Below are 144,179 nucleotides of genomic sequence, written 5' to 3'. Positions count from 1 at the left end.
GTCCAAATCTGCTGCAACCTATCCACCACAGTATCCACACCAGGACAGTCAGAAGACTCAACCTGCCCTGAAGAGAAACGAGGATGGAAACCAGAATTGCAGAAAAACGGCGAAACCAAAGTAGCCGAGCTGGCCCGATTATTAAGGGCGAACTCAGCCAAAGGCAAAAAAGACACCCAATCATCCTGATCGGCAGAAACAAAACATCACAGATATGTTTCCAAGGTCTGATTGGTTCGCTCAGTCTGGCCATTTGTCTGAGGATGGAAAGCTGAGGAAAAAGACAAATCAATGCCCATCCTAGCACAAAAGGCTCGCCAAAACCTCGAAACAAACTGGGAACCTCTGTCAGAAACGATGTTCCCAATCTCGAAAATCACAGCCACGGGTGCCGAATCTCGAAAATCAGCCCCGCGGGTGCCGAATCTCGAAAATCACCGCCACGAATGCCGAATCTCAAAAATCAACTCCGCCAGTGCCGATTCTCAAAAATTACCACCGCGGGTGCCGAATCTCGAAAATCACAGCCGCGGGTGCTGATTCTCAAAAATCCCCGCCGTGGGTGCCGAATCTCGAAAATCAGTGACGCGGGTGCCGAATCTAGAAAATCACTGCCGCGGGTGCCGAACCTCGAAAATCACCGCCGCGGGTGCCGAATCTCGAAAATCAGTGCCGCGGGTGCCGAATCTCGAAAATCACCACCGCGGGTGCCGAATCTTGAAAAGCACCGCCGCGGGTGCCGAATCTCAAAAATCAGTGCCGCGGGTGCCGAATCTCGAAAATCACCGCCGCGGGTGCCGAGCCTCGAAAATCAGCCCCACGGGTGCCGAATCTCGAAAATCAGCCCCGAGGGTGCCGAATCTCGAAAATCATTCCCGCGGGTGCCGAATCTCGAAAATCACCGCCGCAGGTGCCGAATCACTAAAATCACCTCCAACAGTGCCGAATCTCGAAAATCAGCCCCGCGGGTGCCGAGTCTCGAAAATCACCGCCGCGGGTGCCGAATCTCAAAAATCACCTCCGCCAGTGCTGATTCTCAAAAATCACCGCCGCGGGTGCCGAATCTTGAAAATCAGTGACGCGGGTGCCGAATCTCGAAAATCACTGCTGCGGGTGCCGAGCCTCGAAAATTCAGCCCCGCGGGTGCCGAATCTCGAAAATCAGCCCCGCGGGTGCCGAATCTCGAAAATCAGCCCCGAGGGTGCCGAATCTCGAAAATCAGTGCCGCGGGTGGCGAATCTCGAAAATCACCACCGCGGGTGCCGAATCTCGAAAATCCCCGCCGCGGGTGCCGAATCTCAAAAATCAGCCCCGCGAGTGCCGAATCTCGAAAATCAGCCCCGCGAGTGCCGAATCTCGAAAATCAGCCCCGCGGGTGCCGAATCTCGAAAATCCCCGCCGCGGGTGCCGAATCTTGAAAATCACCTCCGCCAGTGTCGATTCTCAAAAATCACCACCGCGGGTGCCGAATCTCGAAAATCAGCCCCGCGGGTGCCAAATCTGGAAAATCACCGCCACGGGTGCCGAATCTCGAAAATCAGCGCCGCGGGTGCCGAATCTCGAAAATCAGCCCCGAGGGTGCCGAATCTCGAAAATCCCCGCCGCGGGTGCCGAATCTCAAAAATCACCACCGCGAGTGCCGAATTTCGAAAATAACCACCGCGGGTGCCGAATCTCGAAAATCACCTCCGCCAGTGCCGATTCTCAAAAATCACCACCGCGGGTGCCAAATCTCGAAAATCACCGCCACGGGTGCCGAATCTCGAAAATCACCACCGCGGGTGCCGAATCTCGAAAATCACCTCCGCCAGTGCCGATTCTCCAAAATCACCACCGCGGGTGCTGAATCTCGAAAATCACCGCCGCGGGTGCTGATTCTCAAAAATCACCGCCGCGGGTGCCGAATCTCGAAAATCAGTGACTCGGGTGCCGAATCTCGAAAATCACTGCCGAGGGTGTCAAACCTCGAAAATCACCGCCGCGGGTGCCGAATCTCGAAAATCAGCGCCGCGGGTGCCGAATCTCGAAAATCAGCCCCGAGGGTGCCGAATCTCGAAAATCCCCGCCGCGGGTGCCGAATCTCAAAAATCACCACCGCGAGTGCCGAATTTCGAAAATAACCACCGCGGGTGCCGAATCTCGAAAATCACCTCCGCCAGTGCCGATTCTCAAAAAACACCACCGCGGGTGCCAAATCTCGAAAATCACCGCCACGGGTGCCGAATCTCGAAAATCACCGCCGCGGGTGCCGAATCTCGAAAATCACCTCCGCCAGTGCCGATTCTCCAAAATCACCACCGCGGGTGCTGAATCTCGAAAATCACCGCCGCGGGTGCTGATTCTCAAAAATCACCGCCGCGGGTGCCGAATCTCGAAAATCAGTGACTCGGGTGCCGAATCTCGAAAATCACTGCCGAGGGTGCTGATTCTCAAAAATCACCGCCGCGGGTGCCGAATCTCGAAAATCAGTGACTCGGGTGCCGAATCTCGAAAATCACTGCCGAGGGTGTCAAACCTCGAAAATCAGCCCCGCGGGTGCCAAATCTGGAAAATCACCGCCACGGGTGCCGAATCTCGAAAATCAGCGCCGCGGGTGCCGAATCTCGAAAATCAGCCCCGAGGGTGCCGAATCTCGAAAATCCCCGCCGCGGGTGCCGAATCTCAAAAATCACCACCGCGAGTGCCGAATTTCGAAAATAACCACCGCGGGTGCCGAATCTCGAAAATCACCTCCGCCAGTGCCGATTCTCAAAAATCACCGCCGCGGGTGCCGAATCTCGAAAATCAGTGCCGCGGGTGCCGAATCTCGAAAATCACCGCCGCGGGTGCTGATTCTCAAAAATCACCGCCGCGGGTGCCGAATCTTGAAAATCAGTGACGCGGGTGCCGAATCTCGAAAATCACTGCCGCGGGTGCCGAACCTCGAAAATCACCGCCGCGGGTGCCGAATCTCGAAAATCAGAACAGTGTGTGCCGAATCTCGAAAATCACCGCCGCGGGTGCCGAGCCTCGAAAATTTAGCCCCGCGGGTGCCGAATCTCGAAAATCAGCCCCGAGGGTGCCGAATCTCGAAAATCAGTGCCGCGGGTGGCGAATCTCAAAAATCACCACCGCGGGTGCCGAATCTCAAAAATCAGCCCCGCGGATGCCGAATCTTGAAAATCAGCCCCGCGGGTGCCGAATCTCGAAAATCCCCGCCGCAGGTGCCGAATCTCGAAAATCACCTCCGCCAGTGTCGATTCTCAAAAATCACCACCGCGGGTGCCGAATCTCGAACATCAGCCCCGCGGGTGCCAAATCTGGAAAATCACCGCCACGGGTGCCGAATCTCGAAAATCAGCGCCGCGGGTGCCGAATCTCGAAAATCCCCGCCAGGGGTGCCGAATCTCAAAAATCACCACCGCGAGTGCCGAATTTTGAAAATAACCACCGCGGGTGCCGAATCTCGAAAATCACCTCCGCCAGTGCCGATTCTCAAAAATCACCACCGCGGGTGCCGAATCTCGAAAATCACCGCCACGGGTGCCGAATCTCGAAAATCAGCCCCGCGGGTGCCGAATCTCGAAAATCACCTCCGCCAGTGCCGATTCTCGAAAATCACCACCGCGGGTGCCGAATCTCGATAATCACCGCCGCGGGTGCTGATTCTCAAAAATCACCGCCGCGGGTGCCGAATCTCGAAAATCAGTAACTCGGGTGCCGAATCTCGAAAATCACTGCCGTGGGTGTCAAACCTCGAAAATCACCGCTGCGGGTGCCGAATCTCGAAAATCAGTGCCGCGGGTGCCGAATCTCGAAAATCACCGCAGCGGGTGCCGAGCCTCGAAAATCAGTCCCGCGGGTGCCGAATCTCGAAAATCAGCCCCGAGGGTGCCGAATCTCGAAAATCACCGCCACGGCTGAAAAATCTCAAAAATCAGCACCGCGGCTGAAAAATCTCAAAAATCATCACGGCGGCTGAAAAATCTCAAAAATCAGCTTCGCTGCTGCCGAATCTCAAAAATCACCGCCACGGCTGAAAAATCTCAAAAATCAGCGTCGCAGCTAAAAAATCTCAAAAATCACCACTGCGGCTGAAAAAGCTCGAAAATCACCTCCGCGGCTGAAAAATCTCGAAAATCAGCCCCGCAGCTGAAAAATTTTGAAAATCACCACAGCGGCTAAAAAATCTCAAAAATCACCACTGCGGCTGAAAAAGCTCGAAAATCACCTCCGCGGCTGAAAAATCTCGAAAATCAGCCCCGCAGCTGAAAAATTTTGAAAATCACCACAGCGGCTGAAAAATCTCAAAAATCACCTCCGCAGCTGAAAAATCTCGAAAATCAGCCCCGCGTCTGCCGAATTTTGAAAATCACCGCCGCGGCTGAAAAATCTCGAAAATCAGCCCCACGGCTGCCAAATATCAAGAATCACCGCCGCGGCAGAAAAATCTCAAAAATCAGCCCCGCAGCTGCCAAATTTCGAAAATCACCACCGCGGCTGAAAAATCTCGAAAATCAGCAACGCGGCTGAAAAATCTCAAAAATCAGCCCCGCAGCTGCCGAATCTCGAAAATCACCACCGCGGCTGAAAAATCTCGAAAATCATCACCGCGGCTGAAAAATCTTGAAAATCAGCCCTGCGGCTGCCGAATCTCAAAAATCACCGCCGTGACTGAAAAATCTTGAAAATCAGTCCTGCTGCAGCCAAATCTCGAAAATCAGCCCCGCGGCTGAAAAATCTCGAAAATCATCACCGCGGCTGAAAAATCTCGAAAATCAGCCCTGCGGCTCAAAAATCTTGAAAATCACCACCGCGGCTGAAAAATCTAGAAAATCAGCCCCGCGGCTGCCGAATCTCAAAAATCACCGCCACGGCTGAAAAATCTTGAAAATCAGTCCTGCTGCAGCCAAATCTCGAAAATCAGCCCCACGGCTGAAAAATCTCGCAAATCATCACCGCAGCTGAAAAAATCTCGAAAATCACCACCGCGGCTGAAAAATCTCGAAAATCAGCCCCGCGGCTGCCGAATCTCAAAAATCACCGCCACGGCTGAAAAATCTTGAAAATCAGTCCTACTGCAGCCAAATCTCGAAAATCAGCCCCACGGCTGAAAAATCTTGAAAATCAGCCCCGCGGCTGCCGAATCTCAAAAATCACCGCCGTGGCTGAAAAATCTTGAAAATCAGTCCTGCTGCAGGCAAATCTCGAAAATCAGCCCCGCGGCTGAAAAATCTCGAATATCACCGCAGCGGCTGAAAAATCTCGAAAATCACCACCGCGGCTGAAAAATCTCGAAAATCAGCCCCGCGGCTGCCGAATCTCAAAAATCACCGCCACGGCTGAAAAATCTCGAAAATCAGCACCGCGGCTGAAAAATCTCAAAAATCAGCCCCGCGGCTGCCGAATCTCAAAAATCACCGCTGCGGCTGAAAAATCTTGAAAATCAGCCCTGCAGCTGCCGAATCTCGAAAATCACAGCTGCGGCTGAAAAATCTCGAAAATCACCGCCTCTATCTATTAGGGCACTCCTCACAATTAGGTAAAACTGGTAGTCTGGATAGGAAGTCAGACATAAGCTGGCTGGAGTGAGAGGGAGCCAGATGCTGACTGAGGTCTGCAGAGGACGGGGGTCCACGGAGCTGCGCCTGCCCCACATGCGGCAGCATCCTAAGAAAGAGACATCAGAAGGGAATTGTCTTGTAGTGAGTGAGAAACGAAGTCATAGCAGAAGGAGAGGAAACCAGAAGGAGTTCTGCCCTGTAAAAGGCTGCCTCCTTTCTGAGGCGCAGAAGCCGGTAGCCAGAATACCAAGGGAGTAAGGATCTCTACGCTTTACTTCAGAGACTGGCAGGAGAATGAATTCTACATTGCCTGCCCGACCTTATACCCAGGAGGTACGGTGGCAACTTGTGGGGGCCGGGGCGTGATAGAGTCCCTGTAAAAAGCCTCAGGCCATCAGTCATACGGGTTTGTCCTATCCTATCCATCAGGGGGACAGAGAGAAAGAGACATTACATCTACAATAGTTGTGAGGACCTCACTGAGAAGCTCAGCAGGGAGGGACTACAACACTCAGGCGCTAGAGGAAGGCTACTGATTTCCACCTGGATAGGAGGACTCTGGATTTGCCTTCGGACCGGTCGGACTCTGTTATGAACAGGTGATTCAGAACCACAATGGACCTAGTGGTTAAGAGCACACAAAGTGACCTGATAGTTACTAACATAGGACGAGCTCTGAGACGTGGGAACTCTGCTGTCCGCAATCCCTAATCCTATCATACCACACTAGAGGTAGCCGTGGATTGCGCCTAACGCTCCCTATGCAACTCGGCACAGCCTGAGAAACTAACTAGCCCTGAAGATAGAAAAATAAGCCTACCTTGCCTCAGAGAAATTCCCCAAAGGAAAAGGCATCCCCCACATATAATGACTGTGAGTTAAGATGAAAATACAAACACAGAGATGAAATAGATTTAGCAAAGTGAGGCCCGACTTACTGAATAGACCGAGGATAGTAAAGATAGCTTTGCGGTCAGCACGAAAACCTACAAACAACCACGCAGAGGGGCAAAAAGACCCTCCGCACCGACTAACGGTACGGAGGTGCTCCCTCTGCGTCTCAGAGCTTCCAGCAAGCAAGAAAAACCAATATAGCAAGCTGGACAGAAAATATAGCAAACAAAAGTAACACAAGCAGAACTTAGCTTATGCAGGGCAGACAGGCCACAAGAACGATCCAGGAGAGAGCCAGACCAATACTGGAACATTGACTGGAGGCCAGGAACAAAGAACTAGGTGGAGTTAAATAGAGCAGCACCTAACGACTTAACCTCGTCACCTGAGGAAGGAAACTCAGAAGCCGCAGCCCCACTCACATCCACCAGCGGAAGCGCATAGACAGAACCAGCCGAAGTACCACTCATGACCACAGGAGGGAGCTTGACCACAGAATTCACAACAGTACCCCCCCCTTGAGGAGGGGTCACCGAACCCTCACCAGAGCCCCCAGGCCGACCAGGATGGGCCAAATGAAATGCACGAACCAGATCGGCAGCATGAACATCAGAGGCAAAGACCCAGGAATTATCTTCCTGACCATAACCCTTCCACTTAACCAGGTACTGAAGTTTCCGTCTCGAAATACGAGAATCCAAAATCTTCTCCACTATATACTCCAACTCCCCCTCAACCAAAACCGGGGCAGGAGGATCAACGGATGGAACCACAGGTGCCACGTATCTCGGCAACAATGACCTATGGAATACGTTATGAATGGAAAAAGAAGCTGGAAGGGTCAAACGAAAAGACACAGGATTAAGAACCTCAGAAATCCTATACGGACCAATGAAACGAGGCTTAAACTTAGGAGAGGAAACTTTCATAGGAATATAACGAGATGACAACCAAACCAAATCCCCAACACGAAGTCGGGGACCCACACAGCGCCAGCGGTTAGCGAAACGTTGAGCCTTCTCCTGAGACAATGTCAAATTGTCCACCACATGAGTCCAAATCTGCTGCAACCTATCCACCACAGTATCCACACCAGGACAGTCAGAAGACTCAACCTGCCCTGAAGAGAAACGAGGATGGAAACCAGAATTGCAGAAAAACGGCGAAACCAAAGTAGCCGAGCTGGCCCGATTATTAAGGGCGAACTCAGCCAAAGGCAAAAAAGACACCCAATCATCCTGATCGGCAGAAACAAAACATCTCAGATATGTTTCCAAGGTCTGATTGGTTCGTTCAGTCTGGCCATTTGTCTGAGGATGGAAAGCCGAGGAAAAAGACAAATCAATGCCCATCCTAGCACAAAAGGCTCGCCAAAACCTCGAAACAAACTGGGAACCTCTGTCAGAAACGATGTTCTCCGGAATGCCATGTAAACAAACCACATGCTGGAAGAACAATGGTACCAAATCAGAGGAGGAAGGCAAGAGACGGGGAGATCCAAAATAAAATCCATAGAGATATGTGTCCAGGGCCTCTTCGGGACTGGCAAGGGCAAAAGCAACCCACTGGCATGAGAACAGCAGGGCTTAGCCCGAGCACAAATCCCACAGGACTGCACAAATGAACGCACATCCCGCGACAGAGACGGCCACCAAAAGGATCTAGCCACCAAATCTCTGGTACCAAAGATTCCAGGATGACCAGCCAACACCGAACCATGAACCTCAGAGATACAGTTAGGGCCAGAAATATTTGGACAGTGACACAAGTTTTGTTATTTTAGCTGTTTACAAAAACATGTTCAGAAATACAATTATATATATAATATGGGCTGAAAGTGCACACTCCCAGCTGCAATATGATAGTTTCCACATCCAAATCGGAGAAAGGGTTTAGGAATCATAGCTCTGTAATGCATAGCGTCCTCTTTTTCAAGGGACCAAAAGTAATTGGACAATGGACTCTAAGGGCTGCAATTAACTCTGAAGGCGTCTCCCTCGTTAACCTGTAATCAATGAAGTAGTTAAAAGGTCAGGGGTGGATTCCAGGTGTGTGGTTTTGCATTTGGAAGCTGTTGCTGTGAGCAGACAACATGCGGTCAAAGGAACTCTCAATTGAGGTGAAGCAGAACATCCTGAGGCTGAAAAAAAAGAAAAAATCCATCAGAGAGATAGCAGACATGCTTGGAGTAGCAAAATCAACAGTTGGGTACACTCTGAGAAAAAAGGAATTGACTGGTGAGCTTGGGAACTCAAAAAGGCCTGGGCGTCCACGGATGACAACAGTGGTGGATGATCGCCGCATACTTAATTTGGTGAAGAAGAACCCGTTCACAACATCAACTGAAGTCCAGAACACTCTCAGTGAAGTAGGTGTATCTGTCTCTAAGTCAACAGTAAAGAGAAGACTCCATGACAGTAAATACAAAGGGTTCACATCTAGATGCAAACCATTCATCAATACCAAAAATAGACAGCCCAGAGTTAAATTTGCAGAAAAACACCTCAAGAAGCCAGCTCAGTTCTGGAAAAGTATTCTATGGACAGATGAGACAAAAGATCAACCTGTACCAGAATGATGGGAAGAAAAAAGTTTGGAGAAGAAAGGGAACGGCACATGATCCAAGGCACACCACATCCTCTGTAAAACATGGTGGAGGCAACGTGATGGCATGGGCATGCATGGCTTTCAATGGCACTGGGTCACTTGTGTTTATTGATGACATAAGAGCAGACAAGAGTAGCCGGATGAATTCTGAAGTGTACCGGGATATACTTTCAGCCCAGATTCAGCCAAATGCTGCAAAGTTGATTGGACCGCCCTTCATAGTACAGATGGACAATGACCCCAAGCATACAGCCAAAGCTACCCAGGAGTTCATGAGTGCCAAAAAGTGGAACATTCTGCAATGGCCAAGTCAATTTCCAGATCTAAACCCAATTGAGCATGCATTTCACTTGCTCAAATCCAGACTTAAGACGGAAAGACCCACAAACAAGCAAGACCTGAAGGCTGCGGCTGTAAAGGCCTGGCAAAGCATTAAGAAGTTTGGTGATGTCCATGGGTTCCAGACTTAAGGCAGTGATTGCCTCCAAAGGATTTGCAACAAAATATTGAAAATAAAAATATTTTGTTTGGGTTATGTTTATTTGTCCAATTACTTTTGACCTCCTAAAATGTGGAGTGTTTGTAAAGAAATGTGTACAATTCCTACATTTTCTATCAGATATTTTTGTTCAACCCTTCAAATTAAACGCTACAATCTGCACTTGAATTCTGTTGTAGAGGTTTCATTTCAAATCCAATGTGGTGGCATGCAGAGCCCAACTCGCGAAAATTGTGTCACTGTCCAAATATTTCTGGCCCTAACTGTAACTCTACCCGTCCATTTATCAGGGACAAACAGTTTCTCCGCTGGGCAACGGTCAGGTCTATTAGCCTGAAATTTTTGCAGCACCCGCCGCAAATCAGTGGAGATGGCAGACAAAATTACCCCCTCCTTGAGAACACCCGCCGGCTCAGACAAACCCGTAGAGTCGGGCACAAAACTCCTAGACAGGGCATCCGCCTTCACATTTTTAGAGCCCGGAAGGTACGAAACCACAAAGTCAAAACGGGAGAAAAACAGCGACCACCGAGCCTGTCTAGGATTCAACCGTTTGGCAGACTCGAGATAAGTCAATTTCTTATGATCAGTCAAGACCACCACGCGATGCTTAGCTCCTTCAAGCCAATGACGCCACTCCTCGAATGCCCACTTCATGGCCAGCAACTCTCGATTGCCAACATCATAATTACGCTCAGCAGGCGAAAACTTCCTGGAAAAGAAGGCGCATGGTTTCATCACCGAACCATCAGAACTTCTTTGCGACAAAACAGCCCCTGCTCCAATCTCAGAAGCATCAACCTCGACCTGAAACGGGAGCGAAACATCTGGTTGACACAACACAGGGGCAGAAGAAAAACGACGCTTCAACTCTTGAAAAGCTTCCACAGCAGCAGAAGACCAATTGACCCCATCAGCACCCTTCTTGGTTAAATCAGTCAACGGTTTAGCAATACTAGAAAAATTATTGATGAAGCGATGATAAAAATTAGCAAAGCCCAGGAACTTTTGCAGACTCTTCAGAGATGTCGGCTGAGTCCAATCATAAATGACCTGAACTTTAACAGGGTCCATCTCGATAGTAGAAGGGGAAAAAATGAAACCCAAAAATGAAACCTTCTGAACACCAAAGAGACACTTTGACCCCTTCACAAACAAAGAATTCGCACGCAGGACCTGAAACACCATTCTGACCTGCCTCACGTGAGACTCCCAATCATCCGAGAAGACCAAAATATCATCCAAGTATACAATCAGGAATTTATCCAGGTACTCTCGGAAGATGTCATGCATAAAGGACTGAAACACTGATGGAGCATTAGAAAGCCCGAATGGCATAACCAGGTACTCAAAATGGCCCTCGGGCGTATTAAATGCTGTTTTCCATTCATCACCCTGTTTAATGCGCACAAGATTATACGCACCACGAAGATCTATCTTGGTGAACCAACTAGCCCCCTTAATCCGAGCAAACAAATCAGACAGCAGCGGCAAGGGGTACTGAAATTTGACCGTGATTTTATTTAGAAGGTGGTAATCAATACAAGGTCTCAGCGAACCATCCTTCTTGGCCACAAAAAAGAACCCTGCTCCCAATGGCGACAACGACGGGCGAATATGACCCTTCTCCAAGGATTCCTTTACGTAACTCCGCATAGCGGCGTGCTCAAGCACAGACAAATTAAACAGTCGACCTTTAGGAAACTTACTACCAGGAATCAAATCGATAGCGCAATCACAATCCCTATGCGGAGGTAGGGCACTGGACTTGGGCTCATCAAATACATCCCGGTAATCCGACAAGAACTCTGGGACCTCAGAAGGGGTGGATGATGAAATAGACAGAATTGGAACATCACCATGTACCCCCTGACAACCCCAGCTGGACACAGACATTGATTTCCAATCCAATACTGGGTTATGGACTTGTAGCCATGGCAACCCCAACACGACCACATCATGCAGATTATGCAACACCAAAAAGCGAATATCCTCCTGATGCGCAGGAGCCATGCACATGGTCAGCTGGGTCCAGTACTGAGGCTTATTCTTGGCCAAAGGCGTAGCATCAATTCCTCTCAATGGAATAGGATACTGCAAGGGCTCCAAGAAAAACCCACAGTGCCTAGCATACTCCAAGTCCATCAAATTCAGGGCAGCGCCTGAATCCACAAATGCCATGACAGAATAGGATGACAAAGAGCAGATCAAAGTAATGGACAAAAGAAATTTCGACTGTACCGTACCAATGGTGGCAGAGCTAGCGAACCGCTTAGTGCGCTTAGGACAATCGGAGATAGCATGAGTGGAATCACCACAGTAAAAACACAGCCCATTCCGTCGTCTGTGTTCTTGCCGTTCAGCTCTGGTCAAAGTCCTATTGCATTGCATAGGCTCAGGTTTATGCTCAGATAATACCGCCAAATGGTGCACAGTTTTACGCTCACGTAAGCGTCGATCGATCTGAATGGCCAAAGACATAGACTCATTCAGACCAGCAGGCATAGGAAATCCCACCATGACATCCTTAAGGGCTTCAGAGAGACCCTTTCTGAAAATTGCTGCCAGAGCACATTCATTCCATTGAGTGAGCACAGACCACTTCCTAAATTTCTGACAATATATCTCTACCTCATCCTGACCCTGACACAGAGCCAGCAAGATTTTCTCTGCCTGATCCACTGAATTAGGTTCATCATAAAGCAACCCGAGCGCCAGAAAAAACGCATCAATATCACATAATGCAGGATCTCCTGGCGCAAGGGAAAATGCCCAGTCTTGAGGGTCGCCACGTAATAAAGAAATAATGATCTTTACTTGTTGAACTGGGTCACCAGAGGAGCGGGGTTTCAAAGCCAGAAATAGTTTACAATTATTTTTGAAATTCAGAAACTTAGCTCTATCTCCAGAAAATAACTCAGGAATAGGAATTTTAGGTTCTAACATAGGATTCTGAACCACTAAATCTTGAATGTTCTGAACACTTATAGCGAGATTATCCATCAAAGAGGACAGACCTTGAATGTCCATGTCTATACCTGTGTTCTGAACCACCCTGATGTAAAGGGGAAAAGAAAGACAAAACACAGTGCAAAGAAAAAAAAATGGTCTCAGAACTTCTCTTTTCCCTCTATTGAGAAGCATTAGTACTTTGGGCTTCCAGTACTGTTATGAACAGGTGATTCAGAACCACAATGGACCTAGTGGTTAAGAGCACACAAAGTGACCTGATAGTTACTAACATAGGACGAGCTCTGAGACGTGGGAACTCTGCTGACCGCAATCCCTAATCCTATCATACCACACTAGAGGTAGCCGTGGATTGCGCCTAACGCTCCGTATGCAACTCGGCACAGCCTGAGAAACTAACTAGCCCTGAAGATAGAAAAATAAGCCTACCTTGCCTCAGAGAAATTCCCCAAAGGAAAAGGCAGCCCCCCACATATAATGACTGTGAGTTAAGATGAAAATACAAAAAACACAGAGATGAAATAGATTTAGCAAAGTGAGGCCCGACTTACTGAATAGACCGAGGATAGTAAAGATAGCTTTGCGGTCAGCACAAAAACCTACAAACAACCACGCAGAGTGGCAAAAAGACCCTCCGCACCGACTAACGGTACGGAGGTGCTCCCTCTGCATCTCAGAGCTTCCAGCAAGAAAAACCAATATAGCAAGCTGGACAGTAAATATAGCAAACAAAAGTAACACAAGCAGAACTTAGCTTATGCAGGGCAGACAGGCCACAAGAACGATCCAGGAGAGAGCCAGACCAATACTGGAACATTGACTGGAGGCCAGGAACAAAGAACTAGGTGGAGTTAAATAGAGCAGCACCTAACGACTTAACCTCGTCACCTGAGGAAGGAAACTCAGAAGCCGCAGCCCCACTCACATCCACCAGCGGAAGCTCATAGACAGAACCAGCCGAAGTACCACTCATGACCACAGGAGGGAGCTTGACCACAGAATTCACAACAGGACTCTGCCTGCCCTGTGATCCGGTGCTCTGGACTGTGGACACTAAAGCCTCCAGTAAAGGTAAAGAGACTGCAACCTTGTGTCCTCGTTCTTTACTGCGCCTCTCACCATCCACTATCTACACTCTGGGAAGCCCTGGAGACATACTTCACCTGTGGGAAGGTATACCATCTGTATAATGTAATTATATAGATTAATTAAAGTACTAAAAAAATATATATATAGTACAGACCAATAGTTTGGACACACCTTCTCATTTAAAGATTTTCTGTATTTTCATGACTATCAAAATTGTACATTCACACTGAAGGCATCAAAACTTTGAATTAACACATGTGGAATTATATACTTAACAAAAAAGTGTGAAACAACTGAAATTATGTCTTATATTCTAGGTTCTTCAAAGTAGCCACCTTTTGCTTTGATGACTGCTTTGCACACTCTTGGCATTCTCTTGATGAGCATCAAGAGGTAGTTACCGGGAATGGTTTTCACTTCACAGGTGTGCCCTGTCAGGTCTAATAAGTGGGATTTCTTGCCTTATAAATTGGGTTGGGACCATCAGTTGTGTTGTACAGAAGTCTGGTGGATACACATCTGATAGTCCTACTGAATAGACTGTTAGAATTTGTATTATGGCAAGAAAAAAGCAGCTAAGTAAACAAAAACGAGTGGCCATCATTACTTTAAGAAACGAAGGTCAGTCAGTCCGAAAAATTGGGAAAACTTTGAAAGTGTCCCCAAGTGCAGTGGCAAAAACCATCAAGTGCTACAAATAAACTGGCTCACATGAGAACCACCCCAGGAAAGGAAGACCAAGAGTCACCTCTAGGGTTGAGCGAAATGGATCGGTCATTTTCATAAGTCGCCGACTTTTGGCAAAGTCGGGTTTCACGAAACCCGACCCGATCCCTGTGTGGGGTCGGCCACGCGGTCGGCGACCTTCGCGCCAAAGTCGCGTTTCCTATGACGCGTTCAGCGCCATTTCTCATCCAATGAAGGTGGACGCAGAGTGTGGGCAGCATGATGACATAGGTCCTGGTCCCCACCATCTTAGAGAAGGGCATGGCAGTGATTGGCTTGCTTTCTGCAGCGTCACAGGGGCTATAAAGGGGCGTGCACGCCGACCGCCATCTTACTGCTGCCGATCTGAGTATAGGGACAGGTTGCTGCCGCTTCGTCAGAAGCAGGGATAGCGTTAGGCAGGGTACATTAACCCACAAACCGCTTGTGCTGTAGCGATTTCCACTGTCCAACACCACCTTTTCTTTGCAGGGACAGTGGAGGCTAGATTTTTCTTCATCAGCTCTGTAGCTTATTGGGCTGGCTGCCCTAGAAGGCTCCCTGATAGCTGCATTGCTGTTTGTACGCCGCTGTGCAAACCAACTGCTTTTTTCAAAGCACAAATCCTGTTGCTCCTTCCTTTCTGCACAGCTATCTTGTTTGTTTGTCCACACTTTTGTGTGCAGCAGTCCTTTTTATTGCTGCCTGCCATACTTTTCTGAGATTACAGTAGGGAGATAGTAATTGTAGTACAGTCCCTTTTTTTTTTTGTTATATATCTTCAAGCCACTCTCTGCCACAGAAACTATACTGTAATACAGTGGGCATGATTTATTCACTGGTCTCCCATATAAAAAAAAAGAGGGAGATTAATATTGGCAAATCTGCATCTGTGCCAGTCCTGTCTGTGGTATCTGTCACTCATTTTCTGCCACAGAAAATATACTGTATTACAGTGGGCCAGATTTATTCACTAGTCTCCCAGAAAAAATAAAAAAGGGGGAGATTAATATTGGCAAATCTGCATCTGTGCCAGTCCTGTCTGTGGTATCTGTCACTCATTTTCTGCCACAGAAAATATACTGTAATGCAGTGGGCCAGATTTATTCACTAGTCTCCCAGAAAAAATAAAAAAAGGGGGAGATTAATATTGGCAAATCTGCATCTGTGCCAGTCCTGTCTGTGGCATCTGTCTGTCATTTTCTGCCACAGAAAATATACTGTAATACAGTGGGCCAGATTTATTCACTAGTCTCCCATAAAAAATAAAAAAGGGGGAGATTAATATTGGCAAATCTGCATCTGTGTCAGTCCTGTCTGTGGTATATGTCACTCATTTTCTGCCACAGAAAATATACTGTAATACAGTGGGCCAGATTTATTCACTAGTCTCCCAGAAAAAATAAAAAAGGGGGAGATTAATATTGGCAAATCTGCATCTGTGCCAGTCCTGTCTGTGGCATCTGTCTGTCATTTTCTGCCACAGAAAATATACTGCAATACAGTGGGCCAGATTTATTCACTAGTCTCCCATAAAAAATAAAAAAGGGGGAGATGAATATTGGCAAATCTGCATCTGTGCCAGTCCTGTCTGTGGTATCTGTCACTCATTTTCTGCCACAGAAAATATACTGTAATACAGTGGGCCAGATTTATTCACTAGTCTCCCAGAAAAAAGGGGGGAGATTAATATTGGCAAATCTGCATCTGTGCCAGTCCTGTCTGTGGTATCAGTCACTCATTTTCTGCCACAGAAAATATACTGTAATACAGTGGGCCAGATTTATTCACTAGTCTCCCAGAAAAAATAAAAAAGGGGGAGATTAATATTGGCAAATCTGCATCTGTGCCAGTCCTGTCTGTGGTATCTGTCACTCATTTTCTGCCGCAGAAAATATACTGTTGTACAGTGGGCCTGATTTATTCACTAGTCTCCCATATAAAAAAAAGGGGGGAGATTTTTATTGCCAGTGTGTATATGTGCGTCAGTCCTTTTAGTGGCATATCTGTCAGCCACTGTCTGCCACTGAAGCTGTGTACTGATATACAGTGGGCCTGATTTTCTCTGCAGTCTCACCCACCTATAAAGGGAATAACCTCAGAAAAAATATATGCCTAGGGGAGGCAGCTTCTGCAATAGATAAATACATCCGAAAAGAGAACAAGAGAAAGCTATAGCCTTAAAATAGTAAACATCCTTTATTACAATCAATAATTACATAAGAAAAAACAATATAGCAAAAATAGAATTTAAGAAGATATGTGTGGATCCAAAGTGCAACAGATATAATCGATCCAGACTCAAAAAAACAGGCAATATCAGGGGTCATAGCATATATAAGGTGCAAAGTGCAGCCTGAGGTATAGAAATATTTTTGATGATGCAAGGCAAAGTGCTAGTGTGCTTTGGTGCAGTAAAGTCTGGGCAGCAAATGCAAGCTATGAAAATAGGAACTGAAGGACTACACCTATACGAGAGTGCTGTTAGTATATTATGCAGCCTAAGGCTCTTAGAAAGGTGTACAGGTCCTATTCAAGCAACCATCAAGAGTGACCCTGAAAAATAAATAAGGCACAGTGGCAGAAATGAATTACCTGTGAGCCGTGGAGCGATTCCCCGACGTGCATTTCGCGTGTAGCTTTTACGAGGGGTAAGGTACAAATGCGGCGTGTATGCAGATTATATCTGTTGCACTTTGGATCCACACATATCTTCTTAAATTCTATTTTTGCTATATTGTTTTTTCTTATGTAATTATTGATTGTAATAAAGGATGTTTACTATTTTAAGGCTATAGCTTTCTCTTGTTCTCTTTTCGGATGTATTCACCTATAAAGGGAGATTTAAATTCACCACAAGTTTGCGTACACCTTCTAACTGGTTTTACAGTACCAAATACCGTTTGTTTGTTTGTTTGGTTACATTTTTCAAAGAATGAGGAAGTCTGGTGGAAGAGGTCGTGGCCGTGGGCGGTCATTGCCAGCTGGTAATGATGGTAGTGGTGGTGGAGCATCAGGTGGTCATGGGAAAAGCAATATAGCACCTAAGTCTCGAGTTGTTGAGCCAGCATCATCGTCTGGCTACACAAGGCCTTGAACGCTCCCTTTTCTGGAAGTAGGAAAACCGCTTTTAAAGCCGGAGCAGCAGGAACAAGTTTTAGCTTTCCTTGCTGACTCTGCCTCTAGCTCTTTCGCCTCCTCTTCGGAAAGTGCAAAATGTAACAGCAGCGCGTCGTCAGTGGATGTTCCCGGTCAGGGACAAGTCGCTTCCTTGTGTTCTTCACCCAGAACAACAGAGAAGGATGCATCAGGCGACACAACGGGTTACTCCATGGAGCTCTTTACACATACCGTTCCTGGGTTAGAAAGGAAAATTGTTAACAGGCCATGCCCATTACAAGATGAATCGGACATGGAGTGCACAGATGCACAGCCACAGCCAGATTATTATGAAGTTCCTTTGACTTTGATCACAACATTGCCCTCGCAGTGTACTGATCCAGAATCTGACCCTGATGAGACTATGGAGCCCCGTCACGAACGCTATAGCACCGGCTTACACGGTGACTCAGAGGAAGGTGCACAGGACATAGAAGAGGAGGTCATAGATGACCCAGTTGTTGACCCCAATTGGCAGCCATTGGGGGAACAGGGTGCAGGCAGCAGTAGCTCTGAAGCGGAGGAGGGGGAGCCGCAGCAGGCATCAACATCGCAACAGGTTCCATCTGGCAGGCCCGTATGTGGCCAAAAACGTGTGGCAAAACTAAAAACAGTTATAGGACAGCGTGGCCATCCAGTTAAAGTAGCTCAGTGTGCAATGCCTGAAAAGGTATCCGATAGTAGAAAGAGTGCAGTCTGGCATTTTTTTAACCAAGATCCAAATGATCAGTGCAAAGTTATCTGTAAAAAATGCTCAAGGACCTTCAGCAGAGGTCAGAATGTTAAAAATCTAAATACAAGTTGCATGCGTAGACATTTAACCACCATGCACTTGCAAGCCTGGACTAACTACCAAACGTCCCTTAACGTTGTAGCACCCTCTCACAATGAAGCTAGTCAGCAACGCTACATCCCTTCCCTCACTGTAAGCCCACCGTTTACCACACCACCTGCAGTAAATGTGGAGGTTTCGTCGCAAGGCCAAAGCAGTCAGGGAATCACCAGTTTCGTGGTAGGAAACACTGTATGTAGGGCAACAGCAAGAATACCATCACCAACCCTCTCTGAGTCTGCCATGTCCACCGGCACCCCCGCTAGTTCCACCATATGCAGCTCTCCAGTCCAGCTCACCCTACAAGAGACTCTCGTTAGGAAAAGGAAGTACTCATCCTCGCATCCGCGTACACAGGGTTTGAACACCCACATTGCTAGACTAATCTCGTTAGAGATGATGCCCTACTGGTTAGTTGAAAGCGAAGCTTTCAAAGCCCTGATGGACTATGCTGTACCACGCTACGAGCTACCCAGTCAACACTTCTTTTCGAGAAAAGCCATCCCAGCCCTCCACCAGCATGGAAAAGACCGCATTGTCCATGCACTAAGGCAATCTGTGAGTAGAAAGGTGCACCTGACAACAGATGCATGGACCAGTAGGCATGGCCAGGGGCGTTACGTCTCCATCACGTCACACTGGGTTAATGTGGTGGATGCAGGGTCCACAGGGGACAGCAATATTGGGACAGTTCTGCCTAGCCCACGGTCTAGGAAACAGTTGGCTGTAGGCGTTTGCCCCCCCTCCTCCTCCTCCTCATCCTCCAGCAGAAGCGAGAGCTCGTCCACAGACCGCAGTCGCACGACCACTCCATCCGCAGCTGCCACTGTTGCACATGAGGTGTCCCATTATGGAACAGCTAGTGGCAAGCGTCAGCAGGTTGTATTGGCAATGAAGTGTTTTGGCGACAACAGACACACCGTGAACGTTCTGTCCGAGTTCTTGCAGCAAGAAGCTCAGTCATGGCTGGGCACTGTACATCTTGAGGCAGGCAAGTTAGTGAGTGATAAGGGAAGGAATTTTATGGCTGCCATAGCCCTTTCACAACTGAAACACATTCCTTGCCTGGCTCACACCTTAAACCTGGTGGTGCAGTGCTTCCTGAAAAGTTATCCCGGGTTACCCGACCTGCTCCTCAAGGTGCGCAGACTTTGCTCGCACATCCACCATTCGCCCGTAGACTCCAGCCGTATGCAGAACCATCAGCGTTCTTTGAACCTTCCCCAGCATCGCCTAATCATCGACGTTGCAACAAGGTGGAACTCCACACTGCACATGCTTCAGAGACTGTGCGAACAGAGGCGTGCTGTTATGTATTTGTGGGAGGATACACATACACGGGCAGGCAGTTGGATGGCAGACATGGAGTTGTCAGGAGTGCAGTGGTTGAAGCTACAAGACCTGTGTCAAGTCCTTCAGTGTTTTGAGGAATGCACACGGCTGGTTAGTGCAGACAACGCCATAATAAGCATGAGCATCCCCCTAATGCGTCTGCTGATGCAAAGTTTGACGCACATAAAGGAACAGGCGTCTCCAGCCAAGGACGAGGGAAGCCTTGATGACAGTCAGCCATTGTCTGGTCAGGGAAGTCTACAGGACGAGGTGGCAGGCGAAGAGGAGGAGGAGGGTGATGGGGATGAGTATTTTTTGGATGAGGAAGCTTCTCAGGGGGCAATAGAAACTGCTGGCGTTGCAAGGCCAAGTTCAGGGTTTTTGAGGGAGACAAGTGATGTTGATTTGCCCGAAAGTGCTCCTCAACCCAGCACAAGCAGTGATTTGACAACTGGAACATTGGCCCACATGGCGGATTATGCCTTGCGTATCTTCAAAAGGGACCCACGCATTATAAAAATGATGACCGATGACGATTACTGGTTGGCCTGCCTCCTGGATCCACGCTATAAAGGGAAATTGCAAAACATCATGCCACGTGAGAACCTTGAACAAATATTGACAACCAAACAAGCAACTCTTGTTTGATTCAGGCATTCCCAGCACACAGCGCCGGTGATGGTTCTCACACGAGCTGCAGGGAGCAGCAGGGCAGAGGTGTTAGAGGTGCACAAATCTGAAGTGACGTTGGACAGAGGGGTTTTTCTGACCAGGTTGTGGAGTGATTTCCCAATGACCGCAGACAGGACAGGTACTGCAGCATCAATTCAAAGTGACAGGAGACAACATTTGTCCAGTATGGTTACTAACTATTTTTCCTCCCTTATCGATGTTCTCCCTCAACCGTCATTCCCATTTGATTACTGGGCATCCAAAATAGACACCTGGCCTGAATTGGCAGAATATGCATTGCAGGAGCTTGCTTGCCCAGCAGCTAGTGTGCTATCAGAAAGAGTATTCAGTGCTGCTGGTTCAATATTGACCGAAAAAAGGACTCGTCTGGCTACCCAAAATGTTGATGATCTAACCTTCATTAAAATGAACCACTCATGGATTTCGAATTATTTTGCTCCACCTTTCCCAGCTGACACCTAGCTTTCCTATAAAAAGGTCTCGCTTGTGGACTGGTCTTACTGACTGTTCCAATCTCTTAATTTGCAGCAGCTGTTTGTCCAGCATACGACATGTTTACACCTCCCTAAATAGGCTAACTCCCCCCACGGGGCCGTGGTCTCGCCACGTGGCGCAAGCACCCGTGAGAGTGCCATTTGTCTGAAGAGGTGGGTGTGCCCACTTTTGGTTGACGGCACTGCCACTGGGTCCCTCATAGTACAATGAAGTGTCTCTGGCGGTGGTGGCGCGCACCCAACGTCAGACACACCGTTGTAACATGAGGGGCCCTGGGCCTGTACCGCCGGCCACGAGAGAGTGTCCCCCCAGCTCAAACAGTGCTCTACCACTTGCAAAATTATCTCTCACTGCTCCACCACTGCTTAGTCTATGCGGTGAAATCCTTCAATGCCTGGCACTGACAATACCAATTTGTTGACATGTATGATGCTAGTTAAAATATTCAGGGGCCCTGTCCTACATTTACACCAGTAAATACTTTGCACCAAATAGCAATGTCTGAAAGTCAGCAGAGGAGCCCACCCCTGTACCTAAGTATTCCACCCTTTTTTTTTTGTTTGTTTTTTTGAGAGACATTAACATCTATTTATTATTTTGGAGTACTAAATGTGTCAGACACTACTTCCAATTGTCCTCCGCTGACCACACCAATGCTGCCTGTGTACCCCTGCAACATAATCAAACCTGCATTGAGCCTATTTTGTAATTTTAGGCCTACTAAGTCTATCTGCGGTCCCTCCTACCAATTGTCCTCCGCTGACCACACCAATGCTGCCTGTGTACCCCTGCCACATAATTGAACCTGCATTGAGCCTATTTGGTTATTTTAGGCCTACTAAGTCTGTCTGCGGTCCCTCCTACCAATTGTCCTCCGCTGACCACACCAATGCTGCCTGTGTACCCCTGCAACATAATTGAACCTGCATTGAGCCTATTTTGTTATTTTAGGCCTACTAAGTCTGTCTGCGGTCCCTCCTTCCAATTGTCCTCCGCTGACCACACCAATGCTGCCTGTGTACCTCTGCAACATAATCGAACCTGCATTGAGCCTATTTTATTTTAGGCCTACTAAGTCTGTCTGCGGTCCCTCCTTCCAATTGTCCTCCGTTGACCACACCAATGCTGCCTGTGTATCCCTGCAACATAATTGAACCTGCATTGAGCCTATTTTGTTATTTTAGGCCTACTAAGTCTGTCTGCGGTCCCTCCTTCCAATTGTCCTCCGCTGACCAGACCAATGCTGCCTGTGTACCTCTGCAACATAATCGAACCTGCATTGAGACTATTTTGTTATTTTAGGCCTACTAAGTCTGTCTGCGGTCCTTCTTTCCAATTGTCCTCCGCTGACCACACCAATGCTGCCTGTGTACCCCTGCCACATAATCGAACCTGCATTGAGCCCATTTTGTTATTTTAGGCCTACTAAGTCTGTCTGCGGTCCCTCCTACCAATTGTCTCCGCTGACCACACCAATGTCGCCTGTGTACCCCTGCAACATAATCGAACCTTCATTGAGCCTATTTTGTTATTTTAGGCCTACTAAGTCTGTCTGCGGTCCCTCCTACCAATTGTCCTCCGCTGACCACACCAATGCTGCCTGTGTACCCCTGCAACATAATCGAACCTACATTGAGCCTATTTTGTTATTTTAAGCCTACTAAGTCTGTCTGCGGTCCCTCCTACCAATTGTCCTCCGCTGACCACACCAATGCTGCCTGTGTATCCCTGCAACATAATCGAACCTGCATTGAGCCTATTTTGTTATTTTAGGCCTATTAAGTCTGTCTGCGGTCCCTCCTTCCAATTGTCCTCCGCTGACCACACCAATGCTGCCTATGTACCCCTGCAACATAATCGAACCTGCATTGAGCCTATTTAGTTATTTTAGGCCTACTAAGTCTGTCTGCGGTCCCTCCTACCAATTGTCCTTCGCTGACCACACCAATGCTGCCTGTTTACCCCTGCAACAAAATCGAACCTGCATTGAGCCTATTTTTTTTATTTTAGGTCTACTAAGTCTGTCTGCGGTCCCTCCTACCAATTGTCCTCCGCTGACCACACCAATGCTGCCTGTGTACCCCTGCAACATAATCGAAGCTGCATTGAGCCTATTTTGTTATTTTAGGCCTACTAAGTCTGTCTGTGGTCCCTCCCACCAATTGTCCTCTGCTGACCACACCAATGCTGCCTGTGTACCCCTGCAACATAATCGAACTTGCATTGAGCCTATTTTGTTATTTTAGGCCTACTAAGTCTGTCTGCAGTCCCTCCTAGCAATTGTTCTTCGCCGACCACACCAATGCAGCCCGTGTACCTATGTAACCTTTTTTAAACCTGCAGCGAGCCAACTTTGTGGTGAAAGGCCTACTAGCAGTGTCTGCCTGCACCACTCAATACAGCTGTCCTCTTAAAAAAACTGAGCTGCAATTGTCAGGTTTTCAGCCTGTCGGAATTTTAAAACTGCATTGGGGCCACAAGTTTGGTTGGGGTCTACAAACTGTGTCTGCAGCTCCAAGGTGTTCTCCATGTTGCCTTTCCTTAGCTTCAATCTTCAGGCTCTCGTTAAGTAGTTGTTAATATAACACTGCATTAGGCCTACAAGTTGGGTTGGGTTCTAGAAACGGTGTCTGCCGCTCCAAGGTGTTCTCCAGGTTGCATTTCCTGAGCTTCTATCTTGAGGCTCTTGTTAAAGAGTTTTTTAATTGACCAACTGCAGTGGGGCTACTAGTTTGGTTGGGTTCTAAAAATGGTGTCTGCCGCTCCAAGGTGTTCTCCAGGTTGCCTTTCCTTAGCTTCAATCTTCAGGCTCTCGTTAAGTAGTTGTTAATATAACACTGCATTAGGCCTACAAGTTTGGTTGGGTTCTAGAAACGGTGTCTGCCACTCCAAGGTGTTCTCCTGGTTGCATTTCCTGAGCTTCAATCTTCAGGCTCTCGTTAAATTGTTTTTAATATAACACTGCATTTGGCCTACTTGTTTTGTTGGCCCTACTAACGGTGTCTGCCGCTCCTTGCTGTTCTCCTCCACTGAACAAACCAGTGCCGCCTGTTTACTTCTGTTACCAATTTTGAACTGCATTTAGCCTACTTACTGATTTGGGCCTACTCACTGTGTCAGCCTCTCATTACAGTTGTCCTCCACTGAACAAAGCAATGCCGCCTGGTTAGTCCTGTTACCAATTTTAAACTGCATTTAGCCCACTTTATTATTTGGGCCTATATCTGTGTTTCCTCCTCATCCTGCCCATTGCCCAGCCAGTGATAGATGAGTCTGCTGGTACATTGACCCAGAACGCTACATTCCCGGTGCACGCTACACAGCCAGAATGTGACCCTGCTGAAAGTCAGGTTCCCCTTCCCGCATACTATACCACCTTACACGGGGACAAAGAGGAAGGTGCAGATGAAAGTGCAGGTTCCTTCATCAGGTGGGGGGGAATACTCGTTGGCGACGTCACTGGCACAGGGCCCCTCATAGTACGCAAAAGTGTCGCTGCCGGTGGGAGGCGCCCCCGCCGTGCAAACACACCGCTGTACTTTGAGGGGCCCTGTGCCAGTGCCAATGCCAAGGAGTGGGCCCCCCCTGCTTGCTCAGGATCACAGCACTTGCAAAGTTGAAATACTTACCTCTCCCTGCTCCACTGCCGTGACGTGGTCCACATTTCCTGGGCCCACTAAATACTTGAACCAGCCCTACCCCCCACAACTTTAGCCAAATGACCCCCAATTTCCAATGCCTAACTATTATTAGAAGGTAAATTAAGATTGACAAGCTTCAGTAACAAGAATGGATGTTTTTGCCATTAAAATGGGCACTGTAGGTGTTTTCCTGGCCCCCACTCACTGCCGACTATGCTTCCCCATTGACTTGCATTGGGTTTCGTGTTTTGGTCGATCCCCGACTTTTCGCGATAATCGGACGATTTCACTCGACTCGACTTTTGAGATAGTCGGGTTTCGCGAAACCCGACTAGACCCAAAAAAAAGTAAAAGTCGCTCAACCCTAGTCACCTCTGCTTCTGAGGACAAGTTTATCCGAGTCACCATCCTCAGAAATCGCAGGTTAACAGCAGCTCAGATTAGAGACCAGGTCAATGCCACACAGAGTTCTAGCAGCAGACACATCTCTACAACAACTGCTAAGAGGATACTTTTTGCAGCAGGCCTTCATGGTAAAACACAGGGGCGTAATTACCGCGGTCGCCATTGCGACCGGACCCGTCTGCTCAGGGGCCCGGAAGGTCCGAGGCACCCGACATCATGTTGCAGTGCAGGAGATTTCTCCCTCACAGCAACAGTCCGAGGCGTATCTAGGGGGAGGGGTCAGCCAGGGCATGTGAGAGAAAGGAAGCAGCTCCGGTCAGCACGGTGAGACTGAGACAGCTTCTCCTGAGCTCTGCAGCCCCGGGACAGAAGGCAGGGGGGAGGTGCGGGACAGGCAGAGCTTCTGTAAGCAGGAGATGCTGAGGAGCTGCACATTTATATCAGCCTCCCCTTTGTGTGTGTGATCTGTAGTGTGTACGTGTGTGTGATCTGTAGTAGTGTCGGACTGGGGTGCCTAGGGCCCACCAATGGAACTGACTCCAGGGGCCCACTCTAAATTTCAATGCTCAGGCTAGGTACACCTTTGTTTTGTAGTATTTGTTAGGAGGCTCAGTAGTAAGTTTCATTATATTCATTAGAAGAACAGGTACAACATGCTGTACATTTTTTTTTTCGCTAAAAAGATAGACACTCTAACGGAAAAAACAAAGACCTGATCACTGTATTTAAAGGGAACCTGTCACCCCCCCACGACGTTTTTAAGTAAAAGAGCCACCTTCAGCAGCACCAAGGCTGCATTCTGTGAAGGTGGCGCTTATGTCTAGTATCCCTAGGAATGCTGAAATAATCACTTTTATAAATTTCGCGCCATACCTGTATTGAGTCCTGGAGGTATGTCTTCTACTCCGCTGTCAACTGCCTCTGAGACGTCAATCATCTCCCTCTTTTGTCTGTGCTCCACCTCCTGTGTTCAAAATACATGCCCGGCGCCTGCGCTCTGCCAACATTTCTCGGGCATGCACCATGCACGCTGCCCGTGAACTTACATCAGGCGAGTAATGTTGGCAGAGCGCAGGCGCCGGGCATGTATTTTGAACACAGGAGGTGGCGCACAGACGCAAGAGGGAGATAATTGACGTTTAGGAGGCGGTTGACACCGGGGAGAAGACATACCTCCAGGACTCAATACATGTATGGTTATTCTCACCTTCCGAAGGCCGCCGATATCCTCAGCGGCCACGTGCATCGCTGAGAGGTGGGAGGACTCCGGGGGGCCATCAGAAGATACGTATATATATTTTTTACATGAATATGGTTCCCAAGGGCCTGAAGGAGAGTCTCCTCTCCTCCACCCTGTGTACCATCCGCACATGAAGCGCTCACTTTACGCATGGTGGGCACAGCCACATGCGTAAAGTGAGCATTTCAATGCACTCCTATGGTGGCAGAATCGCCACGATTCCGCAGAAATAATGAACATGCTGCTGATTTTACCGCTATGCGATTCCAGAGTGAGAAAATCCGCAGCATGGGTACAACAACTGCGGAATCCCATAGGATTGCATGGGAATGCGTTTTTAAGTGTTCACGCTGTGGCAAAAACGTATAAAGAACGCAACGTGGGCACACAGCCTAAAACGCAGTTGCTCTTGACCTTTTTTTTTTTTTTTTTTTTTTTTTTTAATACCCCGGAGATTATGAAGTAATTTTTAAAATGGAACAACCCTTTTAATTATCTACTTTTATGAACAAATTTGGGCATGTGGAGCTGGTAATTTTTTTTTACTATTATATTTTTGCTATAAATAACATTATAGATATATTATTCATTCTGCATTTAAAAGTGCAAGGTTTTTTAAAGGTTCATGAGCATTTTTTGTGGCACATTTAACTAAAGCATATATGCTTTTTTATGTCTGACTCCATCACTAAAAATGGCAAATGTATTGTAATTCACTTACATAAATGCATTGCAGACATGCACACTGTACTTATTTATACAGTGTATAGGTGTGCATTTGTATATACATTTAGGCTGGGTTCACACTGCGTTGTGTGAACCCGTTTAACGGACTACGTTACACCATGGCATAACGCGGTGTAGCGCAGTCCGTTAACGCCACCATTACTTGCAGTGGCGAAAGCATTGCCAGCGCACGCCCATTGTGCCGTCATTGAGTGTCGGACCCGAGATGCGGGCTGCAGCGTTTCTGGGTCTGTCACTAGTAGCGCACTGCTAGTGCAGATGGAGATAGCAGACGCTCCATCTGCGCTAGCGCAGTGCCAAAGTCAGCACTTGCATTAGTGCAGTCCGCTTAACAGATTTGTTGAACGGACAACGCAAGTGTGAACCCAGCCTTAGGGTATGTGCACACGTTGCGGATTGGCACAGAATCTGCATCTCTTGGCAGAAAATGCAGGCCAAAATGCTTGCGAATTTCATGCGGAATTGATGCGGATTTCTTGCAGATTGTCATGCATTTTTTGATGTGCGGATTTGCCTTACTCAGTGTATAGTCAAGGGGTGCAGAAACGTTGCGTTTCTGCACAAAGAATTGACATGCTGTGGAAAAAAACCCGCATCGATTCCGCCCGTTTTTTCCACAGCATTTGTACAGCGTTTTTGTATTTCCCATTGATTAGCAATGTGTCAGGCCATGTGCACATGCTGCGGATTCCGTTGCAGAATTTTCTGCTGCGGATTTGATTAAATCCGCAGTGCATAAAGTACTGCGGATTTATTGCGTTTTTTTGTGCGGTTTCCACTGCGGTTTTAGACACCTGCGGATTTTTAACATGGAGCAGGTGCCAAACCGCTGCGGATTCCGCACAAAGAATTGACATGCTGCGGAGAATAAACCACAGCGTTTCCACGCGATTTTTTCCGCAGCATGTGCACAGCGGTTTTTGTTTTCCATAGGTTAACATTGTACTGTACACCGCATGGAAAACTGCTGCGGATCCGCAGCAAAAACTGCAACGTGTGCACATACCCTCAATGTGTGCACAACGCACTGCGGATTTGAGGCAATTCCGCGCATCCAAAAACGCTGCGGAAACGCATCAAAATCAGCAATGTGTGCACAGAGCCTTATACACACACAGAAATAATATAGATGGATCTCGGGCAGCAAGCGCTGTGAAGATGGGGATCTGCTGTCACCATCACAGCACAGCAGTGGGGGGAGACATTGTGATATCAGCAACTAGAAAGCAGAAAGGGTAGAGGGGAAGGGAGAGCGCAGATGTATGGGGCAAACAGAAAACAGCTTTTGTTGGGATGGAGGACAGAACAAGGTCAGGATAGAGACATAAACAGGAAGCTCCAGTACTCACTTCAGGTCAGCACTGTGTTCCTCTGGAGCTCCCCTCCCCCTCCTGACCGTGCCGACTGCAGATCTTAGGCTACGTTCACATTAGCGTTCCGCTAATGTGTGTCGCTGTTGCGTCGGCGACGCAGCGGCGACGCGCCCCTATGTTTAACATGGGGGACGCGTGCGTTTTTTTTTGTTGCGTTTTCCGACACGTGCGTCGTTTCCGACGCTAGCGTCGGACGCAAGAAAATGCAACAAGTTGCATTTTTCGTGCGTCCGATTTTCGTCAAAAAACGACGCACGTGTCGCAAAACGCAGCGTTTTTGCGTGCGTTTGCGCGCTTTTTTTGTGCGTCGTGCGTTGCGTCGCCGACGCAGCGGCGCGCAACGCTAATGTGAACGTAGCCTTAGAGCTTCTCTGACAGGCTGCAGCAGTATGGGGGAGAGAGGCCATCTTCTATTCACTTTCTTCAGCACAGCAGTCACAGTGGCTGCACAGCTCTCCTGGGTCCACGCTCCAGAAGCCTAACCCAGCCCGTGCTGGTGGGCGGGGCTTACTGCTGTGAGGCTCCAGCAGCATCTTAGCCAGTGTAGCTCAGGGAAATGGTTGTGCTGAGCCTCCCTCCCCCCATCCTAGCCAGAGACTGGGGGAGGGAGAGAGAGAAGGTAGAGATCCTGCCTGCACACTGTTCTCCCCAGGCACCTACTAAGCAATGCAGGAGGCTCCTGCCGGCAGCTCAGCAGGGAGGGGAGGGGCGGGGCTTAACTCATGCGTGCAGGGCAGGGATACTGAGAAGAGAGAGACTGTCGGAGTCAGGGGCCCACTGGGGGATCCTCCGGTTTCCCGGTGGGCCAGTCCGAGCCTGATCTGTAGTGTGTGCGTGTGTGTGATCTGTAGTGTGTGCGTGTGTGATCTGTAGTGTGTGCGTGTGTGTGTGATCTGTAGTGTGTGCGTGTGTGTAATCTGTAGTGTGTGCGTGTGTGTAATCTGTAGTGTGTGCGTGTGTATGTGATCTGTAGTATGTGTGTGTGTGATCTGTAGTGTGTGCGTGTGTGTGCGATCTGTAGTAACATAGTAACATAGTTAGTAAGGCCGAAAAAAGACATTTGTCCATCCAGTTCAGGCTATTTTCCATCATAATAAATCCCCAGATCCACGTCCTTCTACAGAACCGAATAATTGTATGATACAATATTGTTCTGCTCCAGGAAGACATCCAGGCCTCTCTTGAACCCCTCGACTGAGTTCGCCATCACCACCTCCTCAGGCAAGCAATTCCAGATTCTCACTGCCTTAACAGTAAAGAATCCTCTTCTATGTTGGTGGAAAATCCTTCTCTCCTCCAGACGCAAAGAATTCCCCCTTGTGCCCGTCACCTTCCTTGGTATAAACAGATCCTCAGCGAGATATTTGTATTGTCCCCTTATATACTTATACATGGTTATTAGATCGCCCCTCAGTCGTCTTTTTTCTAGACTAAATAATCCTAATTTCGCTAATCTATCTGGGTATTGTAGTTCTCCCATCCCCTTTATTAATTTTGTTGCCCTCCTTTGTACTCTCTCTAGTTCCATTATATCCTTCCTGAGCACCGGTGCCCAAAACTGGACACAGTACTCCATGTGCGGTCTAACTAGGGATTTGTACAGAGGCAGTATAATGCTCTCATCATGTGTATCCAGACCTCTTTTAATGATCCCCATGATCCTGTTTGCCTTGGCAGCTGCTGCCTGGCACTGGCTGCTCCAGGTAAGTTTATCATTAACTAGGATCCCCAAGTCCTTCTCCCTGTCAGATTTACCCAGTGGTTTCCCGTTCAGTGTGTAATGGTGATATTGATTCCTTCTTCCCATGTGTATAACCTTACATTTATCATTGTTAAACCTCATCTGCCACCTTTCAGCCCAAGTTTCCAACTTATCCAGATCCATCTGTAGCAGAATACTATCTTCTCTTGTATTAACTGCTTTACATAGTTTTGTATCATCTGCAAATATCGATATTTTACTGTGCAAACCTTCTACCAGATCATTAATGAATATGTTGAAGAGAACAGGTCCCAATACCGACCCCTGCGGTACCCCACTGGTCACAGCGACCCAGTTAGAGACTATAGCATTTATAACCACCCTCTGCTTTCTATCACTAAGCCAGTTACTAACCCATTTACACATATTTTCCCCCAGACCAAGCATTCTCATTTTGTGTACCAACCTCTTGTGCGGCACGGTATCAAATGCTTTGGAAAAATCGAGATATACCACATCCAATGACTCACCGTGGTCCAGCCTATAGCTTACCTCTTCATAAAAACTGATTAGATTGGTTTGACAGGAGCGATTTCTCATAAACCCATGCTGATATGGAGTTAAACAGTTATTCTCATTGAGATAATCCAGAATAACATCCCTCAGAAACCCTTCAAATATTTTACCAACAATAGAGGTTAGACTTACTGGCCTATAATTTCCAGGATCACTTTTAGAGCACTTTTTGAATATTGGCACCACATTTGCTATGCGCCAGTCCTGCGGAACAGACCCCGTCACTATAGAGTCCCTAAAAATAAGAATTAATGGTTTATCTATTACATTACTTAGTTCTCTTAGTACTCGTGGGTGTATGACATCCGGACCCTGAGATTTATCTATTTTAATCTTATTTAGCCGGATTCGCACCTCTTCTTGGGTTAGATTGGTGACCCTTAATATAGGGTTTTCATTGTTTCTTGGGATTTCACCTAGCATTTCATTTTCCACCGTGAATACCATGGAGAAGAAGGTGTTTAATATGTTAGCTTTTTCCTTGTCATCTACAACCATTCTTTCCTCACTATTTTTTAAGGGGCCTACATTTTCAGTTTTTATTCTTTTACTATTGATATAGTTGAAGAACAGTTTGGGATTAATTTTACTCTCCTTAGCAATGTGCTTCTGTTTCCTTTTTGGCAGCTTTAATTAGTTTTTTTAGATAAAGTATTTTTCTCCCTATAGTTTTTTAGAGCTTCAATGGTGCCATCCTGCTTTTGTAGTGCAAATGCTTTCTTGTTACTGTTAATTGCCTGTCTTACTTCTTTGTTTAGCCACATTGGGTTTTTCCTATTTCTAGTCCTTTTATTCCCACAAGGTATAAACCGCTTACAGTGCCTATTTAGGATGTTCTTAAACATTTTCCATTTATTATCTGTATTCTTATTTCTGAGGATATTGTCCCAGTCTACCAGATTAGTATGTGTGTCTGATTTGTAGTGTGTACGTGTGTGTGTGTGATCTGTAGTGTGTGCGTGTGTGCGATCTGTAGTGTGTACGTGTGTGTAATCTGTAGTGTGTGCGTGTTTGCGATCTGTAGTATGTGTGTCTGATTTGTAATGTATACGTGTGTGTGATCTGTAGTGTGTGCGTGTGATCTGTAGTGTGTACGTGTGTGTGATCTGTAGTGTATGTGTGTGTGATCTGTAGTATGTGTGTGTGTGATCTGTAGTGTGTGTGTGCGATCTGTAGTATGTGTGTGCGATCTGAAGTGTGTACGTGTGTGTGTGTGATCTGTAGTGTGTGTGATCTGTAGTGTGTACGTGTGTGATCTGTAGTGTGTGTGTGCGTGTGTGTGTGATCTGTAGTATGTGTGTGATCTGTAGTATGTGTGTGTGATCTGTAGTGTGCGTGTGTGTGATCTGTAGTATGTGTGTGTGTGATCTGTAGTGTGTGCGTGTGTGTGATCTGTAGTGTGTGTGTGATCTGTAGTATGTGTGTGTGTGTGATCTGTAGTGTGTGTGCGTGTGTGTGATCTGTAGTGTGTGCGTGTGTGTGTGATCTGTAGTATGTGTGTGTGATCTGTAGTGTGTGTGTGTGTGTGTGTGATCTGTAGTGTGTGTGCGTGTGTGTGTGATCTGTAGTGTGTGCGTGTGTGTGTGATCTGTAGTATGTGTGTGAGATCTGTAGTGTGTGCGTGTGTGTGTGATCTGTAGTGTGTACGTGTGTGTGTGATCTGTAGTATGTGTGTGTGATCTGTAGTGTGTGTGTGTGTGTGTGAGATCTGTAGTGTGTGTGCGTGTGTGTGTGATCTGTAGTGTGTGCGTGTGTGTGTGATCTGTAGTATGTGTGTGTGATCTGTAGTGTGTGTGTGTGTGTGTGATCTGTAGTGTGTGTGCGTGTGTGTGTGATCTGTAGTGTGTGCGTGTGTGTGATCTGTAGTATGTGTGTGAGATCTGTAGTGTGTGCGTGTGTGTGTGATCTGTAGTGTGTACGTGTGTGTAATCTGTAGTGTGTGCGTGTGTGTGATCTGTAGTGTGTGTGTTATCTGTAGTATGTGTGTGTGTGTGATCTGTAGTGTGTGCGTGTGAGTGTGTGTGATCTGTAGTGTGTGTGATCTGTAGTGTGCGTGTGTGATCTGTAGTATGTCTGTGTGTGATCTGTAGTGTGTACGCGTGTGTGCGATCTGTAGTACGTGTGTCTGATTTGTAGTGTGTACGTGTGTGTGTGATCTGTAGTGTGTGCGTGTGTGTGATCTGTAGTGTGTGCATGTGTATGTGATCTGTAGTATGTGTGTGTGTGATCTGTAGTGTGTGCGTGTGTGCGATCTGTAGTATGTGTGTCTGATTTGTAATGTGTACGTGTGTGTGTGTGATCTGTAGTGTGTGCGTGTGATCTGTAGTGTGTACGTGTGTGTGATCTGTAGTGTGTGTGTGTGTGATCTGTAGTATGTGTGTGTGTGATCTGTAGTGTGTGTGTGCGATCTGTAGTATGTGTGTGTGATCTGTAGTGTGTACGTGTGTGTGTGATCTGTAGTGTGTGTGATCTGTAGTGTGTACGTGTGTGATCTGTAGTGTGTGTGTGCGTGTGTGTGTGATCTGTAGTATGTGTGTGATCTGTAGTATGTGTGTGTGATCTGTAGTATGCGTGTGTGTGATCTGTAGCATGTGTGTGTGTGATCTGTAGTGTGTGCGTGTGTGTGATCTGTAGTGTGTGTGTGATCTGTAGTGTGTGTGTGCGTGTGTGTGTGATCTGTAGTATGTGTGTGTGATCTGTAGTATGTGTGTGTGATCTGTAGTATGCGTGTGTGTGATCTGTAGCATGTGTGTGTGTGATCTGTAGTGTGTGCGTGTGTGTGATCTGTAGTGTGTGTGTGTGATCTGTAGTGTGTGTGTGCATGTGTGTGTGATCTGTAGTGTGTGCGTGTGTATGATCTGTAGTATGTGTGTGTGTGATCTGTAGTGTGTGTGTGTGTGATCTGTAGTGTGTGCGTGTGTGTGATCTGTAGTATGTGTGTGTGTGATCTGTAGTGTGTGTGTGTGTGATCTGTAGTGTGCGTGTGTGTGTGATCTGTAGTATGTGTGTGAGATCTGTAGTATGTGTGTCTGATTTGTAGTGTGTACGTGTGTGTGTGATCTGTAGTGTGTGCGTGTGTGTGATCTGTAGTGTGTGCGTGTGTATGTGATCTGTAGTATGTGTGTGTGTGATCTGTAGTGTGTGCGTGTGTGTGCGATCTGTAGTATGTGTGTCTGATTTGTAGTGTGTGCCGTGTGTGTGTGATCTGTAGTGTGTGCGTGTGATCTGTAGTGTGTACGTATGTGTGATCTGTAGTGTGTGCGTGGGTGTGATCTGTAGTATGTGTGTGTGATCTGTAGTATGTGTGTGTGTGATCTGTAGTGTGTGTGTGCGATCTGTAGTATGTGTGTGTGATCTGTAGTGTGTACGTGTGTGTGATCTTTAGTGTGTGATCTGTAGTGTGTACGTGTGTGTAATCTGTAGTGTGTGTGTGTGTGTGATCTGTAGTATGTGTGTGATCTGTAGTATGTGTGTGATCTGTAGTGTGTGTGTGTGTGTGATCTGTAGTATGTGTGTGTGTGATCTGTAGTGTGTGCGTGTGTGTGTGATCTGTAGTATGTGTGCGTGTGATCTGTAGTGTGTGCGTGTGTGTGTGATTTGTAGTGTGTGCGTGTGTGTGTGATCTGTAGTATGTGTGTGTGTGATCTGTAGTGTGTACGTGTGTGTGATCTGTAGTGTGTGCTTGTGTGATCTGTAGTGTGTGCGTGTGTGTGATCTGTAGTGTGTGCGTGTGTGATCTGTAGTGTGTGCGTGTGTGTGATCTGTAGTGTGTACGTGTGTGTGTTATCTGTAGTATGTGTGTGTGATCTGTAGTGTGTGTGTGCGCGATCTGTAATATGTGTGTGTGATCTGTAGTGTGTACGTGTGTGTGTGATCTGTAGTGTGTGCTTGTGTGTGTGTGATCTGTAGTGTGTGTGTGTGATCTGTAGTATGTGTGTGTGTGTGTGATCTGTAGTGTGTGTGATCTGTAGTGTGTGTGTGATCTGTAGTATGTGTGTGTGTGTGATCTGTAGTGTGTGTGTGTGTGTGATCTGTGGTATGTGTGTATGAGGCAGGGGCGTAACTACCACGGTCGCAGTGGTCGCCATTGCGACTGGGCCTGGCAGGTCAGGGGCCCGGCAGGTCAAAGGCACACGACTCCTCCCGCCACCGCATTGAACTATACTGGCGTCTATGACGCCGATACAGTTCAAAGCATTCCCTTCTGACACTGCGGGTGTGTGATGACATCACTTCATTGCGCACCCGCTCTCTGCAGGACCCAGGCAGTGCAGCATCTGCACAGGTGATGGCGGCCACCATATTGGCAGAGCCTGTGGTGGCTGCTGGGTCCGAGGAACATTCGGCTCCGGATCTGGCGGGGGGCACGTGGACCGATCCGCCTAGGAGGGGCATGCTGCAGCCGCTCAGCCATGTGGAGGATCCAGGGATGAACATGGAGGTGTACGGGACCGGCGGCAATGAGGTGTGTCTGCTGCCCGGGTGTCGCCGTCTTCGGCCCCTAGCATCCCCGGCCTCCTGTGACACCAGCCCCGTTTCCTCCCTGCTCTCCCGTGCCCCATGTCCTCGTAGGTCCCCAGGTTCAGGTCATTGTGCTCCTCCAGGCCCCGTATGCTCCTTGTCACTCCTCCCCTGGTCCTCCAATGCTCCCCATCTCCCATGCCCTGAGTCCTCCTGCTCCCCCTATGCATTCCCAGCTCCTTGTCCCCATGTGACCCGTCTGTCCTTCTCTCAAGTCTCCCTTGTCCCCTTTCTCACCGTGTGTTCCCCATCTACCCTGTCCTCATAATCCCTGTGCCCCCTTCTTCCCTGCTCCCAAGTCTCCCCATGTCCCCTTGCAACTCCGTCTACTTGCGTCCCTATCTACTCTGCCCTCGGAGTCCCCTTTTGTCCTCTTGTGCCTGTCTCCCTTGCCCCCTAGTCCCCGTGTGTCCCCTTGTGCCCTTCTCCTCTTCTTCCTGGTCCCCATAAGTCCCCTTGTGCTTGTGTCCCTTGTTCCCTTGTGTAGCCTTGTGTCAGTCTCCCTTGCCCACTAGTCCCTGTTTGTCCCCTTGTGCCTGTCTCCTTTGTCCCCTTGCGCTTGAGTACCTTGTCCCTGTGTGTCCCCTTGTGTCAGTCTCCCTTGCCCACTAGTCCCCATGTGCCCTTCTCCCCTGCCTCCTAGCCCGCATGTGTCCCCTTGTGCCTGTCTTCGTTGCTCCCTAGCCCCCCGTGTCACCATTGTGCCTATCTCCCTTAGCCCCCTTGTGTCCTTCTCCCCTGCCCCATAGTCACCATTTCCCGTGTCTTTCTCACTGCACCTGTATGAAGGGGCTGCATTATACTATGAGGGGGGCTGCATTATATTCTATGAAGTTACATTATATTGTATGGTGGGGCTGCATTATACTTTTGTGGGGTGGCTGCATTAAACTCTGTTGGGTGGCTGAATTATACTATATGTGGGCTGCGTTATACTGTATCGAGGACTATTGGGAATACATTATACTATATGAAATACTATGGGGTGCATTATACTATGAGAAATGAATTGTACGACTTGGATGACGATGGCGGTGCATTATACTATATGGAGCACTATGAGGAGTGTATTATACTATATGGAGGACTGAGCAGTGTATTTTAATATATGGAGGACTATGAGGAGTGTATAATACTATATGGAGGACTATGAGGGGTGCATTATACTATATGGAGCACTATGAGGAGTGTATTATACTATATGGAGGACTGAGCAGTGTATTTTAATATATGGAGGACTATGAGGAGTGTATTCAGGGGCGGATTATCAGAGGGTCAATATGGGCGGTAGCCCAGGGCCCAGTGGTCTGGGGGGGCCCTGGGCTACCGCACAGATTGACCCTCTGATAATCATCTGTGAATGCCGGCGGCGGCCGCCGCCGGTATTTATGTGCCCCCGCTGTACCCGGTGGGCAGAGAGAGGGGGCCCGCATCGGGCCCCGTCTCATCTGCTCACCGGGCCCCTTCCGGCGCTGCGGCGGTTTCCTATTGACGTGCGGGCGCTCGCCCGCACGTCAATAGTTAACAACAGCCGCCAGCCAATTGGAGGCTGGCGGCTGATGTCGGCCGCAGGCGCACACGTCGCCGGCGTCTGACGTCATTGTCAGTCGCCGGCGAGTGTGCTCTGTTGGAGGGAGCTCAGCGCTGGAGCGCGGACAGGTGAGGAGACTTTGTTTTTTGTTTTTATAAGGGTGGAAACACTGAGGGCAATGCTGGAGGACACTGGGGCAGATTGCTGGAGGACGCTGGGGCAGATTGCTGGAGGACGCTGGGGCAGATTGCTGGAGGACGCTGGGGCAGATTGCTGGAGGACGCTGGGGCAATGCTAGAGGACACTGGGGCAGATTGCTGGAGGACACTGGGGCAGATTGCTGGAGGACACTGGGGCAGATTGCTGGAGGACACTGGGGCAGATTGCTGGAGGACACGGGCAGATTGCTGGAGGACACTGGGGCAGATTGCTGGAGGACACTGGGGCAGATTGCTGGAGGACACTGGGGCAGATTGCTGGAGACACTGGGGCAGATTGCTAGAGGACACTGGGGCAGATTGCTGGAGGACACTGGGGCAGATTGCTGGAAGACACTGGGACAGATTGCTGGAGGACACGGGCAGATTGCTGGAGGACACTGGGGCAGATTGCTGGAGGACACTGGGGCAGATTGCTGGAGACACTGGGGCAGATTGCTGGAGACACTGGGGGAAATGCTGGACATACTAGGGCAGATTGCTGGACACACTGGTGGTAATATTCTGGACACACTGTCTGGGGGCAATGCTGGATGCACTGGGGCAGATTGCTGGACGCACTGGGGCAGATTGCTGGACACACTGTCTGGGGGCAATATGCTGGACACACTGGGGCAATATGCTGGACACACTGGGGCAGATTGCTGGACACACTGGGGCAGATTGCTGGACACACTGGGGCAGATTGCTGGACACACTGTCTGGGGGCAATATGCTGGAGACACTGGGGCAGATTGCTGGACACTGGGGCAATATGCAGGACATACTGAGGCAGATTGCTGGACACACTGGGGGCAGGACTGGAGGCATGGGCAGAATGTAGACACGGGGCATGATTGGAGACACGGGCAGAATGAAAGACATGGGGCAGGATTGGATCATGGGGCAGGATGGATACGATGGAGACAGATGGGGCAGGATGTGGAGATCATATGGGGTAGAATGGATACTCATGAGGGCAGGATGCGAGAACATATGGCTGGAGCCAGGAATGAGACACACGGGGCCAGGGTGGGGAATATTATTACCATAGGGGCTAATTAAGGGATATTATTACTGCAGTGATGTATTTTTTATTTTTTGAGTATACTGTTTTAAATGGGGGTCGGTCCCGTTACTGTGCAGAGTGACACTATATCGCCTTTTTTTCTTCATGTGGTGTAATGTAGAAGTTGTGAAAAATTAAGTAATGTGTTCTGCAAGCGGAGCTCGAGATAACTGTGTTATTTCCTGCAGAAACGAGTCCTGGCTGGAAGAAATGATGGCGGTCTGTGCTGGATGAAAGATGAAGGACTTCACCTAGAGACGTCACTGGTGAGTCAGTGTTACCTATACACTGACACTATACACTGTATACTATATAGAGGTCCTGTGTATAATACCACCAGTGATCTCTGTATTACCTCTACACAGACACTGCATACTAAGTACAGATCTCCTGTGAATACTGGCACTTATGGTGATAGTATTGTGTTGCTTTTTACTGATCAGTATTGTAGTATTCAGTCACTATGTGGTGGTAATATGTGGTCTGGACATGGTGTTGTGGTATTTGTCCCTTGTATGTGATATTTGGTCACCAAGTGGTGGTAATATGTGGTCTTGACATGGTGCGGTGGTATTTGTTCCTTGTATGTGATATTATTCGATCACTGTGGTTGTAATTTGTGGTCTTGACATGGTGCGGTGGTATTTGTTCCTTGTATGTGATATTATTCGATCACTGTGGTTGTAATTTGTGGTCTGGTCATGGTGCGGTGGTATTTGTTCCTTGTATGTGATATTATTCGATCACTGTGGTTGTAATTTGTGGTCTGGTCATGGTGCGGTGGTATTTGTTCCTTGTATGTGATATTATTCGATCACTGTGGTTGTAATTTGTGGTCTGGTCATGGTGCGGTGGTATTTGTTCCTTGTATGTGATATTATTGGTCAAAATATACCTAAATTGTATTGCAGATTTTAACAAATATTTAATAGGTTACAGTAGAGTAGGGCCTGGCAATTTTTCTGGAATAATCTGGTTCGGGTATATCATGACCCCCGTCACATGACCCCCGTCACATGACCGGGGGGGGCCCACAGTGTCTGAACAGCCCGGGGCCCTAGCTACCCTTAATCCACCCCTGAGTGTATTATACTATATGGAGGACTATGAGGGGTGCATTATACTATATGGAGCACTATGAGCAGTGTAGTATACTATATGGAGGACTGAGGAGTGTATTACACCATATGGAGCACTATGAGGAGTGTATTTTAATATATGAAGGACTATGAGGAGTGTATAATACTATATGGAGGACTATGGAGAGTGTATTATACTATTGTACTATATGGAGGACTATGGAGAGTGTATTATACTATATGGATGACTATGAACTTTGCAGTATATTATATAGAGGACTAGGGGGTGCATTATATTATAAGGAGTACTATGGGGGTGCATTATACTTCTTATATGGATCCCAATGACTTCTATGTAAGCCCCTGATGAGTATAATGGTTTATTTTCTTTTATAAATTACATAACAATGGCAGTACGGGGGACAGATATATACCAGGATGGGGCACCGGATAGTTATGCCACTGAGGTCACACTATACAACTTTGCAATAAAGCTATAGTGTGCGAAATGAATAGGGAAAATCTGAATTTGGGTGGAAAATATTTTTGCATGGTTGGGGGGGGGGGCCCATTTGAAAGTTCGCACCGGGGCCCATAACTTTCTAGTTACGCCACTGGTAAAATATCTGCTAGGAAACCACTGCTAAGGGCAGGCAACAAGCAGAAGAGACTTGTTTGGGCTAAAGAACACAAGGAATGGACATTAGACCAGTGGAAATCTGTGCTTTGGTCTGATGAGTCCGAATTTTAGATCTTTGGTTCCAACCACCGTGTCTTTGTGCAACGCAGAAAAGGTGAACGGATGGACTCTACATGCCTGGTTCCCACCGTGAAGCATGGAGTTGGAGGTGTGATGGTGTGGGGGTGCTTTGCTGGTGACACTGTTGGGGATTTATTCAAAATTGAAGTCATACTGAACCAGCATGGCTACCACAGCATCTTGCAGCGGCATGCTATTCCATCCGGTTTGCATTTAGTTGGACCATCATTTATTTTTCAACAGGACAATGACCCCAAACACACCTCCAGGCTGTGTAAGGGCTATTTGACCAAGAAGGAGAGTGATGGGGTGCTACGCCAGATGACCTGGCCTCCACAGTCACCAGACCTGAACCCAATCGAGATGGTTTGGGGTGAGCTGGACCGCAGAGTGAAGGTAAAAGGGCCAACAAGTGCTAAGCATCTCTGGGAACTCCTTCAAGATTGTTGGAAGACCATTCCCGGTGACTACCTCTTGAAGCTCATCAAGAGAATGCCAAGAGTATGTAAAGCAGTCATCAAAGCAAAAGGTGGCTACTGTGAAGTACCTAGAATATAAGACATAATTTCAGTTGTTTCACACATAGTCATGAAAATACAGAAAAATCTTTAACCCCTTTCTGCCATTAGACGGACTATTCCGTCCATGTGGGGTGGGCCCTACTTCCCAAGGACGGAATAGTACGTCATGGTAACAAAATTCTCATTGGGGTCTGTTACAAACCCCCAAATATAACAGAAAGCATGGAAAGTCTACTTCTAAAGCAGATAGATGAAGCTGCAACCCATAATGAGGTCCTGGTTATGGGGGACTTTAACTACCCGGATATTAACTGGGAAACAGAAACCTGTGAAACCCATAAAGGCAACAGGTTTCTGCTAATAACCAAGAAAAATTATCTTTCACAATTGGTGCAGAATCCAACCAGAGGAGCAGCACTTTTAGACCTAATACTATCTAATAGACCTGACAGAATAACAAATCTGCAGGTGGTTGGGCATTTAGGAAATAGCGACCACAATATTGTGCAGTTTCACCTGTCTTTCACTAGGGGGACTTGTCAGGGAGTCACAAAAACATTGAACTTTAGGAAGGCAAAGTTTGAACAGCTTAGAGATGCCCTTAATCTGGTAGACTGGGACAATATCCTCAGAAATGAGAATACAGATAATAAATGGGAAATGTTTAAGAACATCCTAAATAGGCAGTGTAAGCGGTTTATACCTTGTGGGAATAAAAGGACTAGAAATAGGAAAAACCCAATGTGGCTAAACAAAGAAGTAAGACAGGCAATTAACAGTAAAAAGAAAGCATTTGCACTACTAAAGCAGGATGGCACCATTGAAGCTCTAAAAAACTATAGGGAGAAAAATACTTTATCTAAAAAACTAATTAAAGCTGCCAAAAAGGAAACAGAGAAGCACATTGCTAAGGAGAGTAAAACTAATCCCAAACTGTTCTTCAACTATATCAATAGTAAAAGAATAAAAACTGAAAATGTAGGCCCCTTAAAAAATAGTGAGGAAAGAATGGTTGTAGATGACGAGGAAAAAGCTAACATATTAAACACCTTCTTCTCCACGGTATTCACGGTGGAAAATGAAATGCTAGGTGAAATCCCAAGAAACAATGAAAACCATATATTAAGGGTCACCAATCTAACCCAAGAAGAGGTGCGAAACCGGCTAAATAAGATTAAAATAGATAAATCTCCGGGTCCGGATGGCATACACCCACGAGTACTAAGAGAACTAAGTAATGTAATAGATAAACCATTATTTCTTATTTTTAGGGACTCTATAGCGACAGGGTCTGTTCCACAGGATTGGCGCATAGCAAATGTGGTGCCAATATTCAAAAAGGGCTCTAAAAGTGAACCTGGAAATTATAGGCCAGTAAGTCTAACCTCTATTGTTGGTAAAATATTTGAAGGGTTTCTGAGGGATGTTATTCTGGATTATCTCAATGAGAATAACTGTTTAACTCCATATCAGCATGGGTTTATGAGAAATCGCTCCTGTCAAACCAATCTAATCAGTTTTTATGAAGAGGTAAGCTATAGACTGGACCACGGTGAGTCATTGGACGTGGTATATCTCGATTTTTCCAAAGCGTTTGATACCGTGCCGCACAAGAGGTTGGTACACAAAATGAGAATGCTTGGTCTGGGGGAAAATGTGTGTAAATGGGTTAGTAACTGGCTTAGTGATAGAAAGCAGAGGGTGGTTATAAATGGTATAGTCTCTAACTGGGTCGCTGTGACCAGTGGGGTACCGCAGGGGTCAGTATTGGGACCTGTTCTCTTCAACATATTCATTAATGATCTGGTAGAAGGTTTACACAGTAAAATATCGATATTTGCAGATGATACAAAACTTTGTAAAGCAGTTAATACAAGAGAAGATAGTATTCTGCTACAGATGGATCTGGATAAGTTGGAAACTTGGGCTGAAAGGTGGCAGATGAGGTTTAACAATGATAAATGTAAGGTTATACACATGGGAAGAAGGAATCAATATCACCATTACACACTGAACGGGAAACCACTGGGTAAATCTGACAGGGAGAAGGACTTGGGGATCCTAGTTAATGATAAACTTACCTGGAGCAGCCAGTGCCAGGCAGCAGCTGCCAAGGCAAACAGGATCATGGGGTGCATTAAAAGAGGTCTGGATACACATGATGAGAGCATTATACTGCCTCTGTACAAATCCTCACGGGGGGAGCGCGGCCGATCGCGGCCGGGTGTCAGCTGCTTATCGCAGCTGACATCCGGCACTATGTGCCAGGAGCGGTCACGGACCGCCCCCAGCACATTAACCCCCGGCACACCGCGATCAAACATGATCGCGATGTGCCGGCGGTACAGGGAAGCATCGTGCAGGGAGGGGGCTCCCTGCGGGCTTCCCTGAGACCCCGCAGCAACGCGATGTGATCGCGTTGCTGCGAGGGTCTCCTACCTTCCTCCCTGCAGCAAGTTTCGGATCCAAGATGGCCGCGGATCCGGGTCCTGCAGGGAGGAAAGTGGCTTACCAAGTGCCTGCTCAGAGCAGGCACTTGGTAACGCTGCAGCACTCTGAGACAGATCGGTGATCTGTCAGAGTGCTGTGCAAACTGGCAGATCACCGATCTGTATTGTCCCCCCCTGGGACAAAGTAAAAAAGTTAAAAAAAATTTTTACAAGTGTGTAAAAAAAATATTTAAAAAAAAATCCTAAATAATGAAAAATATATATATATATATATATATTATTCCCATAAATACATTTCTTTAAATAAAAAAAAAAACACAATAAAAGTACACATATTTAGTATCGCCACGTCCGTAACGACTCGACCTATAAAACTGTCCCACTAGTTAAACCCTTCAGTAAACACCGTAAGAAAAAAAAAAAAAAAACGAGACAAAAAACAACGCTTTATTATCATACCGCCGAACAAAAAGTGGAATAACACGCGATCAAAAAGACGGATATAAATAACCATGGTATCTTGTCCCGCAAAAAACGAGCCGCCATACAGCAACATCAGCAAAAAAATAAAAAAGTTATAGTCCTCAGAATAAAGCGATGCAAAAATAATTATTTTTTCTATAAAATAGTTTTTATCGTATAAAAGCACCAAAACATTAAAAAAATGATATAAATGAGGTGTCGCTGTAATCGTACTGACCCGAAGAATAAAACTGCTTTATCAATTTTACCAAACGCGGAACGGTATAAACGCCTCCCCCAAAAGAAATTCATGAATAGCTGGTTTTTGGTAATTCTGCCTCACAAAAATCGGAATAAAAAGCGATCAAAAAATGTCACGTGCCCAAAAATGTTACCAATAGAAACGTCAACTCGTCCCGCAAAAAACAAGACCTCACATGACTCTGTGGACCAAAATATGGAAAAATTATAGCTCTCAAAATGTGGTAACGCAAAAAATATTTTTTGCAATAAAAAGCGTCTTTCAGTGTGTGACGGCTGCCAATCATAAAAATCCGCTAAAAAACCCGCTATAAAAGTAAATCGAACCCCCCTTCATCACCCCCTTAGTTAGGGAAAAATAAAAAAAATTAAAAAATGTATTTATTTCCATTTTCCCATTAGGGCTAGGGTTAGGGCTAGGGTTAGGGCTAGGGTTAGGGCTAGGGCTAGGGTTAGGGCTAGGGCTAGGGTTAGGGCTAGAGTTATGGTTAGGGCTAGGGTTAGGGCTAGGGTTAAGGCTACAGTTAGGGTTAAGGCTACAGTTAGGGTTGGGGCTAAAGTTAGGGTTAGGGTTTGGATTACATTTGCGGTTGGGAATAGGGTTGGGATTAGGGTTAGGGGTGTGTCTAGGTTAGGGGTGTGGTTAGGGTTACCGTTGGAATTAGGGTTAGGGGTGTGTTTGGATTAGGGTTTCAGTTATAATTGGGGGGTTACCACTGTTTAGGCACATCAGGGGCTCTCCAAACGCGACATGGCGTCCGATCTCAATTCCAGCCAATTCTGCGTTGAAAAGGTAAAACAGTGCTCCTTCCCTTCCGAGCTCTCCCGTGTGTCCAAACAGGAGTTTACCCCAACATATGGGGTATCAGCGTACTCAGGACAAATTGGACAACAACTTTTGAGGTCCAATTTCTCCTGTTACCCTTGGGAAAATACAAAACTGGGGGCTAAAAAATAATTTTTGTGGGAAAAAAAAAGATTTTTTATTTTCACGGCTCTGCGTTATAAACTGTAGTGAAACACTTGGGGGCTCAAAGTTCTCACAGCACATCTAGATAAGTTCGTGGGGGGGTCTAGTTTCCAATATGGGGTCACTTGTGGGGGGTTTCTACTGTTTAGGTACATTAGGGGCTCTGCAAACGCAATGTGACGCCTGCAGACCATTCCATCTAAGTCTGCATTCCAAATGGCGCTCCTTCCCTTCTGAGCCCTCCCTGGCGCCCAAACGGTGGTTCCCCCCCACATATCGGGCATCAGCGCACTCAGGACAAATTGGACAACAACTTTTGGGGTCCAATTTCTCCTGTTACCCTCGAGAAAATACAAAACTGGGGGCTAAAAAATAATTTTGGGGGGAATTTTTTTTTTCTCACGGCTCTGCGTTAGAAACTGTAGTGAAACACTTGGGGGCTCAAAGTTCTCACAACATATCTAGATAAGTTCCTTGGGGGGTCTAGTTTCCAATATGGGGTCACTTGTGGGGGGTTTCTACTGTTTAGGTACATTAGGGGCTCTGCAAACGCAATGTGACGCCTGCAGACCATTCCATCTAATTCTGTATTCCAAATGGCGCTACTTCCCTTCCGAGCCCTCCCATGCGCCCAAACGGTGGTTCCCCCCCACATATGGGGTATCAGCGCACTCAGGACAAATTGCACAACAACTTTTGGGGTCCAATTTCTCCTGTTACCCTTGGGAAAATACAAAACTGGGGGCTAAAAAATAATTTTTGTGGGAAAAAATTTTTGTTTTATTTTTACGGCTCTGCATTATAAACTTCTGTGAAGCTCTTGGTGGGTCAAAGTGCTCACCACATATCTAGATAAGTTCCTTAGGGGGTCTACTTTCCAAAATAGTGTCACTTGTGGGGGGTTTCAATGTTTAGGCACATCAGTGGCTCTCCAAACACAACATGGCGTCTCATCTCAATTCCTGTGAATTTTGCATTGAAAAGTCAAACGGCGCTCCTTCCCTTCTAAGCTCTCACATGCGCCCAAACAGTGGTTTACCCCCACATATGGGGTATCAGCGTACTCAGGACAAATTGGACAACAACTTTTTGGTTCCAATTTCTTCTCTTACCATTGGGAAAATAAAAAATTGGGGGCGAAAAGATAATTTTTGTGAAAAAAATGATTTTTTATTTTTACGGTTCTGCATTATAAACTTCTGTGAAGCACTTGGTGGGTCAAAGTGCTCACCACACCTCTACATAAGTTCCTTAGGGGGTCTACTTTCCAAAATGGTGTCACTTGTGGGGGGTTTCAATGTTTAGGCACATCAGGGGCTCTCCAAACGCAACATGGCGTCCCATCTCAATTCCAGTCAATTTTGCATTAAAAAGTCAAATGGTGCTCCTTCGCTTCCAAGCTCTGTCATGCGCACAAAAACAGTGGTTTACCTCCACTTATGGGGTATCGGCGTACTCAGGACAAATTGTACAACAAGGTTTGGGGTCCATTTTCTCCTGTAACCCTTGGTAAAATAAAACAAATAAGAGCTGAAGTAAAATTTTTTGTGAAAAAAAGTTAAATATTAATTTTTATTTAAACATTCCAAAAAATCCTGTGAAGCACCAGAAGGGTTAATAAACTTCTTGAATGTGGTTTTGAGCACCTTGAGGGGTGCAGTTTTTAGAATGGTGTCACACTTGGTTATTTTCTATCATATAGATCCCTCAAAATGACTTCAAATGAGATGTGGTCCCTAAAATAAAATGGTGTTGTAAAAATGAGAAATTGCTGGTCAACTTTTAACCCTTATAACTCCCTAACAAAAAAAAATTTTGGTTCCAAAATTGTGCTGATGTAAAGTAGACATGTGGGAAATGTTACTTATTAAGTATTTTGTGTGACATATCTCTGTGATTTAATTGCATAAAAATTCAAAGTTGGAAAATTGCGAAATTTTTTTACATTTTCGCCATATTTCCATTTTTTTCACAAATAAACGCAGGTAATATCAAAGAAATTTTACCACTATCATGAAGTACAATATGTCACGAGAAAACAATGTCAGAATCACCGGGATCCGTTGAAGCATTCCAGAGTTATAACCTCATAAAGGGACAGTGGTCAGAATTGTAAAAATTGGCCCGGTCATTAACGTGCAAACCACCCTTGGGGGTAAAGGGGTTAAATGAGAAGGTGTGTCCAAACTTTTGGTCTGTACTGTATAGATTAATTAATGTACTGTTATTTATCTCACATGGTGAACAAAAGAAATATGTAAAACTAAATTCAGAATCGCTGTTTTTAATCACCTGTCCTCAAACCAAATTTAACATTTTTATTTATTTTAAACTTTAAAAATTTAGTATCAACCTAACTGGCAGAATAGTCTCATTTTTACTGCTCAGTAAACACCACAAAAAGACATAATAACAAGCTATATTATTATTATTTTACTTTGCCCCACGGCCCCCACCACAAAAATGTTTTTTTTTCTTTTTCTGTTTTCCAATATATTTCATCACAAATTAAATGGTGCCATGAAAAAATACAGCTCATCCTGCAAAAGAAAAATGCTGAAAAAAATAAAATGACTGCTTGATGTCTTAAAGGGATTGTCTGATCTAATTTGATTGATGAATCCCCTGGCGGTTTCTGAGCCGGTAACGGCGGTGATGTATGGGATATGCATACTCCAGAGCAGAGCCCGTCTAGTGGGGTGACCCCGCTCCACACACTTGTCCAGGGCACCTTTTTCTGCCTGTAAGCGCTTTCCAACAGGTGGCGCTTATAGAGTTAAGTCCTCTTTTTCTCAGAAGAGGCAATTTGCATAGGTGAGCACTTTAGGCACTGTGTGTGTGTGATGCACTCTTTTATTTGCAGCCTCTGACCACTAACCTGAGGCCATCTAGGTCTCTAAAGAAAGCTCATCTTCTATTAGCCCTGATAGATCTGCTCCTGCCCATGCTGGAGAGAGCATTTATTGCCTACACCCCAGATACTACAAGTCCCAGCATGCCCTGCTCTCAGTGTCAGCAGCCTCACAATCACAGCAGTGCGGCAACCAGCGCGATGACGTCACATGGCAACCAATCTCAGCGTCCTTAGCAACCTTTATGCTGACTGCTGGATTTTGCGCTTTGCATTGATTTGGACCCTCACATGGCGATCGTGAACCCCCTGTCTAACCCCAAAGGGGTGAAGCTGCAGTGCGAGCTGTGCCACAGCCCGGCTTACATACAGTGCAGGGGCTGTAAGGTGACATATTACTGGTGAGTAGCGCAGCTTCCCAGAAGTGATGCGTAGTGTCATTACAAGGTGTGAACAAATGCGGGATATACGATGACGACCAGATCTGCTGCAAATCGAGTCTTTTTGTTCCCTCCAATTTTCTATGTAGTGAATTGACGTAGATAGCCACCAGGGGGCGCAGACACAGATTCACATTCACCTGGAGTTCAGCTGATGGCCACCAGGGGGCGCAGACACAGATTCACATTCACCTGGATTTCAGCTGATGGCCACTAGGAGGCGCAGACACAGATTCACATTCACCTGGATTTCAGCTGATAGCCACCAGGGGGCGCAGACACAAATTCACATTCACCTGGAGTTCAGCTGATGGCCACCAGGGGGCGCAGACACAGATTCACATTCACCTGGATTTCAGCTGATGGCCACTAGGGGGCGCCAGCAGATGAAAACCATGTTTGGCTTAGTGTTAATTATAAACTTTCACATACCCTATAAACTGTTACTAAAAAGTGCACTCTCTGTATCATACATCAGTGCTCCATTGCTTTTAACTTGGTTTTCACAAGCAAAAATAACAATGCATATGCTTTGTGTACATTTAAAGTGGAGGATCCAGACACAAGTCATGGACAAAATAGCTCTGCAAGTTACACTAATTTATAATTAAAGGCGTAGAGAATCTAGTGGCAGTGCAGGCAATGATCTGTGTGCATAGGGGACCGATCGCCACTGTTTCGCGCCTCTTTTCTAGAGGTCCTAAAGGTGACGTTTTTTATGCGCTACTTATTTATTATTTAATTTGGGCACTTTTTTTTTTGCTAAAAATTCTACTTGGTTTCATATGTTTTTTTTTTTTTTTTTCCATTACAGACGTGGTTTTTGGTTCTCTAGATGTCATAGTCTAATTCATCTTTGGTAACTTTTCCCGTTGAGAATTGCATTTTTACTACTATGGAACCCCCTATGTCACATTGCTGACATTTAGCCACTTTTACTCTCATATACAAGCTCTGTAAACCAATATTGTTGTTGGTTTTTTTGTCCACAAGTGACGTGGAGCACCAGCGGGCAGACTGGGCGAGTATTCATGAGAAGATATGCCAGCTCCTGATCCCCGTCCGTACGCCAGTCCCTTTCTTGAATTCTGCAGCAGAAAGATCTCATTCTATACAGCAATTATTGCAGAGGAAGGTACGGAAGCTTCTCGTGTTATTGTATCTCCAGACTGGTGCAAAATTTCATGGTTCCCTTATTAAAAGATTCAACCCCTTCACACTATGGCCATTTTCCCTTTATTTATTTATTTTTTATTTTTTTTTCCTCCCCATCTTCCAAGAGCCATAAACTTTTTATATTTCCATCAATAAAGCCATATGAAGGCTTGTTATTTGCGGGACGTGTTGTATTTTTGAACGACACCATTGATTTTACCATATAGTATGCTGGAAATCAGTAAACAAAATTTAAAAAAAAAGTGCAATTTTTTTATTAATTTTTTATTTTATTTATCGTGTTCACTATATGGTAAAACTGACCCGGTAATATGATTCTCCATGTATAGTTTACTTGTATTTAACTGATGAAAAAAATTCTAAAAATTTGGATGAAAATGTGTTCATATTTGTATTTGTCACCATTTTCCGAGACCCATAGTGTTTCCATTTTTCGGGGTCTGAGACTGGATGAGGGATGTGTCCCGAACTGACATTTTTATTGATACCATTTTGGGATATATACGGTGTTTTGATCGCCCGTTATTGCAATGTGTGTGGCAACAAATAAGACGTAATTCTGGTGTTTTGATATTTTTTCTCTTACGCCATTGAACTGTCTGATTAATTTACAATATATTTTGATAGATCGGGCGATTCTTAACTTGGCGATACCAAATGTATATTTATTTTTTTTTTTTGCAATTGTTTTATTTTTAATGGGGCAGAAGGGGGGTGATTTGAACTTTTGTGTTTTTTTATTTTATTCATATTTTTTAAAAACTTTTATTTTTTTCACTTTTTTTACTGTATAGTCCTTGTTTGAGACTTGAAGCTGCCATCCTCCAGTCGCTTGTGCAATGTATAGTTGGGTTGTTTCAGAAATCACGATCTCCTATCAACGCAGACCACAAGCTAGCGTTCACAGGAGTATCATTATCACAGGAATGGGAGTCTTCTGCAGACCCCCGGCTGTCATGACAACCCATCGGCGCCCCCCCGATCATGGCACAGGGGAGCCAATGGGTGGGATTTATGGCGTGCTTCTGGCTGGCTTGTGTTGAATCCCACTGTAAGAGATTATCAGTGGGATTTAACTGGTTAACAGATGCGGGTGGAGCATCGATCCACCCGCGGCTGTTAAAGGCTGATTAAATCAGCTGTCTTGTCCGAGTAAAGATACGGGTTCAGGATTGGAGCCCGCATCAAAGTTAGGGACATGACATATGACATAAGTATATGTCATATGTCATGAATGGGTTACAGGATCCTGTCAGCAGGAATTCACCCCCCAAACTATTTATATGCACACATCACTCTTTCAAAAACAAGTCCCGCAATACTTTTACATGGCCAGTCCGTTCCTCCATTACTGAGAAATCAGAATTTGAATTTATATGCAAATGACTCTGAAGATCTATGGTAGATCTGAAACCTATGTCACTCCAGCTCTATTCAATGCCCAGCACCACCTCCTCCTGCTTGGCTGACAACCGTTGTGATATGTGACCTCAGGCAAAGGAGCCGTCAGTAAATCAGGAGGAGGCAGCGCTGGGTGGGAAATAGAGCTGGAGTGACAGAGGCTTCAGATCTACCATAGCTCTTCAGCCTCAATTCAAACGCTGTTTTCTCAGTAACTGAAGAACAGACTGGCAATGAAAATATATTGCTGGACTTGTCTTTTAAAGACCTACATGCGCATATCAATAGTTTTGGGGGTGAAATCCTGCTGACAGATTCTCTTTAAGCACCTTGGTTCCAATTGATTATTGCATTAGTGGCAGTTTTTAGTCTATATTTTGGTGTTTTTTCACCTGTTTTTTATTCTGCCTGATTCTACGTTTAATTTACTCCTTTTCTTAAAGCCTATTTTATATATGTACGGTTATTTTTGTCCATTCACCATTGTAGAGTTTGGATTTCCAGATGTCTTCGACTGATTCATCAAATGAGGCTTTTTAAATTTCCCCCAAATTCGGTGCAGATGTACACCAGTTCTTTCCTGTAGAGATTTTATGTACCCCAGCTATTTTGGCAAAATTTTTGCACCATTTTAAGAACTCTGCAACTTTTTTCTTTTAACAAAGTTGGAAAATAGGTGACTGACAAAATGAAGGTCATGACCCACTCAAAAAAATCAACAAGTACCATGAGAATTAAAAGAAAGAAAAGTGATTAAAAAATGTAAGAGAAGTCCAGTATTTTATTTTGGGGGGCACAAATGTAGTCTTTATTATTGCGTAGAGGACATGGGGGAGCCTAAAGGGAAGTTTCTGAGGGAGCAATTACAGTGGTGGGTATTAATACTGAGGGGGCACTACAGCTTCTAGAATATTAAGAATATTTCTATATGGGGCACTAAAGTGACACAAATGATTGAGCTTTTGTACCTAAGCATGTTTTTATTATAAATGTTGTAGGGGAGAAAGTGCAACTGACCCTGCCGGTTCCTGTACAGATCCTGACCCCGCAGTCCCTAGTGGTTCCTGCATGAGCAGAGATAGCCCTAACAACAGACTAGATAATGACAACTCGGACCTATGCTGCATCGAGTGCTTTACGTTAATCCTAAAGGACCGGAGGGCAGAGCAGAGTGTAAATTACCTAGAAAAGGGAAAATGTGCTGAAATAGAAAATATCCTAGAGTGAGTAAAACAAACCACGAAATATTAAGTACGTACTCTTACAAAATATGCCGCCTACTTCCTAAAAAAGAAACAGAAGGTAGGTGCAGAGTATAGAACATAAAAAGCAGAGAGATAAACCCTACTTGGTCTTTCACTAACTGGCTAAGACTACAATAGCATGGCTGGACATCCAAATGAGACTATCACCAGCAGGAAATACCAGCAGGGGGAAAGTATATAAAGCCGCACCCGAAAGGTGATAGAGCAGACAAATGAGTAAATGAAAACACTTGTTACACTAAAAAAGACTGAGGCATGGATAACAGAAACAAAACAACCAAAGAAAAGGTGCATCTACTGTGGCTCATTGGACAGAGAAGCCGACCACAAAGCGCAGGCTGAATAGTTCGAACCCAGACGCATGACAGTGGCGAATTGGTAATAGTCTGGTTGATGATAATTTGGTCTCCAATGGTAAATCTGTGATCTGCTCACACTATGAGTTAAATGCAGTGTTTTATACTAGTGACTGGCATATTTTTGCTGTACTCTATGTCTGTCATATGTGTGTATCACCCTGACAGAAACATTTAATAGAACTGACCAGTAAGGAAGCTCAGAGACTCCTGTATGAAGGACGCCATGTGGATGTCATCCCTGCAGCCTCCCATTCTCTGTCTTTCAGTGTAGATGTATATGGACTGGCATCCGTGGAGTTAGTGCCAGTCTACCTGATCCTTGCTGAAGCCAACATTGGTAAGTAGGGCAAATTATAAATGTCTGTATATGGTGTAACACAGTGGTCCCCAACTCCAGGCCTCGAGGGCCGCCAACAGTGCAGGTTTTCAGGATTTCCTTAGTATTGCACAGGGGTTGGAATCATCACCTGTGCAGATGATCACATTACCACCGATGCAATACTAAAGAAATCCTGAAAACCTGCACTGTTGGCGGCCCTCGAGGCCTGGAGTTGGGGACCCCTGGTGTAACCTATGCTATTGTTGTAAAAGGTGGCATAGCAATAGGGGGTTGCAGCATAGCGACATTTTGGTTCTTGTGCTTTATGGGATGCATTGGCCCCATGTGACACAATAGACTATCTGTACGCTAAAGGGTGTTGGGGATATATTAATATTTTGCATCAAGATCCAGAAGCCTGACGCTACATTTTTGTCTGGAAATTACCTTGCACACTACTACGATTGTCCATCTGACATCTAATTTTATGGGTAGCACTCGAGTGAGGGGCATTTAGGTGCTAGCTGCGCTTCCATCCATGGGCGTGGGCATTGTGACATTGGATATTCCCTTGATGGCCAGCCAAGGCCTGGAAGAAGAACATTCCCTTGATGGCCAGCCAAAGCCTGGAAGAAGATTCATGCTGTAGGTTGTTGTCACCATGGGTCATGTCAACTTCATCTATGAGGACCGCAGTCCTGTCCTAGGAGCTATTCTTCTGACAGAGAGCTGAGGGAACATTGAGCAGTCATTCTTTTTGGAACCCATTATTCTGGCCTGTTTACATGAATGATGTATTCCATATATTACTTATTCTGTATTTGTGTCACTGTTTGATTAGGTCTTGGCCATCTGACCCAGGCAGAAGAATATCTGTCCCGTGCCTACTGGACCGTGCTGAAGACTATAGACTGCAGTAATTCCATTAAATCCAAACTACACCGCAACCTAGGACTTCTTTACTCAGCCAAGGGGGAATTTGAGGAGTCACTCCGACACCTTTCTAACGATGTAAGTAAAGAAGCTTACGTTAAATTGCACTTCTGTTATGTGCTAGAAGTGACCATATGTTCTCTGTACAATTAATATATTATTGCATTTGTTGTGTAGTCACATAAAGATATCATACTATAACCCAGGCTTATGTTGTAAAGGTTATATGCTGTATAAGGCCTCATTCACATTTCTGTGTATCACAGACCGGACAGTCGCGTCGGTCTTCTGAACCAAATTTGATAGCCTTTTTGGTAGGAATGAGGTTGTGAGGTTTAGGTCCAGACACCTGAGAGCCGTGATATAAGAACGTCTGAATTTGACCTAAAGTCTTCAATACAACTGATTAATTTGTTTCCCCCTCTAAGAACTGTCCCCAGCTTCTCAGATCAACTGGTTCCTAAACCAGATCTTTATAAAGTGGCAAAGTAATAATTATTTTTAAGCCGTAATCCTTGTAAAACAAGATCATGTCAGCTTTCGATGCAGGAGACTGACATTGAGGTTATACTCTATTACATCCAAATTCCTATCCATAGTCGACTTGTCCAATAGTACTTACTTCAGGGTGGAAACTGTATTCATATTTTTTTTACCCCAAGATCTATAAACTTACTTTGTTAAAGAGTGTGTCTCATTTGCCATATTATTACCCACAGAGCCATTTCATTACCAAGGGCCCCCTGTGGGGACGTATAGCCTGTACAGTATCTATAGCACCAAAGAGCTTTGTGAGAAGTTCTAGATAAGCTGGAAATATCCAAAGATTGCCCCTTTGATACACCATGGTGGTGGTCTTCGACAGAGAACTTAACTTAGAAGACTGTTTTAGCTGTCATGGATAGCACAGTGATATACCTGAGTTTATGTCTGACCAAAGACTATGGCCCCTATTCATCAAGACCTGTGGTTTTCACACCAGTCTTGATGAGAGGGCGAAGCAAGAAGTAGCGTGCGACTGCATGTCAACCTCAACACAAGCCTTAGTCCAGTCAGGGACTGGGAGTAAAGGTACCTTCACACATAACGATTTTGTTAACGATATCGTTGCAACGTCATGCTTTTTGTGACATAGCAACAATCTCGTTATGTGTGACAGCGACCAACGATCAGGCCCCTGCTGGGAGATCGTTGGTTGCTGGGGAATGATATATATGAAGCCAGGAGGAAAAATAGTCCACACTAAAAGTCAGGTGCACTGGACACATAGGAGCCACCTGCCAATGCAGGGGCTATACATCTCTGAACAGCATATTGTATTAGAGGCATACCCCCGAGTTTGTTTGTTTTTTTTTGTTTTTTTGTTCCCCTGAGGAATCTCCCTTATGGGAGAGGAAACGCGTAGGGATAACTATTTGTTTATGGTGGGTACAAGATTTAGTCTGACTTGGGTACTGTCCTTGTCAGGACGGGAGCAGTACAGGGGCACGACCGGGTAGTATAGTTATTTTTCTATATATTTTCTTTCCCTTCCCTGCAAATGTACTTGAGAATGCTCCTGGAGAAGCGACTGATGTGGTGAGATCAAACCATTTTTTAATTGAGCACTGGTTGTTTTGAGCACTATATGCACTGTGTCTGGTTTTATCCATTAGAAAATATAGTTTTTAAAAAAAGACAAATAAAGGTTATATTTTAGGCTTTAAGTTTATTAGGTTCCTCCTGGCTTCATATATACTTTCTATTAGAGGACCATTTAGGGGTTCCATATCTGGTAACATCCTAAGCAGTTAGCTATTTTGTTGCTGGGGAATGATCAGGACCTTTTTTTGGTCGCTGATCACCCGCTGTCATCGCTAGATCGGCGTGTGTGACGCCGATCCAGCGATGTGTTCACTGGTAACCAGGGTAAATATCGGGTTACTAAGCGCAGGGACGTCACCGCTGTGCTCTGCTTTACGGCCGGCGCTGACACAGTCAGTGCGGGAAGCTGACGCCGGGGGACGTGACAGACATCGGAATGTGAGTATGTACTGTTTTTTTTTTTTTACTTTTACAATGGTAACCAGGGTAAATATTGGGTTACTAAGCGCGGCCCTGCACAGATGCATAGTCCTCACTCTCCCCAGGTCCAGCGTTCTCTGGTCTCACGTACCTGGAGCACAGGAGCCCTGTTCTCGTAGCATTTAGCTATTAACCAGTGAGGAATGCGAAAAATGCACTATTTCCCAGTACAAAGAAGCAAGGTAAACACCTAGGAAATTACACCTTTAAAATTGTTTTCATTGTAAGGCAGAACATTTTAAAACATCAACAGTATATTCTGCAGGGTGTCATTAGTATGACCATAGTACTACTGGAGGTAAAATACCATCATCAGGAATCACACAGCCCAAATGACAAGTCTCTTGCCCCTGTATAGAATGGTAATTTACTATAAATTGTTAAAGTGAAGGTCATGCTCCCCTTTCCTTCATCTCACTGTAATAGAGGGCAAGAATTCCAGGCCTGAACATAAATCTTTAGCGGGATACCCAGTCTTGTTAAAAGAGGGAGTTGAAATAATTATTCCCATCATCATACACGGGAATTGTCACCCAGTGCTTGTAAATACAATCAGTTTTGGAATTTACTTCTTAGAAAAAATGTTCAGACATTCTTGAGATAAACAGCTTGTTGCCTTGGGGACCGACCACTGCAGCTAGGCAGCAGAACATGTGCAGCGCTTGCAATCTCTTTACTATTGTGATGCAGCTGCAGTGCAGTTTAGCACGACCTGGTGAGGGAAAAGAGGTTGCACACTAACAGCGTAGCAATGCTGAGCAGCTGCACAGGTGTCACATGTACCGAAAGAGTGGTTAGACAAGCAGAGTGAGAAACTGTCAGGAGCAGAGGTACCACAGGTCACAGCATGCACGAAGTCAGAGACAAGCCAGAAGTCAGAGCCAAACGGGAGCGCAGTATCCAAAACGTGAGACATAAGATGAAGTCAGGGTACAAGCCAGAAGTCAAAACGAGGTATCAGAGATGGAAAGCAAGTGGTGGGGTTCAGAGATCAGGCCGACACTGTAAGGAACATCACCAAACACTACGTCAGCAGGGATAGGGAATGGGTCTCACACAAATACGGGAAGTCAGGGGCAGTAGGATCACCAGGGTACACGGGTCAGCTGCTCTAGCCTGGAAGCATGAACTATCACTGACACTGGCCAACAGACTGCAGAGGTCTGAAAAGCCCAGCCAGCTCCAAAGCGAGGCAGTGGGTGAAGAGAGTCCAGAGAGAGAATAACAGAAAACAAACTCCAGACTGGATCATGACCACTATTAAGCTTGTAAGCACTGTTTTGAAGCTGACCAGGATCGCTGGAGCACGCTGCTATCTTCTAATCCTGGCCAGCTTTACAAAATAAGCCAGTGGTCGGTCTCCTAGACAAAGAGTTTTAACCAAAAGAAAAGCATTAATATCTCAAGAACGGCAGCAAATTTTAACAGGCAGTAAGTGTTTGTTTTTACAATCAGTATCTGACAATACCCATCTATGAAAATAGACTAGCCCTTTTATGCTAGTTTTTTTTTTCAAGCACCTCATTGGCTTAGCTTGTGCTGTGACTTCCTGCTGCGAGAGGGTCAGATAGCGCCGTTTCATTCAGAATATAGGTGCTCTCATGGCTGCCTTTAGGAGATTTAGTGATTTTGCTAATGTCCTAATGAAAGGGTGTATTATAATAATCAGGATGTTAGAATGGGTAAATGGATCCATTTGTCTGACGAAAATCCAATCTGCTCATGGTTCAACCGTACAGTATGAAGTGGTGTACAGGGATTTTACAGTTTTATTTATAAGTAAAGCTAAATTAACTTGATGGAGAGTACAACTGAAGGAATTTGATAGGATCACCAGGATACGACTTGCCTACTTTGGACACATCATACGAAGACAGCAATCACTAGAGAAGGACATCATGGTCAGAAGGATAGAAGGAAAAAGGCGAAGTGGAAGACCAGGAACCTGATGGTTTGATACTATCAAGATAGAAGACCCTGGTGGACATATCTAGGCTTGCATAAGATCGATCCTACAGGCCATTCATTCATTAAGTTGCAATGGCTTGAGATCAGGCCGATGGCTGTTAAATAATAACAATAGTAATATAATCATGGAGAGACGGGTCTGTATAGGAGCTGCAAACACAGCCAATTTCTTATCCGCACTGTTTGAAATTTTTGGGGGCAATGATTTTAGCTTAGGCAATTATTAGTCAATGGCAATGGGCTACTGAGGGGCTAAAATCCACAGATGTAAGGTGCCCATGCAAATCAGAACAAAGTCAACTGAAACTGTCATGGCCTACTATCTTAGGGCACGCTCCCACGTTCAGTATTTGGTGAGTTTTTTACCTTAGAATGTGTAAGCCAAAGCCAGGAGTGGGTGATAAATGCAGAAGTGGTGCATATGTTTCTATTATACTTTTCCTCTGGTTGTTCCTCTCCTGGTTTTGGTTTACAAATACTGAGGTAAAATACTGACCAAATACTCAACATGTGCACATGGCCTAATACTTAAAGTTTCAAAAATCATATCCTTGATGCCATGTTCACAGGTTCAGTATTTGGTCGGTTTTTTACCTCAGAATTTGTAAGCCAAGACCAGGAGTGGGTGATAAATACAGAAGTGGTGGTGACGTGTTTCTATTATACTTTTCCTCTGATTGTTCCAATACTGGTTTTGTCTTACAAATACTGATGTAAAATACTGAACATGTGAACATGGCCTTATGTGTAAGGGAGTTTCTCTTCCAAAAGATGATGCCGCTCACTAGTCTTCCCTCCCATTGAAAACAGAGCATGCACAGTCAAAGTGAGCATGCATGTATATGGAATGATCGGAAGGAATAGCTGTAAAGTAACCGGAGATTGTTTTACTGCTCTTAGGTTTTCTTTGCGAGTACAGTTTCAGGACCAAGTCATATCAGCACTTCCGGAGGGTTCTTCCACATGGCCAATATATTTTTTCGGCAGAATAAAATGGACATTGCCGACTCCCTGTATTCCGAGGTACGTCTTCCTGTTGTCTTTACAATTCATACAAATGATTATTTCCAGGCTTAGGCTAAGTTCACACAAGTAAAGAAAAAATCTGTACGGAAAATTCCTGAAGAAGACTTTGCTTGCACATAGCCTTAGTTGTAATCTTTTTTTTTTCTCCCCCCAAAAAAACAGATAATTAATGGGATTCTCTCTTTAAAATGAAGCCAGTATAGCAATCTCTTTATTGTTGTAGTCTCCAGCTTTTCTCATGGCTGGTTCAAGCCATATATTTTAATCCTACAGGAACCTATATATTATACATAACATAGCATTGTATGATAAGCAGCACCTTACAGTATTTGTGTTTGGCAGAAATATTAAAATATCATATGATGGTTGTTTCTCAGGTCACTGATATATGGCACGCTCATCTTAGTAGACTGGTGGAGGTTCAGCTACAAGCGTCATTGAGAAGTGGCCCTGCATGGTTTGACGATCCTAATCAGGAATATTTGGGTATGTCATTATAAGTACATGGTGTATGATAAAGTTTTGTACCAAAAAATCCTTTTCGCCATGATTTTTGTAGAATTGCTGCAAAACCACCATGTTTTTTCCCTGCAATTGTGTAACATGCCGAAGGCTATGTGCCCACGTTCCGGATTTTTATCGTTCTTTCAGCTTTTTTGCGGCGGTTTTCCGCTGCAAAAACGCTTAAAAAAACGCTTACATTAAGCATCCCATTATTTTAATGCATTCCGCAATTTTTGTGGCCATGCTGCGTTTTTTTCAGCAAAAAGACACATTGTGGAAAAAGCACAGCATGTTCATTAATTGTGAGGAAAATCAGTGGATTTTATTGTATTGGGACGCTCCAGAAAACAATGCGAGAAAAACGCGAAAAAACGAGCAAAGAACGCAAGTGGATATCCTGCAAAGGGAATCCAGATTTCTTCAGGAAAATTCTGCATACTTTCATCTACGTGGACACATAGCCTATAAGGGTATGTGCACACATTGCAGATTTCCTGCAGATCTGCAGCTTTTTTTTCCGCGCAGAAACGCTGCAGATCTGTAAGTGATTTTCAGTACAATGTAAATCAATGGCAAAAAAAAATGCTGTGCTAATGGTGCGGAAAAATCTGCACGGAAAACGCAGCAGATTCAAAAAAGGACCATGTCACTTCTTTTGTGCAGATCTGCTGCGCTTCTGTACCATTCCATAATAGAAATCAGCAGGGGTAAAAAAAAAAGGAAGAAATCTGCACAAAAATCTGCAGCGTGTGCACATACCAAAAAAAGGCGCAGATTCTGACCTGCGTTTTCTGCCAAGAAATGCAGAATCTGCACAGAAAATTCCACAGTCAAATCTGTAACTTGTGCACATAGCCTAAGACTGTAAAGTGAGCATTTAACAACTTACCAACATAGGCTATAATGGTACATCCTACGTCCAGTGTGGCGGTATAGAGTGAGCTCAGGAACTCTGTCTGCACAAGCTGCAAGCTGTGTCATACAGCCAGCATTTGCCTGTAACAGCAGCAACCAGAGCTAGCTTTGATTTTCCACCCTCACACCTTCCCCCGACACGACGTTGCTGCCATCTTTTCACTGTGTATGTCACAATTGATCAAACGCAGGTTTGTTTCTAAAAATATAATTAAAAAAAATTATGAGTTGCCCTCTTATCTCAGTTTAAAAATAGATAAAAATAATAAGCATATTCGTTATTGCAGCATCCAAAAAAGTTCAATCCATCATAATATAAAATTATTCAACAGATGCGGTAAATGCTGTAAAAATAAAAAAAAATCAGGACGCCAGAATTGTCATTTTTTTCCGTCACCGAGCTTCAACTCTAAAAAAGTAAAAAAGTAAAAAATTCTAAATGAATAGTGGATAAAATGAAAATTTCGTATGAACTCCTAAAATGGAATCAATAAACACGTCGGCTCACAATGCAAAAAAGAAGCCCTCACATGGCTCCATCAACCGAAAAATTAAAAAATTACAGCTCAGAGAAGGGCAACATAAACGAAAGTTCTGAATTTTCTTAGGGACTTTTAAATAAAAAAAAGTTATGGCTTTTGCAAGAAGGGGAGAAAAAAATGTAAAAAATGAAATAAGTCACCCGGTCACGAAGGCATTGATGTAAAATACACATGGGAAGCAAATATTTCTACTAGCTGATCAATATTCAATGCCATTATTTAATTTCTTTCTATAGATGAAAACCAGGAAGCTGAAGCGATGCAGATCCTCAATGCTATATATGATATCAGAGAACAGGCGCCAAAGAAAGAACCCGCCAAGATGGCAAGGATCCTGCATACTCTGGCTATGCTGTACTTCCTCAGCAGGGATTTTCATAAAGTAAGTGTCTCAGATTCCTCACTATCAATTTTGGTGGATTTCCTTACAAAAATGTAATGCCTATGGGCAGCTTATAAAAAAGATAAAAATGCTTTCCTACATGTATCCCCATGACAACACTTCCTCACCTCCAGTGGCGTAGCTAGAGTCTGAATGGGCCTCGCAGCAAAACCTGGACTGGAGCCACCCTACATCCTGACATATATATGTCCATTGTACACACCAGGGGCATACTTAAAAGTTGTGGGGCTCCATCGCAGAGGTATAATGCACTCCCCATAGTCCTCCATATAAAGGGTGGGCCATTTATATAAATAGACCTGGGTGGGCCATTTATAAAGTTGGATCCAAAATAGATGACTTCAAAATGGCCGCCACATATCTTGAAGAGTTTTCCCACTTCCATATACTAATGTGCCACAAACAGGAAGTTGATATCACCAACCAATCCCATTTTTTTTTAGGTGTATCCATATAAATGGCCCACCCTGTAGTATAATGCACGGTCTATAGTGTTCCTTATAGTATAACTAGATTGTGGCCCGATTCTAAAGCATCGGGTATTCTAGAATATGCATGTGCCCGTAGTATATGGACAATGATGATTCCAGAATTCACGGCACATTCACGGCCTGGCGGCCTCGACCAATCAGAGACGCGGGATTTCCAGGACAGACAGAAAGGCAGACAGAAAGACAGACAGACAGAAAGACAGACAGACGGAAAAACCCTTAGACAATTATATGGTAGAAGGTTTACACAGTAAAATATCGATATTTGCAGATGATACAAAACTATGTAAAGCAGTTAATACAAGAGAAGATAGTATTCTGCTACAGATGGATCTGGATAAGTTGGAAACTTGGGCTGAAAGGTGGCAGATGAGGTTTAACAATGATAAATGTAAGGTTATACACATGGGAAGAGGGAATCAATATCACCATTACACACTGAACGGGAAACCACTGGGTAAATCTGACAGGGAGAAGGACTTGGGGATCCTAGTTAATGATAAACTTACCTGGAGCAGCCAGTGCCAGGCAGCAGCTGCCAAGGCAAACAGGATCATGGGGTGCATTAAAAGAGGTCTGGATACACATGATGAGAGCATTATACTGCCTCTGTACAAATCCCTAGTTAGACCGCACATGGAGTACTGTGTCCAGTTTTGGGCACCGGTGCTCAGGAAGGATATAATGGAACTAGAGAGAGTACAAAGGAGGGCAACAAAATTAATAAAGGGGATGGGAGAACTACAATACCCAGATAGATTAGCGAAATTAGGATTATTTAGTCTAGAAAAAAGACGACTGAGGGGCGATCTAATAACCATGTATAAGTATATAAGGGGACAATACAAATATCTCGCTGAGGATCTGTTTATACCAAGGAAGGTGACGGGCACAAGGGGGCATTCTTTGCGTCTGGAGGAGAGAAGGTTTTTCCACCAACATAGAAGAGGATTCTTTACTGTTAGGGCAGTGAGAATCTGGAATTGCTTGCCTGAGGAGGTGGTGATGGCGAACTCAGTCGAGGGGTTCAAGAGAGGCCTGGATGTCTTCCTGGAGCAGAACAATATTGTATCATACAATTATTAGGTTCTGTAGAAGGACGTAGATCTGGGTATTTATTATGATGGAATATAGGCTGAACTGGATGGACAAATGTCTTTTTTCGGCCTTACTAACTATGTTACTATGTTACTATGTATATATATAGACTAGATTGTGGCCCGATTCTAACGCATCGGGTATTCTAGAATATGCATGTCCCCGTAGTATATGGACAATGATGATTCCAGAATTCACGGCACACTGTGCCCGTCGCTGATTGGTCGAGGCAACCTTTATGACATCATCGTCGCCATGGCAACCATTATGACATCTACGTCGATACTGTGCCCGTCGCTGAATCAGAAACGTGAGATGTCTACGTCCTTTATGACATCATCGTCGCTGTGCCCGTTGCTGATTGGTCGAGGCCTGGCGGCCTCGACCAATCAGAGAGCCGGGATTTCCAGGACAGACAGACAGACAGAAAGACAGACAGACGGAAAAACTCTTAGACAATTATATATATAGATAGATGCACAGCCCATAGTCCTCCATATAGTATAATGCATACTCCATAGTCCTCCATATAGTATACTGCACCCAGCATGGTCCTCCTTACTATATAAGGCACCCTCCATAGTCCTCCATCTATCTATATATATAATTGTCTAAGGGTTTTTCCGTCTGTCTGTCTGTCTGTCTTTCTGTCTGTCTGTCCTGGAAATCCCGGCTCTCTGATTGGTCGAGGGCGCCAGGCCTCGACCAATCAGAGACCGGCACAGCATCGACGTAGAAATCCCGCGTCTCTGATTGGTCGAGGCCGCCAGGCCTCGACCAATCAGCAACGGGCACAGCGACGATGATGTCATAAAGGACGTAGACATCCCGCGTCTCTGATTGGTCGAGGCTGCCAGGCCTCGACCAATCAGCAACGGGCACAGCGACGATGATGTCATAATGGTTGCCATGGCGACGATGATGTCATAAAGGTCGCCTCGACCAATCAGCCGCCAGGCCTCGACCAATCAGCAACGGGCACAGCGACGATGATGTCATAAAGGACGTAGACATCCTGCGTCTCTGATTGGTTGCCTCGGCCAATCAGCGAAGGACACAGTCTGCCGCGAATTCTGGAATCATCATTGTCCATATACTACGGGGACATGCATATTCTAGAATCAGAGACTGGCACAACATCGATGTAGAAATCCCACGTCTCTGATTGGTCGAGGCCGCCAGGCCTCGACCAATCAGCAACGGGCACAGCGACGATGATGTCATAAAGGACGTAGACATCTCACGTTTCTGATTCAGCGACGGGCACAGTATCGACGTAGATATCATAATGGTTGCCATGGCGACGATGATGTCATAAAGGTTGCCTCGACCAATCAGCGACGGGCACAGTCTGCCTCGAATTCTGGAATCATCATTGTCCATATACTACGGGGACATGCATATTCTAGAATACCCGATGCGTTAGAATCGGGCCACAATCAGCGACGATGCGACCAATCAGCGACGGGCACAGCATGGCGACGATGATGTCATAAAAGTTGCCTCGACCAATCAGCGACGGGCACAGTCTGCCGCGAATTCGCCTCGACCAATCAGCGACGGGCACAGTATCGACGTAGATGTCATAATGGTTGCCATGGCGATGATGATGTCATAAAGGTTGCCTCGACCAATCAGCGACAGGCACAGTCTGCCGCGAATTCTGGAAACATCATTGTTCATATACTACGGGGACATGCATATTCTAGAATACCCGATGTGTTCGAATCGGGCCACAATATAGTACTATATAATGCACTCCCCCATGGTCCTCCATCTATATATATAATTGTCTAAGGGTTTTTCCGTCTGTCTGTCTGTCTGTCTGTCCTGGAAATCCCGGCTCTCTGATTGGTCGAGGCCGCCAGGCCTCGACCAATCAGCGACGGGCACAGCGACGATGATGTCATAAAGGACGTAGACATCCCGCGTCTCTGATTGGTCGAGGCCGCCAGGCCTCGACCAATCAGCAACGGGCACAGCGACGATGATGTCATAATGGTTGCCATGGCGACGATGATGTCATAAAGGTTGCCTCGACCAATCAGCGACGGGCACAGTCTGCCGCGAATTCTGGAATCATCATTGTCCATATACTACGGGGACATGCATATTCTAGAATACCCGATGCGTTAGAATCGGGCCACAATCTAGTATAATATAATGCACAGTCTATAGTCCTCCATATAATAGAATGCACCCTCCATGGTCCTCCATATATAATGCACCCCCAAATTCCTCCATATAGTATAATGCACCTCCATATATAATGCACAACCCATAGTTATCCTCCTTCCTCTGGAACTCTCTATCCCAACATATCAGACTCTCGCCTACCATAAAAACCTTCAAAAGGAACCTGAAGACCTACCTCTTCCGACAAGCCTACAACCTGCAGTGACCACCAAACTGCTGCACGACCGGCTCTACCCTCGCCTACTGAATCCTCACCCATCCCTTGTAGCTTGTGAGCCCTCGCGGGCAGGATCCTCTCTTCTCCTGTACCAGTCGTGACTCGTGACTTTTATTGTTTAAGATTATTGTACTTGTTTTTAATTATGTATACCCCTCCTCACATGTTAAGCACCATGGAACAAATGGCGCTATAATAATAAATAATAATAATGATAATGTGTCACTTTGCTTTATTACAGGCCAATGAATGGGGAAAGAAACTGCTTCAGATTACCGACCAGCTACCGAGGGATGATCAGTCAGACGGCATCACAGTCCTAATAGAGAACATTGAAAGAAAATTAAATACCAATCAAGATTGTTACCAGCGAGACATTTAATAACTCTATCATATATCTTCCCTCAGAATATGAAAATCTCCCTCGATATTAAAAGCACTGTGGAAACAGAATATCGCTCCGGAGCTTGCCGCTCATATGACTGCGCAGCCTCATTATAAACTTTGTAGAATTTTCCACATAAACTGAATGTAGCTCAGAAATATAGAGTGTATGTGCTGTATACAATATCTACTATATAATTGTCTAAGGGTCACTTCCGTCTTTCTGTCTGTCTGTAACGGAAATTCCAAGTCGCTGATTGGTCGCGGCAAAACGGCCACGACCAATCAGCGACGGGCACAGTCCGGCGGCAAAATGGCCGCCCCCCCAGCTCCCCTGCCATCAGTGCCCGCTCCATACTCCCCTCCAGTCAGTGTTTACACAGGGTTAATGGCAGCGGTAACGGGCCGCGGTGTAACGCACTCCGTTAACGCTGCTATTAACCCTGTGTGACCAACTTTTTACTATTGATGCTGCCTATGCAGTATCAATAGTAAAAAGACCTAATGTTAAAAATAATAAAAAAAATAAAAAATCATTATATTCTCACCTTCCGGCGCCTTTCCAGCTCCACGCGACGCTCCGGTGACCAGTCCATGCATTGCAGTCTTGCGAGATGATGACGTAGCGGTCTCGCGAGACCGCTACATCATCATCTCGCGAGACCGCAGTGCACTCTTGGGACCGGAGCGTTGCGAGTAGCATCGGTAAACGCCTGGGCTGGATCCTGGGGCCGACGGAAGGTGAGTATATAACTATTTTTTATTTTAATTCTTTTTTTTAACAGGGATATGGTGTCCACATTGCTATATACTATGTGGGCTGTGTTATATACTACGTGGGCTGTGCTAAATACTACATCTCGGTGCTATATACTACGTGGCTGTGGTATATATTGTGTGGCTGGGCAATATACTACATCCCTGTGCTCTATACTACGTGGCCTGTGTTATATACTGCATGGGCAGTGTTATATACTACGTCTCTGTGCTATATACTATGTGGCTGTGCTATATACTACGTGTCTGTGCTATATACTACGTGGCTGTGTTATATACTACGTGGCTGTGCTATATACTACGTGGCTGTGTTATATACTACTTGGCTGTGCTATATTTCTCTGCTGTATCTGTGCACCATGAATCGTGGTATGTGTTAAAGAGACTCTTTCGCCTGGGGTCCTCAAAAACCTGGAGCCGGGCCTGGCCTCACTGATTGGTCACGCCCAGCCGCGAACAATCAGCGGCAGGCGCAGTCCGCCCGCGAATTGGCGCAGAATTTGAACCACGCTTCGCTAATTTGTTGCGGCCGGCCGGCCGAACTGTGTATAGATTGCGTTATTCTGAAAACTTCATAAATAAACTACATACATATTCTAGTATACCCGATGCGTTAGAATCGGGCCACCATCTAGTAAGCAATAATATTTGCATTAAATCTGCAATAAAAAGCCACCGGGGAGCGGATGAGAGAGGACTTCAATACAGTTTTGTTTTTTTTTGTCAGGAGGAAGGAATTTTTCAAGCAGCATAAATCTTTATTTAATTAGTTCCCAGAAATGGTGGCCAAATATAACCGGAATTATATAATTTAGAAAGTCAGTAAAACAGAGGTCTTCTGTGCAACTATATTATGAAAGTAATTAGTGCAGAATTTTTGGCTACTTACTGGTATGTTGGACACCCCTATCATCCCTTCATTGCCCTGTTTGGGATCCATACTGTATTCACTGTATATACATGATGATAAATAAAGGGGTTGTCGGACAGTAAATGTATTTTTTTAGGCATGCATTGATTAAAATAATGAACAGAAGAATACTCACTTTCCAGTGCCCACCTCGGATCCAGCGGAGCCTGCTCTATAGGACTTTGTCAGCACTGGAGTTGCGGTCTCTGCACCATTTGGAAGTCACTTCACCACTGCAGTCAATAATTGTCTGCAGCGGCCAGTGGACTAAAAGCACAAGTGTTTGTACATGATCCTTTTTAGGAAGTGTCCAAAATGTGTTTCCCATTTATGGTTAGTAAGTGTTATAAGGCCCGTTTAGTAAAAAAAACTCTACACTTAGGCCTCAATCAGATGTATGGGTAAGCATTAGTTGATAGCTGTAGGTCACACATCTGGGGCCCTCAGGTATCTCCCCAACATGGGTACACTTTATATCTCATCCAATATGGTGAGTTGCCCAACACATTCAGGCAGGAAAAGAATAGAGGTGCATATATGGATTTATGATAAAACACAAACCCAGATCTAGTTGTAGTTTTGCAACATGTGGTGCGACACCGATTGGGAAACATTAAAGTAAGGTATCAGATCAATTATGTCTTAAGAGCCCCAGGCCTTTTTATGTTCAAGAGACTTATATTATTGTGGTTGGCACAGAGACATCAGGGATTCCTGTTCTTCCTTATCTCCAGCACAATCATAGAATCAAGGAAAACCTTATGTAGCAGTACTGAGCAAGCTGTGCGGCTGTGAATCCAGCACTGAAGTGAAATAAATTTGCTAGTATCGGCAGCTCGATCTGCCTGGATGACCGCGGTGTGTGAATGCAGCCTCTTCGGCGTAGAAGAGCTCCAATAGACTTGTACACTGCTGATAGGAGGTCAATTAATGCCCTGGATTGACCATTTATTGATTTATGAAGTTTGTTGAAACAACAATAACTATTTCACATATTTCCTTCAACTATATTATAATACACAGTCTACAATATTTTAAAATAATAATAATAAATCTTCACTTTTATAGAATACTGCAACATATAGGAATTTTTTTTTATTACAAGTATCTTAGTGTTTACTGGCAACACTGAATATCAGAAAGGTGTGTGGGGAGAGGTGCATTCTTAGTATAGACCACCAATATGAGATTACTGAGGTCCAACTATCACAGCCCCAACCGATCAGATGTTTTAAGGGTCTAAGTGCTGCCAGCCAATTAATTGTTTACTTTGCTCCATCTATCTGAACGTTTGATATTGGGTGTTTCAGCATTGTCCCATTCACTTGAATATTGCATTTTGATGACACTGATACCCCGGCCAGCGGTCAGATGGAATATTGTCTGCTACATCCTGGAGGATGCAAGGAAACCAAACTTAACAGAAGCTAAATGAAACCTGAAAAAGTTGTCATGACGGTCTGGGCAAGACAGAAAAGAAGTGGAAAAGTGTACAACTACAATCAGAGAAGATAACACCTTTGAGTGGCTGATTTAAAGGGGACCTGTCATGCCAAAAAATGCTATTAACGTGAAGGTTTGGGGTTAGTTAATCTGAAGGTTAATAACATTCTGCAGCTGTTTCTACCATGGGGAAAGACCTTTATTGCTCCTGACAGCCACCTGCTTTCAGTCTCAGATGGCCGGCCGGTATAGCTTCAGTCCCCGCTCAGTACATACTGAGGGATGGCTGTAACCGAGCCTCGGCACTGACTGACAGCAGCGCATTAGTGCAGAGATGGCTATCAGTGCTGGAGCATAGTTACAGCCTCCGCTCACTACGTACTGAGCAGTGAGTGAAGTCATGCCGGCCGCGCCACTATGACTGACAGCATGAAGTTAATTTCCTCCTGGTAGCTGTGCCCGAACGGCTTTAGAATTATATCAATATACAGATTGCCCCCATAGCTGCGGGCTAATACCATTTGAAAACATGACAGGTTCCCTTTAACTGCTGTTTATCCTGCCATTTGATAGTCTTTGCACAGTCATCTCTAAGGCTACGTTCAGACTAGCGTTGCGCGCCACTGCGTCGGCAACGCACGACGCACACAAAAACGTGGCAAAACGCACGCAAAAACGCGTGCGTCGTTTTTTGCCGAAAATCGGACGCAAGAAAAATGCAACTTGTTGCGTTTTCTTGGTCCGACGCTAGCAGCAAAAAAGACGCAAGTGTTGCAAAACGCAACACACAAAAACGCATGCGTCCCCCATGTTAAACATAGGGGCGCATGACGCGTGCGTCGCCGCTGCGTCGCCCGACGCTAAGGCGACGCACACTAGCCGAACGCTAGTGTGAACGTAGCCTTACAGTTCATTGCAGGTGATGAGAAAATTTGATTGCTCTGCTCGCTTTATTTTATGTATTTTTTGGGAAAAAAAATGTTTGTATTTGGAATATACATACTGTATATGTATGTCGACCTGCACAGGCTCCCATTTTGGTCCTTTGGGAGTATCCTTATATACTTGGAGCCAGAGGCGTAGCTAGGGTTTTGGTTTGGGTGGGGGGGATGGGGGAAGGCGAAACTTCTGAGTGGGCCCCTAACCAGGTAACCTTGATTACAACTGGGTGACGCCCCCTAATAGTGGAGGAGAACCTCAGCAGATGACCGCGCTGTTACTGAAGATAATCTCTATATAAAGACCAACATGGATATTACCGCCATATGGTCAGTGGTAAATAATACCAGCCCTACAGAACATATAAGAGATCACAGCACAGTTACAGATAATGTCTTACCGCTGATGTTCTCTGATGGAATCATTCACTTTTCCCATCTTTTCCATCTGGCCCAGACTGACATGACAACTTCTTCCAGCCAGGACTCGTCTGCAGAGAATGCAACAAAGACACATTTCACTTCTCATATTCCAGCCCCATCACCATCTATTCCCAACCTGCACAAACTCCTCATCCTGCTGATACCCCAATACTGAGCCGCTGCTGCCGTATGTGTCCCTATTACTGCACCTGATACCCCAATACTGAGCCGCTGCTTCCGTATGTGTCCCTATTACTGCCCCTGATACCCCAATACTGAGCCACTGCTGAAGTATGTGTACCTATTACTGCACCTGATACCCCAATATTGAGCTACTGCTGCCGTATGTGTCCCTATTACTGCCCCTGATACCCCAATACTGAGCCGCTGCTGCTGTATGTGTCCCTATTACTGCACCTGATACCCCAATACTGATCGCTGCTGCCGTATGTGTCCCTATTACTGCACCTGATACCCCAATACTGAGCTACTGCTGCCGTATGTGTCCCTATTACTGCCCCTGATACCCCAATACTGAGCCACTGCTGCTGTATGTGTCCCTATTACTGCACCTGATACCTCAATACTGAGCCGCTGCTGCCGTATGTGTCCCTATTACTGCACCTGATACCCCAATACTGAGACTCTATAGCACAAGGCAGCACCCATAGGCAGACTCTATAGCACAAATCAGCAACCCATAGGCAGACCCTGTAATATAAGACAGCACCCCATAGGCAGACCTTGTAGTATAAGGCAGCACCCCATAGGCAGACCCTGTAGTATAAGACAGCACCCCCACAGGCAGACACTGTAGTATAAGACAGCACCCTGTAGTATAAGACAGCACCCCATAGGCAGACCCTGTAGTGTAAGGCAGCACCCCCATAGGCAGACCCTGTAGTATAAGGCAGCACCCCATAGGCAGACCCTGTAGTATAAGACAGCAGCCCCACAGTCAGACCCTGTAGTATAAGACAGCACCCTGAAGTGTAAGACAGCACCCCATAGGCAGACCCTGTAGTATCGGGCAGCACGGTGGCACAGTGGTTAGCACTACAGCCTTGCAGCGCTGGGGTCCTGGGTTCTAACCCACCCAGGACAACATCTGCAAAGAGTTTGTATGTTCTCTCCGTGTTTGCGTGGGTTTCCTCCGGGCACTCCGGTTTCCTCCCACATTCCAAAGACATACTGATAGGAATTCTAGATTGTGAGCCCAATCGGGGACAGTGATGATAATGTGTGCAAACTGTAAAGCGCTGCGGAATATGTTAGCGCTATATAAAAATAAAGATTATTATTATTATAAGGCAGCAGCCACATAGGCAGACCCTGTAGTATAAAGCAGCACCCCCATAGGCAGACCCTGTAGTATAAGGCCGCACCCCCACAGGCAGACCCTGTAGTACAAGACCGCACCCCACAGGCAGACCCTGTAGTATAAGGCAGCACCCCCTTAGGCAGACCCTGTAGTATAAAACACCACCTCATAGGCAGACCCTGTAGTATAAGGCAGCACCCCATAAGCAGACCCTGTAGTATAAGGCAGCACCGCCACAGGCAGACCCTGTAGTACAAGACCGCACCCCACAGGCAGACCCTGTAGTATAAGGCAGCACCCCATAAGCAGACCCTGTAGTATAAGGCAGCACCGCCACAGGCAGACCCTGTAGTATAAGACAGCACCCCCATAGGCAGACCCTGTAGTATAAGGCAGCACCCCCACAGGCAGACCCTGCAGTAAAAGACAGCACCCTGTAGTATATGACAGCACCCCATAGGCAGACCCTGTAGTATAAGGCGGCACCCCCATAGGCAGACCCTGTAGTATAAGGCAGCACCCTCATAGGCACATCCTGTAGTATATGGCACCACCCCCATAAGCAGATCCTGTAGTATAAGGCACCACCCCCATAGGCAGACCCTGTAGTATAAGGCAGAATTCCATAGCCAGACCCTGTAGTATAAGGCAGCTCCCATGGGCAGACCCTGTTGTATAAGGTAGCACCCCCATAGGCACATCCTGTAGTATATGGCAGCACCCCCATAAGCAGACCCTGTAGTATAAGGCAGCACCCCATAAGCAGACCCTGTAGTATAAGGCAGCACCGCCACAGGCAGACCCTGTAGTATAAGGCAGCACCCCCATAGGCAGACCCTGTAGTATAAGGCAGCACCCCCACAGGCAGACCCTGCAGTAAAAGACAGCACCCTGTAGTATATGACAGCACCCCATAGGCAGACCCTGTAGTATAAGGCAGCACCCCCATAGGCACATCCTGTAGTATATGGCACCACCCCCATAAGCAGATCCTGTAGTATAAGGCACCACCCCCATAGGCAGACCCTGTAGTATAAGGCAGAATCCCATAGCCAGATCCTGTAGCATAAGACAGCACCCCCATAGGCAGATCATGTAGTATAAGGCAGCACACCCATAGGCAGACCCTGTAGTATAAGGCAGCACCCATCTTGAAAAGTTTCCCCCTCCCATATACTAATGTGCCACAAACAGGAAATTGATTTCACCAACCATTCCCATTTAATTTAGATGTATCCATATAAATGGCCCACCCTGTAGTATAGGGCAGCACCCCTATAGGCAAATCCTGTAGTATAAGACAGCATTCCCATAGGCAGACCCGGTAGTATAAGGCAGCACCCATAAAAAAAAACAATAAATACTAACTTCTCTTCCTCCTTGTTGCAGCGGTGCTCCGAGCTCCCGCTCATCTTCTGACAGCAGGCGCCGGGTGGTGACGTCATCGCGCCACTGTCAGTGTTGGCGTCGGTGACGTCAAACTGGATGATGGGAGAAGTAGCATAGCGCTCTTTCCCTCATCATTGCGTTTCGGCATTTACCGCTACAGCTGACCTTGCGGTGACCGGCGGGGGGCCCACTGCTGGCACCGGGCCCCCCCTGCTCAGGGGCTCCGTAGCGGCCGGCGGAAAAGCAAGGAGATCGATTCTCCCTGTTCTGCTGCAGAATGTAGCTGTATCGGTGCACGCCAATACAATTACAGTAGCGTAGCCCCAGGTGGGCCCCCTCAGAGCACCGGGCCCGGGGTGATGGGCTCCTCTGCCCCCCTGGTAGCTACCCTACTGCTTGGAGCTGTTAGCTCTTTAGACAGTGTCAGACTATGTAGGAATCCATTCTACTGACAAGGGAAAATGGTGACATTCAGCTGTCAAATTATTTATACGTTTTTCAAGGACGAGCAGAGATCTCATTCTTCGCATGCGCCACGTCCGGCTCCATTTTCCTGAAGATCGCCGGAGGTCGATCTGCACATGTGCCTGCGCCATTTTCATGAAGACCGCCATCAGTGAGAGTGCTGCCGACAACTAAGATGGCGCCAGCCCAAAATTTAAATAAATGCATGATGATGAATGTAACAGAGGTAGCGGAGGGGCCGTGGCTGAGCCCTCTGAGCCGAAGACCCTACCCACAACCCTGCACCAAAGCACAAAGCCCCGAGGAAACCAAAATTTATCATTATCATTTAATAAAAACCAGGCTGCAGTATAACCGCGCCATTCTGCTCATACCTTTAGTTTAACATGGATTATCCTGACCCCATACTTTCTGATTACTTTTGACTTAGGGACTTGACCTTCACCTGTCCAAATGACTTTATAGGAACCACTGACTGGTATAGAGTAAAAAACAAACAAACAAAAAAACAGACACGACTCCATCACAATGTCTTGTACCAGCAAGTTTATTAAGAAAATCATATTCGTCGTCATATTTAGCGCAAAACAGTCATTTTGTTGTTTCATTGCCATTGTGAATTTTGGGACTAGGAGGAAGTTACCTGGTCATGGCCTCCCCTTTCCCACAAAAAAAAAGAAACTATGATACAATAACAGGCTTAGAATAAATAGTATAAGGTAACATTTCTTTTTTTTACATGATTCAGTTTTACATGTATTTACAGTTGTGAACATCGCTGAAGATAGCTACAAGCAGTGAACACACAATGTACATTATTACAGCCTAACTACAGGTATTTATATCCTATTTGTACACATTAGATTGCTCATGCCTCTTACTACTACTGTGGTATGGCTTAAAGGGGTGCTTCTGGGATTTCAAGTTCAAACTCTAAAAGTAACGTCTCAAGGAGGGATTCTGCCCCCAATTTCCATTTTTCAAAGTATACAGACGTTTAAACTTCATATTTCATAGGCAATCCATGGGCTCCAATGCCGCATCCATATGTGTATGTGTAGCAGAACCCACGGGTGATATGATATGATTATATCACATGATCAATTTAGAGTGAGATCGTTTAATTAAAGGGGTTGTCCATTGAATACAAGTTATCCGTAAAATAGATGATCAGTGTGGGACCCCGATCATTTGTCGGGAAGGGGTATTTTTTTTCTTTATCTACGATGGGCAATTTGTTTCCCCCAGTTACAGAATGGAGCAGCAAGACTGATGCCAGAGGGCCGCTCCATTTATTGCTGGAAATAATGGAGTGCAGTGCTAAGAAGCCTCATAACATATTAAGGCTATGTGCACACTTTGTGGATTTTGCAGTGGATCCGCAGCGGATTTGACCGCTGCGGATCCGCAGCAGTTTCCCATGAGTTTACAGTACAATGTAAACCTATGGGAAACAAAAAACGCTGTGCACATGCTGCGGAAAAAAAGTGCGGAAACGCAGCGGATTACATTCCGCAGCATGTCACTTCTTTTCTGCGGATTTTCACCTGCTCCAATAGGAAAATGCAGATGAAAATCCGCGTAAGAAACCGCAGTAAAAACCACGATAAATCCGCAGTACAAACCGCGACGGGTTTTCACTGCGGATTTTGGAATTCCGCTGCGGAAAATTCCGCAGTGGAATCCGCAAAGTGTGCACATAGCCTAACGGAGCTATAGGTGAGCATGGGGATAAAAGTTGCCCAATCTGATGATCGGTGTGGTCCCCAGCAGTGAGTGCCACCACCATCATCCTGTGGATAGGTGATACGGTAATTTTTTTTTCCGAAAAACAGCCCTTTTAAATCCAGGAAAATCCACTTGAATGGCATTTCCTCTTGCAATAGATAATCAATAAATATGAGTTCTTGCTAAAAATTTTGCGTATTCCCAAATTGTAACTTGAAAAAAATCTGCCATGTTACAACTTATATCTACAACAAATGGTTTTTTTTATAAGGCAAACGTTCCTTACCATTGAAATATAAATTTGACGGGGTTGTGCAGGGTTAGAAAAAGATGGCCATTTTCTTACCTAAGGAAAAAAAAGTGCTCCCATCTGGTCCACAGGTTGTGCGTCGTACTACACCTCTACTCCGTTCACTTCCATATGAGCTGGATTAACAGATACAACCTATTGACAGGTATGGGTACGTTATATTTCTGCAAGAAATCAGCGGCGTTTTTCTAATTCTGTATAACCCCTTACATCTCAAGCAGTGCTTAATTGCTATACAGTGTCGGCATTTCCACAATTTTGGTAAAAAGATAAAAATTGAACATAGTTTGTGAAGACAAAAATTACAAAACTGACAATGGTTGTAGTCGAACAGTGCGCTATATTGCTCAGTGGTCTCCCATGGTGAATGCTGTAGGAAGCTCACATACGTCCTGTGCATTGGAGAGACATCCATACATAAAAGTGACATTAAGGGTTTGGGTCTTGGATTGTTATAAACTAGGTAAATCATGTATCAGGTTCATGCTGCATCCAGCTCGAAGCAATATGGCCGTCTATAGTCTTTAGTATTTTATCTTCCATGTGTTTTAAGTTGTATCAATACTGATTCATCGTACTGTATAATCAGGTACGGACTGGGACTGAAATTCAGTCCTGGCATTTGAAATCACACAGGCCCATGCTGTCCCCGTCCCCGAGCACCAGATGGAATATATTACTAATATTTCCCTGGATGGAGGTAAGTAAGATTTACTACAGGACCAATATACTAATGTTACCCGTGGCCTGCTAGGGTAAGTGATGAAGTCAGCGACTTTGTGCTCCAGAACGATTCTTAACAGTATGGCTGTCTTGAGAACACTGATTCTGCTAACAATATTGCAGTAATAGCCGTGTATGCGGCGCATGCTCGCCTAGGGCACCTCGTCCCACGTCAGAGACGGCCGGTACGCTCCATGTGACAGGTCACATGTTGTGAATTCCACCCTATTTGAAGGGTCCTGCTTTGGTCTGGGGCACCTCCCCTTGAGAAAGCGTAGGCGAAACGCGCGTCGGGGACATCTTTGGATTGAATCCCGTCCGGTGCACGCTGCCTCCACATATCTTATCGGTAAGTGCCGCTTTGCTATTGGCACCAGATACTGTGGGGGATACATTGGTTACCCACGGATGTGATTTGGCACAAACGTTCGGCTGCTTTCCTGTTAATACCCTAGACACGGGATATTGATTACTGGCAGCTTCTGCACCGGTGGCGACTCACTCTATTTTAACCATCCTTTTGTATTGTGTATTATGTAGCATGCACTATTTGCTTATTGAATTAATAAATATTTAAATTTTGCACTATATCTTTGCTCCGTTGGTACTCCTTTGTTTTAATGGCTTATATGGAGTTAGTTTGCCTTTTTGGTTGTGGGTTCTTATGGCACTATCTAGTGCTTTAATCTCCATGTGAAAATGTTGTCTGGTTCTGTCATTATGGTGCCTATACTAGTAGGGGAAACGGTAAAGGGCACTGAACTGGGAAAGAAAGAAAGAAAGAAAGAAAGAAAGAAAGAAAGAAAGAAAGAAAGAAAGAAAGAAAGAAAGAAAGAAAGAAAGAAAGAAAGAAAGAAAGAAAGAAAGAAAGAAAGAAAGAAAGAAAGAAAGAAAGAAAGAAAGAAAGAAAGAAAGAAAGAAAGAAAGAAAGAAAGAAAGAAAGAAAGAAAGAGAGAAAAAGAAATTGAACACGCTTAGACTCTAGATACTTGATGATTTTTCAAGTGATCTGAGTTTTATCAGTGTTTGTTCTGTTGTCAGTTTTTACAATCAGTGATTTTCACATATGGAAAAATAAATAAATTGCAAATATTCCGCTATCCTTTGCAATTTTAATCACAGACAGACTGTACGCTGATGCCATCCGTGTGCTGTCCGGGATATTCTCGGACTCCTGTACTTGCATGGGTAATTTTGCTCCGTAACTTTGCTCAAAAACGGACATGCCTCCATGTTTTTTGTTTCTGCAGACACGCTGTCCACAAAAACAAAACATGGACATGAGAAAAGCAGTATAGAACTTTATGGGTTCGTATTCTATATGTGAAAATTAAAGTTAGGGCTCGTATACATCGGATGTATATATCTCTCAGTGGCAAAAAATTGATTAAACTTTCATATCAGATGTCGAGTACCCATTCAAGTCTATGCGTGCGTGGGAAACCTCAGACTGCACTCGGATGGCATCTGAGTAAGGTCTGATTTCCGCGGACTCACAGAATGGAGAAGGAGTAGAAATTTTGTTCTCCATCTTCTCCTCAGTGTGCTCCAATTCTGTCATCCGAGAGAATCTGGTCAAAATATGCCAACACTTGGATCAAACTCTGATCAGAGTGTCATTTCTATGATCGACTCTTAGAAGACATACGAGATTCAAGGACGTCTGATTGAGGCCTGATAGTTATACCCGGGTAATTGCTCTTGCCCTGTGAGTTCCCCCTGTCTTCTCAATAAAAAGTGAACCAGCCAACGTCATCTTATCAAATACTATAATAATGGAACAAAACGGCATCCGAGTGTGCTGTACATAATCCATTCTTGTGATTAAAATACCGTAAATGTATCCAACATAATGAATCAAGAAATACTGTATGTCATTAGTAGCAATATATTGTCATGGGCTAAAAACAAAGTATTTCTATCAGGAGCTGAATATCTGTGAAATATACATATTTGTTTGGCACAAGGCACATTTTTAGAAGAGTGTTTCCAGCGCCAATTTTACACAAGGCAGAAAGAGAAAGCCTTAGGATGAGCCCCCAAGCTGGGACCTGAGGCTTCACTGTACCAAAATGGCCATGTCAATTAGTTTAAGATGTTTATCGAATCAAAGGAGTGTCTAAGGCTGTGTTCATACGTTGCAGCCGCAAAGCCATTTTTTTTGGTTCTGCAAAGTGCAGGCCAGTTTTGACAATATCAATAAATTGGGCATGGCTATACAACGTACAGTGGTTGCATCCAATATATACAGTCATGGCCTAAAGTGTCGGCACCCTTGAAATTATTCCAGAAAATTAAGTATTTCTCCCAAAAATTTATTGCAATTTCACATGTTTTGTTATACACGTTTATTTCCTCACACCTTTCAACTGGAATTTTGGATCACTCTTTTTTTGCAAACTGCTCCAGGTCTCTCATATGTGAAGTCTCCTCCCAACAGCAATTTTAAGATTTCTCCACAGGTGATCAATGGGATTTAGATCCGGACTCATTGGTGGCCACTTCAGAACTCTCCAGTGCTTTCTATCCATTTCTGGGGGCCTCTTGAAGAAAATTTGGGGTCATTGTCCTGCTGGAAGACCCATGATCTAGCACACAAACCCAACTTTCTACACTACATTGTGACCCAAAATCCACTAGTAATCTTTAGATTTCATGATGCCTTGCACACAGTCAAAGCACCCAGTGCCAGAAGCAGCAAAACAACCCCTAAACATCTTTGAACCTCCACCATATTTGACTGTAGGCCTCATAACGGTTTCAGTAAACAGCAGAATGATGTGCTTTACCAAATAGCTCTGTCTTGGTCTCATCTGTACACAAAGTGCTTTCCCAAAAATGATTTTGGCTCACTCACATACATTTTATAAAACTGAAGTCTAGCTTTTTTATATCTCTGTGTCAGCAGTAAAGTCCTCCTGCGTCTCCTGCCATAGTATTTCATTCAAATGTCGACAGATAGTTCGCACTGACACTGATGCACACTGAGCCTGCAGGACAGCTGGAATTTTTTTGGAACTTGATTGGGGCTGCTTCACCACCATCCAAACTATCCTGCGTTGCAACCTTTCATCAATTTTTACTGCCATCAATGTCCAGGGAGATTAGCTACAGTGTCATGGGTTGTAAACTTCTTGATTATGTTGTGCACCATGGACACAGGAATATAAAGATCTCTGGAGATGGACTTGTAACCTTGAGATTGTTGATATTTTTCAACAATTTTGGTTCTCAAGTCCTCAGACAGTTCTCTTCTTTCTGTCCTCCATGCTTAGTGTGGCATACACAGACACACAATGCAAAGATTTTTATCTGGATTCAGGTGTGATTTTCATATTGCCCACACTTGTTACTTGCCGCAGGTGAGTTTGAACGAGCATCACATGCTTGAAACAATGTTTTTTACCCACAATTTTGGAAGGGTGCCAACAATTTGTCCAGCCCATTTTTGGTGTTTCGGGTGAAATTATGTCCAATTTGCCTTTTTTTCTCTTTTTTTTTTGTTTGTTTGCTTTGTTCCAATAGACACAAAGAAAATAAACATGTATAACGAAAAGTGTAATTGCAATAAATTTCTGGGAGACTTAATTTTCTGGAACAATTTCAAGGGTGCCAACACTTTTGGCCATGACTGTATGTGTTTATGTGCAACAGTCATGTGGGTGGTGTTAGCGTAGTGGATAAATGGGCCCCAACAGACTAACTCGCCTCAGAAAAATGTTGTTCATTACAACCAGGAGTCATGTTTCATTTTTATAAGACAATCTCATGATGAATGCTGGATTTTAATTGGTTGCTACGGGGAACAGGTTTGCTTGTTCTTTGGAACAGTTTAGATATATGGAACCTTTGATTCAAAAATAATATAACAACCTTCAAGTTTTTACCAATAAAATGTACCTCATACTATTATTATATTATAGAAAGCATTTAGTATTAAACATTATATGGTTTGATAACAATTGGGCTAGATATATTAAAACTGGTGCAAAGGAAATGTGGAGTAGTTGTCCATAGCAACCAATCGGGTCACATCTTCCATTTTTCAACAGTTCTCTTAAAGATGAGAAGTGGAATCTGATTGGTTGCCATGGGCAACAACTCCAATTTCCTTCCTTTATGTCCTCCATTTTGTGTCTTTTACAGAACCTGTATTTGTGTATTTTGCTTCAAAACTTACTCAACCATGTGTTAACCAAATATTAATCTTTACAATGATTGTCCTCATTAAGATATTGTAATTATTCTTAATATTTTTCTTAAGGTTTTATTCATGTAAAATTGAAATTCGTATCAGTACCTCCGTGGTTGCAGTGCTGAATATTTGAGGGTACTTTTACAAAAATGACATCAGATGCATGAAGAAAGAAATCAGTCAACAGCAGTAAGGATTTCTATTATGCCACCATAATGGAGAGACAAAGCACCATCACTTTGGTTTTGGTTTGGCATTTCACTTAAAAAAAAACACATTGGGGAATATTTATCAAGATAAATGTTATAGAATTTGGGCCTGATTTGCAAAAAAAGAAAAAAGAAAAACTATGTTTAATTACTAGCTTCATATTTATTACATGTTTTAGACACTTTTTACGACTTGTCTGACTAGAGGTTGTGGCGTTACTGAAAAGGGCCATGACTTATTAGAATCAGGGTCTGACAATGTGCAATGTTCTGATTCTCTAAAGGGTCCGATGTTCTGATTCTCTAAAGGGTCCGATGTTCTGATTCTCTAAAGGGTACGACATTCTGATTATCTAAAGGGTCCGACGTTCTGATTATCTAAAGGGTCCGACATTCTGATTCTCTAAAGGGTCCGCCGTTCTGATTATCCAAAGGGTCTGACATTCTGATTTTCTAAAGGGTCCAACGTTCTGATTCTCTAAAGCAGAGGTCCCCAACTCCAGTCCTCAAGGCCCACCAACAGGTCATGTTTTCAGGATTTCCTTTGCATTGCACAGGTGATGCAATTATTACCTGGGCAAGACTAAGGAAATCCTGAAAACATGACACGTTGGTGGGCCTTGAGGACTGGAGTTGGGGACCTCTGCTCTAAAGGGTCGGACGTTCTGATTATCCAAAGGGTCTGACGTTCTGATTTTCTAAAGGGTCCGACGTTCTGATTCTCTAAAGGGTCCGACGTTCTGATTCTCTAAAGGGTCCGACGTTCTGATTCTCTAAAGGGTCCGATGTCCTGATTATCTAAAGGGTCCGACGTTCTGATTATCTAAAGGGTCCGACGTTCTGATTATCTAAAGGGTCTGACGTTCGGATTTTCTAAAGGTTCCGACGTTCTGATTCTCTAAAGGGTCCAACATTCTGATTCTCTAAAGGGTCCGACGTTCTGATTCTCTAAAGGGTCCGACATTCTGACTCTCCAAAGCGTCGGACGTTCTGATTCTCTAAAGGGTCCGATGTCCTGATTATCTAAAGGGTCCGACGTTCTGATTATCTAAAGGGTCCGACGTTCTGATTATCTAAAGGGTCTGACGTTCGGATTTTCTAAAGGTTCCGACGTTCTGATTCTCTAAAGGGTCCAACATTCTGATTCTCTAAAGGGTCCGACGTTCTGATTCTCTAAAGGGTCGGACGTTCTGATTCTCTAAAGGGTCTCATATTCTGTTTCTCTAAAGCAGGGGTGGGGAACCTCAGGCCCCAGGGTCATTTACGACCTTTTATCAGGTCCCCGGGGCAGATTCTCAGGGGCCGCATTCTTGGGCAGGGAGGTGTATTTTGATTGCCACCAGCTCATTAATTTCTTCTTGCTCTGTTAGCACACACACGAAGTGTTCACTACTGAACATTGAAGGGCATGCAATGAAAGATTAAGTCTTGAAACCAGTGCCAGAGTCAGGATATACTTTGTGGGTGGAGTTTGTACGGCCCCCGAAGGATGGTATATATATATATATATATATCCAAATGGCCCTTGGCACAAAAAAGATTCCCCACCCCTGATCTAAAGGGTCAGACGTTCTGATTTTCTAAAGGGTTGGACGTTCTGATTCAAGTTGCCTGACCTTTCTTTATCTACCCTGATATCATCATCGTTCGGGGACCAGTTGGGAGGCCCTACGTACACTAAATGGTTAGATAAATTAGGCAATATCAGCCGGTTTGGCTATAATTTATTGGAGTCCATTAGGCTCACTACCACACACAACCAATAATGAACCAGGTTCCTTACACTCTTGGTTGAAAGGATGTCAAGATAAGGTAACAGTAGGAGGACCCAAGGCATGTATCTCAGGGCCTTTACTAATTTGGGGGCATACAAAGTCATCCTCACCGTCTTTGCATACCCTCATCACACATGACAGGGCATACCCTGGCTTGGTAATGAACTTAAGGGTACTTTTAAAACATTGCTGTAGGGCTCAGCATTTTTTATTTATACCCTTAGTAGTGAATAAACTACCCACATCTGTGATCCCACCTTTCAGGAAAAAGGCCCCTTGATAAAGCTTGGCGATCCTATTTAGCCGAGACATGATGAAGTCTAAAAGCGAGGGTGGCATGGTTGTCTCCATAACATTTATAGACTTCTGTGGAGAGATCTACTATACATGCACATGCACTCACCTTTCCTATCTGCTTTTTTTTTGTAATTCTGGGTTTTATGGGGTCCCAAATGTTTTGACTGAGTCCTCCACAACTCTAAGCTGGCTCTGTCTGTGATTGATGTAGGACCCTGCAGCAATTATAAGGGCTGCATCAATGGCACATATTCTCTACCCTAAGATCATGCCATAATTATCAAAATGAACAAATCGAAAATGCAATCTCCTTCTTCAACTAGTTTTAGCCCATTACTCAAGTCTTACGGATATATGACCTAAGGATGAAGACAAGACTAAATCCATTTAACAAATAAAGACAGTGATTATGAATATAATTGCTCATTAAATCCCAGTTCAATATACTGATGAGGAAGGAATGCTTTCTTCCATGGCACCAAGATTTTTTTTGTTTTTCTATGCATGTTCCCCCATACACAGCCACTTAGTATTCGATAGGTGCAAATAATAAATTCGGTCCCAGGAGTAGCATTGCTACTGATGAGACAGAAGGAAGCAGCAGAATTATTACATTTTTAGCACTATAGCGGCTCAGAACCAATCTTTCGTTATTAATTTGCCAGCCCCTGTTGAGCCGAGTTTCCCACTGTGATTGATAAGTGCATTCATTTACACTGATAATGAAGAGGTAGTTTACTCTGCGACATCATTACAGATACTATCTGTCTGTAATGGGGAACATGGCTTTGGTGCATTGATAGAATCCCTGATTTCCTTTACATCAGAAACACTATTACTACAGCGCGATCCATCACTGGTCTTGTGATTGCTGGCAGATGCAAGTGCTTTTGTCTCATTGATTTCTTGAGGGCTGGATGCTGCAGATACCAGAGACATCTCTTTAGATGGCCTTCTGGGAATAAGAGATATTGCATAATCTGCAATAATAGCGCCAAGATCTAATTTACACGCCTGGTCAAATTCAGTAAAACCAACATTTGCATTAGCCTCACAAACCACGAACGATCCATTATCCTTCAGGAGAAGGTCGATGCCGCATATGTCCATCCCCAAGATGTTTGACACTTGCATAGCCAGCAGTTTGCCTTGTTCACTAAGAGGGAACGTGGAGCCCACGCCACCTGTAACGCAAAAAAGGGAGGTTAAAGCATATTTTAGGGGCTATAAAACCTTACCTTTCTTTCCATGCAGTTATTCTTTATGCAGCAGCTACATCAATTATTATATATAAACCAAAACTGTAGGAGAAGAGGAGAAGGTAGATGTCATCCGAGTGCAGTTCTATGTTTTCCACGGACTCATTGACTTTCGATCTGAATATTGGATCAAACTCTCATGCTCACATGTGATTTTTTTTTCCCCAGGCCGGGTCGGTCCAAGGAAAGAATAGGACATGTGCACGGCCCCATAGCATAACACTGGTCTGGGTGCAAACCAGTGTATAGCATGGCCACGGTTAAACAGAGGTGCGTAACGTGCTCCATGGTACAAAGCCATTATTCAGGGTATTCTGATACCCATCTATTACATTAGATCTTGGGCTGTATTTCTCATATGTTTTTATCTTTTACTGGTGTCCTCTTCGGCCCCATAGCATAACATTGGTCTGGGTGCGATCCGATGTTTTGTCAGATCACACTAGGAACATTAAAGGGAACCTGTCACCTGAATTTGGCGGGACCGGTTTTTGGTCATATGGGCGGAGTTTTCAGGTGTTTGATTCACCCTTTCCTTACCCGCTGGCTGCATGCTGGCCACAATATTGGATTGAAGTTCATTCTCTGTCCTCCGTAGTACACGCCTGCGCAAGGGAATCTTGCCTTGCGCACGCGCAGTATGCTTTGCCCAACTGCGGGCAAAGCCGAAAAGCATTAGTGCGCATGCGCCAGCGCGCTATGTCCCGGAACACTGCAAAATACTTCCGGGACATGCGCACTAATGCTTTTCGGCTTTACCCGCAGTTGAGCAAAGCATACTGCATGTGCGCAAGGCAAGATTGCCTTGCGCAGGCGTGTACTACGGAGGACAGAGAATAAACTTAAATCCAATATTACAGCCAGCATGCAGCCAGCGGATAAGGAAAGGGTGAATCAAACACCCAAAAACTCCGCCCATATGACTGAAAAACGGTCCCGCCAAATTCAGGTGACAGGTTCCCTTTAATATGATCATGTCCACATCTGCACGTGCTCAATCATATACTCCTCAGAGCTTCATTAACACTTACCCAAACAGCAATTACTCTGCATTCTGCCATCAGTGGAACTTCGCAACATGGATCCCACGATGCGTCCGCCAACAATCACCACCCGGATGTCTTTTCCATGAGACTCCTTTACATACTTCTGAAACAGATATGGCGCGTCATGTCGCACTAGGTGGGATATGTCCAACAAATGGTGTTTGTCCCGTGCAAGAAACACAGCCTTTCCTGGTGGACAAAACAAAACCAGTGTATAGAATGGCCACGGTAAAACAGAGGTGCGCAACGTGCTCCATGGTACAAAGCCATTATTCAGGGTATTCTGATACCCATCTATTCCATTAGATCTTGGGCAGTATTTCTCATATGTTTTTATTTTTTATTATCTTTTTATTTTTTGTACGAGTGAGTCAATGAAAACGTATTTCGAAACCAATAAACTTGTCAGTTTTCAAGTTCATGCAAGTACTTTACGGTGAATTTACTATATCAAACTAATTCTAGGTTTTTGTAAGTTATTTCCTGCTTTTGATCATAGCGTGAAATAAGATGTTATCTTATATGCTACTCAATATGAGGTGACTCACAAGTGCCGAAAACAGAACATGGTCACTCTGATGACTCACGTGTATGGTATATCCTACATAACAGGATTAAGTATTGTGTGTGATCAACAAGTCTCTAAAGTTGGGATTTTTCTATTTAGAACTGATAGGTCTTTCACCTTCTCCTTGAAGTCAAGTAGTAATGTCTCGCTTACAGAGGCCAGAAGTCTCGCTTACAGAGGGCAGGGGCATAACTCAAATGGGTGCAGGGGTTGCAGTCCAGGCCTTGGGGCCAAAGAGGCCACAAAATGTCCCTTTAACCCATAAGAGAAGATCAGTACTATTAAAGATCTATGACAGTTGGGGGTCCTGTTGGAGATTTTGCACTGGGGCCATCGCACTACAAGTTCCACCACTGGACATAGCCCACCTCTAGACTACATAAATTCTTTCCTCTCATTGCTTCTGAGGTTATGCCATACAGGGCACCATGTATGACATTTGGTAGAATTGTGCCAAAATTAAAATTATAGAGACTGGGATATAACCTAATTTATTCATTCACCTCCACTAATTTGAAAAAAGACCCCCTGCAAGCTCTCCTTAATGAGCAAATTCCTCAAATACAATCTCATTCCCATACTTTTATCTTTTTAATTTTTCCAGCAACTAAATTCACAATAGCCTGCTCATAGAAGTCTACAGTTTTACCCTTTGATTTAAATACTAAGCCTGTCACCTTGAAAAGTTATATTTACCTGCAGATACTGTCATGGCCGAAAGTTTTGGCACAAATTAAATTGTTCCAGTAAATGAAGTATTTCTCCCAGAAAATTATTGCAATTATACATGTTTTGTTATACACGTTTATTTCCTTTCTGTGTACTGGAACAACAACAACAACAACAGAAAAACAGAGGGAAAAGGCAAACTGAACATAATTTCACATAAAACCCAAAAATGTGCCGGACAAAATTGTTGTCACCTTTCTAAAATTATGGGTAGACAACATTGTTTCAAGCATGTGATGCTCGTTCAAACTCACCTGTGGCAAGTAACAGGTGTGGGCAATATGAAACTTATACCTGAAACCAGATGAAAAGGGGAGAAGTTAACATCAACAACCTCAAGGTCCATTTTTAGAGATCTTGATGTTCCTTTGTCCATGGTGAGCAACATAATCAAGAAGTTTACAACTGATGGCACTGTAGCTAAAAAAATGATGAAAGGTTGCAACACAGGTTAGTCCAGATGTTGGACAAATATCAAAGACTGACCCTCACTTCCAAACAGAAAACATGTGTGAACAGGTGCATGCTAAGGGTAGCCATCACCATATATAATTAACAAATAAATTTGCACTCTGTATTGCTATAACATACAAACATGAAATATATGAAATTGGATTTGCATTACTGCTCTAGAAAATAGGTTAAAATGAAGATACTTAGCGCATACATTTGGCAATTCATGTGTGCTCAGCAGCCAAAGACAAGGCGATCCTCTTTGCTGGGAATCTATCCTAACATGATACTTCTCCTGAGCTGCTAGCCCAAAATTATATGGGTAAGCAGTGATTAAAACCACCATAGGCTGGGCACACATAAATTGGTGAATTTATGTCCTAAGTATCTTCATTTTAACCTATTTTCTAGAGCAGTAATGCAATTCCAGTTTTATATATTTCATGTCCGGATGGTGGATAATCAGCCCCAATCAAGTTCCAAAGAAATTCAAGCTGTCCTGCAGGACAGGAGATCCAGGAGGATCCCACTGCTGACACAGAAACATAAAAAAGCTAGACCGCAGTTTGACAAAATGTACGTGAATAAGCCAAAATCCTTCTGATAAAGCGTTGTGTGGACTAATGAGACCAAGATAGTGCTTTTTGGTAAATCACATCATTCTACTGTTTAACTAAAATGGAATGAGGCCTACAAAAAAAAGAACACAGTACCTACAGTCAAATATGGTGGAGGTTCAAAGATGTTTTGGGGTTGCTGCCTCTGGAACTGAGTGCAAGGCATCATGAAATCTAAAGATTATCAAAGGACTTTGGTTTGCATTGTAGGGCCCACTGTCAAAAAGCTGGGTTTGCTACCTAGGTAATAGGTCTTCCAGCAGGACAATGACTCGAAACATACTTCAAGAAGCACCCAGAAATGGATGGAAACAAAGCACTGAAGAGTTCTGAAGTGGCCGGCAATGAGTCTGGATCTAAATCCCATTGAACATCTGTTGAGAGATCTTAAAATTACTGTTGGGAAAAGGAGTCTTCAAATATGAAAGACCTGGGGCAGTTTGCAAAAGAAGAGTGCTCCAAAATGCCAGTTGAGAGGTGTAAAAGCTTGTTGTTGGTTATTGGGTGCGATTGATTGCAGTTATTTATTCCAAAGGGCGTGCAATCAAATATTAAGTTGAGGATGACAACAATTTTGTCTGGACCTTTTGGGGGGTTTTGTGTGAAATTATGTCCAATTTGCCTTTTTTTTCTCTTTATTTTTGAGTTATTTCAATACATACAAAGGAAATAATCATGTATATAAGAAAACGTGTGTAATTGTAATGATTTTCTTGGAGAAATACTTCATTTTCTAGAACAATTTTAAGGGTGCCGACGCATTCCTCCATGACTGTATAGGGTTAATCTGCAGGTAAATAGCTTTTCAAGCCTGCCTTATGGAAAGTGCGGCTACCAGAACAAAATTAATTTATTCCCTCCCCGGAACTGCCAGCTTTAAGTCATGGGGGTGTTCATGGGGAGACTACAGTCATCGCTCACAGCACCGCTCATTTTACTTTGAACGGCTCTAAGAAAGCCCTAGCACTTTGATTGATATTCGCGCAGAGCCTGCTGTCCATCACTGTCCTGTGGCATGCACACCCCACCGGTCACAGTCTAGTAAACTGTACTGACAGCGGTGACTGCTGCCGCTCCACGCAGAGTAGAAGAGTGAAGTCTGACATTAGAGGTCAAGTCAGCTAGCAATCAACACAAAAAGGGAGGCCCCAATAATGATAATAACTTGGGAGGTAGAGTTTTACTCAGTGCATTATCCCGCCCACTGCACTTAAGTACTCATTCACATTCAGCAAAAAAGTGGGGATCTATCAAAATACAGGCAACAGAATAAACATATACAGGTACCAATGAGGTTAATTTTCTCTGGGACACGTGCATAGACATGTATTAGAGGGGGTCAAAGTTACTGTAGATTCCCTTAAGACTAGCTTAGTGAGATGGATGCAATATTTTTCTTCTTCGTGAGTCTTGGGGTGAGGAGGTCTCTACACAAATTGGAGGGGATTTTGCCCCATGTTAGCCACTATTCTTCTATTTCTTTATTTTGGCTTTGTTACATTACTGCCTGTTATGTTCTTATCCTCCACCAGGATAATGTTTTGGGCTTTTTTTACTTAATCGATACAGCGGTATCGTCATAAGCATTGTTAATTACTCCTATTTTATTTTTGTTGAAAGACACAATTAAATCTTGAAACAGAACTGGTACATCGAGCCGTGCCCCCCACTTTCTAGGCTTTCCAAAGTCTTACCTAGGATTCCTCATTTTTCTACTAACGAACGATAGTGTATTGATAGAGGTCGTTGTGGTCACATTGGACCTCGCTGCCACAAGCTCATAGGACCCAGCTGTCAGGCACTGATTGTGAAGATTATGATGTTGGGTAGGAGCCCAGATACAGCCTTTGCATTAGGACCAAGTTTCTGGCTACGCATGGTACACCTCAGAAGGCCATTCATTAAGTTTTGGTTTTTAATCACTTATATCTTAATTGTTCAGCTGAGGGCTATTTTACTACAGCTGAAACACTGCCTCTGGCTACCAAATGAAATATCCATGGCTTTAAAGCACCACTTCGGCGGTATTGGAGTGGTGCTACTAACGTAAGATCCCTTGCGCTAATATTATACTCCACCACTTGTCGTCTTCAGCTGTTCCCAGCACAGTTTCAGTCTTATGACGCCACCTTGTGCCCCCAACTTCTGACTAACCAGAACAGTCAGAGGTAATAGTCACAAGCTCTCAATGCAAGTCTATGAGATCCAGAAAAAGGCTTGGAAAGTGACCTCCGGCTCCAGCAAACACTGAACCGAAGCGGCAGATCACAAACTGCTGGAGACCAACAATAGCGGCATGGATAACAGCAGGAGACTGTGGCTGGTAAGTATAAGGCTAAGTGCAGGTGCCTTAGGGTACCGTCACACTATAACATTTCGATCGCTACGACGGTACGATTCGTGACGTTCCAGCGATATCGTTACGATATCGCTGTGTCTGACACGCAGCAGCGATCAGGGATCCTGCTGAGAATCGTACGTCGTAGCAGATCGTTTAGAACTTTCTTTCATCGCTGGATCTCCCGCTGTCATCGCTAGATCGGTGTGTGTGACACCGATCTAGCGATCTAGCGATGCGATCCAGCGATGCGTTCGCTTGTAACCAGGGTAAACATCGGGTAACTAAGCGCAGGGCCGCGCTTAGTTACCCGATCTTTACCCTGGTTACAAGCGTTAAACTAAAAAAAAAAAAACAGCACATACTTACATTCTGGTGTTCGTCAGGTCCCTTGCCGTCTGCTTCCCGCACTGTGACTGCCGGCCGTAAAGTGAAAGCAGAGCACAGCGGCTGTGCTTTCACTTTCACTTTACGGCCGGCAGTCACTGAGTGCGGGAAGCAGACTGCATGGGACCTGACGGACACCAGAATGTAAGTATGTGCTGTTTGTTTTTTTTTAGTTTAACGCTTGTAACCAGGGTAAACATCGGGTAACTAAGCGCGGTCCTGCGCTTAGTTACCCGATGTTTACCCTGGTTACCCAGGGACCTCGGCATCGTTGGTCGCTGGAGAGCTGTCTGTGTGACAGCTCCCCAGCGACCACACTACGATTTACCTACGATCACGGCCAGGTCATATCGCTGGTCGTGATCGTAGGTAAATCGTATAGTGTGACGGTACCCTTACATTAGAAGCACCACGCCAGCCCTGTAACAAAAAGAACCCCCCTGGAGTGGTCCTTTTAACAATGATTCAATGTCGAAAAGTTAAAGAAACAGGTACAGAGTGTAGAGAAAGCCTTTGTTTAGGTCATCGACTAGGTATACTTCAAAATAGCAAAACTAAGGACCTGGTCAGGTCTCTCAAGCCCCCTAAACCACCTCTATTAGTAGAGTCCTAATTCTGCATCTCAATCGAGTCGTTGGATGGCGAAGAAGAAAGCAGCACTCCAAAACCTCGAAAGGAACGCAGTTCATTTATCAATCCCAATACAGATACCATGAAACGTTTCAGATCCTCTACTCAGCCATTTTCGAGCTGAAACGTTGCATGGTCTCTGCATGGTGATGGGTTACTAAACCCCTTTTCCTTTGGACTTTCTTGAGTCATGCCTTGCTTTCTTCTTTGCTGTCCTAGAGATTTTGGGGACTCAAATCTATGTATTTGAAGCTTGAACCTACCCAGGAGGGATTCTTACTATGCTACTTCCTTTTTTCCCCCCAATCAAGTCCTTGATAGGCCTGACTATCAGCATAATGGTGGCAGTTTGGAAAACTTTGGGGTACAAGGTAGAATATTCTGCTGTAATCCTCAACGTGTGGACATATCCTTACATTTCAAAGAACTGCACGCCCATATGTAGGATTTGGGTAGAATTGATCGAATTGACAGAATCTCTTTAAGTGACATTAACCACATCCAGTACATAATAAATTACCTTGATGCCCTCGAGTGTTTTTCACAACAACAGGATATCCAAGAGGTTCTGCTGCATCTATCATTTTTGCAAATTCATCATGTCCACCTGCCATGTTAAAAAAAAAAATAATGTAAGACATAAATTAATTTCCCCAATAATGTATAATAATGTGTACAGAGCTTAAGTTTGGACACACCTTCTCATTTAAAGATTTTTCTGAATTTGCATGACTATGAAAATTGTACATTCACACTGAAGGCATCAAAACTATGAATTAACATATGTGGAATTATATACATAACAAAAAACTGTGAAACAACTGAAATTAAGTCTTATATTCTAGGTTCTTCAAAGTAGCCACCTTTTGCTTTGATGACTGCTTTGCACACTCTTGGCATTCTCTTGATGAGGTATTCACCGGGAATGGTTTTCACTTCACAGGTGTGCCCTGTCAGGTTTAATATGTGAGATTTCTTGCCTTATAAATGGGGTTGGGACCATCAGTTGTGTTGTGCAGAAGTCTGGTGGATACACAGCTGATAGTCCTACTGAAAAGACTGTTAGAATTTGTATTATGGCAAGAAAAAAGCAGCTAAGTAAAGAAAAATGAGTGGCCATAATTACTTTAAGAAATGAAGGTCAGTCAGTCCTAAAAATTGGGAAAACTTTGAAAGTGTCCCCAAGGGCAGTGGCAAAAACCATCAAGCTCTACAAAGAAACAGGCTCACATGAGGACCGCCCAAGGAAAGGAAGACCAAGAGTCACCTCTGCTTCTGAGGATAAGTTTATCCAAGTCACCAGACTCAGAAATCGCAGGTTAACAGCAGCTCAGATTAGAGACCAGGTCAATGCCACACAGAGTTCTAGCAGCAGACACATCTCTACAACAACTGTTAAGAGGAGACTTTGTGCAGCAGGCCTTCATGGTAAAATAGCTGCTAGGAAACCACTGATAAGGACAGGCAACAAGCAGAAGAGACTTGCTTGGGCTAAAGAACACAAGGAATGGACATTAGACCAGTGGAAATCTGTGCTTTGCTCTGATGAGTCCAAATTTGAGATCTTTGGTTCCAACCACCGTGTCTTTGTGCGACGCAGAAAAGGTGAACGGATGGACTCTACATGTCTGGTTCCCACCGTGAAACATGGAGGAGGAGGTGTGATGGTGTGGGGGTGCTTTGCTGGTGACACTGTTGGGGATTTATTCAAAATTTGAAGGCATACTGAACCAGCATGGCTACCACAGCATTTTGCAGCGGCATGCTATTCCATCCGGTTTGCGTTTAGTTGGACCATCATTTATTTTATAACAGGACAATGACCCCAAACACACCTCCAGGCTGTGTAAGGGCTATTTGACCAAGAAGGAGAGTGATGTGGTGCTACGCCAGATGACCTGGCCTCCACAGTCACCAGACCTGAACCCAATCGAGATGGTTTGGGGTGAGCTGGACCGCAGAGGGAAGGCAAAAGGGCCAACAAGTGCTAAGCATCTCTGGGAACTTTATCAAGATTGTTGGAAGACCATTCCCGGTGACTACCTCTTGAAGCTCATCAAGAGAATGCCAAGAGTGTGCAAAGCAGTCATCAAAGCAGAAGGCGGCTACTTTGAAGAACCTAGAATATAAGACATAATTTCAGTTGTTTCACACTTTTTTGTTAAGTATATAATTTCACATGTGTTAATTCATAGTTTTGATGCCTTCAGTGTGAATGTCCAATTTTCATAGTCATGAAAATACAGAAAAATCTTTAAATGAGAAGGTGTGTCCAAACTTTTGGTCTGTACTGTATATTGTCCCAAATGCAACTGGATCCATTCCAAAACCCATTTACTGCTAGTTATTATGTATTATGTATACACAAGTACCGTTTACATCAATTTTTGATCCGGTCCTTGGCATTGATTATGGTATTGCTGGATCTGTCCGGTTTGACCACTCCGGTAGCTGATCTGCTAGCCACACCATTACTATGCAGAACACTTTGGCCTTGCTTCGGCGGACAGCCCTGTTTTAAAGGTAAATTCTATTTTTATGTTTCAGCACGAATAGAAAAGAAATCACCGTCCTTCCAATGAACCTGTAAATCTTGTGAGAAAAACTGACGTTAGCACCAAGTCATATGAGGAGAAACAGTGCATGCTGGGATTTATATTGTAATAACTAGGTGCTGTATGGCAAATAAATCCCAGCTGGCATTGGTTGCCCTCCATGTAAGAAGGCACTTGTGACGACAATGAGAAATCCTTCATCTAAGGGCATATTCACACTGATGGCAAAGAGTCCCTTTGCTGGGACCACCAGCGATCATCTATGGAGGACCTTGAAAACAAGTATTTTTTTTCCGGAAGGGAAAATTAAAGATTACACAGTTCTATTAATATTAGGTTTGCATGTGTGATGCAGGACAGGACAGTTCCTCCATATTTGCTTGTGTGATGCAGGACAGGACAGTTCCTCCATATTTGCATGTGTGATGCAGGACAGGACAGTTCCTCCATAGTGAGAGAGGTATGTGCACTCGGCGTCTTTAACACAGCAATGTCGTTTTGACATTGCTGTACAGTATGTTAATTTTTTTGCAGTGCTTTTTCAGGTGGTTTCCAGTCTGAGACTCCCTGAAAGAGACGTGGTGTGCACATACGCAACATTTTCAACTGCTTTTCACTCTGAAACTCATTCTCCAGTGCAAGCTCCTGAACATACAGTCATTATCGCACTGTGAGATAGCAGTCATGTTACACTGCAAGTTATCGCCAGTATTGTAACACGGCATGGGATATTAGACTAGATCATATGATAAGACATCAAATATAAAAAGTTGCCATAGAGCTCCAGCTTTGGGGTCTATTCTCACTTGCTAGTAGGCACTCTGGCATGAACCTTGCAACGTACAGGGGCCTCCATGGTACATGTTGCTAAAAATTTCTTTGCAGACATTGACTCGTACACCAAGTATGCAGGGTGCGAATTTAGACTTGAAGTATGTTCTAAAAGTTGCATATTTCCTATAGGTTTCCAGTGCGGATTAAGGGGTAACATTTCTCCTTGTGGAGAGTGATAAGCCAGGCCCGGCATGTCAGGGTGAGGAGACATCTAAGCCATGCAATGCTCCTCTGGGAAATTAAATATGCAAATTGCCTCTTCAGAGAGGAAGATGACTAGAACTCTAGTGCCACCTATTGGAAGCAATTTCCCTGACGAGCATGCATGACTTATACGTCTCCTCACTCTGACAAGCCAGGCCTGGATTGTCACTCTCCACAAGCAGAAACTTTACACCTTAGACCACAGTCCAGAGCCTTTCACCTAGCCAAATCAGATCTCATACTTTTCACTGATGAGGGGGCAACACCCCGAAGTCATATTGCAAGGCTCGTTAAAAGGTTGATATTGACTTTTAAGATCACTGCTTCCAATTGGTGGCGCTAGAGTTCGAGTCCTTTTCCTTTCTGAATAGTCAATTTGCTCAGAGTGCATTATTAAATTACAACTAAATGGGTGAGATTTCATCAATTTACATCAACAGAATGCAGAATATTTCCACATGGAAAAATTGCAGTAGGTCAATTCATTTGGGATCTCACTCTTTGCAATGCAAAGGGTTAAAACTGCAGCAAATCTGCAACAAAAAAATACAGCAAAATCTGCAACAAGAAACACAGCAAAATCTGCTTGCGACACTTGCAGATTTTGCTGCATAGAAAGCCTTAATCAGACATCCGTTTTTCATGTACTTGTTCTAGCCATGTTTTTTTTTTTTTATGGGGCTTTTCGCATATCTGTTTGTTTGTTTTTTTGCCTGAGCGTCTGCAAAAGAAAAAGACGTCCATTTTTTTATTCATGTAAAACTCTCCCAAATCAATGGGTCAGGGAAAAAATAAAAATAGCACACGGATGCCACACTGGTGGTAAAAGTGGACGCATGGACCAAAAATGAATATACCCTGAATCTCTGAAACAGGGTTTAGTTGTGGAAAAACCCTTATGACCTGGCACGGACTGGCCAATAGGGTAACAGGGTAATCCCCCGGTGGGCCCCCAACCCCACTATATGGGCAGTACTTGGCATAATTCACAAAAAAAAGCAGTATCTTATCATTCATTAACCAGACTTGCCAGTTTATTATTATTATATAGAGATATAGGTAATTTGTGAGTGAGGGTAGCGTAATATTTGTATGCAGGGGAAAAGTGGGCCCCCAAAGTCAATGTTACTGGTGGGCCTTTGGCACCCCAGTCTGACACTTCTTATGACCACAACACCGGACCCCTGTGGTTTGAGTGTCGGAGGAGAAACTACGGAGGACAAAATGCTGCATCCATAAATTGGTCCATGTATCGCCCCGCAATAGCATATCGCAAGGCACTAAAATCCACCATTGTACGTGACACGACTGGAAACAGCTCCTGGGACTTACCATAGGAGAAAGTATCTGGTAAAGGAATTCCATGTCCAGCTAATTCCTGAAACGTCCAGAACTTGTTAATGCAGTTTAAAATGGCTTGTGGGCGATTGACAAGACGGCAACCTAGCTTCTCAAGGTGTCGCAAAACAGTTATATCGCTATCGGATTGCACTGTCGGAGTTGGGACCCGAACCAGTATCACCTGAGGGTAAGCAGTCACAATCTTCTGGTTAATTTGCAAGCCTGGAACACAATTTTACGAAAGGTTAAAACCCACAAATGCAGAAAGAAAATATGTCTATATCATTACATTACACAACAAAATACACGGGTGAGCCTGACAGCACAAAACGACTGTTCAAACCAAGCACACCAACATAGTCCTAATGCAAATTACATATTTAGTGTCGAAATCCTGCCATAAATGATTCTTTATTCCAATAAAAGAGGTGCCCTTCTTACCCTTTCCATCTATCTCCACCCTCCTGTGGGCAGAGCGGACAATCGAGGGAAAGACAGGCTGAGAGATGTAAAACAAGTAGTGCACTGAACGGCTCGGCCGTGCAACAAAAGCCAATGCCGTCCCCCAATGGGTTAAAACTCACCCATTTTGCCAGTAATGTAAAATACGGTGAATTCTACATTCATAATATCTGCACATAAAATCTGAACCAAATACGAAACATGTAATTCCAGCAATAGCTATTTTTTATTTTATTAGGTTTATGTTTCCTACAAAGTGCAGTGCTTGGTTTGAACAGTCATTTTGCTGATAGTCTTTAAACAAGATGTAGGGATTTATTTGCGACTAATGTATTAGTCATTTCATTGATTGTATTGAATTGATTTTTACGCGATGCGGATTGGTTTTGTTATGTAGCACACATAAAGATATATTTACATGCACATATTTTATGGCATTTTTTTGGCCTCGTGTTTGCATAACTACGGATGTGTTTGCACAAATTGTGGCAAAACACCTAAAAAATAGTGTAACTACAGTGTAAATACACCCAACACAGCCCAAAGTTAGTAGGTGATAACTAGATTAGAAGGACCCCCACCGATCACCAGAAAGGGGCATATTTCTCCCCACTACCGTAGATTGCGCATGTTCAGTCCCAATGGGACTGCTGGAAGAAAATGAGTGCAGCACTCTGGCAGGGAATGAATGGAGGGGCAGTCGAGCATGCACACTGCCATTATGCTTTAAGAGTTCTTGGTAACACAACTGTTTTCTCCAGATCTGATCAAAACAGTTTGATTACTCTGATCAGAGTGGCATCTCGGACGTAGAGAGAGAGTAAAAAAAAAGGTTCTCCATTCTGTCAGTCTGTCAAAATCAGACCTCACTTTCACCCAAAACCAGGAGTCGTGATATATACAGAAGTGATGCATATGTCTCTATTATACTTTTCCTCTGATTGTTCCACTCCTGGTTTTGGCTTACAAATACTCATGTAAAATACTGACCAAATACTGAACGTGTGAATGTGGCCTTAAAGGCATTCTCCGGGAACAGAAAAAAACTAAATAATTAAATAAAATATGATTATAAAAAAATTACTACGGTAAATATCTTTAATTAGCAAATCACTTCACAATAGTTTTGTCTAGGGAGGTAATCACTATAGAATTAAAATGGCTGTCTATGAGCATGTGCAGTAGGAAGTTCTGCCAACTCCATGTATGAAGAGAAAATGTAAACCCAGTGGCTATTCAGATTTAATACACGAGAAACCAGGGGTTCTGAGGTAAGAAGAGGCTGCTCACACTGCTGTCCACCCTGTCTATCTGATCTAATACTAGAGATACCAGGGGTGCAGAGGAAAGAAGAGTCTACTCACACTGCTGTCCATCCTGTCTATCTGATCTAATACTGGAGATACCAGGAGTGCTGAGGTAAGAAGAGGCTTCTCACACTGCTGTCCACCCTGTCTATCTGATCTAATACTAGAGATACCAGGGGTGCAGAGGAAAGAAGAGTCTACTCACACTGCTGTTCACCCTGTCTATCTGATCTAATACTGGAGATACCAGGAGTGCTGAGGTAAGAAGAGGCTTCTCACACTGCTGTCCACCCTGTCTATCTGATCTAATACTGGAGATACCAGGGGTGCTGAGGTAAGAAGAGGCTGCTCACACTGCTGCCCACCCTGTCTATCTGATCTAATATTGGATATCCCAGGAGTGCTGGGGTAAGAAGAGGCTTCTCACACTGCTGTTCACCCTGTCTATCTGATCTAATACTAGAGATACCAGGGGTGCAGAGGAAAGAAGAGTCTACTCACATTGCTGTCCACCCTGTCTATCTGATCTAATACTGGAGATACCAGCGGTGCTGAAGTAGGAGGAGGCTGCTCACACTTCTGTCCACCCTGTCTATCTGATCTAATACTAGAGATACCAGGGGTGCAGAGGAAAGAAGAGTCTACTCACACTGCTGTCCATCCTGTCTATCTGATCTAATACTGGAGATACCAGGAGTGCTGAGGTAAGAAGAGGCTTCTCACACTGCTGTCCACCCTGTCTATCTGATCTAATACTGGAGATACCAGGGGTGCTGAGGTAAGAAGAGGCTGCTCACACTGCTGCCCACCCTGTCTATCTGATCTAATATTGGATATCCCAGGAGTGCTGGGGTAAGAAGAGGCTTCTCACACTGCTGTTCACCCTGTCTATCTGATCTAATACTAGAGATACCAGGGGTGCAGAGGAAAGAAGAGTCTACTCACATTGCTGTCCACCCTGTCTATCTGATCTAATACTGGAGATACCAGAGGTGCTGAAGTAAGAAAAGACTGCTCACACTGCTGTCCACCCTGTCTATCTGATCCAATACTGGAGATACCAGAGGTGCAGAAGTAAGATGAGGCTGCTCACACTGCTGTCCACCCTGTCTATCTGATCTAATACTGGAAATACAAGGGGTGGTGCAGAAGAGTCTAACACAGCATTAGAATCAGGCTTTCTGTCCCTATGTTATTATTTCTTCAGATTTAGAAACATAAAATGAATGTCAGATTTCCATTAATATATGGCAGCTGCCTGTGATACCACTTGATATATCAGATTGATTCTTTTACTACTCGATGTATGCACACAGCCAACAACAAACCACTGCAGGCAGCATGCTCTGAATGCCAACCTAACGCACAAGAAAAGTGATTGCAGAGACAAGCTATAATTATAGATCCATTTCAGCTAAATGGTTTAATGTGCTGCATTTATATTGATGACTTATGCCTTTTAAAATGTGCAGAGCTGCAAATGTTTAAATAACTTGGACGAGGAATATCCTGCACACCAAATGCACTTAATGCGTGCTGCAAATACAGTGATGAGCTGACTCATCTGCGCTACCTGTCACCTTCAATAAAAGGGAAATGTCAAACTAGGGCAGTGTGTCAAGTGCCTCGCGGAACAGACTGCATGGATCATAAACTGAGTGGTGTGCAAAACACTAAATATATGACATATATGACATAATTACAGGAGCCGCCCAAAAGTAATAATCTGACATGTCACATTGACGGAATATGTGAGATTGACTCTTCTGTATGGTGGTTGAAGAACTCAACAACATGCGCTACATATTGTGGGTGTTTTTGTGGAAATGTCAATTAACTGACAACTGTGTAGTAGGATTCCACTTGTCGATGGTGGGTGTCACTACACATTGTGTCTAATCAGGGCTGATTGTGTTAGACAAACCCTACTGACCGGGGTGTAGCAGTCAATTTATTCAAATTCATACATTTGCAGGAAGAATAACAGAGGGATAACAATGCAGAATGTTTTTCAAGTTACTAAAACAAAAAAATAAATATACGGTAATGTGCAAAAGTTTTAGGCAGGTGTGCAAAAAAAATGCTGCAAAGTAAGAACGCTTCAAAAATAGAAGTAATAGTTTTTTCTATTAACAATTTGTAAAGTGAATAAACAAAAGAAAAATCTAGGAGAAATATTTGGCGTGACGGCTCTTTCACTGGAGAGCAGGACAGTAATGAGTGTGTGGAGACACTCCACTAACACCTACATTACATAAAGCACACTTAGGGCGCGTGCAGACGACTGGTTTAATAGGTTGAGTGCTATCCGTGGTTTTGGCTGCTAGTACTCATACCCAAGTTATTCTATGGGGCTGTGCACTTTTAAAAAATCGCAGCATGCACGATTGACCTTCAAGAATCGGGAGGCATTCACCCATCCATGTCTATGGGTCCTTTAAAAAAATCAGACCCCACTCAGATGACATCCGAGTGCAATCTGATTTGCACAGACTGACGTAATCGAGAAGGTGGAGAAACTTTTTCCTCTCCACCTCGAAGAAAATCAGATCCCACTCTAGTCAGTCTGATTGGCATAATAAGACCAATTTTCTAGGATGGAGAGAAAATGGTCATCTGCACCTGCCCTTACTCTGCAGCTTTTTTTCAGAGCTGCCTAAAGATTTTTGCACAGTACTATATGTATATATACAGTTCAGACCAAACGTTTGGACACATCTTCTCATTTAAATTTTTTTCTGTATTTTCATGACTACGAAAATTGTACATTAACATAGTAACATAGTTAGTAAGGCCGAAAAAAGACATTTGTCCATCCAGTTCAGCCTATATTCCATCATAATAAATCCCCAGATCTACGTCCTTCTACAGAACCTAATAATTGTATGATACAATATTGTTCTGCTCCAGGAAGACATCCAGGCCTCTCTTGAACCCCTCGACTGAGTTCGCCATCACCACCTCCTCAGGCAAGCAATTCCAGATTCTCACTGCCCTAACAGTAAAGAATCCTCTTCTATGTTGGTGGAAAAACCTTCTCTCCTCCAGACGCAAAGAATGCCCCCTTGTGCCCGTCACCTTCCTTGGTATAAACAGATCCTCAGCAAGATATTTGTATTGTCCCCTTATATACTTATACATGGTTATTAGATCGCCCCTCAGTCGTCTTTTTTCTAGACTAAATAATCCTAATTTCGCTAATCTATCTGGGTATTGTAGTTCTCCCATCCCCTTTATTAATTTTGTTGCCCTCCTTTGTACTCTCTCTAGTTCCATTATATCCTTCCTGAGCACCGGTGCCCAAAACTGGACACAGTACTCCATGTGCGGTCTAACTAGGGATTTGTACAGAGGCAGTATAATGCTCTCATCATGTGTATCCAGACCTCTTTTAATGCACCCCATGATCCTGTTTGCCTTGGCAGCTGCTGCCTGGCACTGGCTGCTCCAGGTAAGTTTATCATTAACTAGGATCCCCAAGTCCTTCTCCCTGTCAGATTTACCCAGTGGTTTCCCGTTCAGTGTGTAATGGTGATATTGATTCCCTCTTCCCATGTGTATAACCTTACATTTATCATTGTTAAACCTCATCTGCCACCTTTCAGCCCAAGTTTCCAACTTATCCAGATCCATCTGTAGCAGAATACTATCTTCGCTTGTATTAACTGCTTTACATAGTTTTGTATCATCTGCAAATATCGATATTTTACTGTGTAAACCTTCTACCAGATCATTAATGAATATGTTGAAGAGAACAGGTCCCAATACTGACCCCTGCGGTACCCCACTGGTCACAGCGACCCAGTTAGAGACTATACCATTTATAACCACCCTCTGCTTTCTATCACTAAGCCAGTTACTAACCCATTTACACACATTTTCCCCCAGACCAAGCATTCTCATTTTGTGTACCAACCTCTTGTGCGGCACGGTATCAAACGCTTTGGAAAAATCGAGATATACCACGTCCAATGACTCACCGTGGTCCAGTCTATAGCTTACCTCTTCATAAAAACTGATTAGATTGGTTTGACAGGAGCGATTTCTCATAAACCCATGCTGATATGGAGTTAAACAGTTATTCTCATTGAGATAATCCAGAATAACATCCCTCAGAAACCCTTCAAATATTTTACCAACAATAGAGGTTAGACTTACTGGCCTATAATTTCCAGGTTCACTTTTAGAGCCCTTTTTGAATATTGGCACCACATTTGCTATGCGCCAGTCCTGCGGAACAGACCCTGTCGCTATAGAGTCACTAAAAATAAGAAATAATGGTTTATCTATTACATTACTTAGTTCTCTTAGTACTCGTGGGTGTATGCCATCCGGACCCGGAGATTTATCTATTTTAATCTTATTTAGCCGGTTTCGCACCTCTTCTTGGGTTAGATTGGTGACCCTTAATATAGGGTTTTCATTGTTTCTTGGGATTTCACCTAGCATTTCATTTTCCACCGTGAATACCGTGGAGAAGAAGGTGTTTAATATGTTAGCTTTTTCCTCGTCATCTACAACCATTCTTTCCTCACTATTTTTTAAGGGGCCTACATTTTCAGTTTTTATTCTTTTACTATTGATATAGTTGAAGAACAGTTTGGGATTAGTTTTACTCTCCTTAGCAATGTGCTTCTCTGTTTCCTTTTTGGCAGCTTTAATTAGTTTTTTAGATAAAGTATTTTTCTCCCTATAGTTTTTTAGAGCTTCAATGGTGCCATCCTGCTTTAGTAGTGCAAATGCTTTCTTTTTACTGTTAATTGCCTGTCTTACTTCTTTGTTTAGCCACATTGGGTTTTTCCTATTTCTAGTCCTTTTATTCCCACAAGGTATAAACCGCTTACACTGCCTATTCACACTGAAGGCATCAAAACTATGAATTAACACATGTGGAATTATATACTTAACAAAAAAGTGTGAAACAACTGAAATTATGTTTTATATTCTAGGTTCTTCAAAGTAGCCACCTTTTGCTTTGATGACTGCTTTGCACACTCTTGGCATTCTCTTGATGAGCTTCAGGAGGTAGTCACCGGGAATGGTTTTCACTTCACAGGTGTGCCCTGTCAGGTTTAATAAGTGGGATTTCTTGCCTTATAAATGGGGTTGGGACCATCAGTTGTGTTGTGCAGAAGTCTGGTGGATGCACAGCTGATAGTCCTACTGAATAGACGGTTAGAATTTGTATTATGGCAAAAAAAAGCAGCTAAGTAAAGAAAAACGAGTGGCCATCATTACTTTAAGAAATGAAGGTCAGTCCGAAAAATTGGGAAAACTTTGAAAGTGTCCCCAAGTGCAGTGGCAAAAACCATCAAACGCTACAAAGAAACTGACTCACATGACAACCGCCCCAGGAAAGGAAGACCAAGAGTCACCTCTGCTTCTGAGGATAAGTTTATCCGAGTCACCAGACTCAGAAATCGCAGGTTAACAGCAGCTCAGATTAGAGACCAGGTCAATGCCACACAGAGTTCTAGCAGCAGACACATCTCTACAACAACTGTTAAGAGGAGACTTTGTGCAGCAGGCCTTCATGGTAAAATAGCTGCTAGGAAACCACTGCTAAGGACAGGCAACAAGCAGAAGAGACTTGTTTGGGCTAAAGAACACAAGGAATGGACATTAGACCAGTGGATTTCTTCGCTTGGGTCTGATAAGTCAAAATTTGAGATCTTTGGTTCCAACCACCGTGTCTTTGTGCGATGCAGAAAAGGTGAACGGATGGACTCTACATGCCTGGTTCCCACCGTGAAGCATGGAGGAGGAGGTGTGATGGTGTGGGGGTGCTTTGCTGGTGACACTGTTGGGGATTTATTCAAAATTGAAGGCATACTGAACCAGCATGGCTACCACAGCATCCTGCAGCGGCATGCTATTCCATCCGGTTTGTGTTTAGTTGGACCATCATTTATTTTTCAACAAGGCAATGACCCTAAACACCTCCAGGCTGTGTAAGGGCTATTTGACCAAGAAGGAGAGTGATGGGGTGCTACGCCAGATGACCTGGCCTCCACAGTCACCAGACCTGAACCCAATCGAGATGGTTTGGGGTGAGCAGTACCGCAGAGTGAAGGCAAAAGGGCCAACAAGTGCTAAGCATCTCTGGGAACTCCTTCAAGGTTGTTGGAAGACCATTTCCGGTGACTACCTCTTGAAGCTCATCAAGAGAATGCCAAGAGTGTGCAAAGCAATCATCCAATCAAAAGGTGGCTACTTTGAACAACCTAGAATATAAGACATAATTTCAGTTGTTTCACACTTTTTTTGTTAAGTATATAATTCCACATGTGTTAATTCATAGTTTTGATGCCTTCAGTGTGAATGTACAATTTTCACAGTCATGAAAATACAGAAAAATCTTTAAATGAGAAGGTGTGTCCAAGGAGCCATGTACAGTAGTATATAGCAGACAAATACTACGTGGCTTGTGCTATATACCATGGGTGTCAAACTGCATTCCTCGAGGGCTGCAAACAGGTCATGTTTTCAGGATTTCCTTGTACTGCACAGGTGATAATTTAATCACCAATTCATTATTTGTGTAGGTGATTAAATTATCACCTGTGCAGTACAAGGAAATCCTGAAAACATGACCTGTTTGCAGCCCTCGAGGAATGCAGTTTGACACCCCTGCTATATACTATGTGGCTGCTATATACATACATACATATTGTAGAATACCCGATGCATTATTACAGGCGACGCAATATATAACAGTGGCCATGCAGTATATAGCAGCCACGCAGTATATAACACTGCCCACGTAATGTATAGCACAGCCCACGTAGTGTAGAGCACAGCCCACGTAGTGTAGAGCAGTGTGGGCACCATATCCCTGTTAAAAAAAATTATTAAAATAAAAAAGAGTTATATACTCACCCGCCGTGATCCAGCGAAGCTCTGGCTATGTGCACGCGGCTGCCGCCATCTTCCGTTCCCAGGATGCATTGCGAAATTACCCAGATGACTTAGCGGTCTCGCGAGACCGCTAAGTCTTCTGGGTAATTTCGTAATGCATCTCTGGGATGTGAAGCTGGAGGAGGCAGCGCGCGGTTCGGAGGACTACGGAGGGTGAGAATAGCAGGTTTTTTGTTTTTTTATCATTTTTAACATTACATCTTTTTACTATTATAGGCAGCATCAATAGTAAAAATTTGGGGACACACAGGGTTAATAGCAGCGGTAACGGAGTGCGTTACCCGCAGCATAATGCGGTCCGTTACCGCTGGCATTAACCCTGTGTGAGCGGTGACTGGAGGGGAGCATGCAGGCGACAGGCACTGACTGCGGGGAGTAGGGAGGGACTAATCGGACTGTGCCCGTCGCTGATTGGTCACGGCAGCCATGACAGGCAGCTGGCGAGACCAATCAGCGACGCGGGATTTCCGTTATGGAAGTTGCAGACAGACAGAAGTACCCCTTAGACAATTATATATATATATATATATATATATATATACACACACACACAGTATATATATATATACTTCACTGATTCCAAATGCTGATTCTATTTATGTGTAGATATATATGATCGCATCAGCTGTATTAACGCAGCGTGAATGTTCTGCAACTGAAGCTGAGTGAATGTGACACATAAGCTTCCAACTTGTCTACTAGATCAAAAGCAAGATGGCAGCTTTTCACTTGCAGGCAAATGACTCTTGCTGGAACAGACAGGAAGCTCTTACACTTCCACTGCATACATAAGCAGCACTGGAAAATATTCAGTGGACAAGCTCAGGGCAAGAGCAAAATTGGAGGTGACTTGTGAAACTGACTGACCTCAGCTGCTTCAGAACCCGCAGGAAGGATGCAAAGAAATCCACGTTAGCTGTCTGAAGTGCCGATGTGCCTGGGATATCCCTGATTCATAGATGTGGGTATTTTGTATACATAATAAAGAGACTTTCAATTATAAGCTATGAAGAAGCGCCAAGCCAAAGGTGTAGAGGTAGAAGCCACACTAACAGTTTACCAAAATGCCTGCAGTTAAAGTGTTACCCTCCTGTACCGGATCCTTGCTTTGCTTCCCTCACCCCGGTCCGCAAGACTCTGTTCTGCTCCACGGCAGGCTTACAGATGGCCCGTCATGGTCCCATGTGAGTGCAGCGTCCCAGAGACCTGGTCGTTGCAGTAATGTCGCTCTGCCACTAAGGGGAGTGATGGTATGTCTGATGGCACTAAAGGAGTTCACCTGACCAGGTATCACAAGCACACATTACACTTCACACTCCGGCCACTAGGGGGGAGCAAAAGGTTCTATTTATTAGGCCACTCCTCACACTGGTAAAACTAGGGGTTGGATAGGAAGTTAGAGAGAAGCTGACTGGGCTTTGCCCAGGCAACATCTGTTATGACCTGGTGGTTAGGAGCACCCGGAATGACCTGATAGTTAAACCTCATACAGGACGAGCTCTGGGATGTGGGAGCTCTGCTGACCGCAAGCCCTAATCCTATCACACACACTAGAAATAGCCGTGGAGCGCTCCTGACCAGACCTAATAAAGGAAAAAATGGTGTGCACTCAGGTCTAGAATACGAGGTGCTGGCGTAACGAACCTTGATGGCCCCAGAGCGAAGTAGTAGAAATTCACCGCACACTCTCAAATGCTGGTTTGCAGACGTGTATTAACACTTTTATTCCAAAAAATTGTTTCAGACAGAAAAATCAACCACAAGCAGTGTAGAGATAAAGAAGGATATAACAACCCAACGTTTCGACCCTCCTGGGTCTTAGTCATGGGGTTACTAGTGAAGACAAAAAGACAAAGTATAAGACACTGAACCATATATACAATATGTACAAAGGAATAAACGGCAATAGGAATAAACGGCAATAGGATTTAGCATGGTAGCATAAGTATGATTTCCAACAATAGTAGAATAGCATCAAAGAGAGACTGGGCTGCCAGTACTAGTAGCATTATGTCAGAATGAGAAACAATATGATGTAGTAGAAACACATATGACTGGCCAGTATTACCTTGGTAGGAGATGCCAAAGTAGAAGGAAGAAGATGTAGGACCCTTAGACTTAGGGTAACCGAAACTGTAATGGATAATGGGGATATTATCAGTGAGGTAAGCAAATACAATAACCAGGTAAGGGAAGAGGGTAGCTACATGGAATGGTATTAATACAATGGATAGTTACATCCGGAAAAACTGAAATGTGTACGCAGGGACACAGGGGTAGGTAATGGACATGAGTAGTAAGGCTGCGGTAGTGGAGCAGAAATAGGGGCACAACATATAGGTTGCTGTCAGTGGGCTGGTGGTAGCTAATCTCCCGGGAGGCTGTGGGCAAATATGTGGGATACACAGATCAAGATTACCTGCTTAAGGTGTGGTGTCCAGGGTGCTAGAGCGGCGCATCCGCGTCCTGCTCCGTGTGCGGCTGTCTGATGTGCACCATGAGGCCCACAGCGGCGTTTTAAATGATCCCATATCGCTGGACCGGAAGTGCGTCACCGGGACCGGAAGTGACGTATCGTTGCAGAAAATGTTACACTGCGCATGTCTGGTTGTGAAACCATAGCGACGGACATGCTGAGGCAGGGGAGGGAGCATAAATAAACAGCCACAGATGACGTATAGTAACTGGGAGGGGTGTAGTGTGTATGCACGGTAATCATAGCGACGGTCATGTTTGGGTTATTGAAGGAGCAATAGTAAAGAGCCCTGCATGATAGATACTGCGTAATAAATGGTGACAGATAGAAAATGGGCAGAAGTATGTGAGCTACCCATAGTGGACTGTCCTAGAATCCTGAACAGGGCTCTTTACTATTGCTCCTTCAATAACCCAAACATGACCGTCGCTATGATTACCGTGCATACACACTACACCCCTCCCAGTTACTATACGTCATCTGTGGCTGTTTATTTATGCTCCCTCCCCTGCCTCAGCATGTCCGTCGCTATGGTTTCACAACCAGACATGCGCAGTGTAACATTTTCTGCAACGATACGTCACTTCCGGTCCCGGTGACGCACTTCCGGTCCAGCGATATGGGATCATTTAAAACGCCGCTGTGGGCCTCATGGTGCACATCAGACAGCCGCACACGGAGCAGGACGCGGATGCGCCGCTCTAGCACCCTGGACACCACACCTTAAGCAGGTAATCTTGATCTGTGTATCCCACATATTTGCCCACAGCCTCCCGGGAGATTAGCTACCACCAGCCCACTGACAGCAACCTATATGTTGTGCCCCTATTTCTGCTCCACTACCGCAGCCTTACTGTACGTTCACATTAGCGTTGCGCCGCCGTGCGTCGGTGACGCAACGCGCGACGCACGCTAAAACGCGCGCAAAAACGCGCGCGTTTTGCGACGCGTGCGTCGTTTTCCGACGAAAATCGGACGCACAGAAAATGCTACATGTAGCGTTTTCTTGCGTCCGACGCTAGCGTCGGAAACGACGCACGTGGCGAAAAACGCCACCAAAACGACGCACGCGTCCCCTATGTTAAACATAGGGGCGCGTCGCCGCTGCGTCGCCGGCGCAACAGCGACGCACATTGGCGGAACGCCAATGTGAACGTAGCCTTACTACTCATGTCCATTACCTACCCCTGTGTCCCTGCGTACACATTTCAGTTTTTCCGGATGTAACTATCCATTGTATTAATACCATTCCATGTAGCTACCCTCTTCCCTTACCTGGTTATTGTATTTGCTTACCTCACTGATAATATCCCCATTATCCATTACAGTTTCGGTTACCCTAAGTCTAAGGGTCCTACATCTTCTTCCTTCTACTTTGGCATCTCCTACCAAGGTAATACTGGCCAGTCATATGTGTTTCTACTACATCATATTGTTTCTCATTCTGACATAATGCTACTAGTACTGGCAGCCCAGTCTCTCTTTGATGCTATTCTACTATTGTTGGAAATCATACTTATGCTACCATGCTAAATCCTATTGCCGTTTATTCCTATTGCCGTTTATTCCTTTGTACATATTGTATATATGGTTCAGTGTCTTATACTTTGTCTTTTTGTCTTCACTAGTAACCCCATGACTAAGACCCAGGAGGGTCGAAACGTTGGGTTGTTATATCCTTCTTTATCTCTACACTGCTTGTGGTTGATTTTTCTGTCTGAAACAATTTTTTGGAATAAAAGTGTTAATACACGTCTGCAAACCAGCATTTGAGAGTGTGGGGTGAATTTCTACTACTTAGCTCTGGGGTCATCAAGGTCCGTTACGCCAGCACCTCGTATTCTAGACTTGAGTGCACACCATTTTTTCCTTTATTACGGATCCTTTTCTTGGTGCCTGCACCGGTCAGTCCAATGTCTTCAGAGACTTTTGCCTATGACATGGCTACCAGTACCAACATCCTTTCACAAGTTTCCAGTGCGAATGACTTTCTAAAAACTCCTACACAGGAGCTAAGAACCAGAGACTACGAGAAAGAGAAACGTAAACTTATCTCTTATGACTTGCACTGTATAACCTTGGCTGAGTACCACAAACAAGGAAAAATTCCCAGGGGTCTCAGATGCAACCTGCGTCCAACCCTTTTTTCTGATAACCAGGACTTCTGTGAAAAGTACAAGAGGATCCTGAATAAGTGCTCTTTGGATATCATCATTCTCACTATTGAATTTCTGCAGAAATCTATTGCTGAAACACAAGAAAATATCAAGGCCATTGAAACCCAGCTCACCTCAACCTTATCATCTGCCGAGTGGACTAAACTCAAGGAAAAAACAGATAAAGTTCTTACAGACCACCGGAATTTCTTACAAGAAAGAAAACGCTTAAAATTCCAACGAGACAACGACGACTACGCCTCCAATAAAGTTTACAAATGGAGCGATTCCACCGGGCGAGGCAACTGGCGTCGTCAACCAAATCAGCGCAGATCCTTCAGTACAGACAGCGACTCGTCTACAAATTCCAACAGGTCCCATTTTTTATCAAAAGGTCACAGGGGAGGCTACCAACGCACCGACCGACGAGAAGATCCAGGAGAAAAAATGACGACCCGCTCCCAGGTAAGGCACCTAACCTGGTGATCAACACCTCCAGCTACACGCTCTCCCCGGCTGAACTGGCCCTACTACAGAAGGGACTGTCGTTTTGTCCTACTCCCAACTGGGATGCTTTCCAGTTGGAGAGGGACCTTCAGCGGTTTTACCGCACAGTGAGACTAAAGACTCACTTCGGGACATCATCAGAGACTTCCGAGAGCAGAGTGTCTCCTAACGGGGACGTCTCTGTTGCGGAAATCTCCCTCACTTCTCTGGGTCTACGTAACCCGAGTACGTTTAGTCCACCTCAGTCTTTTCATGCTACTGAAACTTTTATTTCGTTTGTTGACCGTGAGGTGAGGGAACTATCACACCAACAGCGCCTTGGCTTCTTCCCCACACACACCAACCTCACATTAGCAGAAAAACAGGCACTGTCGTCCCTTAAGGATAACAAATCCATAATAATAAAACCTGCAGATAAGGGGGGCGCAATTGTAATCATGGACCGCGCCGGATACTCTAACGAAGTCCAGCGCCAACTTTCGGACTCCAATACATATAGAGCCACCCCGAGAGACCCCACATTTGACATCGACAAGAAAATCCGAAACCTAATTAGGACCTACTTAGATAACCACACTATTGATCAGAACACTGCCAAATTCCTCTCTAATTCCAACCCTGTCATCCCTGTATTTTATATACTCCCAAAAATCCACAAATCACTCACCAATCCTCCCGGTAAACCCATCGTGGCCTCTACTGACTCGATTCTATCACCTTTGTCGATTTACCTAGAAAAGATATTGACACCCCTCATTAGGACCACCAAGTCTTTCCTGCTAGACACTGGACATTTCTTGAGCCTCATCAGAGAGCAAGACACCATACCACCAGATAGCCTACTCGTCACATTAGATGTAAACAGTCTATATACGTCCATTACACACGAGAGAGGCGTCACAGCCACAAGGACACTCCTTCAGGCCTCAAATATGCCCGATAATTCCATCAAATTCTGCCTTGACCTCCTCAAACTAGTCCTATATGAGAATTTCTTCTTATATGAGGACACATACTATGTACAATGCTGCGGGACCGCGATGGGCTCTAATGTCGCACCGGCCTATGCAAATGCGTACATGAGCGATTTTGAAAATAATCACGTCTACCCAGAGGAACTGTTCAAGCAATACGTCCGATGTTATCACCGATACATTGATGACATCTTCCTTATCTGGACAGGGTCATCTGAACTACTATTATCCTTTCACCAACATCTTAATTCAGTTCACCCTGAGCTACAATTTACTATTCAATATGATACGACCGTTATATCGTTCTTAGACACCATGATACATAAAAACCAATCCTACAGACTGTAACAATCTCCTACACTACTCCAGTAGCCACCCTAGGGCCACCAAAAACAGCTTACCCCGATCACAATTCACGAGGCTAGCTAAGATTGTGTCGGACCCAGCCATACTCCCAATACGCCTGGATACCATGTCCCAGAAATTCAAGGACAGGAGCTACCCAGCACGCCTACTGGAATTAGAAAAAAAACAACATCCTGAGTCCCCAACCCCCTCGCCCACAATTGGCCACCAAAGAACGTGTTCCCTTTGTACACACATATCATCCCCTAATGCCAAAAGTCCAATCTATCATCAGAAAACACTGGCCTCTACTATCCAAGGCATACCCTAGAGTAGATTGCTTTACCTCACCAGTTCTAATGTGCAACAGAAGGGCTCCCAACATCAGGGATAAGTTGGTACGTGCTGACATTGGCAGTCTCCGACCAACCATGACTCAAAGCTTCCTTACAACACGTAGACAGGGCACCTTTCCTGTCTAAACTGCGCCTCGTGCTCCAACGTGATTAAATCGGACAATGTCACTCACCCTAGGACAGGCAAATCATTTCCTATTCATGGGTACCATACCTGTAATTCCAATTTCGTAGTGTACCTAATAAAATGTCCATGCGGCCTCCTATACATTGGGGAAACAACTCAGCATGTCAGAGATAGAATCGCGAGCCACAAATCGACCATTCGGTGCGGTAAAACCTGGCTTCCCATACCAGACCACTTCATTAAATTTAAACACACTGTGGCACAACTCAAATACCAAGTGATCGAACACGTACCCAGGCCTAGGAGAGGAGGCAATCACATCAGACTTCTTAAAACCAGGGAGGCCTACTGGATTCATAAACTGGATACCCTGGCCCCTAGAGGTCTCAACAGAGAGATTGACTGGTTAATATGATCCTAACTACTTTACCATTTATTTTTGCAGACTCGCTAAACTCTATTGCCTATAGGTGAGTTTCCCCTCTTTTGCGATAGACTATCATTTTTGTTGTTATTTTATTTATTTTTTCCTCCTGATATCCTCACCTACACCACCAATAGAACAGGATTCTAGGACAGTCCACTATGGGTAGCTCACATACTTCTGCCCATTTTCTATCTGTCACCATTTATTACGCAGTATCTATCATGCAGGGCTCTTTACTATTGCTCCTTCAATAACCCAAACATGACCGTCGCTATGATTACCGTGCATACACACTACACCCCTCCCAGTTACTATACGTCATCTGTGGCTGTTTATTTATGCTCCCTCCCCTGCCTCAGCATGTCCGTCGCTATGGTTTCACAACCAGACATGCGCAGTGTAACATTTTCTGCAACGATACGTCACTTCCGGTCCCGGTGACGCACTTCCGGTCCAGCGATATGGGATCATTTAAAACGCCGCTGTGGGCCTCATGGTGCACATCAGACAGCCGCACACGGAGCAGGACGCGGATGCGCCGCTCTAGCACCCTGGACACCACACCTTAAGCAGGTAATCTTGATCTGTGTATCCCACATATTTGCCCACAGCCTCCCGGGAGATTAGCTACCACCAGCCCACTGACAGCAACCTATATGTTGTGCCCCTATTTCTGCTCCACTACCGCAGCCTTACTACTCATGTCCATTACCTACCCCTGTGTCCCTGCGTACACATTTCAGTTTTTCCGGATGTAACTATCCATTGTATTAATACCATTCCATGTAGCTACCCTCTTCCCTTACCTGGTTATTGTATTTGCTTACCTCACTGATAATATCCCCATTATCCATTACAGTTTCGGCTACCCTAAGTCTAAGGGTCCTACATCTTCTTCCTTCTACTTTGGCATCTCCTACCAAGGTAATACTGGCCAGTCATATGTGTTTCTACTACATCATATTGTTTCTCATTCTGACATAATGCTACTAGTACTGGCAGCCCAGTCTCTCTTTGATGCTATTCTACTATTGTTGGAAATCATACTTATGCTACCATGCTAAATCCTATTGCCGTTTATTCCTATTGCCGTTTATTCCTTTGTACATATTGTATATATGGTTCAGTGTCTTATACTTTGTCTTTTTGTCTTCACTAGTAACCCCATGACTAAGACCCAGGAGGGTCGAAACGTTGGGTTGTTATATCCTTCTTTATCTCTACACTGCTTGTGGTTGATTTTTCTGTCTGAAACAATTTTTTGGAATAAAAGTGTTAATACACGTCTGCAAACCAGCATTTGAGAGTGTGCGGTGAATTTCTACTACCTGACCAGACCTAGGCGCCTCGTCACAGCCTAAGAGCTATCTAGCCCTAGAGATAGAAAATAAGCTCACCTTGCCTCAGAGAAATTCCCCAAAGGTAAAGGAAGCTCCCCACATATATTGACTGTGAGTAAAGATGAAAGTCACAAACGCAGAAATGAAACAGGTTTCAGCAAAGGGAGGTCAGATTTACTAAATAGACAGAGGATAGGAAAGGTAACTTTGAGATCAGCACAAAAACCTACAAAAGACCACGCAGAGTGTGCAAAAAAGACCTCCGCACCGACTCACGGTGCGGAGGGGCCACTCTGCATCCCAGAGCTTCCAGCTAGCAAGACAAAATCATGAAAACCAGCTGGACAAGAAAACAGTGAACAAATAAAGACTATAAGGAACTTAGCTTCTGCAGGAGAAGGCAGGTCACCAGAGAGATCCAGGAGCGAACTGAACTAATGCAAAAACATTGACAGCTGGCATGGAGTAACAATCTGAGAGGAGTTAAATAGAGCAGCCAACCAAAGGATAAACCACGTCACCTGTGTAAGGAGCCTCAGAAGCAGCAGCTTCACTCATAGCCACCAGAGGGAGCCCATAGACAGAACTCGCCGAAGTACCATTCACGACCACAGGAGGGAGTTCGACAACAGAATTCACAACATTACCCCCCCCTTGAGGAGGGGTCACTGAACCCTCACCAGAGCCCCCAGGCTGATCAGGATGAGCCAAATGAAAGGCACGAACAAGATCGGCAGCATGAACATCAGAGGCAAAAACCCAGGAATTATCTTCCTGACCATAACCCTTCCACTTGACCAGGTACTGGAGTTTCCGTCTCGAAACACGAGAATCCAAAATCTTCACCACCACATACTCCAACTCCCCCTCGACCAACACCGGGGCAGGAGGATCAACGGAGGGAACCATAGGCGCCACGTATCTCCGCAACAACGACCTATGGAACACATTATGGATGGCAAAAGAAGCTGGAAGGTCCAAACGAAATGACACAGGATTAAGAACTTCAGAAATCTTATATGGCCCAATGAAACGAGGCTTAAACTTAGGAGAGGAAACCTTCATAGGAACGTGACGAGATGACAACCAAACCAAATCCCCAACACGAAGTCGGGGACCAACACGACGCCGGCGGTTAGCGAAACGTTGAGCCTTCTCCTGGGACAATGTCAAATTGTCCACCACATGAGTCCAAATCTGCTGCAACCTGTCCACCACCGCATCCACACCAGGACAGTCCGAAGGCTCAACCTGCCCTGAAGAGAAACGAGGATGGAAACCAGAATTACAGAAAAAAGGAGAAACTAAAGTAGCCGAGCTGGCCCGATTATTAAGGGCGAACTCAGCCAAAGGCAAGAAGGACACCCAATCATCCTGATCAGCAGAAACAAAGCATCTCAGATATGTCTCCAAAGTCTGATTAGTTCGTTCGGTTTGGCCATTAGTCTGAGGATGGAAAGCCGAAGAAAAAGACAAATCAATGCCCATCTTAGCGCAAAAGGACCGCCAAAACCTCAAAACAAACTGGGAACCTCTGTCCGAGACGATGTTCTCTGGAATGCCATGCAAACGAACCACATGCTGGAAAAACAATGGCACCAAATCAGAGGAGGAAGGCAATTTAGATAAGGGTACCAAATGGACCATCTTAGAGAAGCGATCACAAACCACCCAAATGACCGACATCTTTTGAGAAACAGGGAGATCAGAAATAAAATCCATGGAAATATGCGTCCAGGGCCTCTTCGGGATCGGCAAGGGCAAAAGCAACCCACTGGCACGAGAACAGCAGGGCTTAGCCCGAGCACAAGTCCCACAGGACTGCACAAAAGAACGCACATCCCGTGACAAAGAAGGCCACCAAAAGGATCTAGCCACCAAATCTCTGGTACCAAAGATTCCAGGATGACCAGCCAACACTGAACAATGAATCTCAGAGATAACTCTACTAGTCCATCTATCAGGGACAAACAGTTTCTCCGTAGGACAACGGTCAGGTCTATCAGCCTGAAACTTTTGCAGCACACGCCGCAAATCAGGGGAAATGGCAGACAAAATTACCCCTTCTTTAAGAATACCCGCCGGCTCCGGCACACCCGGAGAGTCAGGCACAAAACTCCTCGACAGGGCGTCAGCCTTCACATTCTTAGATCCCGGAAGGTATGAAACCACAAAATCAAAACGGGAGAAAAAGAGCGACGATCGAGCCTGGCTAGGACTCAACCGTTTGGCAGACTCGAGATAAGTCAAATTCTTGTGATCCGTCAAGACCACCATGCGATGTTTAGCTCCTTCAAGCCAATGTCGCCACTCCTCGAATGCCCACTTCATGGCCAACAACTCCCGATTGCCCACATCATAATTGCGCTCAGCAGGCGAGAATTTTCTAGAAAAGAAGGCACAGGGTTTCATCACCGAGCCATCAGAACTTCTTTGCGACAAAACAGCCCCTGCTCCAATTTCAGAAGCATCAACCTCAACCTGAAAATGGAGCGAAACATCTGGCTGGCACAACACAGGGGCAGAAGCAAAACGACGCTTCAACTCCTGAAAAGCCTCTACAGCCGCAGAGGACCAATTGACCACATCAGCAACTTCCTTGGTCAAGTCAGTCAATGGTTTAGCAATACTGGAAAAATTAGCGATGAAGCGACGATAAAAATTAGCAAAGCCCAGGAACTTCTGTAAGCTCTTCACAGATGTCGGCTGAGTCCAATCGTAAATGGCCTGAACTTTAACAGGGTCCATCTTGATAGTAGAAGGGGAAAAAATGAAACCCAAAAATGAAACCTTCTGAACTCCAAAGAGACACTTTGACCCCTTCACAAACAAGGAATTCGCACGAAGGACCTGGAACACCATTCTGACCTGCTTCACATGAGACTCCCAATCATCCGAAAAGACCAAAATGTCATCCAAATATACAATCATGAATCTATCCAGGTACTTTTGGAAGATGTCATGCATAAAGGACTGAAACACAGATGGAGCATTAGAAAGCCTGAATGGCATAACCAGGTACTCAAAATGGCCCTCGGGCGTATTAAATGCCGTTTTCCATTCATCACCCTGTTTAATTCGCACAAGATTATACGCACCACGAAGATCTATCTTGGTGAACCAACTAGCCCCCTTAATCCGAGCAAATAAATCAGACAGCAGCGGCAAAGGATACTGAAATTTGACTGTGATCTTATTAAGAAGGCGGTAATCAATACAAGGTCTCAAAGAACCATCCTTCTTGGCCACAAAAAAGAACCCTGCTCCCAATGGTGATGACGACGGACGAATATGACCCTTCTCCAAGGATTCCTTTATATAACTCCGCATAGCGGCGTGCTCTGGCACAGATAAATTAAACAGACGGCCCTTAGGAAACTTACTACCAGGAATCAAATTAATAGCACAGTCGCAATCCCTATGAGGAGGTAGGGCACCAGATTTGGGCTCTTCAAATACATCCCGGTAATCTGATAAAAACTCAGGGACTTCAGAAGGAGTGGAAGGCGAAATTGACAGCAATGGAACATCACCATGTACCCCCTGACAACCCCAGCTGGACACAGACATAGATTTCCAATCCAACACTGGATTATGGACCTGTAGCCATGGCAACCCCAAAACGACCACATCATGCAGATTATGCAACACCAAAAAGCGAATATCCTCCTGATGTGCAGGAGCCATGCACATGGTCAATTGAGTCCAGTACTGAGGCTTATTCTTGGCCAAAGGCGTAGCATCAATTCCTCTCAATGGAATAGGATACTGCAAGGGCTCCAAGAAAAAACCACAGCGCCTGGCAAACTCCAAGTCCATCAAATTCAGGGCAGCGCCTGAATCCACAAATGCCATTACAGAATAGGACGACAGAGAGCAAATCAGAGTAACGGACAAAAGAAATTTAGACTGTACCGTACCAATGGTGGCAGACCTAGCGAACCGCTTAGTGCGCTTTGGACAATCGGAGATAGCATGAGTGGATTCACCACAGTAAAAACACAGCCCATTCCGACGTCTGTGTTCTTGCTGTTCAGCTCTGGTCAAAGTCCTATCACACTGCATAGGCTCAGGCCTATGCTCAGAGTATACCGCCAGATGGTGCACAGCTTTGCGCTCACGCATGCGCCGATCGATCTGAATGGCCAAAGACATAGACTCATTCAGACCAGCAGGCGTGGGAAATCCCACCATGACATCCTTAAGGGCTTCAGAAAGACCCTTTCTGAAAATTGCCGCCAGAGCACATTCATTCCACTGAGTAAGCACAGACCACTTTCTAAACTTCTGACAGTACACCTCCACTTCATCCTGACCCTGACACAAAGCCAGCAAGATTTTCTCTGCCTGATCCACTGAATTTGGTTCATCATAAAGCAATCCAAGTGCCAGAAAAAAGCATCAACATCACGCAATGCAGGATCTCCTGGTGCAAGGGAAAATGCCCAGTCTTGAGGGTCACCACGTAACAAAGAAATAATGATTTTTACCTGTTGAACGGGGTCACCAGAGGAGCGGGGTTTCAAAGCTAGAAACAGTTTACAATTATTTTTGAAATTCAAGAACCTAGATCTATCCCCAGAAAATAAGTCAGGAATAGGAATTCTAGGTTCTAACATAGGATTCTGAACCACAAAATCTTGAATGTTTTGTACCCTTGCAGTGAGATGATCCACACAAGAGGACAGACCTTGAATGTCCATATCTACACCTGTATCCTGAACCACCCAAAGGTCTAAGGGAAAAGAAAGACAAAACACAGTGCAAAGAAAAAAAAAATGGTCTCAGAAGTTCTCTTATCCCTCTATTGAGATGCATTAATACTTTGGGCCAGCTGTACTGTTATGACCTGGTGGTTAGGAGCACCCGGAATGACCTGATAGTTAAACCTCATACAGGGCGAGCTCTGGGATGTGGGAGCTCTGCTGACCGCAAGCCCTAATCCTATCACACACACTAGAAATAGCCGTGGAGCGCTCCTGACCAGACCTAGGCGCCTCGTCACAGCCTAAGAGCTATCTAGCCCTAGAGATAGAAAATAAGCCTACCTTGCCTCAGAGAAATTCCCCAAAGGTAAAGGAAGCCCCCCACATATATTGACTGTGAGTAAAGATGAAAGTCACAAACGCAGAAATGAAACAGGTTTCAGCAAAGGTAGGCCAGACTTACTAAATAGACAGAGGATAGGAAAGGTAACTTTGCGATCAGCACAAAAACCTACAAAAGACCACGCAGAGTGTGCAAAAAAGACCTCCGCACCGACTCATGGTGCGGAGGGGCCACTCTGCATCCCAGAGCTTCCAGCTAGCAAGACAAAATCATGAAAACCAGCTGGACAAGAAAACAGTGAACAAATAAAGACTATAAGGAACTTAGCTTCTGCAGGAGAAGGCAGGTCACCAGAGAGATCCAGGAGCGAACTGAACTAATGCAAAAACATTGACAGCTGGCATGGAGTAACGATCTGAGAGGAGTTAAATAGAGCAGCCAACCAAAGGATAAACCACGTCACCTGTGTAAGGAACCTCAGAAGCAGCAGCTTCACTTATAACCACCAGAGGGAGCCCATAGACAGAACTCGCCGAAGTACCATTCACGACCACAGGAGGGAGTTCGACAACAGAATTCACAACAAACATCCCGTGGCAGGGGGTGTTGCGGGGGAGACTTCAGAGGGGTCCCTGTTAGGCGTGGGAACCTGGCAGAGACTTAGCGACAAGAACAGAAAGCAATGGAACCGCGCCTGCACTACCTTGCGGCGGTATCCTTAGAAAGGACACGAAGAGAAGGATATTGTGGACAGTGAGAAACGAGATCAAGCACAAAGGAGAGCCAGTAGGAGTCGTGCCCCGAGAACGGCAACATCCTACTGAGGCGCGTAGCCGGTGACCGGAACAACGAGGAAGTAACTGACTTTATGCCTTACTTCAAATACAGCTTGACAGTTAATTATAGGTTGGCTGTCTACCATACATCACCTAAGCAGACATATGGAGCAACCGTGGAGAGGGGCGTCTCTAGGGTCCCAGAATAGCTCCGAGCCTTCCCGTCAACCGGGTGCATCCTAGCCATAACAAACTTGGGGGACGGAGAATAGAAAGAACGAGAACAGAAGTTGTGAGGACTATCCCGAATGCTCAGCAGGGAAGCACTACAACACAGAGGCGCTAGTGGTAGGCCACGATTTCCACCTGCAAAGGGAACTCTGGATGTGCCTTCGGACCGACCGGTCTCAGACAGCCCTTTTAACAGTGCTCTGGATTGAGGATCCTGAAGTCACCAGTAAAGAGGTAAAGAGACTGCAACCCTGTGTCCTCGTTATTGACTGCGCCTCACACCATCACCACCTACACTACTGGGAAGCCCTGGGGATATACTTCACCTGTGGGAAGGCATACCATCTAGCTGCCATAACACCATCCCAGTGGACCCCAAGCAGCGTCAGTCACCCTGACCGAATACCACAGGTGGCGTCACGAAACCTTAGCCGACTTTCATCATCCCTTTTATTGGACGCCCCTTAGCAGGGTCACGGACTGGGTCCAGCCACTGTGACAACCCCAGAACTGAGCCAGAGAGGACCGGTACCGAGTAACCCGCGGCCCTGCGTCTGGGGGCGCTCCATGAGCACTTGCCCAGGCCTATATAAGGCTCATCAAGACACAGACCTGTGACTTGGTATTAAGACATCACTGCTTCTAATATTCTGAGTTGCTCTAAGCACTTTGACCTGCTCTGCAGCTTACCTGCATTCTCCAGGACGTCTTCCGCCTGCCTGAGGTTTCCAGCTTCCCAGCTGACTGCCTGCAACATCTTAGACGTTTTCCTCCTGTCCACAGTTGCCAGCTTCCATCTGCCTGCCATCTTCTGGACATCTCCCGCCTGCCTGCGGTTTCCAGTATCCCAGCTGCATGTCCATAGTCTCCTGCATGTCGCCTGCCTGTGCTTTCCAGCATCCCAGCTGCCTTATGGATGTCTATCTCCTCTTATTGATCTCCAGCATCCCAGCTGACTGTCCTTGGTTTCCTGGACGTCGCCCGCCTGCCTGCAGATTCCAGCATCCCTGCTGCCTGTCTGCGGTCTTCTGGACATCTCCTGCCTACCCGCAATTTTCAGCATATGCGCAACCTGACCGCATCTCCTGGATGTCTTCTGCCTACGGTTTCCAGGATCTCTGCTGCCTGTCTGTGATCTCCTGGATGTCTCCCACCTGAGTTTTTAGTATCCCAGCTATTTGTGTCCTGAGTGCCTCTACTAGTGCTCTACTATTGTCCGTGTGCCCACTCGGACCTTGGGCTTGGAGGATCCACATCACCTGGTGAGCCTAACATAGAGCTGAGTAAACCAATTTGCAGTACCCTGGTCCAGTGCCCACATCAGTTTTTCTATGGCCATCAGATGGGAACACTGTGAACCGCCTCCTACCTGTCTGAATTGCCTCTTCTGATTTGTAGGCTCAACTCAACATAATAATTGCGGCATGACGTGTGCATGATGTTGTGTCAGGACCTGTGGGAAAGGTTTCTGTCTGGTGGCCCTAGAATACTGACTTTTATCGGTTTGCTCATCTCTATCTGCAGTATCATAAAAAACACACAGTGTATGTCGGGCTTACAGTATAATAGATTTTGCCAAATCTCCCGAAGCATCCAGAAAGCTCCCAGAAAAAGCATAGACCTCCCAAAGTAGTTGGACATCTTCTTGATGCCATATAATCCTCTTAAAACCTCCTGGTTAGCAGCGTATCCTGAAGGTCTCCTGTGTGTCGTGCCAGGTTGTTTCATCATCAGTCTAAAGTCTCATTCAGACGTCCATTTTTCACGTACGTGTCCTAACTGTGTTTTCTACTGAAAACATCTATGAAGATGTTCACATTTCCGTCAACTCACTCATTCAAATTAATGATTCCGTGAAAAAAAAAAAACATACAGCCCAAAAATGCCATTTGTGTGTCATCCAAGTACTGTCAATTTTTTACTGTTTGATGGGTAGGAGAACTGGATGTCAGGCTGCTGGTAAAAAATGGACAAATTATCCAAAATTTCATTAAAATTGAATCCATTAATTTTAAGTCACAATCAGAAAAAAAAAAACTGGACTTCTGAGGCCTTAACCCAGCTGTCCAGACGGACATTCAGCTGGTGGGAAACATGATGTTGGCCAGTGAAAAGAGCATAATTTTGCAAAAAAAATCTCTAAAAGCTCCCTCAAGAATTTGGCCAGGTGCTTAAACCTCAGTGTACAGCGGTCTACACCCTACGTGACTATTTTCAATTTTTAAAGGGGTTGTCCACTATATTCCCTTTGGTTATATAAAGGGATTATTTGGTTTATTTCCTCTTTACATATTGTGGCTTTCCAGTAGTAAAGTTAAACATAGATGGTTTCATTTTAGGGACACCCCTTATTTCTGGACCTGTAATATTAATCCTCATTAGAGTCAATTTCTATTTGAAAACCAATAGAAGTCTCCAGGGACTCTGAAGTTACGATTCATAAGACTAATAGAATTGTGTGTAATATCAGTGACCGAGTAAATATACGAATGATCCTGCACAGTGCAGATTGGGAGGGCAAGACTGTAAAGCTGGTAATATTCATAAGATAGGATGGCATCGTATGAAATTCAGCCCATTAATCGCATGTTGGATCATTAGACAATGAGGCTTAGGGCGCTTTCGCATTGCGTTTCGGCACACGTTCGGTGGCGCCATTGGGGATTATGTCTGAACCCCCCGCAAAACGGGATTTGAACGTATGCATCTACTGGAGGCGGGCACGTAGTAAACTGCATCTGAGGGTCCATTTCTAGTAGGGTCCTCCTCCAATAGGGTCCGCCTCCAGTAGGCGAATATGCCCGTAAATTATGCACCATTGTAATCTACAGCCCTGTCGGCACATTGGTTCAAATCCCGTTTTGTGGGGGTTCAGATGTAAGCCCTGAGCTGACAATTGAATGGGTTCCGGAACACACTGTGAAAGCACCCTTAGGTGGGCACCATGAAAAATAATGGAGTGCACAGGAAATGGTGTATATAAAAAAAAAGATAAAGAAGATACACTCACAAAAACCCTGGTACATCCACAAATTAATTTTTTACGATCCCATCAAAGAAATTTGAACAACAAGGAAAAAACTCAATTAAAACATTTAAAAAAGCCAAGAAATTTCCATTTTAGTGCATGATAAAGCTAAAAAATGGAAATGAACTCCCATTTAATGTCCAAAACCATGGACTATTAATCAAGCGAATCCCCACACTAATATAAAACATCCAATAAATATAACATGAGATAATGACAAAATATATACTGTATATAACTGTATATATGTGTGGAGTACAGTTAAAGATCATATAAAAGGAGGGGGAACAAAGGTGCCAAGGTAATTTAAATCGTTCACACTAATGATCCAACCACCAATATGTTATTATTGTAATCGGGCAGATCAGAGAGATTGGTTTAAAAAAAAAAAGTAAAACAACACAGCGGGCTTACGCAAAGTGCCAGATGGTCGGCTGCATTCGGTAGTTTTTGGTGAAAAGAGTTTAAAAAAAACCTGCAATTTCTTTTCAATTTTGAAGCAAACTTTGGAAATCCTAAATACAAAGTAAGCAGAACTGTGATTGCAGCTCTGGAGAATAAGACAGGATGTAACTAATCCTGTCGCTGATCATTGCTCGGTAAATCAGCGCCGAATGACTTGATTGCCGCTCGCTACCGGTCTGAAATTGGCCAGTGCAACTGAGCTATAAGGATGATAAGTTAGTTTAGGAAATTATTCCTACAATATTTACAACCGAGTTTGCAACGTTAGGTAAAGAAAAATATGGCGGGGCGGTGTCCTTATACTAATACCATGTATAGATATGCGAAGGTCAATCTAGACATCAGATTTAGGAGCTTTTTGTTTTGCATTCAGGACTGTATCTTTAACAAAGCTGCCTCCGCTAAAGAAAATAAGTCTTCTACAACAACATAGACAGAGTTCTTTACTGTAAGAGCAGTGCGACTATGAAAGTCTCCGCAAAGGCATGCTGTCCTGGTGAATTCATTAACAGTATTCAAAAGGGGTCATTCTTGAGTGTAATAACATTACAAGTTATTGTTGCAAAATTTTTTGTAGAAGTCTAATTGATCCAGGGGTTTATTCTAATCATCATGCCTAGAGACAGGATTGGAAGAATGTAATTTTTTTATGATGGGGAACATTGACGGGCGAGGCTGCCTTCCTCTAGATCAGCATTTCAAGAAAATTGGATGAAATGGATAGACTTATACCTTTTTTTCAGCCTTAGACACTGTTTTACAGTATGATGTGCTTATGGTACAAACTGTGATACATATTAATGTCTGTAACATTCTATTTGCTCTTTAGAAACCACACACTGTATACCAAGCAGGAAAGTATGAGGCCGAGCCAAGACGGTCACTGCTGCAGCTACAGCATTGCCAGAGGATGAAAGGTAAAATAGACACATCTCTCGGTGAATCCTTTCTTATTCTCCAGGTTGCCAGCACTGCATGTAGGGGCGAAATAGGACCCCAGTAGATATTTAGAGATAACTTACAACTCTCGGTACTTGCATCTCTCCAGCCGTCATCACCAATATACACTCTCTTATTAATAGCAAAGCCATAACTGCTCAAAGGCTTGGCCTGCCAGTATAATGTAATGACCAGAGGTCCGAATAAGATCCAGTGAGTCACAAACCAAGACCAAGGCAGAAATCTCCAACGGTATTTACTCAAAGGCAAATTAATCAAGGTAATATGGAGAATATTAAGGCAGATGCACCCCAAAGATACACTAATTCAGCAGCAGCTGAAATCACTGTGCCACTCCAAGGTCTCCTGAGAACTGTGTACTACAACAGACTAGTAAGAAATTTACCTAACAGAGTAACTAACAAACAGGAAACAAGTGTAAATTGAATGTAGTGTTATTAAGGGAGCCCCTGGAATGGCACATTGAGTATAACTTACACAACTCTAATATAAGATACACCTCTAAAGTAACAATTTAACACTCTGAGCAGAGATACCCGGGTATCTATAACTATGGTACCGTATCCTGAGATGGATTTCCTCTCAGGCAGGAATCTGCAGAGGCTGTAGCCAGTTCATATCTTCAGCGCCAATAAGTTACAGCAAGCTCCTCTTGTCTTGTCGGCCGATGCCGAGCCCAAACGCCGGGGACTTAGTTAGTGGTCTCACGATGTAGTCTCTGCTTCTGTAGCTCCTAGGAATGCTTCCACGACAATCCGTCCGTCTCTGTATCAGCAGTCTGTCCAGACTTGTACCTCCACTCAATGCACAGGGAATCCACAGACTTCCAAATTCGTACTGGGTTCTTTGCAAAGTCTCCGTCTTTTCTTAGATAAAGGGTTAGCTCCTCTCCAGGAAACGTTAGCAACACAAGTCTCTCACAGAGTTAAACAAAAGGTTAGCTCTTCTCCAGGGGAACGTTAGCAACAAAAAGTCTCTCAAAAGCTTCTTTTCCTCCAAAAACACTTGCAGTAAATCCACACAGTCTCTTTTTAAGATCTCACAGCAGCTTCTCCTTTTCTTCCCGCCTTTTCTCTCTCAGCTCTCACTTCCTACTTTCACTTTACACTCGAGACACTAGACCCCACCCCGCAGCACACATTGTCTCTGGGAGGTCTGTCCTCTGCTGCAACAGGCAAAAACCACAGGGTCCTAGTGCCCTCTCAGTGGGACTACAGTTCACCCTCTTACATGCCACCCCACTAGAGGTTGGCGTCCTCGACATACCTTCCCACTCAAATTCATCTTGAGCATATCGCTGAGGCGGTATTCCTGCCGTAGATCGTGTAGTTCTCCTGAGTCCTACATCAACAGGTGCGACCTTAGAGGGAGCTAGAGTCTCTTCCGTGGTCGTGTTAGTGGGCGTAAGTGGAGTTGTCTCCTCCTGCGGCTCGATGTCCTGTGATACAGCGTCAGGACCAAGCAGTTGACCTGATGCACTCTCCTCAACAACATCCTCCATATCCCCAACATTCTCATCACCCGAGGCCAGATCGGTCACAGGGGGCAAATAAGCAGGCGCAGGAGTAAGCACACCATCAAACTCAAGATCATTCAGAGCTTCCGCCCCTTGGAACATGGCCTCTGGCTCTAGGGGGGTAGGCGCCGAATCTTCAAACCAGCACCGTTGTAACATGTTACGATGCAAATTACGGGTTGGCCCCCCTGTCCCCACCGGTTCGACCTCGTACACTGGAATCTCAGGGTTCACCTGTTTTTTTATCAGATACGGTATCGCCTCCCATCGGTCACTCAGCTTTCCTGACCGTCGTTTTGTCCTCACCAACACTCTGTCCCCCGGAGAGAACAGCTCTGTTTGTACAGGTCGCGTGTCCTTATGGACCACCTGTCGAAGGCGGTCGCCCACCACCTGATGCACCACCCTCAACCGCCGCCGATGCTCTCGTACCCACTCGGATGCAGTCCGAAGGGGGGCGGAGGAGGGATCTGGCATGTTCAAATCCTTAATGTCTCGGCCAGGTCTACCAAACATCAACATGTGTGGTGAGTAACCAGTAGTACTGTGCACCCTGTTATTGTAAGCCCACATCAATTCGGGGAGATACTCAGGCCAGCATGTCTGTTGCTGACTCTCTAAGGACCTCAACATTTGCAACAGGGTCCGATTAAAACGCTCACACGCCCCGTTACCCTGAGGGTGGTAAGGCGTTGTTCTCGACTGCTCGATACCATAGAGCTGGTGCAACTCTTTCATCAGCGTCCCCTGAAAGCAGGCCCCTTGATCTGAATGTATTCTCTGCGGACACCCGAACACTTGGAAGAAATGTCGGCACACTGCCTCAGCCGCCGACTTGGCCGTCTGATCTCTTGTCGGCACCGCTACAGCATACTTGGTAAAGTGATCTGTCATCACCAGGCAATAGGAGTACCCTGACGTAGAGTACCCTATCAACACGTAGTCAATCATGAGTAGCTCCAGTGGAGCTGAAGTCTTAATAGACTGTGTGGGAGCCCGCTGCTCAGGGCTTTTGTTGAGCCCACAAATTCGGCACTGACGACACGCGTCGGCCACCATCCCTCCCAACTCAGGGCAGTAGAGGACTCGCTGCAACCACTGAAGTGTCTTTTCACTTCCAAAATGGGCCCCCTTCTCATGCGCCTCACGAGCGACCACTGGCCCCATCCCCACAGGAATTATCAGTTGGTACCGATGCTGCAGCTCCGATGGCAGGTACACCTTACGATACAAAAGACCTTGCTCCACACACAATTTATCCCATTGTCGAAGGAGTTTCATTCCTTCCATGGACAACTGAGCCTTGTCCTCTGCACTGGGCCAGGCCTTGTTTTGTACCCAACGGCGCACAAGTGCAATGTCCGGACACTCATCCTGGACTCTTGTCCAATCTGAGGGTGTTTTACCCAGGACACAGGGCATCCCGGTGGCCACCCCACTTGAGTGTACCACACTTTGGAAGATAGGTATCTGCCCAAAAGCTGGAGTTTCAGTATCCTCAAGTTGTTCGTCAACATCTTCCCCGGATGACCCAAGGGGCACCCTTGACAATGCATCTGCATTGCCGTTCTCTCGACCAGAGCGAAATTTAATGCGGTAATTGAACTTGGCCAGTCTGGCGACCCACCGCTGCTCCAACGCCCCCAGTTTTGCATTCTCTAAGTGAGCTAGCGGGTTGTTATCTGTCATGACTAGCACCTCAGCTCCTGTTAGATACTCGGCGAAGCGTTCTGTCATTGCCCACACCAGGGCCAGCAATTCCAGCCGGAATGAGCTGTAGTTAGCCGGATTTCGCTCGGAGTCTCTTAAAGATCTGCTGCCATAAGAAATCACTCGTTCTCGGCCGTCCTGCACCTGGGCTAGTACTGCCCCCAACCCATGAAGACTACCATCGGTATACAACAAAAAAGGGGTGTCAAACCGGGCGTAGGTCAGCAATGGGGCACTCGTTAGGGCGGTTTTCACTCCATCAAATGCCTTTTTCTGTAGGGGCCCCCATGGAATGGGGCGATTTCGAGGACCCAGCGCTGTCCCTCTCAAAAGTTCATTCAAGGGACTCACCACTTGTGAGAATTTAGGCACAAACCGCCGATAGTATCCTGCTAGGCCCAGGAAGGCCCGCACTTCTCGCAGGTCATAAGGAGGTGGCCACTCTTGTACCGCCTTAATCTTACTGGCTAAAGGTAGTACCCCGTCCAGGGTCACCAGATGCCCCAAATATTCAATCTGGTTTCGTAACAGTTGACTTTTTTTGGCTTTATTTTCAGGCCGTAGCTCTTGAGCCGCCGGAGAACTTGACGCAGCTTCTCCAGATGATCATCAAATGAGGTTCCGAACACCACAATGTCGTCTAGATATATTAGGACTGATTCAAAATTTAGATCGCCCAAGCAATGTTCCATCAGGCGTTGGAAGGTTCCTGGAGCGGTAGCGAGGCCAAAGGGCATCCGGTTGAACTCAAAGAGCCCCATTGGCAAGACAAACGCCGTCTTGGCCCGATCTTTTTCAGCCATTGGGACCTGCCAGTACCCGCTTGCCAAATCCAACGTTGAGAAATACTTGGCCCGACCCAGGGCCGACAGGGATTCTTCAATATGGGGTAAAGGATATGCGTCCCGTACGGTGTGGGCATTCAATTTCCGATAGTCCACACAAAATCGGAGTGTCCCATCCTTCTTGCAGACCAAGACTACAGGGGCCGCCCAGGGACTCCGGCTCTCTCGGATCACTTGGTTGTCCAGCATACTGGCCACCATGCTCTTCACCTCTTGATAGAGCGCCGGAGGAATTTGACGATATCTTTCTCTAATGGGTGGAGTATCCCCCGTTGGAATCTCATGCTCAATCGTCTGGGTACACCCGAAGTCCTCTCCATGTCGGGAAAATGTCTCTTGATGTTCCCACAAAACTCTCTCCAACTCCTCCAACTGCACGGGGGTCAGCTTCTCCCGATCCACTCCCATCTGCTCCATGATCACATGAACATTCCATTCCTCCGTAGGAGGTTCAGTCCGGCCTACCTCGACCGCGAATGTCCAGGATGACTGTTGGTCTGGTCGCAATTCGAACCCTGCATTTTCCGGCACCTTCTCTGCCGGCACGAACAGTTCAGCCAGTATGGTCCCAGCGGGAATTGCAACAGCTTCATCTAAAACATTGATGCATCGGACCGGCACTCGTCCATTCTTCACAATCGCCAAAGACCGGGCCACATGTACCTTGGCAAATGAGGAACCCTCTCGGGCGGGCTCAAGTAGCACTTCAAGCCCATTCAATCTCTGTGCAGCTCCCACAGGCAGCATTAAGAGTTCCTCTTGTCTGGGTCCCAGCAGGATCGGGGCCCTCGAAGTCACTCGGACCCGGCCCACCCAGCCACCTGGGACCGCACTTTTCAGCAAGTCGCAACTCAGCACTAGACGGTGTAGAATTCTCTGTGTGGGTCGGTGTCTTGTCGCACGGGCCCAGTATCGGGGTCCTTCACTGGCATACATCTGGTGATTCAAATCTCGCAGCACGTTCATTCCGAGCGTCACTTCCATCCCTCTTCTAGGGGGGTGATCCACCAGTACTACCCCTTTCTGCCCCAGCTCTTGACCAAACATTTTTAGTTGCATCCACACGATCCCTTTGACTGACAATTGACCATTATTTGCGGCGGTCAGTCGTATCACTCGGCCATCCTCTGGAATCACTAGTCGACTGAAGTATCTCTCATATACTTCTAGAGGCATTATAGTACATTCGGATCCCGTGTCAACCAAGCACCTCATCTTCCGCCCTTCAAACTCTGCTTCTATCACTGGACTACATGCAAACAAATCTTGTTCATTCCGTCGAGGGCTTTGTGTGGGTGGGGCCGCTGCAGCTTGCCCTCTCATGGCAGCGGCCGGAAGTTTAAAGCCGGCGACGGGGTTTCTGGGGCTGTAAGCGCCCGGCAGTAACGCGAGATGTGTCCCTGGCGGCCACACTTCCAGCAGGTGATTGTTCCTCGTGGGCGAGGGCTTGACTCATTCTGATAGGACGACCTGGCCATTTGCGGGGTCACCGTTCTAGGGGGTGGGGCATGAGGTTCCCGTGAGGGGGTAGAGGCGGGATCAACTGTCAGTTGAGACAATTTCAGCTTCAACTCCTTCACCTCAGCACGCAAAGCTTGTACCACGCTTACAAGCCCCTCTCCCCCCGACCCTGATGACACACCTTCCTCCAGCTGGGCACTGTTCACTGACCCCTCGGGAACATAGGCTGATTTCTCTTCACTTTCCACTGCAGCTCGGTAAATCTGCCAGAAAGATAACTCTAGTGCAACCCGGGCCATTTCCAACAGCTTGTCCCGGAGAAGTCTATGGGCTAAACCGGTGATGAATTGGTCCCGGAGCAAGCGGTCTACCTCCCGGAACGCCCCCATGGCCCCCGGGTCTAGTCGCTGCATCTCATTCAACATCTCTTGTAAAATATTAGAGTACTGCATCAGGGACTCACACTCTCTCTGGGGATGATTAAAGAATAGGGACCGAAGCTGGGCCACACGCGCTCGGCCCCCCAAACTCCCCTCTAACAGTTCCAAAATCTTTTCTAATGTATCCCTCTCTGATTCTGGGCGCACCATCACCATACGCCTCATATCACCCTCCAGTGCATTTAATGCCAGCTCAGCACGTAACGCGGGGGTCAAATTACACATGCGCAGAATACTCCGGATTCTCTCAGCCCAATCTTGCAACGCCATATTGCGCCCATCGTATTTCGGCATGTGCTGAAGTAAAGCTCCTACAGGCACATACCCTCCCGGAGTCGCAGCGGCTGCCAGGGGAACCCCAACCCCCAAAGAGGATGCGGATACAGCGGGGTCATTTCCACCCTCGCCCTCGTCCATGACAAACACTGGATCCTGCCGACTACGCCAAAAATGTAATGACCAGAGGTCCGAATAAGATCCAGTGAGTCACAAACCAAGACCAAGGCAGAAATCTCCAACGGTATTTACTCAAAGGCAAATTAATCAAGGTAATATGGAGAATATTAAGGCAGATGCACCCCAAAGATACACTAATTCAGCAGCAGCTGAAATCACTGTGCCACTCCAAGGTCTCCTGAGAACTGTGTACTACAACAGACTAGTAAGAAATTTACCTAACAGAGTAACTAACAAACAGGAAACAAGTGTAAATTGAATGTAGTGTTATTAAGGGAGCCCCTGGAATGGCACATTGAGTATAACTTACACAACTCTAATATAAGATACACCTCTAAAGTAACAATTTAACACTCTGAGCAGAGATACCCGGGTATCTATAACTATGGTACCGTATCCTGAGATGGATTTCCTCTCAGGCAGGAATCCGCAGAGGCTGTAGCCAGTTCATATCTTCAGCGCCAATAAGTTACAGCAAGCTCCTCTTGTCTTGTCGGCCGATGCCGAGCCCAAACGCCGGGAACTTAGTTAGTGGTCTCACGATGTAGTCTCTGCTTCTGTAGCTCCTAGGAATGCTTCCACGACAATCCGTCCGTCTCTGTATCAGCAGTCTGTCCAGACTTGTACCTCCACTCAATGCACAGGGAATCCACAGACTTCCAAATTCGTACTGGGTTGTTAGCAAAGTCTCCGTCTTTTCTTAGATAAAGGGTTAGCTCCTCTCCAGGAAACGTTAGCAACACAAGTCTCTCACAGAGTTAAACAAAAGGTTAGCTCTTCTCCAGGGGAACGTTAGCAACAAAAAGTCTCTCAAAAGCTTCTTTTCCTCCAAAAACACTTGCAGTAAATCCACACAGTCTCTTTTTAAGATCTCACAGCAGCTTCTCCTTTTCTTCCCGCCTTTTCTCTCTCAGCTCTCACTTCCTACTTTCACTTTACACTCGAGACACTAGACCCCACCCCGCAGCACACATTGTCTCTGGGAGGTCTGTCCTCTGCTGCAACAGGCAAAAACCACAGGGTCCTAGTGCCCTCTCAGTGGGACTACAGTTCACCCTCTTACAATAAAGAGGTGGGCAGGATTTGCATTGATAGGACCCTGTTAGTTTGGATGCTGCTGCATCGTTAATGGTGTTAAGTCCTTTGATGAACGATTTTAGCACCAAAAAGGACAGCAGATTTAAGGTGACATTCATATATCCAGCAGTCATCCATTAGAAAGGATCCAGCAGCAATTCACTGAAAAAAAAGATGTGTAGACACAACTTTTTTGCATTGCAGTCGTTAGGGGTTAGAAACTAGGCAATTGCCCAGGGCCTCCACTATGTTAGGAACCCCCAGGGTTTTTATTCAGAGGTTAAAACTGCATAAGGACCTTGGGTGACATCGCGGTTATGTAGCTATGATGTCACCAAAGCTCCTGTAACTGCATGAGTCTAATGGGCAGCATGGTGGCTCAGTGGTTAGCACAGCAGCCTTGCAGCGCTGGAGTCCTGGGTTCAAACGCCACCAAGGACAACATCTGCAAAGAGTTTGTTTGTTCTCTCCGTGTTTGCGTGGGTTTCCTCCTGGTTCTCCGGTTTCCTCCCACATTTCAAAGACATACTGATAGGGAATTTAGATTGTGAGCCCATCGGGGACAGCGATGATAATATGTGCAAAACTGTAAAGTGCTGCGGAATATGTTAGCGCTATATAAAAATAAAAATTATTAATGAAACCAGGCTTGTATGTACCATATGTGCAGTGTGTGTTTATACAACCCCTGGCAAAAATTATGGAATCACCGGCCTTGGAGGATGTTCATTCAGTTGTTTAACCCCTTCACCCCCGGAGCTTTTTCCGCTTTTTCATTTTCGTTTTTTGCTCCCCTCCTCCCCAGAGCTATAACTTTTTTGTTTTTCCGTCAATATGGCCATGTGAGGGCTTATTTTTTGCGGGACGAGATGTACTTTTGAACGATACCATTGATTTTACCATGCCATGTAACAGAAAACGGGAAAAAAATTCCAAGTGTGATGAAATTGCAAAAAAAGTGCAATCTCACACTTGTTTTTTGTTTGGCTTTTTTGCTAGGTTCACTAAATTCTAAAACTAACCTGCCATTATGATTCTCCAGGTCAAACATGTCAAGGTTATTTTTCATCTAAGTGGTGAAAAAAAATTCCAGATTTTGCTAAAAAAAAAAAAAATAATGCGCGATTTTCCGATACCCGTAGCGTCTCCAATTTTCGTGATCTGGGGTCAGGTGAGGGCTTATTTTTTGCGTGCCGAGCTGGCGTTTTTAATGATACCATTTTGGTGTAGATATGTTCTTTTGATCGCCCGTTATTGCATTTTAATGCAATGTCGCGGCGACCAAAAAAACGTAATTTTGGCATTTTGATTTTTTTTCTCGCTACGTCATTTAGCGGTCAGGTTAATCGGGCGATTCTGAACGCGGCGATACCAAATATGTGTATGTTTGATTTTTTTTTAATTGTTTTATTTTGATTGAGGCGAAAGGGGGGTGATTTGAACTTTTATATATTTTTTATTTTTTTTATATTTTTAATCACTTTTTTTTTAATTTTGGCATGCTTCAATAGCCTCCATAGGAGGCTAGAAGCATGCATAACTCGATCGGCTCTTCTACATAGAGGTGAAGTACAGATCACCTCTATGTAGCAGAAATGCAGGGTTGCTTTGAACGCCGACCACAGGGTGGCGCTCAAAGCAATCGGCCATCAACAACCATAGAGGTCTCAAGGAGACCTCTGGTTGTTATGGCGATGCACTGCTGACCCCCGATCATGTGACGGGGGTCAGCAGTGTGAGCAATTCCGGCCGCGCGGCCGGGAGCGCTAGTTAAATGCCGCTGTCAGCGCTTGACGGCGGCATTTAACTAGTTAATGGGCGCGGGCGGATCGCGATTCCGCTCGCGCTCATTGCGCGCACATGTCAGCTGTACAAAACAGCTGACTTGTCGCGGCTTTGAGGTGGGCTCACTGCCGGAGCCCACCTCAAAGCAGGGGATCTGCCAGCTGACGTACTATTCCGTCAGCTGGCAGAAAGGGGTTAATTTTATAGAAAAAAAGCAGATCACAGACGTGGCACAAAACTAAAGTCATTTCAAATGGCAACTTTCTGGCCTTAATAAACACTAAAAGAAACCAAGAACAAAAAATGTGGTAGTCAGTAATGGTTACTTTTTATAACCAAGCATAGGGGAAAAATTATGGAATCACCCTGTAAATTTTCATACCCAAAAATAACACCTGCATCAAATTAGATCTGCTCGTTAGTCTGCATCTAAAAAGGAGTGATCACACTGTTGTCAATTCTGTTGTCGAACTCCCTCCTGTGGTCGTGAATGGTACTTCGGCGAGTTCTGTCCATGGACTCCCTCTGGTGGCTGTGAGTGAAGCTGCTGCTTCTGAGGTTCCTTACACAGGTGACGTGGTTTATCCTTTGGTTGGCTGCTCTATTTAACTCCACTCAGATGTTACTCCATGCCAGCTGTCAATGTTCCTGCATTGGTTCAGTTCGCTCTTGGATCTTTCTGGTGACCTGTCTTCTCCAGCAGAAGCTAAGTTCCTGATAGTTATTATTGTTCATTGTTTCCTTGTCCAGCTGGTTATCATGATTTTGTCTTGCTAGCTGGAAGCTCTGGGATGCAGAGTGGCATCTCCGCACCGTTAGTCGGTGCGGAGGTCTTTTTGCACACTCTGCGTGGTCTTTTGTAGTTTTTTGTGCTGACCGCAAAGATACCTTTCCTATCCTCTGTCTGTTTAGTAAGTCTGGCCTCCCTTTGCTGAAACCTGTTTCATTTCTGCGTTTGTGACTTTCATCTTTACTCACAGTCAGTATATGTGGGGGGCTGCCTTTTCCTTTGGGGAATTTCTCTGAGGCAAGGTAGGCTCTATTTTCTATCTCTAGGGCTAGCTAGCTCTTAGGCTGTGAAGAGGCGTCTAGGGAGAGTCAGGAACGCTCCACGGCTATTTCTAGTTGTTGTGATAGGATTAGGGCCTGCGGTCAGCAGAGCTCCCACATCCCAGAGCTTGTCCTGTGGGAGTTTAACTATCAGGTCGTGCCGGGTGCTCCTAACCACCAGGTCATAACATCACACCTTGGAGAGTTGCTGCACCAGGTGGACTGACATGAATCATGGCTGCAACATGTCAAATGAAACAAAGGAGAGGATTATCAAACTATTAAAAGAGGGTAAATCATCAGCAATGTTGCAAAAGATGTTGGTTGTTCAGTCAGCTGTGTCTAAAATCTGGACCAAACACAAACAACATGGGAAGGTTGTTAAAGGCAAACATACTGGTAGACCAAGGAAGACATCATAGCATCAAGACCGGAAAAGTTTTGTGCCATGTCTGTGATCTGCTTTTTTTCTATAAAATTAAACAACTGAATAAACATCCTCCAAGGCTGGTGATTCCATAATTGTTGCCAGGGGTTATACATGTGTATGTGCAATGTATGTGTGTGATACGATTATATTGGAATAAATATTGATTTTTTTGCTTAACAATAAATGTGGATGGTTCTTCATAGAAAAAAATAAGCTATAACCCATCTTTCAGAGCAAAAAATAATATAGCAACCGGTCTTATTTTGGGGGAAACACAGTATGTAAAAAATTTACCCATTTATACCGTAGTATTATTCATACTGTTCCCGAATTCCCTTAGAAGAAAGAATCCCGTCTCGCAGACTGCTGCAAGACTTGTCAATTTCCAAAAGGAAATATGTTTTAGGCAGAACTGATGACACTCAGATCTACCTTTCTGGCCCAGACGTCACCTCCCTGCTGTCCAGAATCCTGGAGTGTCTATCAGCCATATCCTCCTTCTTCTCCTCTCACTTCCTCAACCTCAGTGTGGACAAATCTGAACTCCTCATCATTCCTCCATCTCATAGATCTTCCTTACCTGACCTATCTATCGCATTAAAGGACATCCCCCGTACCGGATGCCCGCTGCCTCGGAGTAACCCTCGACTCTGCCCTGTCCTTCAAACCGCACATCCAAGCTCTTTCCACCTCCTGTCGCCTCAAGCTCAAAAATATCTCCAGAATCCATCCTTTCCACAACAGTCAACCTACTAAAATGCTTGTGCATGCCCTCATCATCTCCCGCCTCGACTACTGCAACATCCTTTTCTATGACCTCCCTGCTGACACCCTTGCACCTCTCCAGTCCATCCTTAACTCTGCTGCCCGACTAATTCATCTCTCTCCTCGCTACTCCTCCGCTTCCCACCTCTGCAAATCTCTTCACTGGCTCCCATTCCCTCAGCGTATCCAGTTCAAATTACTAACACTGACCTATAAAGCCATCCACAACCTGTCTCCTCCATATATCTCTGAACTAATCTCCCGATATCTTCCCTCACGTAATCTCCGGTCCTCCCAAGACCTCCTTCTCTCCTCCACACTTATTCGCTCCACACCCAACCGCATCCAAGTCTTCTCCCGAATATCCCCCGTCCTCTGGAATTCTTTGCCCCAACAAGTCCGACTATCAACCACATTGGGATCCTTCAGACGGAACCTGAAAACCCATCTCTTCAGGAAAGCCTACAGCCTGCACTGACCCCGCTGCCTCCTCACCACCACCAAAGCTACGGCCTCACCAACACCGGAGCTCCTGCAACCCTCAACCTACTGTCTCCTTCCCCATAATCCTGTAGAATGTAAGCCCGCAAGGGCAGGGTCCTCGCCCCTCTGTATCAGTCTGGCATTGTTAGTTTGCTTACTGTAAGTAATATCTGTAATTAGTATGTAACCCCTTCTCATGTACAGCACCGTGGAATCAACGATGTATAAATAATAATAATAATAATAACTGTACAATGACATTGAATGACAATGATTAAATATTGCCATTTTTCTATTTTCACAATATACCCATATTGGTTTGGTTTTTTTTACAGAAGACGCAGCCATGGGTGTCTGAGTTTAGTAAGCTTTTTAGAAATCGTCAGCAATCATTTTGCCTGCAAAATAGTCTATTTCTAATCCTTATCTAAAGAAATCGACTCCGGCAGCGGACTGTATTCAGCGCTACAGTAGTTACTCAGCTGTTTTCCAGGAAGCTCAGTTACTGATTAATTAAACTTGTCCGATAATAAAAAAACAGATATAGTTCAAGAAGCATGACACATAAGTGACAAATGACTAATGTTAGTTAATCGCCAATTATCAATTAATTAAAATATATTCTAGCAATTATGTCAGACGGATTAATGTGTTTTGTGACACAATAACATTGAAAGAGATCAAAGGTTTACCCCCCTGGGTCGCCTTCACTGTGTACACAAACACTTTGGCTCATCTATATGGGCCAGCTAATTTAGATGTGGGGTAAACTGCAGTACCAGGCACGGCCACAGCCATATGTGCAGCGCTGTTCCTGTTCACACAATGACTGACATGTCAGTGCCCTATGCACGGCGATGCAGTACCATGATTTAGCTCAGACCTCTTCCTAATCACCATCAAATATTGATAGTCTACCCTAAGAATAGACCATTTAATATTTACATTTTAGAAAGTCCCTTTAAAAGGGGTCATCCTATGCAAACATAGGTCCTGCACAGAATATGGCGAACTGTACGTGTAAATCTGTGGGTTAGCAGAGGAGATCCTTAGTAAGATTCTATGGGTTAATTAAGCCAAACAAGCCCTTCAAATCCCTAGAAATGTCTATATAGACATAAAATTGAACAATGATGATGATTATTTTTATTATATACTAGCTTTGTACAATAGATGTTTTAATATAAATATACATTTTGTATTATCAGAGAATTACTTATTGTTTAAATCATTGTTTTTTTTGTGTTAACTGTATTATTTTTCATTTTTTTAGCATTGCTTTTTTTCACAACAATATACTGTATGTATTAAGTTAGAAATCTTGCAATTTTCATACTGGCCACTAGGGCAATGTTAGACTCATACTTCCTGTTTTTTGCAGAAGGCTCATTATCATCAGAGTCAGAATCATAATGACAGGTAATTCCTTAATACACAGTTGATAACACAAGATCCACCAATCACAATGAGAGATGTCACATCTCACCTCCTCCCCCTCCCTTCACGATGCCCTTTGTACACGCTGATTAGATGCTTCAATACAAAAGATAGGGTCTATGGCTGCTAATATGGATTTGCTGAAAGAACATGAGGTAGAAGTCTGGTATAATTCCAATATTCAGTGCGAAAATAGCAAGATTTCTATTTTTTTTTTAATACAGATCATGATATGAGAAATATAAAAAAAAAAGTAAAACGAAAAGAAAAAAAATTCACATATAGACCTGATTTAAAGGGAATCTGTCAGTAAGTGTGCCCCCTTCAATTTATATTTATATGTGCCCAGCATGCTCAAATTTAACAAATTATTTCTTTTATAGTATCATTATTTTGCCTGAATCTTGATAAATCCCTTTTTTTGTTGGGGTATGGAAAAGAATTGCTAAGTGCTATGGGCGGGGAAATGCACTTACTGAAACTCTGTATCCTCGGTTATTTATATTATTGGCTCCTCCCTCTGTCTATTGTGTGGGGGTCAAACTTACTAATAGATTCCCTTTAAGCAGAAAGTAATTTTCTGATTGCACATTCCCTTTAAATATGGATAGAATAGTATTATATTAAAACAAAACGGCAGGCATATGTCCAGCTTCCTCCAGATAATGAGTCAAAACTAAATTATTTAATGGATCGTTCAGTCAATCGTATCTGGGGATATCCACTATGGATTTTGCCACAACTTCTGTATAATATCCGTTGCAAAATCTTCTAGGAATTGACTTATTGTGGATCCAAAATGTCAAAATGACTTTGTATCTAGAATGGATGAAATTTATTAAAGGGGTTGTCCAGGCTTGAGGCTCAAGTCACACTGCGCGCTGTCAGGATTCTCCGGTGCTGGCGCCAAGTGTGGGCAGTCATATGACCCCAGGTATGCAATTTGCATTCACATAGTCACCTGCCAACTAGACGTGCAATAGAGTACAAGTGAATTGAAAAAGTCTAGTCGGAATGTGGCTGAGAGTGTACAAATCACATACTTGCGGCGCTGGAGAGTCCTGACAGTGTGCAGTGCGCGCACTGTGAGGATTCACAAGTCTGGAGTCACATAGAGCAACTGCACGCATGAGTCCCACTCTAAACCGAAAAATGAAATCACCTTATCGTTTATAGTGCATAAATGCTGATGCCTTTGAATATAATAATATATTTTACTACTATATTTTCCACAAATTTTAGGAACCCGTATAATGGAAACCTTGACACAATTCTCACTGACACTTCTCCATATCAGTGCATTTATATATTACTAGATGGCGGCCCGATTCTAACGTATCGAGTATTCTAGAATATGTAGGTAGTATACAGCACAGGCTACATACTATATTGCACAGTGACGTAGTATATAACACAACCGACGTAGTATCTAACATAGCTACGTAGTATATAACAGAGCTACGTAGTATATAACACAGTCACGTAGTATATAACATAGCCACGTAGTGTATTGCACAGGTATGTAGTATATTGGTCAGCCACGTAGTATATAACACAGTCACGTAGTATATTGCACAGCTACGTAGTGTATTGGTCAGCAACGTAGTATATAGCAGAGCCACGTAGTATATTGCATAGCTACATAGTATATTTCACAGCCACGTAGTATATAACAGAGCCACGTAGTATATTGCACAGTCGACGTACAATATAACAGAACCACGTAGTATATTGCACAGCCACGTAGTATATAATAGAGCCACGTAGTATATTACACAGCTACGTAGTATATAACACAGAGCACGTAGTATATTGCACAGCCATGTTGTATATTGTCCAGCTACATAGTAAATAGCAGAGATGTATGTAACGCAGCCCACGTAGTATATAGCAATGTGGGCACTATATGCATGGTTAAAAAAGACTTAAAATAAAAAATAAACATATACTCACCTTCCGAAGGCCCCTTGAAGTCCTGGCCCTGTGTGCGGTGCACGCGGCAGCTTCCGGTCCCAGGATTGGCATGAGCGCAGGACCTGTAATGACGTTGCGGTCACATGACTGTGACGTCATGGCAGGTCCTTCTCGCATAGCAGCCTTGGCACCGGAACCTGCCACTTGCAATGCCGAGGACAGGACGCCACGTCGGACGGTGAGAATACCCATTTTTTTATTATTATTATTATTTGTAACATTAGATCTTTTTACTATTGATGCTGCATACGCAGCATCAATAGTAAAAAGTTGGTCACACAGGGTTAATAGCTGCGGTAACGGAGTGCGTTACACCGCGGTCCGTTAACTCTGGCATTAACCCTGTGTGAGCTCTCAGCGCTGACTGCAGGGCAGTAAAGCAGCGGCCATTTCGCTGCCAGACTATGGCCGTCGCTGATTGGTTGTGGCAATGGTCGTGGGCGTTTTGCCACGACCAATCAGCGACTTGGATTTCCATGACAGACAGAGGCCGTGACCAATGAATATCCATGACAGACAGACAGAAAGACAGACAGACGGAAGTAACCCTTAGACAATTAAATAGTAGATTAACTAGCAGCAAAAAAACCTAAATCTGCATATACTCTATTGACTTCTATGGGAGAGCGTTGTGAGCATGCTCTGTGAGGAAGGCAGAGATCGATGTACAGTATGGAGAAAGAAAGCGGACTCAATGTTATCTGGCTCCATACTTATGTTACCTTCCATTGAGATCTGCTCCACTGATCAGAAAGGAATGACATCGCCCAATGTGCACACCACACGCTGGAAAGTGTCAGCCCTTTTTTTTTCACATTCATTTTCCCAATAAAGATCCCCTTTAAGACATCCATGTTTAAAATAAAGAAATAAATCAATCTGATACAATATAACAAACCGAGCATAACATAAATAATATATAAATAAAAGACATAAATTCATAAATACCACATGACATCAGCTACAATCAATCTTCTGCAATGTAATAAACTGCACATAAATAATAAGGAAATAAATATAAACAATTTATAAATAACACATGGAACATCAGCCTCACTAAATAAGATGTATAAACTCACTATAAAGCCACATTCACACACTCAGTATTTTGTCAGTAGTTTATATCAGTATTTGTAAGCCAAAACCAGGAGTGGGTGATAAATGCAGAAGTGGTGCATATGTTTCTCTTATACTTTTCCTCTGATTGTTCCACTCCTGGTTTTGGCTTATAAATACTGATGTAAAATACTGACCAAATACTGCTAGTGTGAACGTGGCCTAAGAGTAGAAAGGAAGAAGGGCGATGTTCGCTTTGGGTGAGTTTCCCCTTCTATTGGATGCTAACACTGCAGAGCCTGTGGAGAGGGGTAGCCCATTGGGAAAGGCGATGGGGCCATCGTAAACTAAGGCTACTGCAGACTAAAGAACAAACACTGTGTAACTACTACAGCCTTATATATATGGGTTTATGTGGGTCAACCACAACCATAACAGAAAAAAAATAAAAAATAAATGAGACTAATGCAGGTTGTTCAGCATTTTTTAGACCGGGGTCAGCTCACTGCTCTGGCTCTGTATCTCATGGGCAGAAATACCTGGGTCAGCTTATTGCTCTGTATCTCTGGGGTGGAAATACGTGGGTTAGCTTACTGCTCTGGCTCTGTATCTCAGGGGCGGACACACCTGGGTTAGCTTACTGCTCTGGTTCTGTATCTCAGAGGTGGACACACCTCGGTTAGCTTACCGCTCTGGCTCTGTATCTCAGGGATGGACACACCTGGGTTAGCTTACTGCTCTGGCTCTGTATCTCAGGGGCGGACACACCTGGCTTAGCTTACTGCTCTGGCTCTGTATCTCAGAGGTGGATACACCCGGGTTAGCTTACTGCTCTAGCTCTGTATCTCAGGGGTGGATACACCTGGGTTAGCTTACTGCTCTGGCTCTGTATCTCAGGGGCAGACACACATGGGTTAGCTTACTGCTCTGGCTCTGTATCTCAGGGGCGGACACACCTGGGTTAGCTTACTGCTCTGGTTCTGTATCTCAGAGGTGGACACACCTCGCATAGCTTACCGCTCTGGCTCTGCATCTCAGGGGTGGACACACCTGGCTTAGCTTACTGCTCTGGCTCAGTATCTCAGGGGCAGACACACATGGGTTAGCTTACTGCTCTGGCTCTGTATCTCAGGGGCGGACACACCTGGGTTAGCTTACTGCTCTGGTTCTGTATCTCAGAGGTGGACACACCTCGCATAGCTTACCGCTCTGGCTCTGCATCTCAGGGGTGGACACACCTGGCTTAGCTTACTGCTCTGGCTCAGTATCTCAGGGGCAGACACACCTGGCTTAGCTTACTGCTCTGGCTCTGTATCTCAGGGGCGGACACACCTGGGTTAGCTTACTGCTCTGGTTCTGTATCTCAGAGGTGGACACACCTCGGATAGCTTACCGCTCTGGCTCTGCATCTCAGGGGCGGACACACCTGGCTTAGCTTACTGCTCTGGCTCTGTATCTCAGGGGCGGACACACCTGGGTTAGCTTACTGCTCTGGTTCTGTATCTCAGAGGTGGACACACCTCGGATAGCTTACCGCTCTGGCTCAGTATCTCAGGGGCGGACACACCTGGCTTAGCTTACTGCTCTGGCTCTGAATCTCAGGGGTGGACACACCTGGGTTAGCTTACTGCTCTGGCTCTGTATCTCAGAGGTGGATACACCTGGGTTAGCTAACGCTCTGGCTCTGTATCTCAGGGGTGGATACACCTGGGTTAGCTTTCTGCTCTGGCTCAGTATCTCAGGGGTGGACACACCTGGCTTAGCTTACTGCTCTGGCTCTGTATCTCAGGGGTGGACACACCTGGGTTAGCTTACTGCTCTGGCTCTGTATCTCAGAGGTGGATACACCTGGGTTAGCTAACGCTCTGGCTCTGTATCTCAGGGGCGGATACACCTGGGTTAGCTTTCTGCTCTGGCTCAGTATCTCAGGGGCGGACACACCTGGCTTAGCTTACTGCTCTGGCTCTGTATCTCAGGGGTGGACACACCTGGGTTAGCTTACTGCTCTGGCTCTGTATCTCAGAGGTGGATACACCCGGGTTAGCTAACTGCTCTGGCTCTGTATCTCAGGGGTGGACACACCTGGGTTAGCTTACTGCTCTGGCTCTGTATCTCAGGGGCGGATACACCTGGGTTAGCTTACTACTCTGGCTCTGTATCTCAGGGGCAGACACACCTGGGTTAGCTTACTGCCCTGGCTCTATATCTCAGAGGCGGACACACCTGGGTTAGCTTACTGCTCTGGCTCTGTATCTCAGGGGCGGACACACCTGGGTTAGCTTACTGCTCTGGCTCTGTATCTCAGAGTTGGACACACCTGGGTTAGCTTACTGCTCTGGCTCTGTATCTCAGGAGTGGACACACCTGGGTTAGCTTACTGCTCTGGCTCTGTATCTCAGGAGCGGACATACCATTGCATTGGTGCAACCAGGAGCCCAATAGGTTAGTGGGCCCACTACCATGTTAAAAGTGGTTTCATACTAGCAATCAGATTGCATGCAAGGATGTAAACTAATAAACTTTGCAGGTCAGAATTACTGGTGTATTATTAGATAGAAAAAATTAAGTGCTTTATGGTGAGTTATGGGATAAGAAAGGGCCCAAATCCAGTTCTTCCACAAGCGCCCACTACTATCTGTGTCTGCCCTCGCTGTGCCTAAATACCCTGGGTAAGGCAGAATGGTTTGTGTGACCTCTTTTCCTCCCAGGACCCACTATTATATACGCTGCAAATAATTAAGGTAACATTTTAATAAACTGAATGGAAACAATTTGTAATTGTATCAAACTAGTTGTAAAATGTTGCTGATTAACCCAAGTGCATGGCCTGAAGGACCGGCTTTGAAGTACCATTGTCAGTGCAGAAAGGCTAATGAAAAACTCTTGGAAAGCAGAGTCCTCTGTAATTAAATTGCAATGAGTTTCAGAAGATGCACTCAAGTTATGTACGTTAGTAAAAGGATGGCTCTGCAGGGTGAGAGCATAGTGCCCCCCACCCTAACTGCAGGGGTCCACCAAGGAGGTACTCTATGGATGAAAGTCAGAGATCTTACCCAGCTTGCCATCAATGACAGTGAGGGCAATCTGATCCATTAACACCAATGTGAAGTCCAGCTCCTGTTCGGTGCAGCGCTGCTTCAGTGCTTCCAGGATGTGCATCTGAGGATAGTCCTCCAGGATATTCCTGTCTGTCAGGAGCCACAGCTGAGAGCACATGGTGGAGGCAGCCAGGGCCAGCCAAAGACAAAAAGCAAGAATGTGTGCAGAGAATAAAGCAAGGTCAGCAGTGCCTTCCTCCAGCAGCAGCAGCAGGGCCTGTGTGCAAGCAGCTAAGTGCAGGCATAAGAGGAGCCCAGGGTGCAGCAGCCATGCACCACCTATACACCAGCAGAGGGGGGCTGTGGGAGCCACACTTCACCATGCAAGATGCAGTGGGCAAACCCCTTGATGCAATCAATATGGGCGGACCCTGAGCACATCCGTGGCAGAGCCCACCCTGCAGGCACTTTCCTGGCTGCCTCCGATCTGCCTGCTCTTTCTATGTGTCACTGCTTTTATTTGCACTTCATAGATCACGTCCCCCCAGTAAAGAGCAGCGGGATCACCGGGCGCAGGATCCAGTTACCTGCAGCTCCCGAGCGAGGACTCCCAGGGAAAGGTTCCAGCGCTGATGAGCGCATGGAAGGCGCTGGCCAATCAGGAGGCGGGATTCGGTCTTGAGACTGGGGAGCCGACCAATCGGAGCGCTCGGATGCGAGTGACTTGCTCGCTGGGTAGCAGGAGTGACCCCTTAGGTGCTGGCAGGGATTGGGGCAGGGTGCTGCGCCCGCAATGCGCTGACAATGACCGGCCTTTATTATTGGGGTGCGCTGACACTGGCAGCTCAGGGGCCCTTGTCCCCCATTTGCAGGGACAGTTTGTGGTCTCCATTTGTCAAGAGTGAGAGAAGAATAGCAAATACATTGCTTGCATGACTGTTAAAAAAATGACAAGTTCTGTTTTTTTTATCTAGTTCTGTTTTTTTTTTTGTCTAGTGTATGTTACTGTTCAGTTTCCCACTGTCTCTGCTTGTTGTCAGTGAGTGGAAACATAATCTATGTCTGAAGGGTCTCCTCATACGAAATCCCCTCCGTTAGGCCTCATAGAGGCGTCGTGTAAAGCATAAACTTATTTCCATCATCAGTGTTTGGTCCATGCAGGACATTTTTTGGAGTACCTTAAAGGGGATGTCCAGGACTATTTTTTATTTTTACTATGGGTCTACAAACAGGCAGGTAGTTGTGAACAGATATCATACAGCTACCTGCCTGTTGTACCCAGCGCTCCTGCCAGCGAATCATCTGCTCATGGTCAGCAGAGCAGCTCTTCCTCTTCCTGGCGATGTCATGCTCATTGACAGCCGGCTCCCCGCAGGTGTACGGTGCACCGACTGGCCGGCGGTTCTCCTGATCTGCAGGGAAATACATGAAGTGGTCACGCTTGGGTCGGGAGAGCCGCAGCCAGTCCATCTGATTTATACAGACGTCAGACTGCGCTCTTAGGCAGCGGAGAACCGGCTGTCAATCAGCATGACATCAGCAGTCACAGAACAGGAGAGAAGCCGCTGCTGTGCCAACGTGATGTCAGTAGAAGCCGCGGAGTCGCCGGCAGGAAAAGTCAGTGACCGCTCTGTGCCGGCAGAGATCTGCGCTGGGCAGAACAGGCGGGTATTTAACAACTACCTGCCTGTTAGTGCTTAGGCCACACAGTAAAAAACTTAAATAGTGGATAACCCCTTTAAGACAAACATATTTTCAGATCCAATGTTATCATACGTGCTAGTGAACAAGGGCTACATGTCACCCGGACCTGGAATCCATGCGAAAACCAATGTCAGCATATGCTCATATGATCCAGATTAGTGCATATACATGTAGATCCTGCACGGGATGAACCCGCGGAAATTTGCATCGGTGCATTGCGTCCATAATTAGCAGATGAACTGTCTGTACTTAGCCTTTGTCATACGCAAAAAAAACCACTTTAGCGAAAAACGGACCGCACTGGGATGC

The 144,179-nt window shown here is 45.2% G+C and overlaps 2 protein-coding genes across 2 annotated transcripts; one reads left to right on the top strand and one right to left on the bottom strand.

Annotated features, from left to right (window-relative positions):
- Positions 1-47,186: 47,186 nt before the first annotated feature.
- On the top strand, positions 47,187-66,646 carry ZMYND12 (zinc finger MYND-type containing 12). Its single transcript, XM_069740946.1, has 8 exons — positions 47,187-47,575; positions 48,608-48,749; positions 51,981-52,152; positions 52,976-53,145; positions 58,000-58,122; positions 58,503-58,611; positions 60,323-60,468; positions 64,733-66,646. Exons 1-8 carry the CDS (start codon positions 47,466-47,468, stop codon positions 64,871-64,873), a joined length of 1,113 nt encoding a protein of 370 aa, XP_069597047.1. The 5' UTR covers positions 47,187-47,465; the 3' UTR covers positions 64,874-66,646.
- A 12,166-nt stretch (positions 66,647-78,812) lies between these two features.
- RIMKLA (ribosomal modification protein rimK like family member A) lies at positions 78,813-142,804 on the bottom strand. Its single transcript, XM_069741220.1, has 5 exons — positions 142,182-142,804; positions 94,731-94,961; positions 90,326-90,412; positions 84,069-84,272; positions 78,813-82,962 (listed from the first exon to the last, which is right to left on the bottom strand). The coding sequence occupies exons 1-5, from the start codon at positions 142,342-142,344 to the stop codon at positions 82,514-82,516; spliced, it is 1,134 nt and encodes a 377-aa protein (XP_069597321.1). The 5' UTR covers positions 142,345-142,804; the 3' UTR covers positions 78,813-82,513.
- Positions 142,805-144,179: the final 1,375 nt, after the last annotated feature.

Source organism: Ranitomeya imitator, chromosome 10 (assembly GCF_032444005.1).
Source record: "Ranitomeya imitator isolate aRanImi1 chromosome 10, aRanImi1.pri, whole genome shotgun sequence".
Classification (NCBI taxonomy): domain Eukaryota; kingdom Metazoa; phylum Chordata; class Amphibia; order Anura; family Dendrobatidae; genus Ranitomeya; species Ranitomeya imitator.
Note: the sequence above shows the minus strand (reverse complement) of the source record. Positions and strands in the feature narration are given on the sequence as shown.

What these genes read in the sequence shown, in the direction of transcription:
- ZMYND12 (XM_069740946.1), top strand. Translation starts at nt 47,466, where the DNA reads ATGGCGATCGTGAACCCCCTGTCTAACCCCAAAGGGGTGAAGCTGCAG. An exon ending in AGCAATTATTGCAGAGGAAG is followed by an intron (nt 48,750 to 51,980) that starts GTACGGAAGCTT and finishes TCACCCTGACAG; the next exon opens with AAACATTTAATAGAACTGAC. An exon ending in TCCGACACCTTTCTAACGAT is followed by an intron (nt 53,146 to 57,999) that starts GTAAGTAAAGAA and finishes TACTGCTCTTAG; the next exon opens with GTTTTCTTTGCGAGTACAGT.
- RIMKLA (XM_069741220.1), bottom strand. Translation starts at nt 142,344, where the DNA reads ATGTGCTCTCAGCTGTGGCTCCTGACAGACAGGAATATCCTGGAGGAC. An exon ending in ACCAGATACTTTCTCCTATG is followed by an intron (nt 90,413 to 94,730) that starts GTAAGTCCCAGG and finishes TTAACATGGCAG; the next exon opens with GTGGACATGATGAATTTGCA. An exon ending in AAACACTCGAGGGCATCAAG is followed by an intron (nt 84,273 to 90,325) that starts GTAATTTATTAT and finishes TTTGTCCACCAG; the next exon opens with GAAAGGCTGTGTTTCTTGCA.